The 144,179-nt window shown below is 36.1% G+C and overlaps 1 protein-coding gene and 1 pseudogene across 1 annotated transcript; one reads left to right on the top strand and one right to left on the bottom strand.

Moving 5' to 3' along the window:
- Positions 1–53,043: 53,043 nt before the first annotated feature.
- Positions 53,044–116,715, bottom strand: SYT10 (synaptotagmin 10). Its single transcript, XM_064369810.1, has 8 exons — positions 116,544–116,715; positions 103,336–103,693; positions 86,689–87,256; positions 67,279–67,399; positions 64,544–64,715; positions 61,427–61,556; positions 58,932–59,013; positions 53,044–56,806 (listed from the first exon to the last, which is right to left on the bottom strand). Exons 1-7 carry the CDS (start codon positions 116,692–116,694, stop codon positions 58,942–58,944), a joined length of 1,572 nt encoding a protein of 523 aa, XP_064225880.1. The 5' UTR covers positions 116,695–116,715; the 3' UTR covers positions 53,044–56,806; positions 58,932–58,941.
- Positions 116,716–130,867: 14,152 nt separating this feature from the next.
- LOC105705472 (hsc70-interacting protein-like) lies at positions 130,868–131,960 on the top strand (annotated as a pseudogene).
- The last annotated feature ends 12,219 nt before the right edge of the window (positions 131,961–144,179 follow it).

Raw genomic sequence — 144,179 nt, 5'->3', positions numbered from 1 at the left:
GGGCTGTAGGACCTGCACTGATTTGCAATAAGCGCTGGGAACATTATCCTGGTGGAGACGCACTTGCTTCTGCTCCCCACCCTCATCCCCAAAAAGACAGTCAGTAGGAACCCAGTGGTGTTTGCTTCTTAGGGAATATGTGCCTTTAGACTGATCCATTTGATTAACTGCTAAAAAATAGGGGTCCACAGTAATGACATATGCAGCACTTTGTGGTGTGAAAGAGGTGTCTCAGTCATCCTTCAAGAGACAGCTAAAAATCAGTCATATTTTTATAAATAGCACATGTGAGTTACAGAGCTAATGTTTCATTTAATCTATAACCTAAAAATTGGTTGGTGCCTTATAGGCTCCTGACCTGTATTAGCTGTATCCCTATCTGAGGCTTTATACTCTGAAGTGTTGTCCCTGTTTCAGCAGTCATTGCAAAGCAAAGGACGCATGTTGCTCTCAGGAAGTACTTCCATGATGACAGCAGGTGATGAATGCCTTTTCTATACGGATGACTAATATGGCTTTAGTTGGGGACCCTTGGTTATGAGGCACAAATAATGCAAAACATCCTAGGACACCTGATAGCCTGAACTCCCATGTAACTGAAATGACAAAATAAGTCCTATGATCTGGGAATTTGCCCAGGATTTAAAAAATGAATCAGAGAATTAGACTTTCTAATTCATCTTTTTAAATGTGCCTGTCTGGAGTCACATTATATGAGACCTTAGCCTATGCAGATTTTATGTCTCAACTTACCATATTATTATAAAAACAAGACTTCTATTTGCTGCAGAAAGTTTCTCAGCTTCTAATGAAAATAAGAGAAGGGAAGAGAGAATAGAAGTATGGTGTAGGCCTCACATAAATAGAAGTAACATGGAAAACCCATCAGCTAGAACTGCGGAGGCACTCTAGATAGGGTAAGCCCAGAATTCTTTATAGCCAACTACTTCTCTCACTTTCCCCAGAAACTGAAGAATAATATGGATCTATGGATTCCATAACACTTTTAAAAACATAACTCAGATTTTTTTTTTTCTTTTCTTTTTATTTATTTGGTTTTTGAGATGGAGTTTCACTTTTGTTGCTCCAGGCTGGAGTGCAATGGTGCCATCTAGGCTCAGTGCAACCTTTTTCCCAGGTTCAAGTGATTCTCCTGCCTCAGCCTCCCAGCTAGCTGGAATTACAGGTGTCCACCAGCACACCTAGCTAATTTTTGTGTTTGTAGTAGAGATGAGGTTTCACCATGTTAGCCAGGCTGGTCTTGAACTCCTCACCTCAGGTGATCCACACCTTGGCCTCCCAAAGTGCTGGGATTACAGGCATGAGTCATCTGCATCCAGCCATAATCTGAAGAATTTTTCTTTTAAATCATTTCTAATCTATAAGCATTTAGATAACCTAACACCATACTAAGTTATGTTATTTCTTTTGTTTTAGTGACAAAGAAGGAAGGCTGCCCAGATATGCAATAGATGTGACTCCACTATTTATCTAGTGAAATATGCAGTTCGATATTTTGGATATATAAAGAAACAACGAAGTTTTCTGTGTAAAAGAGTTTCTGTGATAGAGTTTATCATAAGAGACAGCTGTATCTGTTTCTGTTTCAAGATTATTCTAAAAAGGGAAAAAGAAAGAAAGGAGTTGGTAATCTCTACCTATATATACGGCTGAAGTTCTTGTCTAATTGTCAGAGAAAGGCAAGGCTTTAAAAAGGGACTGATGGGAGCAGAAACATGCTGCCTCCTTCTCTGGGCATGGTGTGCTCTTTCTTCATGGCAGGGAGGGGCTCCACATCTCGACAGTGGCCGGGGGTTTCTTCTTGCTGATCTTTAGCTAGAGAGCACTGAAATGATCTAACATCTATGAGGTGCTGTGAAAAGTGCTAACATTCTATTATGCCCAGCACACAATACAGGGCTTGGAACATCATTGATAATTAGTACATATTTGTTAAATTAATCCTTCAGAAAATGCTGGGTTTGTGTAGCACAGATGTTCAAAATATCTGAGTCCTGGGTTGCAGATGTATAATCACAGAAATGAGCTAAGAAATGGAATTGGTCAGATTTGTAACTGTTCACATATTGAGCTTGTAAAGAAAAAGAGAAAGGGGTAAATTAAGAGTTTAGAGTCTTTCTGGGCTGGGAATTTTAGCTCTATCTTGGAATAAGATAACAGAGATGCATGTATCTGTGAAAGGAAAATAAATCTCACAACCCCTGAATCACTAAGCCAAAGAGAAAAGTCAAACTGGGAACTGTGTTGGGCAAACCTGCCTCCCATTCTATTCCTAAATAAGACAGCTACAAAACAAACAAACAACAAACAAACAAAGCTTTGTGGACAAAGGTCAGACAGAACTCAAAGTCACAGACAGAACTCAAATTCATCCCTCTGCTTTCGTGAGACAAGTGCATATCTCATTGTTTCCTTTGCCCTATTGTTTTGCTAAGCCAGACCAAGGCATTCATAACTATTCCTGTAAACCGTGTATTCAGTGAAAGGCTAATCAGAAACTCAAACGAATGCAACCGTTTGTCTCTTATCTACCTGTGACTTGGAATCTCGCTCCCTGCTTTAAGTTGTCCTGTCTTTCTGGATCAAACCATTGCACATTTTAAATATATTGATTGATGTCTCATGTCTCCCTAAAATGTATAAAACCAAGCAGTGCCTCATTCCTCTTGGGTACATGTCCTCAGGACCTCCTGAGGCTGTGTCACAGGCATGTCTTTAATCTTGGCAAAATAAACTTTCTAATTGCCTGAGGCCTGTCTCAGATATTTTGGGTTCACATAACTAAGAAAATCTCTGAAACAGTAGTTAGAATATGTTGTAAAGGATAGAACTCTAACTATGTTTGACTAGACAAGTTAATAGTCTAGTTGAGAGACGTAAAAAGGAAGTAGAACAGTATCAAGATATGTACTGGGGCTCATAAGGTGGTACTCTAAAGACTGGTGCTTTCACATGCTGAGAGGTCTTAGAAGCTGCCTCAGGACAAAGGTACTTTAACCTTGTCTTGTTATCCCACTTCCCCCAAACTCTTCAAGTGCAGGGAGGGACACTCTCTGTAGTTTCCTTATCTGACCAAGAGAGCTTCTTTCCAAAAGAAATGTAAGTGGAGATTGGGAGTCATCTCTACCCAGACAGACTTTTTATTTATTTTTCTGAGGGCAGCTATAACAGATTACTTGGAAAACTTTATCTGCATAATAAGGCAACCTTTGATCCTGTGCGGATGCACCCCTCACTGTCCCATTGGTACAAGAGTCAGAAAGAAATTATTTAGGCAGATAGTGAAGGAAAGAAGTCCTTAGCAAGATTTTTTTTTAAAACTAAAAGCAGCCCCTAAATCATTGCTTTTCTAATGAACAGCAGCCTGAAAAATTGAGCTGCAGACATAGATAAGCAAGCTGGAAGCTTGCACAGGCAAATGTCAGCAGCTGTGCAAATAGAGGAGGGCTACTTGACAGCCAGGCATGTTCAACACAGAGGCTCCATCTCCCCTTTCTCACTGTGTGTATGGTAAAGGAACAGGAAACATGGCATTGACCAAGTAGATAACTCATCTGCATAATAAAAGATTAGGATGGGGTGGCTAGCTTCTTAGCATGCTATGCAAACAACACACGGAGTCATTTGTGTTCTGAGTTCTTGTCTCATGTCGAAGAAGAATGAGGTTACAACCAATCTTTCATGGCCTATGTAAATCAGACACCACCTCCTAAAGCTCATTTCATATAAAACCTGCATTTCATTGCAGAAGTGGCAACCCATTTTCTCTGGGACCCCTCTCTGTGCAGAGATCTTCTCTTTCTTTTACCTATTAAACTCCTGCTCTTAAACTCACTCTGGTGTGTCCATGTCCTATTTTTCTGTGGCTGCGAGACAACGAATCTCAGCTATCTACCCCAGACAACAACGCCACTTCACCATAATATTTGCTTCCTGCCTCCTGAGTCCATTTATTCTGCCTCATGATTTACTGCCTCTCAAATAATTGTCTACATTCTTCATATGCCTGTTTCCATTTTTTTTTTTTTTTGAGACGGAGTTTCGCTCTTGTTACCCAGGCTGGAGTGCAATGGCGCAATGTCGGCTCACCGCAACCTCCACCTCCTGGGTTCAGGCAATTCTCCTGCCTCAGCCTCCTGAGTAGCTGGGATTACAGGCACGTGCCACCATGCCCAGCTAATTTCTTGCATTAGTAGAGACGGGGTTTCACCATGTTGACCAGGATGGTCTTGATCTCTTGACCTCGTGATCCACCCGCCTCGGCCTCCCAAAGTGCTGGGATTACAGGCGTGAGCCACCGCGCCCGGCCGCCTGTTTCCATTTTTAAAAGGGCACATAAGCTTCTGTACCACACCGGGTTATTGAATTACCATTTTTCTGAAACTTGCCTGTGCTATGCATGTTAACATAAAATGTGTATGCCTTTTCTCCTATTGATCTGCCTTTTGTCAGTTGATTTCCAGTGAAACTTCAGGGGGAAAAGAGGACATTTTCCTTCGGTCCTTACATATACACATATAGTAATGTATGCTGTGATATGCTCTGTATTTTCAGATGTTCTGAAAACGGTAAAATTTATTTATTATACAGAGTTTATGAAAGATTAGCAAATTCTTGTGGAAAAAATGAAACATAGGTCAATATAATTGAAAGAAGGAAGTCCTACTTCATTTGAAGAAGTCAGGAAGTGATGAGACTTTAAAAATGCCAAATGAAGAGATTTCTTAAGAAAAAGGGTAAAATAAGGTTTAAAGAGCAAAACTTGATATTCAGCACTACAATCTCAATCTCAATTAAGTTATAGACTGAAAAACTATAGGCGAAGAGGTTGAGGTAAAAACAGCAAAACCAAAGAACAAAAGAGTAATTTTATAAATTGGTTTAAGGTTATGAAGATAACATGCCAAGAAAAACCCAGAATTCTTTTCACATAGACACAATGTTTGATAATTGTCTAGGAAAATTTTGGAAGGAATTAAAGTGTGGTAAAAACATTGATGTGTGAAAATAAAAATTGAACAAGAAAAATTTTAAATTAATGATGATATCTTTAAAAGGGGAAGTGAAATATAGGGAAAGAAGTGATAGCGGTAGGAGGTGGATAAATCCTAGGCAGACAGGGCCAGGTCCCTGGCAAAACCCGACCTTGAAGCCCAAAACAGTTTAAAGCCTAGCTGCAAGTCCCAGGTAAATCTAGACTGGATTGAGAACCTGTCTTCCCATTTGGCACTCTTTCCTCTGATTGATTCTCCACCCTTCACCTGCTCTACAAATACCCATGCTTTCCTAATTATTTTTACATTGTCATGCCCACCTTTGAGTGGTACCTTTGTTTTAGCCTTTTTTGCATACTCACAAGCCAATCAGCATGCACTCCCCATTCTAAGCCCATAAAAGCCTTGGACCCCACCACATAGAGAGAAAAAGAGAGAACACCCAACTTTAGGTGGGGCACCACCCTCATGTCCCCTCTAGACCGAGAGCTGTTTTATCACTCATAAAATTATCTTTCACTCTTCTTACCCTTTCATCGTCAGTGTAACCTCATTCTTCTTCGACATGAGACAAGAACTCAGAACACACCAAACATGGGTACAAAGAAGGCTCTAACACTGTGGCTTCCTGCCTTCTACCAGCAGGAGGCAGCCACCCCACATAATGGGAAGCAGTGGTGGGGCTAAGCCAGTCTCAGAGCTGCAGGCTGGAACAAGGCAACAGGGCTGAGAGAGCTAATAATGCGTCAGTGTCTGTTGGGCTGTGGACAGGACTAAAAGAGCTAATTAGTGTGCTGTAATAGCCTCACTGGTATTTCAGGGTTACAGGCACCCCTGCTTGGGAGCCACTGTGTTTCCCTCATATGGACACCAGAGTCCACTACAAGAGTTGCTTATGACTTGCCTTGTCTAACCACAAGCCCTGCATGGAGCCCACTCCTGTGCTGGCACTTGGAGTGGCCAGACCCCACACTAACCTGCTCACATACCCCCTCCCACGAAGGGCTGAGTGTGCAGTCATAGCAGCTATGGGATCTGCGCCAAAGGGCAAGCCAGGTGCAGCTCATTGGGCCAAATAAATGAGGCATCTCTTGTGGCAAACTTGGGCCTGAGTAAGGCTGGGCAGGGGCATTACCAGCTAGAGGTCTCCAGCTGGCAAAGTGACGGAGAAAAATCCTATGTCAGAAGGAAAAATGATTTTCCCTCTCTTCACACTTGTTATTTGGGGCAACACCTGCAACAAAACAAAGATTAATAAGAGAAAAACAAACAGAAGTTTAATAACATGTATTCCTCATGTACACATGTAGCTACCCAGAGAAATGAGTAAATCTTGAAGATTTAAATTCAGACAAATATCATTCGACTGATAAAAGGGTGTGTGGAAGCCCAGTAATGAGGAGATCACTAGGAAAAGCACAGTAAACAGGGTAAGGTTTGTCATGCAGATTTAAGTTGATACCTTCTTCATTGTTAAGAGTCTGTAGACATAAATTTTCTTTACAAAAGGGTAACTTCTCTGTTTTCAGAACTTCTCCTGTGTCTCCAGTTTCTCAAAATAATCAGCTCAAAATAATTCTTATGCCAAAGAAGTATTTTTTGGGATGGACTCTTCTGGTCCCTTTTAAGAGAATATTAAAAAATTAGCATGATTACAAGATTTTATTAAAAAAAGCTTTTGTAAAGGTAAGAAAAAGCAGCCCAAATATGAACATCTAAGGTACAGCAGTAGACTAAATGAATTATTTCCATGGGAACTTAAGCAAGATGGTTAAAAAAGGCGGGGTTGGAGGGTGAGGGAAATACATATGTTTAGGTCATTGAAATGCTTCTGCTTTGAGAAATACAAATCAAAATTGTAATGAGATATTATCTCACCCCAGTTACTTTGACTTTTATTTAAAAAATGACAGGCAATAACAAATGCTGAGGAGGATGTGGAGAAAGGGGAACACTCATACACCGTTGGTGAGAATATAAACTGGTACAGTTATTATGGAAAACAGTACAGTGGTTTCTCAGAAAGCTAAAAGTGAAACTATCATATGATCTAGGAATCACATTACTGGGTATATAGTCAAAAGAAAGGAGGAAATATATCAAAGAGATAGCTGCACTTCCATGTTTATTGTAACAGTATTCACCATGCCAATAGCCAAGATGTGGAATCAACCTCAGTGTCCATCCATTAAAGAATGGATAAAGACAATGTGGTTCATATACACAATAAAACATTATTCAGCCATAAAAAGGAATGAAATCCTGTCATTTGCAACAAGACTGATGGAATTGGAGAACTTTATGTTAAGTAAAATAAGCCAGGAACAGAAAGACAAATAATACTTCATGTTCTCACTGATATGGGGTAACTAAACATATTTATATAATGAAGATAGAATGATAGATTCCAGAAGTTGGGAAGAGTATTAGAAAGAGAAAGGGGTAAAGATGGATTGATTAATAGGCACAATAATACAGATAGATAGAAAAATTAATATGTAACCTTTGGTAGTAGAATAGGGTGACTATAGTTAACAATGGTATGTTTTATATTTCAAAAGAACCAGAAGAGCAGAATTGGAATGTACCTAACACAAAGAAATGGTAAGTGCTTGATAATATGGATATACCTTGATTTGATCATTACACATTTTATGATTGTATCAAAATTTCTCATGTACCTTATATATATGTATAATTATTACATATCCATAAAAATAAAAAATAAAATGCTCCTGCTTTAATGTTTTTTCTTTTTAAGATTATAGTAAGTCAGTTGTTTTAACAAAATATGGGAATATTTTATTTAATAAATTAATCAGCAACTACATAATGACACCTGTTACTTTCATAGGCAAGGTAGCATAATGGAATAAGCATAGTTTTTGTTTTGACACACCTGTGTTCAACTCCTCCTTCTCCAATTTTTTTAGGGTGAGTGACTATGTAACTTTGGGATAGTTAAATTTTTTAAAGCATATACTTTTTTATCTGGATAAAGAGAAAAATAAAAATAATTCTTTTTTTTATTTTCTAAGATTTTATTATGAACAATAGAAATTTACAGGAAATAAGAAGGTATAAAATAATAACTCCAGTATACTATTTGCCAGTATACTATTCACTGAAGATTCAGCAATTGGTAACATTTGCGAATTGCCATATCTTCAGTGAATAGTATACTGGGGCATTTACCATTGCTTTACCCCTTCCAGCCCTCTGTTCTCTCTTCTCTCCTACCCCTCCCTTTCCCACTTCCTCTCTCCACGTTCTTTGATTTTGCTGACCCATTGGAATCCCTTTAGTATCTAACTCAAAAAAAAAAAAAACTATTTGCCACTTGACTACAATAGCATGATCACATACAGGGAAGATAACTACTATTGATATAATATTATCTAATATAGAGCATATTTTTCTAAATGTCCCAGTTGTCTTCAAAATTTTTGTTACAGCTGCTTTTAAACCAACCCAGATGCTGTCGCAGATTCCAATTTGTTGTCCTTGAACTCAGTCTTCCTAAATCTGGAAGAGCTTCTACATTTTTTTGGTCATTTTTGACACTGATATTACTGAGGAGTTCAGGCCAGTGGCTTGCGGAATTTCCAACAACCCAGCTTTACTTCACTGCTGTGGTTAAATAAAGTTAGTTAAATGTTTCTGGTAAAAATATTTCAAAAGAGTATTGCATTTGGTCTGGTGTGCTCCTTATATTTTCCCAGAAACACAGAAGGTCAATTTTTTTCCATATTGTTGATGCTTATTTTTATCAGGTACTCAAGGAGGCACTTTCTGTAGCCTCTCTACTCTAAAAGAAACATTTATTTCCTTTTGTGAATGATACATACACTATGGAATGGTATGAAAAAGTGGCAGTAAACAGATTTAGCTCAAATTTAAATCCAAAGTAGGCTTTCAGCTGAAATATCTGAGATGCATCTTGAATTTCAATATTTCATATTACATTTCTAGTATTTTGTATACCATTTAAACTTAGTATCATTACACTTACTCTTTCTAATCGACCAGCATTATATCACTGAAGCTAGTTCATTTGCCCCATCTTAAGATAAATGCTTTCTTAGATTCATGGTGCTGAGATGTCTCAGAAGTTATTCACATACATCTTATCGATATAAAAACAGTAAGGAACGTACTTATTAAATAAAATACAATACTTTTTTAATGACTGTGAGCCACCTTTTCTATGTATTCCAAACTTCTGGTGGTAAAAATCCTCATATTTTGTGGAGAAAAACTCACAATAAACTAAATAAGTGTTGCCAAGTATCTCTATTCATATAGATGCAGATATATCACAAAATATGTAATGATTTGATGAAATAAATTCTGACCTTGATGAGGCAAATGTCTGACACTATCCAAAATCCAGATTTTTACCTATATAAAAAATATTGAATGAGCTCATTCATATATAATGAACCAAATGCAGTATTTAACTAAAATAAGAACATGGTGGTCATTCTCCTCTACAAACTGTAACACTATCAATGACTCTATGGATGAAAATAACCCTCAGAGACTTTTGCCTCTAGTTCTTTATAACGAAAAATTGTATTCAATAATTAAATATAAAAAGATAATTGTACAGATAAAGTTGAATGTGATGCTTATGAGAAACAGATTAAAATGTAAAATAAGTAGCACAGGATCTATGCAAAGTATCAAATAATTCATTATTCTTTCTTCTCTTCCAAATTGCATCTTTTTTTATACATATTTTCTGAAGTTTGATTATATCTTACAAATGTAAAAAAAAAAAAAAAAACTCGGTGGCCACCATGGCCAAGAGTTATGTTTTTATTGCCTTTGCTTGTGAAAGCTCAGCTATATACAGAGATTCATGTTTTTAACTGTCACCTCAATAAAGATACCTACACTGATAACTTGACAGGCAATAGAATTTCAAATTAATTTTGTATTCTTAATTTTTCCTTAAAATGTCTTTGAAAAGATTGGATTGTTATGCAGAGTTTAAATGTGAAGTTACATTGTGTATAGAAGACTGCCTAAGTCAAGTAACTTAAAGATGGAAGAGATGGACAAATCTCTCAGAATAGAACATAGAATTTTTCAAAATTAGGACAGGTTGGAGTGACTGATTAGTATCTTATAAAGAACAGTATTACTCAGGTGCCCATCAGTGATGTGTCAAAAACGTCCAGGTGATTAAAAAGTAAAGTGTTTAACTTCCATTAAGATATACTTCAATTGGAGATGTAGAGGTGGAAAGGTGTAATACCTTTCCTCATCCACCATAAGAATCAGGGCTGACATTCCTATAGCAAAAGATAGGTTAACAAGAAGAAAGCATAACAAATTTATTTAATCAAAATTTTATATGACAAATGAGCCTGCACAAATAATCACCCAAAAAGGCCCAGGGAAAACCATTCATTTCTGTGCTTAAATTTGATGAAGAGTGGATAGCAGTGTAGGACAAAGATATAATAGGACAAAGATAGTACAATCTAATGATAACAGACTGAGTTGGGGTGGGGAGGGAGCCCAGCATTGCCTGTTTGTTCAGATTTTCCTTTGCCTCTCTGTGTAGCATTCCTTCCTCTGGGCATAGGGCAGGACTCCTGGAATGAGGGTCTAATGGTCTACAATCTGTCATGATAGGTCAGAGATTTCTTTATGGCCAGCTCCTACATAGAAAGGTGGGGGACAGTTAGAGTAACACTTTTAGATTTTATGACCCATTTTGGAGGAGGGAAATTCTGGTTTCTATGACTCTCTTTGGGGAAGAAAGAGGATTGGAAAACATGAGGGAATGAGAAGGTAAGAGACTTTGCTTTTGAAGCAACTTCTGAGGCCTCCAATCTCATTTAGTTTAAAGTACTGAGCATATGAAGCACCATGAGATTTGGAAGGGCAGAATGACATGGTTTGGCTCTGTGTCCCTGCCCAAATCTCATGTCAATTATAATTGCCAATGTTGGGGGAGGGACCTGGTGAGAGGTGATTGGATCATGGGAGTGGATTTCCCCTTGCTGTTCTCATGATAGTGAGTTCCCATGAGATATGGTTGTTTAATAGTGCATAGCACTTCCCCCTTTGCTCACTTGCTCTCCTGCTACCATGTGAAGACATATTCACTTCCCTTTTTCCCTCTGCCATAATGGCAAGTTTCCTGAGGCCTCCCCAGCCATGCCTCCTGCACAGCCTATGGAACTGTGAGTCAATTAAATCTGTTTTATTTATAAATTACTCAGTCTCAGGTAGCTCTTTAGAGCAGTGTGAGAACAGACTAATATAATGGTCTACAGTGAATAGAATAAAAAGGAATTGGTGCCTATAACTGAAAGGACAAGAAAGTAATTGAATAATGAGTTGTATTGCATATTCAAGTTCCTCATAAGTTGCTTTGCAACTCAGAGGCATGTGCCTAATGATTAAGGGAAGCTTAATCATGCATGCTCTGAAGCCAGGATACCTAAGTCAAAATCCCAGCCTCATTGTTAGACAATTAACCTCATCTTTCTGTGGCTCTGAATAAAATGTATCAAACTTCTGAGCTTTTAGTAAGAATTAAACCCATTAATACATAAGGAATACTTATGACAGAAACTGTTAAAGTAGACTTAGACTAAGATTTCTGTACATAAAAATACTCAGAGACAGGTTTTCTTTCTGCAATTCCTACTAAATGATTTCAATTTTTTTATCTTGTTGGGGCTGAGAAAATGGCACCCCAAAGTGAAATCACCTTTGCAGAATTATAAATAATGAGAGAAATCTAACATGACTGACTCCATCTTGCTTCTAACCTTATAGGCTAAATTGTTTCTTGTATTCTAGTGTGGAGGCCAAGATGACTATAAGTGAGGCAAGGAAAACTGACTTGTGTTGGCAAAAACAAAGGGAATACAGGCCCCACGCAGGTCTAAAACCCAGCAGGGTAGTCATTAAATCTTAAAGCTTCCAAATAATCTGTTTTGACTCCATGTCCCACATCCAGGCCACATTGATACATAAATTGGCTCCTAAGGCTTTGGGCACCTTCACCTGTGTGGTTCTACAGGGTACAATCTCCTTGGCTGCTTTCATGGATTGGCATTGAGTGCTTATAGCTTTTCTAGGTATATGATGCAAGCTATTGATGGATCTACCATTCTGGGGGCTGGAGGATGGTGACAAAGTCTTCTCACAGCTCCACTAGGCAATGCCCCAGTGGGGACTCTGTGTGGGGGCTTAATCTCACATTTTCCTCCTGTACTAATGTAGTTGAGGTTCTCCAGAAGGGTTATGCCCCTCTGGCAGACTTCTGCCTGGACATCTGGGGGTTTCCATATATCCTCTGACATCTAGACAGAGACTTCCAAACCTCAACTCTTGCCTTCTGCACACTTAAAGGCCCAACATCATGTGAAAGCTGTCAAGGCTTGGGGAATGCATCCTGTGAAGCAATGGTTTGAGCTGTACCTTGGCCTCTTTTAGCCATAGCTAGAGCTGGTGCAGCTGGGAACACAGGGTTCCATGTCCCAAGGATGCACAGAGCAGTAGGGCCCTGGGCCTGGCCCATGAAATCATTTTTCCCTCCTAGGCCTCAGGGCCTGTGATGAACGGGGCTGCTGTAAAGGTCTCTGAAATGCCCTGGAGACATTTAACCTATTGCCTTGGCTATTAATATCTGGTTCTTCTATACTTATGTAGATTTCTGCAGCCTTGAATTCCTTTCCAGAAAATGGGTTTTCCTTTTCTACTACATGGTCAGGCTGCAAATTTTCCAAACTTTTATGCTCTGTTTCCCTTTTAAATATAAGCTCTAGTTTCAGGTTATTTCTTTGTTCATGCAAATGAGCATAGGCTTTTAGAAGCAGACAGGCCACGTCTTGAACACTTTGCTGCTTAGAAACTTTTTCTTTCATATACCTTAAAACCTCTCTCTCAAGTTCAAAGTTCCACAGGTCTCTAGAAAGGGGCATAATGCTGTCAGTCTCTTTGCTAAACATAGCAAGAGTGACCTTTGCTGCAGTTCCCCAAAAGTTCCTTATCTCCATCTGAGACCACCTCAGCCTGGACTTCACTGTCTATATCACTATTAGCATTTTGGTCAGAATCATTCAACAAGTCTCTAGGAAGTTCCAAACTTTCTCTCATCTTTTTGTCTTCTTCTGATCCTTCTAAACCATTCTAACCTCTGCCCATTACCCAGTTCCATAGTCACTTCCACAATTTCAGGTATCTTTATAGTAAGAATCCACTTCTTTGGTATCAATTTCCTGTATCAGTCCATTCACACACTGCTATAAAGAACTACCTGATACTGGGTAATTTATAGAGATTAGAGGTTTAATTGACACAGTTCTGCAGGCTATACAGGAGGCATGGTGGGGGAAGCCTCAGGAAACTTACCATCATGGTGAAAGGGCAAAGGGGAAGCAAGCACATCTTCACATGGTGGCAGGAGAGAGAGTGAGCAAAGGGGGAAGTGCTATACCCCTTTAAAAAACCAGATCTTGGGAGAACTCACTCAATATCATGAGAACAGCAAGGGAGAAATCCACCCCCATGATCCAATTACCTCCCAGCAGGTCCCTCCCCAGCACTGGGAGTTACAATTTGACACGAGATTTGGGTGGGGACACAGAGCCAAACCATATCAATTATGCATAAGAAAAAGATATTATTCAAAGATGGGGGTGGGGAGGAGAAGTGCATATGAGAATTTTGGCAAAGTTCTCGAAGGTAAGTCTGACACACTGCTTTTTGGAGAACCTCAGATATAATCTGTTCCTTCTTCATCTGCATTGCTGGCTTTGATGATTATTTGATCAGAATATACTAGACTTTTTCAATAACAAATGCTCCTCAACTAATGATGGGGTTACATCCCTAAAAACCCATTGTAGGTTGAAAATATCATGCATTGAAAATTCATTTAATACACCTAACCTACTAGTCATTATAGCTTAGCCTAGCCTACCTTCAATGTGCTCAGAATACATATGATAGCCTACATTTGGGCAAAATAATCTAACACAAAGCCTATTTTATAATAAATAATAAATATCTCATGTAAATTATGGACTATTGTACTGAAAGTGAAAAACAGGATGGTTGTATGGGTAGTTGAAGTATGGTTTCCACTGAAAGTATATTGCTTTCACTCCATTATAAAGTTAAAAAAATGTAAGTTGAACCATTGTTAAATTGGGGTCAGTCTGCAACATGATTACCTCCACATTTTAGAGGCTCAATACAACAAAGCCTTATTTCTTATTTATATCACAATTTGGTGAAGGCTAGGCTTTATCATTAGAGCAATTTCCATCGGTGTTTTGAGTTTGATTTTTGCCAGGAAGCCATTTGTTAATTTTATCATCATGTACCACCTGGAGAGGCTAGACAATTTTATGGCCAGCAACTCGTTGCTTCTTTGTATTTAATAGTTCTTCTTTTATCTTATCTCTTTCCTCCCACATTTTACTATAAGCAGCAAGAAGAAACCAAGTGACACCTTCGATATTCTATCTGGAAATCTACTAAAATACAATTAGATTATCCAATTTATTTGGGCATATTTTCTACCTTCACATTACAGAAGGTAATGATGTTCCTAAACTTTCTGTGATATCAAAAATCTCCTTTCCTCTACTTCCAAATAACATTTTCCTCACATTCCTTTGAGCCCTTGCCTGTAGCCTCTTTAACAGTTTATTCAAAGGTCTTCAGTCTTTTACTTGCTCTTTCTTTAAAGTTCTTCCATTTCCCACTTTCTGCCTGGTTCAAAAGTCACTCCCACATTTAACGATTTTCTTAAAGCAGCACCTTACTTCTAGTTATCAAAATCTGTATCTATTTATTTTTTGAGACAGAGTCTCACACTGTTACCCAGGCTAGAGTGCAATGGCAGGATCTCAGCTCACTGTGACCTCCACCTACCAGGTGCAAGTGATTCTCCTGCCTCAGCTTCCTGAGTAGCTAGGATTACAGGTGCCTGTCACCATGCCTGGCTACTTTTTTTCCATATCTAGTAGAGATGGGGTTTCACCATGTTGGTCAGGCTGGTCTCAAACTCCTACCTCATGATCTGCCCACCCAGGCTGCTCTCAAACTCCTGACCTCATCATTCACTCACCTCAGCCTCCCAAAGTGCTGGGACTACAGGTGTGAGCCACTGTGCCTGATTTTGTATCGATATTTTATTGTTGCATAATTACCTGAAAACTTAAACCAAATTTCTAGTATCTTGCTTCAAGTTGATAGATAAAAAGTATTATCAAACCTGTGATATGACACCCTCCTTCTCTGCTTTTATGTCTTCTTTGTGTTATACCTTCACTTTTCTATTACAAAAGCTTCCAATATTTGCATTTTGTTTTGCAACCCAAAGTGAGGCTTCAGTGCATTGTCCATGGGTTTACTTCAGAAGCTGAAAACTCAGAATTTGCTTTATTAATATGGTTTGCTGCTAGACCAAGTATACACTGATGACTCGATATTTATTAAGAGCCTACTGTGTGTCTGGGACTATTTTAGACACTGGAGATATAGAAGTAAACAGAAAAGACAAAAATCCATTCCCTTAGAATGCTTGTATTTTATACTCTATGGAGCCAATATCACTACCACTTGCCTACTTGAAGGAGCGTGTTTCTAACATGATGGTCTAAGAAATTTTAGTTATAGCCCATTAATTGCTTAAATTGCCATATTTTATTTACTATTTATTACAGAAATGGTGGGTAACTAATTTGACAATAATGTGGCAAGTGTTTTGCTAAATGTTTCATGTATATTATCTCAGTTTTCTGACAATATTCCTATGAGATGGCATTGGCACTATCATTACTCTGTAGATAAGGAAAAGGAAATAAGAAAGGTTAAATGGTCCAGAAGAAACTGTGAATAGTCACTAAATATTCACAGTCAAATATGTGAAAAAACTATAAAGATATAGGGAAATATTTTCAGAAATGCAATTATATAAAATATTTTTTTCAGGCTTTAAAAATAAATGTCAAAAATAGTTACAGAAAATATAGGAGCTAAACAATAAGAATTATTTGAAATATGTAAAGGAGCTTATAATGCATGTATACCAAGAATACATTTTCTAAGTAGCAGTGGAATAATTATTCATATTTTATATAGTTTAAATAATGACTTAAAATGGTATACCACTACAGTTTTATACATAAAAGTGTACAAATTCCAAACATTCAGTTGCTAAGACGATATTTTTTCTCTTCTTGCCTTCTTTCCTGTCTAGAATATTTAAGTGATGACCAGTTGCTCCAATAACCATATTGGAACGTGAAGCAATCTTGAAGGTGAAAGCTATGCACTTAGAACAATGAGTAGAAACTTAAACACTAAGGACCAAAAAACAGCAACACTAATCCTGAACTCTATTTCAGAACTTCTTTTAAATGAAAGAAAAATAATCTTCCATACATTTAGCCAGTATTATTTCGGATTCAGTTATTTTTGTTACACATAGCTATTGATATGGGAGTTAACAAGAAATTATTTAGGCAGATAGTGAGGGTAAGGAGGTCATCAGTAAGGTTTTCCTTTCAATAAAAAGCAGTTCTAAATCATATTATTTTCCAACAAAGAGCAGTCTGTACAATCAAGCTGCTGACACAGGCAAGCAAGCTCGGAGCCTGCATGAGTGAATGCCAGCCCCTGTGCCATTAGGAAAATGCTACCCGGGACTAGGCATGTTCAAAATGGCTGCTCCATGTTCCCTTCTCTTGGCCAGCCACGTGTACAGTAAGGAGCAGACAACATAAACCTGGCCAAGTGGAAAGCCTTTGCATAATAAGATTAGGGTGGGGTAGCCAGCCTTCCCTACAGGCTATGTATATGTCACACCTAGCTGAACCAATCTGTGGGCCGTATGTAAATTAGACACTGCCTCCTCAAGCCTGACTATAAAATCTGGTGCTTTCTGCTGTGGGCCAGAATTTCCATTTGGGTGCCCCCTCTCTCTCTCAAGAGAGAGTTATTCTCCTTTCTTTCTTTTGCCTATTAAGCCTCTGCTCCTAAACTCATTCCTTGTGTGTGTTGGTGTACTTAATTTTCTTGGCATGAGACAACGAACCTTAGGTATTTACCCCAGACAATGACACTGCTTCACTATCATTCTCACTGATAGATAGTATTGCTGCCACTTTGACCCTATTTCAAAGCTAACTAAAATGGTCTGAGGTGACATGTTTTATCAATGATATTGCCTGCTAAATAAGATCTCAATATAGGAAACGAGGCAGTATTGCATATCCTTAACCACTCACTGCCTTGGGTAGATTTAGGAGGTAGACCACCTAAAACTTAGATATATTATCCTTCATTTTTGCTATTATCCTTTTTCCAGATGTAAATACTGTTCCCACTTGACTTGGGCATTGCCACTTCTTTCTGGTGACCTGTTTGAAGTGCGGAGACAATTAAATAATTATAAGTGAAAAGAACTCTAAGGAATCTCTGTGTGACTGGAAGTTTTCTGATGTTTAATGTGCTTTATAACTACAGAATACAATATATAACTAGAATTTAAATAAACTGTTTAGATTTCTGTCAGAAGTCACATTTAATAGAAAAATATTTTTGAGAGGTAAATGAAAAAGAAATATAAATATTTATTCAGAACCCATGGGAGAGGGTTTGCATTACCATTGAGTACCAATAGGTATTTTGTTAATCATTAAAATAGTCTCAGTATTTATGAGAATTTAAATACTCTATCCACAAGCGCTCTTTTCACTTTAATAAAAACAAATGTTACACAGATTGTTCATTTATACTATAAAAATATACATTTTACAGAATCTTTCTTCTATTTAACAAATTCAAACACACTACTGTGAGACGGATTTGAATGAGAATGATGAGAAATGAATAGATTTTTTGCTGTGATCTTTTTGACAGTGTTGCAATTAAGCTGCCAAAAGCAAAAGAGAGAGAGAGAACACATGCACATACTGTATTTGACTAAAAAAAGTTGACTAAAAAGAGTACATTTTGTACAAAAAACTCAAGGAAGCAATTAGCATATCTGACATACAATAGTTAGGCAATGAGCAGTAAGCTCCTATTCACTGGAAATAGCTGCACTAGAGCTTACTCAATTTGGATAGTTTGAAGTCTTAGCCTTTTGTGTCTGAAATGAATAAAAATATAAACACATCTCAATAAATTAATGATGTAATGAACGCTGCTTTAGAGAAAGTGAAGATTTGCACGTTTGCGTAACCTCCCTCTTAATTCTCATGCGCCTCAATTTTGCATAGATAGGAATCTGAAGACTAAATTTCAGTTGACAGCTTTGGGTTCTCGAAGCAGCCACCTTTACTGGCAGGTTAACTGGTTCTCTTGCTTTCATATTACTTTCTTTGTGGACTCAGAGCTCAACAAATGTTGCAAAAATGAAAATTTCAGTACAGATGAGTCTCAGTCCATTTTCTGTTGCTTATAAAAGAATACTTGAAACTGGGTAATTTATAAACAAAAGGAATTTATTTTTTACAGTTACGGAAGCTGAGAAGTCCAAGGTCGAGGAGCCACATTTGGTGAGAGCCTTTTGGGGGTGGGGACTCTGCAGAGTCAGGAGGCAGAGCAGGGCATCATACAGTGAGAGAACTGAGTGTGCTAACTCAGGTATCTCTTCCTCTTCTTACAAAGCCACCAGTCCCACTCCTACAATAACCTATAAACCCAATAACCCATTAATCTATTAATCCATTAATCAATGAAGAGTCTTCATGACCCATTCACCTCTTAAAGGCTTCACCTTTCAATACTGTCACATGAGGGATTAAGTTTCAACTTGAGTTTTGAAGGGAACAAATATTCAAGCCATAGCTTTTGTTATGTGAAAAGGATGCTTGGTCTATATAGCTAATCTCCTGCAAATGTCCTTTACTATAAGCTATTTATATATAATATATATATTTAATATATAAAATATAATATGTATATGTAACAAATATATAATATAGATATTTAAATATTATGCATAATACACATATTTTATATAAAATATAAATATATATTTAATATATAAAAATAAGTAAATGATATAAATGTAAATATAATTAATATAAATTATATAAATATAAATAAATATATAAGTATTTTATATAATATAGATATTTAAATGTAAATATTAAATTTTATGGTCACTTTTATCTACTTTTTAATGTAGTGGGAGAGCTAAAATCATAAAGGAAAATTCTATGATCTAAGGAATGACAATATAGACAAAAGCATTTATTTTCATATGGTCCTACCTTTTTAGAAAAGATATGGATAATCTCAACAACAGGTTGTAGCATCAATAAATTCTTACCTTAGAGAGGCAGAAGAGTTGTAGGGGCTTGAGTTTCCTTAATATGACTCATTCAGCTCAATTTAACTGAGGTAGATATATTACCATGTACCACTCAGGAATAAATCCTAAAGTCTCTCCCCCAAATCAGTGTTAATAGACCTTATCAATTAAGATTTATGCCAGCATCTTTCAGAACACAGCAGAATGCTTTAGCCTGGTTTTATCTTTCTTATCACTCAAGTCTTAGCTCTATCATAACTCTAATGATATAGAAATTATCTATAAATTTGAGGGTTACTATCTTTAGCTCTCTTCACGGATTTAAATTTTTTAGTAGGTAATAAATAAGAACATGAAAAGATGTTCAATATTATCAGCCATCAGAGAAATGCAAATTAAGACCACAATGAGCTGCCACTGCACTCCTACCAAAATGGCTAAAAGTTAAAAAATAATAAAACTGATAATAGTGAGCACTTCTTATATTGCTGGTGAAAATGCAAAATAGTACATCCAATTTTAAAACGGTTTGGTGACTTCTTTTCAAAAAACATTACTTCCCTTAGAGCTCTGCAATCCCACTCCTGGTATTCATTGTTTCCCCTGAAATAAAACTTTATATTCATGCAAAAACCTGTTTGCAAGAATTTATGTCAACACTATTCATAATTGTCAAAAACTAGAAACAAATAAAATGTCCCTCAATGGGTGAATGGTTAAAAAACTGTGGTAAATTCATATAATAACATACTCCTTAGCAATAAAAAGAATGTACCACTGATACACACAACATGGAGATTTTGATACGGAGGGAGAGAAGGCGAGAGAGGGAGATACTGTAACTAGGACCTAAGCTATAAGTACAGAGATATTTACAAATAATGTCAAAGTAGGGCTATTGAAATTTTATTTGCAAATGGAACCTAGGACATTGGTAATGTAAGAGATGTGACTAAAGCAGAACCTACAACTAGAAGTCAAGACATCAGTTGAATTATTTATAAGTCAGGGTTAATGAGAAAAACAGCCTCTCAAAACATCGGAGAAAAAACAATCATAGGTCTTCACAAACTCATATGAAACATACCATCCCTTGAACCAGAAAGGTAGAATCTGGGGCTACATTTCCCTGCTTTCTTTTCTGGCAACAGCTAAGTCATGGAAAACTATTTATTTCTTTATCATTTATTCATTTGTTTATTCACTTGCTCATTGATTTATTCTCTCATATATTTATTCATTTATTCCCTGTTTTGCAGCAGAAAGAATTTGAAGTAGTTATTAAGAATAGAAAAAATAGAAGTACATAAAACTAAAACAAAATTAAAATTGAATAATAAAGATAAGAGAGCAGGGGTAAGGGGAAATAAGAATGATTATTATAAGGTGGGAAGCAGTGGCTTATGCCTGTAATCCCGACACTTTGGGAGGCTGAGGCAGGTGGATTATCTGAGGTCAGGAGTTCAATATCAGCCCGGCCACCGTGGTGAAACCCCGTTTTTACTAAAATTACAAAAATCAGCCTAGTTGTGGTGGTGTGCACCTGTAATCTCAGCTACTCGGGAGGCTGAAGGAGGAGAATCGCTTGAACCTGGGAGGCAGAGGTTGCAGTGAGCTGAGATTCCACCACTGCACTCCAGCCTGGGTGACAGAGTGAGACTCCATACAGAAAAGAAAAAATGAAATAATTCTTACAATAGAATTATGTCTTTCACCTTTCCAGTTGCCAAAGCAAAAAACAAAAACAAAAGCAGCACAGTTAGTTATATGATTTGCATTGTCTGTGCAAAAGGAAAATACTAGTATTTCAGGAGAAGCAAAATGTTTTCTCGCCTTAAGAAATGAAAGTAAACTCTTTTCGGGAATATTCACTTCAGAGGCCCACTTAAGGACAACACAACAGTAAACAGAATCGTCTTTTCGGCACAGCAAGCTCTAAAAACATCCCTCAACTAGAGCTAAGGATGTTACAACAACGTATAAGAATGAGAAAGGAAGTCTATGGATGAACAAGAATATGTGATTTCAGGTCACAGTTTTCTGATATTCTAGGTGTATCACTTAAAAAACGTTGTGTAAATTGTTAGAAACCAGGTCAATATAGAGTGACCAACTAAAGAACATACAGCAAACTGTAAGTAGGAAATGCATTATGATTCTAGACTTTACCATATTCCCTGGACAAGCCAGACATTTTCAATACTCTGAGCCTGATTATGCTATTTCATCTGTCTGGAAAGATTCAATTTTCCCAATTAACTTATTAAACTCCCAATTGTCCTCTTGTAAAGCGTGGTGGTTTAGAGTGCTAAATTTCCACACAAATAAACCTTGTTGGAGCTCTGGCCCTGTAACTTACTAGCTTGTGACTCTGAACTTGCCAACCTCTATCATTGCAGAAGTCAGTTTTGAAAAATAAATATCTGTCCATAAACAAACTTATCTATGGGACACCTTATCTTTGTGACAGGTCTTAGCATTCTATGGGAATATGTTTTCATATGTATATATATTTTTTAACATCTTATTTGTTCTATTTCTCTGGAGAACTCTGACTAATACAGATATACTAACAGCACCTTCCACAATGTCCCAAGAAATACTTTACATAGTGCTTGGCATACAGAAAGGTTCAATAAATTCTAGCTTTTAATAGCATTTGAGAAAGTTTTTGGCTAATTTATATAAAATATTTGGAAGATAAAATAGTTCTTGTAGAAAAGTGGGAATAAAATCAGTCTTACCTAAAAAGACTGCCTTTGATAAAACTTTGTTTTCTTTTGAAGTTTTTGTAGTTTTCTGAATGACATGCCACCCTCGTTTTGGCAGCATGTGACTGACTCCATTTGAATACATATGAACAATGCCTTATTTTAGCGATGGGGCAGCAAAATAATTAAAAGATGTAAGCTTTCTTACTTCGTAAGAGCTGATCTTAAATTCTAAAGGTCTTGAGATTAAAGTAGCTAAACACTTAGGCTGACTTTTCTTTTTTCCTCTTTTTGGAAAAGTAAGTATTTCATACTTTTTCATGTTTAGTTTCAGAGTCATCATTGATGATTGATGATATGGATGTGTGTGAACTGCACCAGTGACCATGTATTCTGACTATATTCTGACTACACTTAATGAATTTGACCAAAGGGGAACAATGGTAACTTCTTTAGGCACAATCTTTCCCCCAATATTTTCAGCTTCTCTTCTGAATTTAGCTTTCTAAAACTCCTTATACCACTCCAACTTCCTGAATCTGATCCTGTATGCCCTCGAAACCAAAGCAAGGGGTTGGTCTCTGTCCTATTGAAAAGGAAACTGGACACCTGAATGCTCCATGACACTGTGGGAATAAAGCCACCTTTTTGTCTGTTTCACTTGTTACCTGGACCAATGTCATATTCTCAGGCTTGTGGTTAATCTAGAAGTGTGTTTGGAGGTTGGGTGGTGAAAAGGAGACTTTCCCTGCAACACCAACCCATTTTTTAGACCACCCTTATTCCTCTGTCTAGGAATTGAACCACTTTTCTACTTTTTTCCATGCTTTTTAGCTCTTGTAATTTGGACTTGATTAATCCTTGGTCTTTTTTTTTTTTTTTCTACCTCACTGTCCCAGAAATTTTATTCCAGAAATCCTAAAGACATTTATTTCAAAGAAATCTCTACTATTAAAATAAAACACCTTGGCACATCAAGATATTATTACTCCCAGATAACACATTCTAGCTCACATTGATCTCTCCTTTGTCCAGCCTCAGGATTGACTAATTTTCTTGAAGGTCAGGTTTTGTCCATGGGGAAAATGATTTCTAGGTTTCTAAATATCCTTAAGCCTTCTTTGCATGTCAAAGCAAATTTAGAGATCTGGAAACAGCTTTTTTTTTTTAAGTCAAATGAAATGACTGTGTAATTTAACATCTGAACTGGAACACTTTTGAGAGCAAAATGGCACCCTAAATGTAATTGACAAATGTTAATAATTCTGTATCCGATGAAACCAGGAATTATGGTGAATTAGATACATTGTAAGAAGCATTCTTGTCAAACATTGCAGAAATTGTAAAGCCAGACTGATTCAACCCAAAGAAATGTAGGAAGAAGAGGAAGAGGCAGAAGTCAGAGAGATGTTGGACTCCAATGTCCTCCCAACCCTCACACACTAGTGACTCTTCCCCTTCCACCCAATATACACACTTGGTGGCTCTTTGTGGAGTGGTGCTATACAAACATCCACATGAATTTAAGAGACTCAATAGATTTGGTGCCAGTAGCTTTCTTCCTGATGCAGAATCTGGAGAGGTTATAGGCTTCTAAGAAAATCCCAGCATTTCCATCACTGGTGATTAGAGGTGGCTGGCTAAAGATGTCATAATACTGGTGCCTGGAGGTTACTGGGAGGGGGGTCCACAAGTTCCTTCAGGCTCTGATCAGTGGCCAGTGAAATGCCAAGATCAATGTACCCATGAGGAATCAGGGTAGGGAAAAAACCAGCATGTTTTACAGGAGCTTCGTGATTAGAGATAAAGGGCCAGGGCTGCAGACTGTAGTGTTAGGTACATGGAAATAATCTGAAAGCCTGGATGAGCAGTCCCATGTAAGTAAACATCAGTCATGAACCAAACCTATTCCAGAACCTGGAAAATATCAGAAAGAAAGCATTTCTCTGACATCCCTTCTTCCATCAACAGCAGATTTCTTAAGCTCTTACATGCATCCAGACGCCATTTTGGGGATCAGGAGAAGAAGAAAGAAAAAATCTGAAAACTAGCATTTACCCAAATGAGATTCAGTTCCCTATAAAACTTTTAAAACTGAATCTATGCCCTATCACCTTCCACTTTCCCACCTGCCTTCCAAAGTGTTAGTGCTCATGAGAAAGATAAAGTCAGTTATGGAAAGTAAAATCAAACAAACAAACAAACAAGCAAACAAACAAAATGAAGACAATTCTTCTCCCAGAGATCTGGGTGAATACATCTGTGAGTGTGCAACATGAGTAACACCAGCTATAGGCAAGTTGCTTGGACTCTCCAAACCTTAGTTTTTTTTCTAAAAAAATCTGGGGTCATATTAAATAAAGATATTTTCAAAAAATAAATGCCATAATTTTTCTTAGGACATTGCACAATTTCTAAAATCAACTTAGAAGTCAAAGATTCTTCCCTTGTTTTTTCATATGATACAAGGGGAGCACAGAGATACACATACCCTCACTGACATTGAAACATAAAACATCTTCGTTTACTCAGTTATTTATCAACTATTTAAGTAGCACCTAGCTGCCAGATCCTGTCCTGGTAGAAAGGGATGTAACAGTATACAAAACAAAAAACAAATGCATATAAAAAAAGCATAGGAAGTGAATTAAGCAAGGAAGAGGAAAATAAATCGATGGTGACTTATGTGTGTGAACGAATAACTGTGTGCAGATGTGTGCCTGTATGCCCATGAGTGCAAGAGAATGTGTAAATCCTGAAATGGTAATATTCAAACTATTTATCAACGAAAGCAGCACAGATGGTGAATAATCAGAATGAATACCTGACCTGTAAGAAGAGGCTCCGAAGGGGAGGCTACATTTGTCTCTGATGGCAGCATACTGGTGGGTGTGATATAATTCACATAAAGAAGATGATCTGGAAAGGGTCTGAAAGGGAAATCATAAGACTTTCCTCAGTGGAAGAATTGGATGAAACATTTAGGTTAGTGCCACATTTTAAACAACTATCTGTACCTTTGATTAAAAGGCATAAAGAGCTTTTGATTTGCTTTAAAATTAAAAGGTTAATTTTGAAGTGATACTTTCACATTGAGGTTCATGGTCTCTGTGACTCAAAATATCATTTTAAACTAGCATGAAACTAACTCAGATTTTTAACTACATTAAGAAAAAAAAAAAAGCATCATTGTTTCCTCCAGCCCTGCAAGCATTTTTCTTGAAGACTTTGTGTGGCAGGGACAATGCTGTGTGTTTATCAAATTCCATTTCACTTTCTTCCTTCTGGGCACATGAGAGTTTTCCAAGCTCCCTTAAAGTTACATTATGGCCATGTGACTATGTCCTGGCCACTTGCCAAGTTAAATCACACCTAGGCCTGTCCCTTAAAAACAACTCATGCAACAATTCTTTTCCTCTCTCTTCTTCTGAGGTGGGGACTTTGGTAACTGTATGTTATCGAGGTAGCTATGAGATGAGAGAGGGGCGCCAAATTTGTGCTGGACTTGATGTGAGCAAGAAATAAATCCTTACTGGATTAAATCACTAAAATTTCAGATTTATTGTATTTTTCTTTTTACCAAAGGATAGCTTAGCATACCATGACTAATTCAACTTTCAACAAACACTGTATGGTAATTCTGCATAGAAGTCTATACAAAAAGGATGTATTAAGAATTTAAAAATTTTTGTACAAATGCATTTCACAACATGTCAATATTTTCTATAATACTCTTATGCCATCCCAAAATTTGATATTTTGTCAGATAAATGATAATGAATTAATGCCAGGAAGAACACAAATTGCTTCTGAAACACCAAAATGCAGATTGGAGAAGTTTAAATAAATTGAATACAGCAACATTAGCTGTGATTATATTTAATTATATGGTAACAATTTGGGGTTAACCAATTTGAGAACATAAATCTTTGGCAGTTGGAGCAGTTTTTTAAAAAAAATATTTAACTAGCAGATGAAACAAATAATACTGCTAGATCTCAAAGTACTAATAGACTGAGAGGAATCTCAGGAATACTTCTAAACCTAATACAACTAAATTAATAAATCTTTGATAGAAGTCATGATAACTAATTGATGGCATTTGTAATTTTTTTCTTTGTAGAAGTCATCTGCAGAGCTGGAACAAAAAAATAAAAATAAAAAAACCCTGAAGTATAAGCAATCAGGCAGCCATTAACTTCAGTACACAGGTCACTCTGACATTACATGAAAAACAAGAAGCTACAAATCTTCTTGTAGCTACCAGAAGCTACTGCAATTAAAGATCATTGCCGTCATCACAGTCAACTTTAGGTACATTTAATATACATTAAGATCTTTGGGTAATTTGCAAGGTTGAAAAGACTACAGATAAATTTTTCTAAAGAAAATTGAATGCTAGTCTGTCAAATTCATTCCTGTCAATTTGTAGGAATTGTGCACTACATATGGTGCATGACATCAATTTTCAATGGACCAGATCAACTTTGAGTTGCATCATGATTATGCTATTGCCATTTACACGCAACCAGCTTTGATTTCTGGCAACTGTTAGAACAATGTGTACCGTACCATAATGAACTAAGGATTGCTCAATTATAGGGCCTATTTTCCCACCACAGCAACATTTATGGTTTTTTGAAGTAAAAATAAATTAAAGACTGACACAATTATAGACAAAATATTCAAGGACCAATATAATGCATTCAAATTTGAGTACTGTATTCCCTTCACAACTAAATTTTGCTGATGGAACACTAATACTACAACATTATGAGTCAGGAATTTCTAAAATATGTCCCCTTTAGGCTCTTTGCCCTTCTTATATTAGGTACTAAGGTATATATTTTTCATTGTTTTATATTGTCTAAAGAACTAAAGAAAAAACAAGTGTGACACATTACAGCCAAATGTTAAGACATTTGCCATGAAACTTCCCTTATGCAAAACAAAACATAGAATCGTTAAATTTTTAGAACTGGAAAATATCTTTGAGATCATTAAATTTTTGCTGGGCTATCCCTATAAGTAATATTTTAAAGATGTGCCTCATATTTTCCAGGTTGACAGGTTGAGATAGTCAATAGTATGCTTGATGATGGCTGTTGCCCACATAACTTGTACAATTGTATTCAGAAAAAATGCACAGATGCTGGAGAACAGACGGAGGTCTCTGACAAACCAGCCAGGGGAGACCAAGTTATAAGCTCTTGGTTTTGTTCAATTTGCACCACTTTCTAGATATCCATCAGAACTTCCTCAAGTTCCTCTCAGAATTAATATCACCTTTCTTTAAATGAGCCAATGAATATGCCAGCGCTATGCGTAAATGCTGGCAAATAGTAGACACCCTACAAATGTTTATATCTGACAGGATTGCATGGTGTACACTTTTAATAAACCTCTTAGGACATTCTGCTTGGTGTTAGCATTGGTAGAAGATTTGTCTCTGCTAGGAAACTGTCCACTTGTTCGGGCTGGGACTCGATTTTGTTTTCACACAGCTCCTCCATTCTACACTGTTATGTCTCATACTCAGGCTGTCTTGCATGGATGCTTTTTTCTCCTCCACTAGATTGTGAGTTCCAGGAGAACTAAACTGTGTCATATTTATGTTCCTCACAGTACCTAACACTGCCTGGTACATAATGAGTCCTTAAAAACTATGTGTTGAATTTGAATGTTATCTACTCTGGGTAATCTTATTTTCAAAACATTCACTTCTGAATAGGACTTGTTTTATCACAGCAATTTATTTTGCAGATGAAGGAAACTGTGAATGAAACTAGAAGACATAAGAAACTTTAAAATGCTCCTTCAAACTTCATTAGAGATTTAACAGGATCAGTACAGTATAGTAGAATGTACACATGTCATTTGATACTTAGTCGTTTTCAGATTATATTTGTTCTGAGAAGGTCACACATCTACCTCATTGGGCTTTTAAAAAAATCGTATGTTATTGTGATAAGAACACTTAACATGAGAGCTTCCATATTAACACATTTTAAAGTATAATACATAGTTTGAACTATCACTACAATGTCAGCAGATTGCTAGAGCTTATTCATCTTGCTTATCTGAAGCTTTATGCCTATTGATTAGTAATTCACCATTTCCTCCTTCCTTGGGGGCTTTTTAAAATACGAGACAAAGAAGTCTTAAATACTATATATAGTAAAAAAAACCCACAGGTTCTTTGTAGTGATCAACTTAAATTTACTTACAAGAGAAAGGAACAGCTAGGAAGCTAAGCCAGACATTTCAGTCAGTCAAATAACTGGGCACCCCCTGCTGTGTTCTCATGGGCCTGGGAATTCTGTTCTCTCTTATACATGAGTCACTAGGATATCGCATGAGCGTTGCTCTCCCTGCGTTTCTCATGTATTAACTTCAGTCACGCTTTTTCAGTTTCCATTTTCCTACTTTCCACCAATGTATTGCTTATTCCTTCACTTTCTTTGTTATCTCAGGTCTGATTTTGACTCTTGTTCATTCTCTTTTAGTTTTTCTTGCTTATGCTTACTGCAGCTCTCAAGAAAACTGTTTAGCAATAAGTTCCTGAGGACACCAATGTATTGTTTACTGGCTCTTCTGAGAAGTTTTCCTAAATCTTAGTAGACTCCATTGGTGATTCAGGAAAACAGGACGAGGCCTGGAAGGTTTTAAATTTGTGTGAGCTTCCAAAGATATCTTAAGGGAGAATTTGCAAACTCATTACTGCAGGTCAATCCAAGCTGCCAGACTGACATTTCTTTCTTCTTCTTCTTCTTTTTTTTAATTGGCCCACACAGTAATTTAAACAATTTCAATTAGTTGCCAGCATTTTCCAAAGAGATTTTGGCTTCTCTTTAAAATATGTATCTGTAATCCTGCAGGGTAACAATAAGCTTCAGCTGAGTAGCTCCTACCCTCTTTAGATGGGGTATGTAATTCGGAGTTTGACACAGTCCTCATCAGACCCATTTTAATCATTTCTGTTCCCTTCCTGACCCCTGTAGTCAGCTGAGTTTTTCACATTTGTATTAAAGTCTTAGTAGCAGCCTGTTTTGAGAGGTGGAGAACAGCGCCCTATCAAGGCCATAATTGCCCTCCAAGGACACAAAGAACCCAGAGTATTTCCACTCTGCTCCTTTGCCTTGTTCCCTACTGTTTGGTGATATTTTGTTGAGAATGACTGACAGACTGAAATATCAGGAATCATGGTGATACCACAATTTTATAAATCTCTGAAAAGTCAGCAGGCTAAATGTGGAATTTCCAATCCTTTCAGCCCTCAGCATGAAGAGTTATGAGGAGCGGAGCGGTGCTCTGGCTTAGGCACAGTATTCTCGTATGAGGCCAGGACCACACTCAAACATTTTACTTCGTCTTGTTCTTTCACTTGACAACGTTTCTATGTTCCTACTGCTATTGGATTGGCTATTTCTTAAAAGAAAGGTCATTAGGGGTTAGGAAGAAACACAGGAGTTACTGTAATTGGTCAAAAAGAAATAAATAGCTTCATGTTACAATCTGGAATGAAACCCTTGTTTGGACTCTGCTTGCATTTGAGGAATGTCACAAATCCTTGTAGGTGCTCCCTGCTTCCCCCATTGTAGCTCCAGGATAATCTCATACTACCCTCTCCCCGCACTCCACTTCACGCAGACTTCCAGGCATCCTTCAGATTTTTGGTACCTCTGTAAAATGCTTGGAAGCAGCCTGTTTGGGGAGGTGGAGAACAGGGATATGTCAAGGTAATAATTTATCCTAATAGGAGATAGACCCCAGAGCGGGTTCCTCTAGCACATCAGTCTTTTCCCTGCCTCAGGGACTGGTATTTGCTGTCTGTCTGCTTTCATTTTCAGCTTATCTCTTGAATTGTTCTTCTCATCTTTTAGGTCTCAGCTTAAATGTGTGGTCCTCAAAAAAATCTGCGCTGCTTATTTTATTCAAAGTGAGCCCACACATTTGCTCTTCATCAAATTACCTTATTTTCATCATAGCATTTATCAGGATCTTTCATTATATTATTTATTTGTTTGTTTTTCTTCCTCAGACAGGAAAATAACCTGACCACAGTGACCTTGTGTGCCCACCTACTCATCTATTTCTACCACCTAAGCAGTGTCTGGCTCATAGCAGTCATTTGACAAGGATAATAGAATAACTAAATAAATGCGTACTGGCTGGGCATGGTGGCTCTCACCTGCAATCCCAATATTTTGAGAGGTTAAGGTGGGAGTATTGCTTAAGGTCAGGAGTTTGAGACCAGCCTGGTAAACATAGTGAGATGCCCCTCTCTACAAAAATTAAAATAATTAACTGGGCATGGTGGCATGTGCCTATAGTCCAGCTACTCAGGAGAATTGCTTGAATCCAGGAGTTCAAGGGTGCAGTGAGGTGTGGTCATTCCACTGCACTCCAGCCTAGGTGACAGAGTAAGACCCTAACTCTCAACAACAACAAAAAAAGTGGACCACATGTTGAATGCCTTTTGTGCCTTTGATATTTCTGCTTCCAGTAATATAGTTTCTAGAGACAAATAATACTATTAGAGTATATTAATTATTTTTACCACACATATAAATTAACTTAAGAGTGCCAAAGTATCAAAGAAGACTATAATTTACTCTAATCAAATAGTGTTATGCTTTTCTTAAAATATGAATCAACAGTGCCATCTACTCCAATTTCTAGTAACCTTCTCCCTTGACTCCTTTGGGAGGTGTTAATAAGTTTAAAAATGGGAGTACATCCCTTCATGCTAAAAAGAACTCAATAAATTAGGTATTGATGGAACATATCACAAAATAATAAGAGTTATTTATGATAAACCCACAGTCAATATCATACTGAATGGGCAAAAGGTAGAAGCATTTTCTTTGAAAACTGGCACAAGACAAGGATGCCCTCTGTCATGACTCCGATTCAACATAGCCTTGGAATTTCTGGCCAGGGCAATTAGGCAAGAGAAAGAAATAAAGCATATCCAAATAAGAAGAGAGGAAGTCAAATTATCTCTGTTTGCAGATGACATGATTGTATGTTTAGAAAACCCCATGATCTCAGCCCATAAACTCTTTAAGCTGATAAGCAACTTCTGCAAATTGTGAATGCCCATTCACAGTTGCTACAAAGATAATAAAATACTTAAGAATACAACATACACAGGATATGAAGGATCTCTTCAAGGAGAACTACAAACCACTGCTCAATGAAATAAGAGAGGACACAAACAGATGGAAAAACATTCCATGGTCATGGATAGGAAGAACCAATATTATGAAAATGGCCATACTGCCCAAAGTGATTTATAGATTCAGTGCTACCAACAACCCTGTCAAAAAGTGGGCAAAGTATATGAACAGACATTTCTCAAAAGAAGACATTTATGTGGTCAAAAGACATATGAAAAAAGCTCATCATCATTGATCTCAAGTGATCTCAAATACAAATCAAAACCACAATGAGATACCATCTCATGCCAGTTGGAATGGTGATCATTTAAAAGGAAACAACAGATGCTGTAGAGGATGGGGAGAAATGGGAATGCTTTTACACTTTTGGTGGGAGTGTAAATTAGTTCAACCATGGTGGAAGACAGTGTGGCGATTCCTCAAGGATCGAGAACTAGAAATACCATTTGACCCAGCAATCCCATTACTGAGTATATACCCAAAGGATTATAAACCATTCTGCTACAAAGACACATGCACACGTATGTTTATTGAAGCACTATTCACAATAGCAAAGACTTAAACCCAAATGCTCATCAATGATAGACTGGATAAAGAAAATGTGGCACATATTCACCATGGGATACTATGCAGCCTTAAAAAAGAATGAGTTCATGTCCATTGCAGAGACATGGATGAAGGTGGAAGGCATCATTCTCTGCAAGCTAGCACAGGAACAGAAAACCAAGCACTGCATTTTCTCACTCATAAGTGGGAGTTGAACAATGAGAACATATGGGTACAGGGAGGAAAACATCACACACCAGGACCTGTCGGGGCATGGGGGGCTAGGGGAGGGATAGCATTAGGAGAAATGCCTAACCTAATGTAGATGATGGGTTGATGGGTGCAGCAAACCACCATGGCTCATATATACCTATGTAACAAACCTGCACGTTCTGCACATGTATCCCAGAACGTAAAGCATATATATACACACATATGTGTACATATATACATGTGTGTATATATGTACTCATATATATATACGTGTGTATATACACACACATATATATGTGTACATATATACACATGTATATATAGGTTTTAAGTTCTGGGATACATGTGCTGACTGTATATACATATGTGTGTGTATATATATATATATATGTATATATATACACACGTATATATGTTTACTGCAGCACTGTTCACAATAGCAAAGACTTGGAACCAACCCAAATGCTCATCAATGATAGACTGGATAAAGAAAATGTGGCACATATTCACCATGGGATACTATGCAGCCTTAAAAAAGAATGAGTTCGTGTCCGTTGCAGGGACATGGATGAAGCTGGAAGGCATCATTCTCTGCAAGGTAGCACAGGAACAGAAAACCAAACACACACACACACACACACACACACACACACACACACACACACATATATATAAAGAAGCTGACTAAAACCCACTGAAACCAAGATGGCAATGAGAGTGACCTTTGGTCGTCCTCACTGCTACAGTCCTACCAGCGCCATGACAGTTTACAAATGCCATGGCAATGTCAGGAAGTTACCCTACATGGTCTAAAAGGGGAGGCACAAATTATCCACCCCTTGTTAGTATAGAATCAAGAAATAACCATAAAAGCGGGCAACCAAAAGCCCTCAGGGCTGCTCTGCCTGTGGAGTAGCCATTCTTTATTCCTTTACTTTCTTAATAAACTTGGTTTCACTTAAAAAAATAAATAAATATTGCCACCTTCCAAAGTTTTTGTCCCACTGAAAACACTTAGAGAAAGAAGTATAAGATTGGGATATTTTAATTTCAAAATTTATTATTGGCTTTAAATTTCTTTAAAGAATGTTTTCCCTTATTGTTTCTGCCTGAAATTTAATATGCCAGAATTCCTAGAGAATTATATAGTTAGAAAAATTCATTAGTGTTCTAAACTTAGAAACAAAAGATGAAAAATAAGATATGCTGGCCATATATCCATATATAGGTATATATTTTACCTTATCTGTGATTTTTATTATTTCTTTGCCTTAATAAAATCATTGGTATAAGAAACAAACAGAAGAGTAAACTTTTTGGATAAGGTTATATCAAGGCAATTTAATTTAAGGCATATTTATTTGAGACATACGATAACTGTGTTAATCACATGAACTGTATGATTATCAAATAGTTTTTAATATCAAACTGAAATTATTTTTAACTGAATGTACTCTTTGTGATAATAGCCAGTGCCTTATTTCCTTGTTTTTACAGGCATTTTTCACTCTATAATTCTCACTTATTTATTTATTTTTAAAAAACTAGCCAATTTGACTTTCAGAGAATGTAGTGGCTCTTGGAATTTACATATTTATATTTCTTTAAGCATAAAATCTGAAGTCATTCAATGCCTGCTGAAGGTGTAGGCATAGTCCAAATTTAAGTATAAATCCTAGCATAAGGCAAAAGAAATGTGGGAATCCAAGTATATTAGGCCATTTTTGCATGGCTATAAAGTAATACTTGAGACTGGGTAATTTTTAAGAAGAGATTTAATTGGCTCAACATTCTGGAGGCTGGATAAGAAGCATAGTGCTGGCATCTGCTTCTGGGGAGGCCTCTGGAAGCTTACAATCGTGATGGAAGGGGAAAGAGGGGCAGGCATCTCACAGGGCAGGAGCAGGAGCAAGCAGTGGGGAGGATGCCACACATTTTTAAACAACCAGATCTTCTGTGAACTCAAAGCAAGAACTCACTCATCACCAATGGGATAGTGACAAGCCATTCATGAGGGATCTGCCCCTATGATCCAAACACCTCCCACCAGGCCCCACCTTCAATACTAGAGACCATATTTCAACATGAGATTTGGAGAAGACACATATTCAAACCATATCATCATACAGTTGTATAGCCTCAGTAAGCCCAGAGACTCCCAACCATAGTGATGAGCTTTGCTGCCCATGAGGCCATAGAGCACATCTGTAGTCAGTCAGGCTCTTACGGGCTGTTAGACTTTTTGGACCCTCCATTTATTGCTTTCCCCACCATCATTCTAGAGCTTGTCCTTTACTCTCGTTTATATTAATGGACAACTTATTCTATCCCCCTCTGGACATGCACCATGTATATGAGAAAGATTGGTTCTAAACACATTGGTCCTTCATTGGTTTCATGTGATTTTAGTCACTGCATCATGCTTTGCATTACTCTTACAAATAAACTCAAATGAAAAATATTGATATCATTGCATTTATATGATTCACTTTGATTTTTGAGTCTCATTTAGAAATAGAGCATGGAAATTTTTAGGCATTCTTATTTTGATTATAGTTGTCTTGGTGAGTTACTACACGGTTACCTCACCTCTTATTGAGTTATCCTTCTCGTTTCTAATTTTCTTAGGCCCACAAAAATGTCATTAGTATCTTTATTTATACTACCAGCATTGTCCAGTACCAGTTCCACAGGGAATCTGATCTAAAATCCAGCCAAATGCTGGTGATATCCTATCTCAAACTGTCCATTTTCCCTTACTTTATTGTGATTACCTTTGATTTCCAGTTTTAGCAAATCTCTGTTCTCTGTGACAGTGCTGACTACCAAGCTGAGAGGGTTATTTCTGTGATTAAAATTCCATGGTTTCTTGCAACTAAATTCTTTGCTAGAGAGAACATTGAATATTCCCTGGAGGAAAAAAAACAGCATAACAATTCTTTTGTTGCGGAAATTTACCATTACAAATTCTAGGGAGTGCCTTTTCATTAGTTTTCTCCAGGAGAAATCAAATAATGCTAATAAGCTGCACAGCAGGAATCAGGTTTTGACAATTTATGTTTATAATAATAAAATAATACATTTTACATATACAGAATAATTTTTATCCATATTTTTATTTCCAAAACCAAACAGAAAAAAAAGATTTGAAACAATTAAAACAAGAATATACTATGAAAAATTGAGTCCTACATTGTGCTATTTCTGGTCCCTCTATGGTTTATTGACCCTGCTAATATAATCATGTTTTTTTAGCATTAAAAAATAAGCCATACTTTTTTGTGCAATTAAGAATTCAGAGGGATATTATTAACTGTACTAACAATTCTCAATATCAAATCAAGCAAAAAGAATTTCTTATAATCCTGATGTGTGGCTAGTTCTATATTACATACTATAAAGGAATACATGGCCTTTGTTGCTGCAAGTTTTATAATTTTGCAAGAAAGCAAGTAGAAGGAGAAGTCGTACACACACACATATAATAAAATTCTTGTTTTATAGTATAAAAATGGCAAACTTAAAAATATTTTGCACATTGGAATCTTCTTATAGAGGCATCAATGGAGGGGTGTGATATTCTGATTGCCCTTAGAGCACAGGAGGTGAATTAATGGGTAGATGAAGAAGGAAGAGCAGAGCACCCAGTAGAGGAGAGGGTAATATCCATCAAAAGGTGTGCCAGCTCCTTTCCCACAGGACCATAGGTTTTGGTTTAACCCTCCAATTTTGTTGGACAAACCCTCTGTAATAAGTATAGTGTTCTCTTGAGAGCTGTAGGATTTTAAGTTTCTTGTTTTTCTTAGAAATGGACGGGGTTGCTGAGGTGATTTGTATCAAGTGAAATACACCAAGTTCAGTGATGTTCAATTTTGCCATATGTGCAGACGCAGCCATAGCTATGGAAGCTATTTAGATTTTGTGTCAATAACAGGAGGTCAACAGGTAAGGTCACTTTGTGATTCAGAAAAGAAAGACAAAATGTTCTGAACTAGATAATAAAATACAGCTGGGCATGTGACAAGATTGTTCTCGGGTACTGGTATCTAAAACACTATTTGTAATATTAGAGAAAAGCAACAACATAATATGGAGAACTATGCCACAGGTAAGAATTAACATCTGATGTTGCCATCATCTGTTTATAGCATGCATCTGACTTCAAGTAGCTGCAAAGAAGATGAGATTTTTGGAATTAAACAGAAATATTACAGATCCAGTGTCTTCTGGGTAGTCAGAAAACCAATTACTTCAGGCTCTTGAATTTTGGTTTTTTTAAACCAAAATTTCAGAAGCTATAGATCCTTCCTAGTGTTGTAGTGCAGATAAGAAAGAAAATAAAAAATAGGAAGAGATACAAAGAGGATGGAGCTAGAGACAGACAGAGATGTAAAGATAGAGAAACAGGAAGAACGAGACCAAGGGAGAGACTGGATGATATGTATGGCTGGGCTGTCTGCTCCCTTCCTGAACCTAAACCCAATAGTTCTATGAACTGAATTGAGTTCCCTCTCCCCTAAATTCACATGTTGAGGCCTTAACCCCCATTGTGATTATAGTTGGAGATATGGCCTTGAAGGAGGTAACTGAAGTTAACGGAGGTCTCAAGTTGGAGCACGAATCCATTAGAACTGGTGTCCTTTGTCTATAAGAAGAGGAGGAGACACCAGGAGTCTATTTCTCTGCACAGCCACAGAGGAAAGGCTATGTGAGGACACAGGGAGGAGGCAGTAGTCTGCAAGCCAAGAGGAAAGTGCCACCCCAAAGCCAACCCTGCTGCTACCTTGCTCCTTGGACTTGTAGCCTCTAGAACTGTGAGAAAATAAAAGTCTGTTGTTTCAGCCACCCAGTTTGTGGTAAAGTATTTTGTCATGGCAGCCTGACTAGACTGATATACTCACTATGCCAGTAAAGGAACAGTGGAACCACCTCATCCTTGAATAGCCAAGTCATTTTCTCTGCCAAAAGGAGAATGTGGGTGCATCTCGGTTTGTGTCTAAGTGAATTTGAGGTGACATCACACTGGAGTTGGCTCCAACTTTGCCAGCATAAAATAAATGTATTAGATGATCCAGCAGCTCAGGAAGATCTTCCAGTGCATCCCCATCCGAAATCAGTTACAAGGACCGTCCCTAACTTTAATTCTATCATGTGTCTAATCTCAAGGAATGCAAGTCAATTGGTGGTGGCTGGAATACATCAGTAGAGGTCCAAGAAGCAGTGCAGCATAGGCAGACAGCATTGCCTGTTGGATGATGCGTAATTCAGTTTAGAGTTGGCTGTGATCTTTAAGGAAGATCTCTAACTACACTGAAGCTTAACTGCTGGGAAAGGGTGATGGGCAGGGTGCCTGAAGAGTGGGAACGGCAGTCTTCCCCTACTGCCAGGTCCTTGGATCAGCAGGATCCTTTGCTTTAGAATCCCTCATTCCTGACCATATGCTTTATTTGTGGCCAGGCTTCTAATCCTGCACTCAACTCCCTGTCACTCATCCTACAAAAACTTGTAGTCTCATAGGAATTGAAGTGGAGCGAAGTTCTTCCTCAATTTGAATATGTCCTCTCCATGCCTCAATGAGCACAGACTTCTGAAACAAAAAGGCCAAGAAAAAACTGTTGTTTTCCTCTCTCATGTTCCTCCCCTGAGAAAGTAATCATGGAAAATCGAGGGGTTTTGACTGTGGAGAGTGGAAGAAGAAAGGATGGAGTCAACTCCAAGGAGAAAGGAAGAAAAAGGGATCATATTGGTAAATATCTAAAAATATTATTCTGTCATGCTTGTTATGCCACCTGCTGTACATACACATATAAATTGTTATATGCTCCACTTTGTAGCTCCTTAAAGAAGAATTTAGAGAACCAGTGGCCAATAGGAGTGACTACAGAAATGTCACCGAGACTTAAACCACGGAGAAAGAAGTAATGTCATTAGATCAGTGGTTACGTAGTTTCAGGTGTTACAGTCCTGTTTCATTTAATGAGAAAGGATGAGGGATGCTAGGTGCTCTGCAATATTTAGGGCAGTCTGCACAAGAAAGAATTGTTCAGTATCCTGCATGACTTTCATATCTTAATAATTTAAAATTTAGAAAATTGTTCAAATAGACAAAAATTCTATTTATTTGTGATATACAACATAGTGTTTAGATATACGCACACATTGTGAAATGGCTAAATCAAGCTAACTAACATATGCATTATCTCACATACTTTTTTGTGGTTAGATCACAAAATTGGCTCTCATAACTTTCAAGTATAAAATATATTGTCATTAACGATTCACTCCACTTCAATTCCTACGAGACTACAGGTTTCTCTGGGCTGGATGGTGGGGAGTTGAGTGCAGGATTAGAAGGCTGGCCACAGTTAAATCATATGGTCAGAAATGAGGAATTCTAAAGCAAAGGATCCTGCTGATGGAGCCTTTTATCCAAGGACCTGGCAGTAGGGGAAGACTGCCCTTCCCACTCTTCCAAGCGCCCTGCCCATCACTCATTCCCAACAGTTAAGCTTCAGGCTGGTTAGAGGGCTCCCCTTAGATCACGGCCAACTCTAAATTGAGTTCCTCATCAACCAACAGGCAATGCTGTCTGCCTATGCTGTACTGCTTCTTGGACCTCTACTGATGTCATTAACCGTAGTCACCATGATGTACAGTAGATCTCTTCAATTTATTCCTCCTGTTTAAGTGAAACTTTGTATCCTTTCACTAACTTCTCCACCATTCCTGAAACCCTAGCCTGTGGTAATCATCATTCTACTCTCTACTTCTCTAAGTTTGGCTATTTTGTATTCCACATACATGTGAGATCATGTGATCTTTTTCTTTCTGTGCCTGGCTTGTTTCACTCAACATAATGTGCTCTAGACTTATCCATGTTGTCACAAATGACAAGATTTACCTTTTTTAAGGATAGATAGTATTCCATTGTGAATACATAGCTTAAAAAATCTGTCCAACCATTGAAGGATACTTTGGTGGCTTCCATGTCTTGGCTATTGTGAATAATGCTACAATGAACATGGGAGTGCAGATACCTCTTCAACATACCAATTCCAATTCTTTCATATATATATATATACCAGAAGTGGGATTGCTGCATCACATGGTAATTCTAGTTTTAGTTTTTTGGGGAACCTCCATACTGTTTTCCACAATGGAGGCACTAATTTACACTCTCACCAACAGGATATAAGAGTTCCTTTTTCTCCACATCTTTGTCAAACCTTCTCTTTTGTCTTTTTGATAAGAGTCGTTCTAACAAGTGTGAAGTGATATATCTCACTGTGGTTTTAACTTGCATATTCTGATTAGTGATGTTGAGCATTTTTTTCATATACTTGTTGTCCATCTGCAAATCTTCTCTTGAGAAATGTCTATTTAGGATCTTTGCCCATTTTTAAATTGGGTTTTTTGTTTTCTTGCTATCGAGTTATTGAATTCCTTACATATTAACCCTTTATCATATGTACGGTTTGCAAACATTTTCTTTCATTCAGTAGTTTGTGACTTTATGCTGTGGGTTATTTCCTTGGTTGAGCAGAAGCTTTTTAGTTCGATGTAGTCCAACTTGACTATTTTTGCTTTTGTTGTCTGTGTTTTTGGGACCATGTCCAAAATTATTGCCGTGACTAATGTCATAGAGCTTTTCCCCTATATTTTCTTCTAATAGTTTTACAGTTTGAGGATTTAAGACTTTAATTCATTTTGAGTTAATGTTTATATATGCTGTGTGATAAGGCTCTACGTTGTCCCAATCTATTGGCTGGGGTACAAATGAGGCGGAGGTTTCGGGCAGAAGTTCAGTTCAGTAATAAACATGCGGCTGAAGTTTTTGTATAGCCTTTGTATGGAGCCCTCCACACACAAGTTAGCAGTGATCTGACAGCCTAACTCATATAACTTTTCTTATCCAGAGTGAAAAAAATCACGTTATATAAAGTGATTTTGAAGTGTTTAGTCATTGCTTTTATGATACAGGTACAACTTATGAGAGTATGCACATGATTAATTTAGCCAAAATGGATTGTTCAAATTGACTTTTATCAATAACAACTTACAATAAGAGAAGTGGCTAATGGAAGACTGTATGATACCTCAGCTGAAAAGTCTCCATTTATGGTGGAGGTAGATACCACTTTATCCAATGTTAAGTGAAATCAAGTAGCAGAAAATGAAAATTCATACTTCACATTAGAGATTTTGATTTTTAGATCTGCCCACAGGACACAGGGATGGTCCTTGGGGAATGAAGTGACTCATGCTTCCAATCATAACTAAAAGCTATTAATTTTTCTTCTTTTCCAGAAAACTGTTAACTTTTTGAGAGAATTAAAGTGCAATTCAACTTGTTGGATTGGATACAAGAAAAGCTTCCCAGGAGCTTCCCACAGCTGTCACCCCAAGAGATCAAGAAAGCATGCTCCCTGCCTTGTCACAAAGAAACAGCCTTCCTTTCCAGACTTTAGCAGCCCTGGGGAACTGAGAGCCCACCACCCTCCAGAATCTACTGCGGTAAAATCTTGGCATTCCTTCTACTCTCAGACCTATAGTCATCCAACCACTCCCAAGTGTTTCTCATAATGTCCTGGGGCTCCTCTCCACTCATCTGTTTTCTTACTCCTCTTACACTCCCCTGAACCCTTTCACTGTGCTATTTGGTATTCCTGATCTATGATCAGCAAATTCTTACAAAGTCTCAGCTTTCTCCACATATTTGCCTTAACCAGACCTCCTCCGGCAGCGTTCTCAAGCAGAAGTTGCTCACCTACTCACCTCCGGGCCAGGTCATGTGAACTATGTAGGGTATTAATGCCTTGACCACTTGCCTTAAATGGTGTTGTCCCATCCACCTGACATTCTCACTTCCATGGGTGTGTCTTGTACCTTTTCTCACCCCAAACTGTTCCATCTTAAAATCCCCAATGCATTTCATTGAAAGACCATAACTGCCTATATTTCTTGTTGGCTTAAATAGCCTATTGGCATAATTATTTTATTTTTATGCTATACCTTCTCAGTACCAATCTTAACTCATGTAGCTTTCTCATAACTACTTCCGAAGTTTACTCTCTGTCCTTAAAGACCTAATCCCTTCCCGTCTTTCCTTCTTATTCTTAGCAAATGATTTGGATTTTGGTATTTATCTACTTGACATAGACATTTAGATAACTCAGTCACTTCAAACTCAGTATATAGAAAAACAAGTTTTGAACTCTCTTCCTCCATCAAAAATGCCCCTCCTATCCCTTGAGCCCAGGAGTTAGAGGCTGGCTGCAGTGAGCTATGATCATGCTACTGCCCTCCAGCCAGGTTGACAGAGTGAGACCTTGTCTCTATAGATAAACAAATACCTTTCAGTGTTCTTTGTCTCTCTTTCACTTTTGCACACCTCCAATCTAGTCACTCAAAACTTAAAAATTGTAAACTTGAAATTTCCTGTCTGCAAGCATCCCACTGCCCCTATTGGAAAGGCCATCTTCTTAGTAGTCATATCGCTACGTGGGCTAGCTCCTACCTAGCTCTCTCCAACCTCGTCTTGTGCTAGCTTCTCCTCACTCTGCAAATCTTTTTGTTCCACTCATAATCACCATCTTTCATTTCTACTAATGCACTCAGCATCTTTGCACAGGCAGATGCAAAGATTTCTCTCTTTCATTCTTCATGTCCTTGCTAAAATACGCTTTCCTTTGATAAAACCTCCACTGATCAAGCTTTCTACAAGACTAGGTGAAGTCTTCCTGTAATATAATATAATAAGCTGCATGTCTCAATTAGAATGATTGATTATTAATATTTATTTCCTACCCTCATAGTAAGCTTCATAATAGCAGGGTCTGGGGCCACTGTGTTCACCTATATAGATTTTCAATAACATCCATGGAAAAAATGAACAGATGACTATGAATCAGTCTGTTCGCTGTATTTCACAAAGTGTAAGCATGATGTCTTTATAGCAACCCACAGTGGTATAGTTTCTCTCCTAAATGCAACCTCTCTGTCATCTCAGTTTAAAGCACTTTGCTCTTGGATCACTATCTCCTGTGTTTCCAGCTCAGTTCCTCTTTCTCTTCTATTCCAAAACTTTGTGCCAGTACCCCTGGAGCTGAGCATGACAGAAGAAAACAATACAACTATACTGACCGTTCCCACTTTAAATTCATTCCATAAGCCTAAAAAGAGACGCTTAGTTCTGCCTAGCAGGAGAGTGCCTTCCCCTTGGATGTTCAACCTGTCATTCTCCAGGAAGATTTTCCTACCCCTTCCTTTTTCATCCTTGAATCCCTCCCTTGTGACCTTCCTTCTCAACCAGCATCCTTCCTTCTCCACTGAGAACACTGAAGCACTCAGAAAGAGAGAAATCAGCATGGGAAAAGTAGCATCATGCTGTTGGAAATAAGAGTGAAATAAGGACAGCATAATGATATGAGAAAGAGGGGACAGAATTTCTGGAGTAATGTCTTTACATAGGTGAGCATACAAGCATGATGTTGTTTTTCCCATCCTAATATCTCTTAAAAATCTATAAAATAATATCCTGATACAATTATTTTCTGAAATGTGATTTTTTAAGATGCAGTATTTAATAATTTTTTTAGCAAAATTATACTGTTAAAAATTTATACTGTATATTTAATAGCATTTGCTATAAATATGGGAGGTTTTTTACTTCTTTTGATTATCTTAACTAATATTTAATTCTATATTACCTTTTTATGTAATGTACTGTTTTTAATGGTTTCTTGTTGTTTTGCTTCTTTTTTGTGTGTTTTTATTTTTGCGATCTAGACTACTTTGTTTTTAACCTCTATTAACTTAGTATATTCATTATTTTCATTGTAGATACATGCTTTTAGGTAAATATAGTATAACTATTTTTTTTTTAAATATTAGTGTCTATTAGCCACCCATGTATTATAATAAATTCAACCCCCTGTCTTCCATCTCTTCACTCATTTCATATCTACTTTTTAGGTGAGGAAATCTAAAATTTTAGCTCATGTTATCATTTTATACTTTTCATATCACATTTTCTTTTTAAAGATTCTTCTACTATATTTTTTAGCAAATTAATATTCAAATAATTTTCTATTTCAGTAGTTTTATTTCATAGAGACAATTTCTTTATACTATGACATTTCTATTATTAAAATCTTTGAGTTTTTTATTCTTTTCTCATTTTGTTGAATTACTTTTTCAAATATCTTGTATTTAGTATATGGGTATGCTATATTCTGAACACTTGCACATTTAAAAATATGTTTTTTTATTCTTATAGTTGAATGCAAATTTAGCCATGTATAGAGTTCATTCATTATGTTTTTCACAACACACAAAAAAATTGAAAATTTTAAGAATAGATGACATGGAATATATTAGAAATTAGTATAATTAAGGACTAATTGCCAATTTCATGATAAAACTGTTACTAATAATTACAATTATATAATTATAATTAAAATTAAATTAATCACTTACAACAGGTTAAGCAAATAGAACACACCTAAAATTAATAGCAAAATATATTTATTCAGTCAAGCATGTTTATATTTAAGAAGGATAGGTCAGATGTGGTGGTTGAAGGCTGTGATCCCAGCACTTTGGGAAGCCAAGGCTTGGGGATTGCTTGAGCCTAGGAGTTTGAGACTAGCCCTGGGCAATATGGAAAGACCACATCGCTACAATTTTTCTTTTTTAATTAGTAAGGCAGGGGGGCACCTGCCTGAAGTCACAGCTACTTGGGAGGCTGAGGCAGAAGTGAGTTGTGGTTGTGTCACTGCACTGCAGCCTGAGAAACACAGTAAGACCCTGTCTCAAAAGAAAAAGATAGTGTATTTTATCGTGAATACCATCCATAAAACGATAGTTTTTTCAATATATTAGTTTGTAAGATGTTCCTACAAAATTGTGCAAATTCAAAATAGGATTATAAGAATTAGAATGCCATATGACATTGGTAACTATATCCCTGTTGGCTTATTTAGTAGTTTCTGATGGAAATATTGATGCACAAATAAATGACAGCTGTCACTTCATGTAAGACAGCTGAATATCAAAATTTATTTTAAAAACGATTCGTAAATTTTATTGTTGTTGAAAAGACAGCTGAAAATAGTACCGACAGTTTCTTAGAATGAATCTTTAACAAATCAACTTTCATTTGAAGTAAAATCTGTGCTTATATTTAAGGCATTTACACAGGTTTGCATTTTAGTAGGGGTGTAGAAAATATATGTTTTGGATTGAACTATGGTGAGGCTTTGTAAGGAGTAAAATAATTCCAAATGTTCCAGACTTTAAATATTTTTATATAACACTATGCATCTGAGATATGGCAGGCATTTTGTTTCCCAAAATATCTGTGAAAAAGGCAAATGTGTACCATGTAGAAAATGACATTGTTTGTTGAAAACACATATTGAATTGTATATGGTGGATTACATAAAACAATGATGCAAAAATGAAGCTTAACTAACCTTTGGAGTGGTTTGCTGAAATTGGCTTTCGGATTTGAATTTCATGTTTTCCTTGAAACTTCTAGATCGCATATGAGGGGTTTGTAATTTTGCCAAAGTGCCAAAGTGAAAGAATTGTCATTCCTTTCTTTCCTTCCAACTGTAGAAGCATTAAAGAGAAGCAAACACACTTAGGACAGTAAGGAGAAGTTTCACAAAGTCAAAAACCAAACCCCAAACAACCCAAAAGGTAAACTGAAAACTCTGATATTTCAAAGTTACAAGAATTATCAATAACAAAATAAAAATTTTGAAATTAAATATTTTGTGAGATTACTTATAAACAATGTTATGTCATCTAATAACACTCTTCCCAATCTCTACTCCACCACCAGTCTTTATGTGTCAGCTTTTTGCCAACATTGTTTCTGTCACTGCTCTTTTTTTCCCTTTCCCCATAGTCCATATCATGATTGAGACTATAGTGGTAAATGAAAATGAACCAGGTAGATTTAAAATAAAATATAAATACAGGGTAGATAGGAACAGTCAGGGAATTAACACAGATGCAGTTTGGTTTTACCTTGGTTGAGTGAGATTTTAGAGATCAATGCCTGTTCATTTTTGCATTTATCATTTTAAGTAGTAAAATTACGTTTTTTTCCTCTCTTTTTTTTTTTTTTTTTTTTTTTTTTTGAGACAGAGTCTCGCTCTGTCGCCAGGCTGAAGTGCAGTGGTGGGATCTCGGCTCATTGTAACCCCCACTTCCCAGGGTCAAGTGATTCTCCTGCCTCTGCCTCCTGAATAGCTGGGACTACAGGTGTGCACCACCACGCCCAGCTAATTTTTGTGTTTTTAGTAGACACGGGGCTTCACCATGTTGGCCAGGATGGTCTTGATCTCTTGACCTCATGATCTGCCTGCCTTGGCCTCCCAAAGTGTTGGATTAGAGGCGTGTTTCACTGCGCCTGGCCCATTTTTTTCTCTTTAACAGAATTAATTAACTACATTTCATTCAGTGATCTGGTTTTGTAAACTGAGATATGATTCATAAAATATAACAAGATAGATGTTAATTATATTAAAAATGAACCTCAGTTTTATAGAATTGTGTTCATCATAATGTTGGGTTTGTAGAAAAATTATTTTCATTGGTTCATGTAAAGAAAGTCCTCTTTTATTTTATGTTAACAGATAAGGGTGTATGTATGTGTTTGTTAATATAAAGAGCAACCATTATAGTTATTAATAAATAACTATATTGTGGCAGATGCCTGTAATCCCAGCCACTTGGGAGGCTGAGGCACGACAATAATTTGACCTTGGGAAGTGGAGGTTGCAGTGAGCCAAGTTCATGCCACTGCACTCCAGCTTGGTGACAAAGTGAGACTCTGTCTCAAAATAATAATAATAATAATAATAAACTAGACCATTCTAGTTATTTATATGAGTTTACTTATTCATCTTCTTTCTATCATTCTAGCTATCACCTCCAAATAAACTCTCCCTTAATTTTGTCTACTATTTTCTTGGTCTATTTTTTGATAACCCCATTATTCAAATATAATTTGTATAGCAAACAATTTACCCACATATATAAAATTTAATGTTTTTAGTGTTGAATTCACATGGTTATACAACCATCACCACAATCAATTTTAGAACATTTTTATCACCTCAAAAGGTAACTCTATATTCTTTGCAGACATCCTCAATCTTCTCATCTACGACAGCCCAGGCAACCACAAACCTACATTCCATCTCAATGGATTTGCCTATTCTGTACATGATATTTCACATAAATATAATCCTAAAATATGTTGTTTTTGTAACCAGTTTCTTTCACTTAGCATAATGTTTTCAAGCTTTGCATGTTGTGGCATGTCCATATTTTAGTCTAAATAATATATTCCATTGCATGAATATACCATGTTTCAGTTATCCATTCATCAGTTGTTGGGCATTTAGATTGTTTCAACTATTATCAATAATGAATGTATGAACATTCATGTACACCAGGGGTCCCCAACCCCCAGGGCACAAACTATTAGGTACCAGTTCATGGCCGTTAGGAACCAGGCTGCACAGCAGGAGGTGAGTAGCAGGCAAATGAGCATTGCTGCCTGAGCTCCACCTCCTGTCAGATCAGTGGCAGCATTCGATTCTCATAGGAGCTCAAACTTTATTGTGAACTGCACATGTGAGAGATCTAGGTTGCATCCTCCTTATGAGAGTCTAACGCCTGATGATCTAAGGTGGAACTGTTTCATCCTGAAACCATTCCTATCCCAGTCTGTGGAAAAACTGTTTTCCACAAAACCAGTCCCTGGTGCCAAAAAAGGGTGGGGACTACTGATGTACACTTTCTTTGATGGACATATGTTTTATTTCTCTAGGGTATATATTAAAGAGTTGGATTGCTGGTCATATTTAACTTCATGTGTAACATTCCTACCAACAATTTATGAGGTTTCAAATTTCCCCATACAGATGTCAATGCTTGTTATTATCTGTCTTTTTAATTATAGACATTTTAGGGTTATGAAGTAGCAACTCATTGCGGTTTTGGTTTTCCTGGTAACTAATGATGCTTGTTAGTCTTTTGTATCTCTTTTTGGAGACATGTCTTTTCAGATCTCTTACCCATTTTAAAATTGGATTCTTTGTCTTTTTGTTATTGAATTACAGAGGTTCTTTGTATATTGAGACACAAGTCTCTAATAAGATATATGACTTATATATAATTTCTCCCATTTGGTGGGATGTCTTTTCACTTTCTTGATAGTGTCCTTTGAAGCACAAAGATTTTAATTTTAATGAAGTCCAATTTATCTATTATTTCTTTGAAATTATTGCCAAATCCAAGGCTATGAAGATTTACTTATGTATTCCTCTAAGAGTTTTATCATTTTAGTTTTTACATGTAGGTCTTTGATTCACTTTGAGTGAATTTTTGTTTATGGTGTGAGATAGGGGTTCAGTTTCATTCATTTGGATGTGAATATCTAATTATCCTAGCATCATTTGCTGAAAAGACTATTGTCTCCCCATTTAATTGTTTGACACCCTTGTTAAAAAACAATTGACCATAACTGTGAAAGTTTTTTTCTGAATTCTCAATTTTCTTCCATTGATTTATATGCCTATTCTTGTTCTATTATCATTCTTTATTCTCTTGCTCTTTCAAATTAGTTTATATGTAGTTTTTGTTTGCAGTGACACAATATTCTTTAGAGATTTAAAAAAATTTTATAAAGTTACAATTATACATGTTCTTTAGGAAGAGCGTCTTCAGTCAACATTTTCTAAGATTTATTAAGAGTTTAAATTAAGACTGGGCATGGTGGCTCATGCCTGTAATCCCAGTTCTTTGGAAGGTCAAGGCAGGCAGATCACTTGAGGTTAGGAGTTTGAGATCAGCATGGCCAACAGGGTGAAACCCTGTCTCTACTAAAAATACAAAAAATTAGCTTAGTGTAGTAGTGGGCACCTGCAATCCCAGCTGCTCAGGAGGCTGAAGCAGGAGAATTGCTTGAAACCAGAAGGTGGAAGTTGCGGTGCAGTGAGCCAGAATCGCACCCACTGCACTCCAGCCTGGGCGACAGAGTGAGACTTCGTCTCAAAAAGAAGTTTAAGATTTATCCAGGTTGTAGGTAGAAATAATTAAGTTATTCCACTACTGTTTAATATTTTGTTGTTGAATATACCACATTTTCTTTATCCACCTCCCTTTTTATTGGCATGTGAGTCACTCCTTCTCTCCCCTCCTCCATTTTGTACTGTTTTCCTATTAAAATTTGGTATGTATTTCCTATCCACATGGTTGAAGGTTTCTCTGGGTATAGACTTAGGCGTAGAATTGCTCTATCCCATACATGTGAATGTTTAATAGATACTTCCAAATTGTTTTCTTAATATCACTCTCCTATTAGAAATGTATTAGAAATTCTATTGGTTTACCACCTCTTTGGAGTTAGTGTTGTAAGACTGTGACATTGTCAATTGTTATATATTTTTGTCATTATAACCCTTATTTGCATTTCCTTAATTATTAATGAGGTGGAGTACTTCTTTATGTGTCTACTGCCCATAAGCTTTTCCTCCTCCATTAAAACCTTTCATGTTTTTTGCTCACTTTATACTGGGTTACTTAAGTTCTTCTTATTGACTTGTAAGATTTGTTTACATAACATGCTATGGACTCTTTATTATATATGTTGTTAATATCTTATCCTCAATTTGTAGCTTGTTTTCACTCTTGTTTTTTAATTTTTTAAGAGATGGGGATCTTGATCTATTGCCCAGGCTGGAGTGCAGTGGCATGATCACAGCTCTCTGCATCCTTCAACTCCTGGGCTCAAGCAATCCTCTCACCTCAGCCTCCTGAGTAGCTGGGACTACAGGCCTAAGCCACCACATCTGGCTGCATTTTTACTCTTTAAATATGTTTTGATAATTACAAGTTGTTTATTTAATGTAATAGTATTCATCATCTTTTTCAATGTAGAGCATATTTTGTGTCTTAAGAAAACCATTTCCTCTTTATAAATTACATAAACTTTAAAATAGAATTTTGAAAATTTTCGTTTGACATTTGAATGCCACTTCAAGTTGAATTTAGTATGTAAATTGAAGAGGATCCATGTTTATATTTTTCCATTTTTAAAACCTGCAGTTATTAGTTTCATTGTTTTCTCACAGCTTAATATGTCCTTTCTGTTATATATCTAATTTCCATATCTATGTGGCATAGTTTTACTCTCTTTATTTTGTCAATTTTCCTAACGTCATGCTGTACCATGTTGTTTTGACGACTATACCTTCAGGATGAGGATGATTTTGTTTTTTTAAGTGAAATCTCAACTCTTTTCAGCAGAATGTCTGTTCACAGATCTTTGCTTATCCATATGCATTTAAGAATCAGCTTGTCAGGTTCCATTAAAACAAAAACAAACAGAAAACTTGCTGCAGTTTTGATTAGAGTTGCTTCAAAACTCTGAGTTGCTTTGCTGGTCCATTTGGAGGAAATTTAAACCTTTACTTCAGTGTGTTTCTATAATTGTCTTTGGTCAGTTCTAAGAAACTAGAAAGCTTTGGCCAGGTGTGCCTACTCCAGGGTCACGAAGATATCCTGCTTGCTCTTCCGGAAGAGTTATAGGTTTAAGGTATCCATTTAGTTGTGACGTAGATGAAATTAATTTTTACGTATGATATGAGGTTTTTCTTTTGGATTTCCAGTTGTTCCACTACCACTCTTTTTTTCTTCTTAAGATCCATGTAGGGGTTTTAAGTAAAGGTATGGGATGCTCAGAGATGCATTTTCTGGAGATGGAGCTGTATAGTGGAGAGTGAGTTTCCTCTACAAGAATCTAGAGATTTTAAACCAAGTAGCAAGATTATAAAATGCAGAAAAGAGGTTTCATAGCTTGAGCTATGATAGTGGCAATGGGAGAGACTGTTTTTAATTGAATATGATTAACAGGAGTCTAAGAACTTGAGCCTATTGACTAGGCTCCTTTTCTACTCTTCATGGCTTTTTTATCCATTTCAGGTCAGCGTCAATTTGGCATTTAGTCCCTTCTTAGCCACTCCCATCTGCACAAACACTTACCTTAGGCTTTTAAAAATATCCCATCCATGGGTTCTTCCTATTAATGATGGGAATGATGTTGGTGCAAAAACTAGTACCTACTATTTGCAGAATATTTTACATATTACGAGATGGCACATACATTAACTAAGTGGTAGATCAGGCAGAAAAAACTAATCTCAATTTATAGATGAGTAAAGTAAGTGGTAATGAGGTTAATACGACTTTCATCTAAGTGATTTACCTAAAGAGGCAAAATACCTTTAAGTCTTATTTTATTTCACGGTATGAAGGCAACTAGAAAAGCAACAGGTCATAAAATGTGCATGTAGTTGGAGGGCTGAAGACCTAGATTTGAGGCCCAGCTCTATAGTCTAGTACAAGACCTTGGGCTTTCAATTGATCTCTGTTGACCACGATTAGCTTCTCTGTTAAATGGGGGTGATGAAATCCACATGCCTTGTGGTAAGAATTAAGAAATAGTATATGTGAAACTGTTTTAAAATTGTATCAGTATTAGTTGTTATATCTCATGCCTTGTAGAGAATAAAAGCTCTGATTTAGGAATGATTTAGCCATGTTTGCAAGGTTGTGCTCTGCCATTAACTATGGGTGTATCCACTTACTCAGTCTGAGCCTCAATTCCACCATCTTTAAAATGGTCACAATAATAAATCACAGAGATTTTGTACACAGAGATTAGGAATATGGGAGGTAATGAACACAGTGCTTGGTGCATAGCACATATTCTGTATGTTTTAGGTAACATGTCCATTAGAAAAAAAATCTCCCCTTCAATTCTCAACTTTAGCTTCTGGTTGAGTTAACTCTGTACCTATTAGCACTACTTATGCCTTGTTATTTACTAATTTGAGGTGGTCAGAGTTGTGCGTTCCTGGAAGCACCATTTACACAGATCACAGGCTGTTCTAGTCCTCCCAGACTGTGCAATTTGTGGCCTGTCTGTACCTTGTGTTCTCAGTATGATTTTTATCTATTAGCTCCTTCGCTTTCTGGCTTGAGTTTCTGTTACTGACTCAGGTCTTGCTTCCCATTTAAGGTAAGGTTTTTACTCATGTACGTTCTAAAATTAATAAAAAATTACTTGCTCATGAAAATGCACACAACCTAATCAGATTCACTAAATAGATTCATAATGGGTATTCATTTCCTTTCAAATATTTTATATTCATAGTTGAAACCTGGATGAATTTTTTTCACCTGGAGAAACATTTCTTTAAAAATAATTCTAACTGCAGCATGAAAATGGAAACTACTTGTCAAGGTCCTATTTGTGGCTTCTGTTTAATTTTTCGTCTTATTCTCTGTGGACATTAATGGATACAACTTTACTCCATTCTGCGTCACTGCACAAGTAGATAGAATAAAAACTATTCAAATTTGGCACAAAAGGCGATTTTTTTATGAGGGATTTAAAACAATAGCATAAATAATGGGTTATCCATGAAAAGAATTTTTTCTACTTCTTTCAGACACACTGGTGGGTGACAGCCTGACATCATCCTGGAAATTTTCAAGGATAAGAACTCATGCTTCTCAGGAGAGGCTAACTTTTGTTTAAACTTTGCTTTACATTTCCTCACACTTATATTTCAATATTTTTTTTATTTATATATGTTGTATAAACATCCTTTATAGATTATAGCCTAATATTATGACATCTCCTTTGAAGAATGATTAGTTTGAGATATGGTGATATGAAAAAATTTATCTGCATTCAAAACTGAAATAAAAACCTCTAAAAATAAACAAGGAAGAAAATCCCAGTGGAAGAATGGGAAAAGACTTAATAAAATCCAAATTGCCAATCATTATGTAAAATATGACAAATCCTGCTAGTAAAAAGGAAATAGAAATTAAAACATTTTTCTCAAGTTCAAATTGGCAGATTCAAATAATAATTCCAATTACGAATAAGTGTACTTGGAAGCTCTCATATACTGTTAGTGGGAATATAGATTTTAAACTAGTGTGAATATGAACACTTCCTGGAGAGAAATTTGGGAACACTCCCAAGAAAATCTTTAAAAGTGACAATCTGGCTCCTTTTTTAAAGCACCAACTTACATTTCATTCAGGTTCTTCATACTGTTTGGATATAGGGATTTAAACAAGGCCTGTCTGGCCCATATATATGTAATAAACATACACACACTTTTTTTTTTCTTTTTTTTTTTGACACGAAGTTTCATTCTTTGCTCTTGTTGCCCAGGCTGGAGTGCAGTGGTACCATCTCAGCTCATTGCATCCTCTGCCTCCCAGGTTCAAGTGATTCTCCTGCCTCAGCCTCCCAAGTAGCTGAGAATACAGGCATCTGCCACCATACCTGGCTAAATTTTTGTATTTTTAGTAGAGATGGGGTTTCACCATGTTGGTCAGGCTGGTCTTGAACTCCTGATCTCAGGTGATCCACTTGTCTTGGTCTCCAAAATTGCTGGGATTACAGGTGTGAACTACCACACCTGGCCATATATATATTATATATAAAATTACTCTAGGTATAGAACATCCAATTTATCAACAGTTACAATTTTATTTGAGTCAGTGCCCTGTTTACTGTCTAAAACTAGTTGCTATACCTATATACATGAAAATATTTTGAAAATTGGAGGCAATGCACAAGCAAACAAATAACCCAGCAAATATCTGGTACACCCCAACTGCTGAATCATCTGTTAAGGTATTTCTAAGGGCTTGGAATTTTTTTTGGAAGGTAAAACAAATTTAGTTAATGTGTATAAATGGCACTTACCTCTTTTAACACTTCACACATGATTGTTTCATTGCTTCTTATTGGAAATAATAATCCAGGAATTTAAATTAATACTTTTGTGATAAAAATAGACTATATTACAGAAGACCTTTAACATATATTCAGTTCCTGAATTATTATTGGATTATTGATAAATAAATCATTCTGCACTACTAATGAGTGCCACAAATAGTGTTTATTAAAGAAAACCTTAAAGGTCACAAAATTGAATCTGGAAAAGATATTTTCTATAAACACAGACAAAAATAATTTATAATCACTTTATTTCTTTTTCAAAATACATATGAAACAGAGTAAAATTATATTTCAAATGCTTTCCATTTTCTTTTACAAAAGTAATCATAAACTGTATACTTCGTAACAGCTTTGAGGTTTGTTACGTAATTCATCTGAACCTGACAAATATATTCACACATTCTAAAGAAGACATTGTAAAAATACTGCATTGTGCAACATCTTTTAAAGGTGGTTGCAAAAACATTTGTTCTAAGTAATACAATTATATGCTGTCAAGTTTCACAAATGACTGTTTACCATACAAAAGCCAGAAACATGAATTTCAAAAGATTTTAAAATTTCCATTCTATAATGTGGAAGCCAAAGATATTGATTTGAACAATGGCCAAGTATTAAATCACAAACTTCAGCTGAAAAGTCACCTTATGAACAAGGACTGAAGGTTCAAAAAATCAGATAGAATGGATCCAAATAATTTGATGTTATATGTGAAATGATGAATTTTAGTGGTTCCTGCCAGTTTAGAAGAATTGGCAACATCTTAGACTATTCATTAGTGGACTCATCACATTTACAATGTGAGGCAGTTCTTTTCAACTTTGGCTTCTTTATCCTGAAATAAAGGTTTTGCTTCATTGTTCATAATGTCTCCATATTTGCAGGTGAAACTGATCACTTCTTTGAGTTGGAAAGGTCAATAGTAAGTTAATGTGAATGACACCAACTTGGGCTGGACTTTTTGTCTATAAGACAAACTATAAATGCAAATATTTTGTGTATTAGAGTTGGTCTACCTGCTTCTTATTTAATACAGTGAAAAAATTTATGAAGCTATTCACACTGGAGATTACTATGTTCTTTAAAAGGAAAGCTTCAGGGTATTTTTAAAGACAAAATTATAATAAAACTCACAAAATCATCTATATAGATATAAACAGAACAAATCATGCATTTTTTTTTTTTTGGTACAGAATAATTCAATGACTAGTTTGTACACAGCATTAGGGATTACAGGTTGTTTTGGGTCCACAAATTTTATTCTATGGAAAAATCATAGCTGAATATAATTCATATATTGATGCTCAGAATAGGGAAATTAAAAAGAAAACTATTTTGAAAGGGATGACGAAATAAACATCTAATGCATTAACTTTCCAATATCAAGATTTATTTATCTTTACACTTTTGACTTATATCTATAATATTCATTAATATCTAATATATTATTTTTGAGAGAACAAAAACATGAAATTGATTAACTAAAATCCACCCACCCTATGCAGTAAATAATTGGATCTGTATACATACAACAGATAACACAGCAAAATTTCAGGAGAAAATGGCTTATTTTTACCCTCTGGTGACAAGATCAGGCACAAATTTGCTCTTTGGAGAGGCTTCTCATGATCCAGGTGAGTTTAGAAGAAATTATTGTCAGTTTGAGATAAAAATATTTCTATAGAAATGTATCTATCAATAGCATGTCATTTCTAGTGTCTCAGTATAGAATAATTCTAATCGATTCCTCCTGGCAGGAGTATGTTTAAATCATTTCAGACATGAAAAAGGCTATCCTTTCTCTTAAACATCTTCTACTTATTTTTCAGTCACCACGTCTAGCATTAGAAATGTTTGCATTCAATAAACCATTAAGTCCCACTTCCACTTCAGCTTTTAATTTAGTGCTTTCTTTTCTGAAGTCTCTGTAGCATGATATTGTCATGCCACCAAATCACATCCTGGTTTCTTATGTTCATGAGAACAGGGTGAAAGTGAAAATAAGTTTTTACTTTGATGAGAAGACACTTGAACTGAATATTAATGAACTGCCACTGTTCAAATACATATCTTTTTGGTTAACTGTTAATGGTAGATGACAACTGATTACTAATACATCTATTATTAAATTACCATTCACTTTAATTAACAAAATATTGAGTAAATATAGAAGTCTTTTTAATAAAACACAAAATTCTTACCTAAAAGGGTATCGCTGAATAATGTATTGGAGACAACATTTAGTTTAATTAGCTGTTTCTCATACAAAATATAAACTCATTCTTTTCTTCGAAATAATGGGTCTTTACAGCAGGTTCAGATGAATCATATCCTGAGCCATGTCACTGAGTTAACGATTAAATGCTCTGTCATAGGGTTTTTGGGAACAATGTTAAAGCATATACATTTCTCTAAAAGTTAAAACATACAAGTCTGTTGATTTTGCATCTCAATATCAAATTTCCATATGCTTTAACTTCTTTGCTCAACTATCATTTAATTACTTTATCTTACTTTCATTATTTGAATCATTTCTCATTGACAGTAATACATTTTTAGCCTAAAGCTTATAAAAGTTTGGATCAAGTAGAGTACCTCAAAACAACTGGAGTTGCTTCAAGAACAAGTGAAGAAAAATCTGCATTTTCTTTTATTTAGTAGAGGTGAAATGACATTCTCAAATCCTTATCCACTTCAGATGTTTTTTATTATCAGGCAATTAAATTACCTGGTTATTATTACAACTAAGGTGGCAAAAAAATCAGACTAAATTCTATAAAAATAGATGTTCTTAAATAATATCAAGTACTCTTTTCGAGGAGTTAAAGAAATTACCACATGTTCAATGTTAAGATTTCATGTCCCTTTATTTGTAATAGTCTTTGGCTCTTTTGGTAACTGATCCTCAAATAAGTTATATTTTGTTTTATGGAAAGTAAAAGTTGACCACAGGGGTGGAAGTTTAGCTTTTTAAATTTTGCAGTATTAATCATTAAATGAAGGCTTTAGGAGATGGATAGCTCTTTATTGAGTCGCAAAAATTTTAAAATAATAAACATTAGAGGAGAATAAACACAGTTGAGAATGTCAATTAAATATTACCACCAAATAGGTTCAAATATATTTGCTTTTATTTATCGAAAACCTGAGTCAGTATTGATCAGTTGTGATCTCCCTGCAATAACTACAACATGCACACACTTCCCAAAACTCCCTAAGAAAGTGAGTGCTTGGCTCTGCTTTCCTGTCTGTGTTCCCTAGGCACTAGTCCTAATGTTATATGTTGCTGAACCACGAATATATTCAATATAGAAATTCTTACATGTTAATGAAGTCTCAGAAACACAGGGTTGGCCTGACAAAAACAATCGTTAGGAAAAATATTATTAGGAAACCAGTGTGAAAAAAACAATGTTCTGAGTTTTATGAAAAGATATACTCCACAAACATGAATGTTCTTTTCATATTCAATTCCCTTATTCCCCTGATTTCTTGGTGAAACAGGTGAAGAAAACAACAAATCCCTCCCCCAAAACTAAGAAGAACATCAGTATTGTCTGCTAATAAATCAAGTTACTCTTTTCCTAGACTTATATTTGGTAAGTCCCTGAAATTAGACATTCATTACATATCTGAACTACAACTTCATATTGTGTGGGTACTGTCATTAAAATGTGATGTCCCACACAAGGAGATTTCTAACATCAAACCTTATTTTAAATACTGAAACTAAAAACACTTCATCTTCAATTACAAGCAAAAAGATAAGTTATGTGGGCTGTGTAGAGTGAGGGTGTGTTGTATTAAAGTGTTAGGATTACATTTTTATAATATGAATTGTCATTTTTAACAATCATACCTTATCAATCTGTGCATAAACCTTCCTTCTGAATTACATGAAAGATGAACTGTGGTGAATTTCCTCTGCTTGATCTCTTTCTCAGGATTAACACATATCCTTGCATGGCGAGTTTATTCTAACTCCAAGAAAACATTTAAAAAATTATTTTAAAAACTTATTTTAATCTACAATTCCCATATTAGAGTCTTCTGATTGGCCAATGGTTCACATTTTTACATCACAAGCATTGGCTTTTTCTCCTTAGAAAGTAAAGAAAAGCATGAATTTCTAAGAATCAATAAAAAGTCCTTAAAATATGTTTTTGGGTGAAAATAATTATACTCACTTAGGAAATGTAATTGCTAATTTACTTTAAGCTGTAGTTATATCTACTAATAAAAGAATTGTCTCCAAAAATATCATTCTATTAATAGTATAACCTTTCGTCTTCCCATTTGAGAAGATTTATTTCCCAATAAAACAAAGAGTTTCAGAATATAAGTATCATCTTTCATTTTGCCTATAGCAAATAATTCTTTCAGGCTTGACAAGGTAGCCAAGTGTTTTCAAACAGCTTTCTTCTATTATCTTCAATGAGAATATGTTAGCTATGAGTAACTGTTTTCCTTAGGGTAGTATAAGCATTTTTGAAAAATCTAAGGTAGAACTGTTTTTGCCTTTAAAATGTTAATGTGCAAAATATTTACCTCTTAATAGTAATGCCATCATTATAAGAGATGGCAACAAAATTTCAAGGCTTTAATTTTTTTTAATATTTAGAGATAATGGGATTTTACAAAAATAAAAATTTCATAACCGCTGAAAAATTTTTCTCATCCAAGTAACTATGTTTTCTTGCCTTTTTTTTTTTTTAAAAAAAAATACACCAATTTTGAAATAATCTTGAAATAGGCACTATCTATACCACACATCTCAAAAGTAAGGTTGGGGTAATTCAGTATAGATACCTTCCAATAGGGCCTGAAAATGAGACCAAATATGTTGACCTGATTTAAAAGAAAGTTCTGTCTTGTAAAAACATTTGCATAGTTTTTACATCTAGTGGCCTGAGCCTTGATCCTTATGAAGGCAAATGCCTTTCATGCAAGGACTGGAGTTCCAGCCTTTAGAATTAATTTGTTTATTATTATTATTAAGCATTGACATTGTATTATTAATATTTATGGCATATTTCTATATTTTGCTGAAAATCATCCTTTCTTTCAGAAAATACCCAATTTCAATGATTAGCTTCTGACTGGGTGTAAGAGTCACCACTACTGTGTACAATCCAAATGATGATGAACACAGAGAATGTTGTTGTTCCTTTGGTGTCTGTTAGTATGGTCTATCATAAACACAGGATCTATATGATAGCTTCAAGTCACAAAAAATACATGTCACAGTACTTGAGAACCTTACAATCACTTAAAAAATTAACTTCTGATTCTTTACACTTAGAAATACTAGTGCTACATTTGGGATGAAGATTATTAGAATTTAAAAAATATCAGTTAAACACTGCAACAGATATTTGAGCTAACGTAACAGTAAAACAGTATAAAATGGTAGCCATAATGGCCCAACCTCCATTTGTCGGCCAATAAGCATTACTTCTTAAATTTATATTCAAAACGATTCTTTAAATTTATAGTTTTGTCTGTGTGTTTTAAAGAACAAGCTTGAGAGACAAAGTTTTGAGTTTAGCAGAGCCAAACCTCACCAAGAAAGCAATTTTATGAGAATGAAAGAAAAGTATTATCAGATAAGTAACATTAATTTGATTGTGCAAGGATTTAATGCTGTGTAAGTTAACTGCAAAATCTCCTTTTAAGTTTATATAGAACCACGTGCACAATTGGAAATGAACACAGTATAACAAAACCAAACCCATACATATGTGACATGTGCTACTTTATACAATAGCAGCATAAACTATATTTAATTTTAGATAAGTATGAACTGTTTAAATAAACATTTCTTTGCTTATGCAAAGAATTACAACATATTCAACACTGTGCTAACAGGCATTTGACATGAAGGATAAAATGCCTTAAGCAACTAAGGACTATATGTATTCAAGTAAAATGTATTAAGATGTCGAAAGTTAAGAAATTGGCAATAAAAGTAAATCAAAAATTACACATCAAGTTTGTTCATTACTATGAATATATTTTAAATGAAGAAATAAAACCTTCCATTTTTTCTTTTCTGATTCAATGAGCACATGGTCCTAGGTTCTTAATATCATGGTTTCTTACTTTGGAGGCATTATGGTGTGGAAGGTGGTTTGGGAGAAGGGCAGGATCCTTGACTATCAAAACTGGTCGCCCGGCCAGGTAACTGAAAGACAATAATTTCATAATATATGATTTAGTACAGAAATATAATATAGTGATTAATTGTCGCTCCCTTTAAATAGTGATTATTCAACCACAATATGCGAATCTCTGAAGAAAAGAAATACATGACTCCCTTTGCCCTTCAGAACTTACCTTCTCTGCTACCATGAAGAGACACAGATATCTCCTAGAACGTAGGCAGAGCACGGTACACAGATGAACATGAAGCAGCACTATGTGGATAACTATCTATGACTGCAGAATAATTTCAAATTTTACAACAGGTTTTTGGCTCTTTTCTATAAAAAATAAATGATTTACTTTAGTGAGGGGCAAGTGCTAGGAAAGAGCAGTCAGAGGTTCTGAACACAAGAGACTGCACTCCACTTGCTCTGAGGCAGGAGGTGATCACGGAGGCAGTCGATGAGATGAGAACTGCATTTGGCAGATGGGAGCCCCAAGTGACAGAGATATGTTCTCACAATCCTTAAATGCCTATGTGTATTTAAAAAGTTTAATTACAACAAAACAAACAATTATCTAGATAAAAAGAATCAGATTTTCTGCATGATACTTTAGTCTCTGTTGTACCAACAGACCCAACTCTCCAGTAACTGTTCCCTTCTCATATTTATGCCTTCTGTGACAAGAACATATATAATTATATACTTATTTTTCCCATAATGCACAATCCAGACAGTTCTTAGGTCCCTAGTCCATATATTCTGTTTGACCAATGAATGCAGGAGCAGGGATTAAAAGGAGCTCTTGCTGGAGAAAGTACATTTACACGACCTTGTTCTCGATAACTGTCTGGGATCTTTTTCTCATGCCTATATTGTGGCTTATCTTTCTGTATATTCTATTATGACTAAAAGGTGTCTACATGGTCCTAAACACAAGCGTGTGCCTACTACACAACTCCCCTTCATCAGCAAAATGTATACCTGCTTATTAAGCACTAAAGAATAATTAATATGCCTTGTGTCATAAAGCACCTTTTCTCTTATTACTTAACAATTCTTGCTGCAACTCTTTCATTTCTCCCTGCATCTTCCCTGTGACGCCTGTAGAGGCAGGCAGTTCTGTTTCTGTTCAGATGTAGAGAGGTGTAGCTGGAGACAGAGTGAACAGCCTGCTCAGAAGTAGACAGCTAGAGGAACAAAGATTAGAATCTACCACTCCATTCAGAGTGAGCTCCTGCCCAACATGGCTCTATTCTTCCTTTTAGATTTTTAGAATTAATGTTCGCTTTCCACACTTAGGAAAAGATGAGAACTAGGAAAAGAATAATAATCATACAATAAGCAGTAAAGTGTACTTTAGACAACATCCACTGTTGAAACAAATACTAACTCTCCAAGACGTGAGCTACTCAGAGAATACACACGCCTATACTTATGAAGTCCTAAGGGAAAACACCAAGTGACTGGGTGCATGTGTGTACGTGTGTGTGTTTATAGATGCATTTGTGTGTGTGTATGTCTTTTATGATTTATACTAAATTATGAAGTCAGATAAAGACTTGGCACATTCACATATAAACAGATACTGATGACAACAGTTCACCTGTGTGAGCATGCAATGCTCATTTGGTGTTCATCCAATTTCCCCTACCACGTCCTGAGTAACACAGCCAAGGTTGCATTTTTTTGTGACTAAACTGAGAGTAGAACTTGGCCCCACTGATATTTAGTCAATGATACTGCACAGCCTCTTCCATTCAATCCAGTCCCTAGTGACATAACAAGAAGCACTAAGTACTTAATAGCATTTCTTTAGTTTTACTCTGAGTTTACCACTATTTCAGAGTCATAGCAGTAACTTGCCTGAGGTTTCACAATAAGCAGTCATACAGCAGAGCCAGGCCTGGAACTCAACTAAACTGACACCTCAGTATTTTAAAAACCTTGGGCAGTTTTACTTCCTGACCAGAGTTGAGGGAGACACATCTTTCCCCTTATGCTGAAAAGTTATATTAGGTGACAGTACCTCTAGTTAGGGATTGTGGAAAACTATAGGTAAGGTGGCTGTTTTTTTTGCAGAAGAGAAGGACAAAAATGCAGTTTCCAGTTAGTAATAAACTTACTAGATTGCTCCAGCACTCACTCATGTAAGTTTTCAGGCTATGCAAAAAACCAAACAAAAAAAAAGACTTGCAGTTTTTAATGGGCTTACTGTTCAAAAGAATATGAAGCCCAGAAAATGTAGTGGTTTTTTAAAATCCAAGAAGGCACATAGAACTTTGAACATTAAATATTAGAGACTGTGGGGCAAAAGCAAGAGCCATCTTTTTTATTTGTATTTTTTTAACAAGGGTGAATATATAAAATGTCAGATAAAGGTTACCAGATAAATAGCATTACCCAAAAGAGACAACACAAAGGGCAGATGTAAGGAATTCACAAGCTTACCTCCAGCAAGGGGTGCCAGTGTGTTATTGGTTTACGATGATAGGCCAGCATTTCATTCCAGTGGTCTCGCCCGAGTCCCTCAGCGTCCAGTCCTGTTCTGCATATTCCTATGACCTCATTGTGTCCTACCCTACGATTCGTAGAATATTATACTTTCATTTCCAACATTCAAAGATCAAAGGAGTTTCACAAATCTTAGTAGAATTTTAAACATACGATTAAAATATTAGATGCTGTAATTCTGCAGATTATACTACTTCAGACTGAATGAAATATCTTAAGTAAATAAAAATTTACTAAATAGTATCGACATTCAAAAAATGAATGTGTGTAAGAGGTAGACACAAACCATTTCAGTGCTTTGTAGTTTAAGCACATTTCATCATAATAAAAATAGCATGAATGAGAAATACCAGTAGGTCTTTACCTATATGATGAGTGTTTTTCTTGGAAGCAATCTCATTTAACATAAGTGATGTAAAGCAAATCTTGTTCTTTCCATGAGGCTTAATGTTTTATAACAATGTTTAGACTTCTCACCAACAAATACAGTACCAATTTTCTTTAATTGGCTCTAAATGATATGTCAGTGTGTTACCACTTGCATTACAATTAAATAGGGCAGGATTATGTTCAGTTGCATGGCATTTGATTTATTTTTGGATAACAGAAAACATACCGAACAACGTTTGCATTATCTATTCATGTCCTTCTTTCACAGCAATGAATCAAGATGATAATAATAAGTTAATATTTTTGAGAGCTTATTATATGCCAGTGTTCTAGGTAATTTAAATGTACTGACCCACTTAATTCTACCACCATGACCATGAATATCATTATTATCATTCTCCCATTGTACAAATAAACTAAATGCTCAGAAGGTTAGGAGCTGGCCTGACTTTACACACTTAGTGAGAGGCAGAGGCAGGAGTTGAATCAAATGAGTTGTTGACCAAGAGCACGTGTGGTTAAGCCGCTTCTCAAGAATGGAATGTAATTGAAAGGAGCTTTCAATTTTGACAGCCATCTCCAAAGATACTTCTGAGATGATTTTAGGACATTTCATTCCTTTTTTCCCCATCATTGATGTAGATATGTATATGTAGTATTATTTTCCTTAATATGAAATTTCACAAACAAGCATGTTTTTAGGTACAAAATTTTTGTCTTTCTGTGTATATCTTGTTAGCATTCATTTCCCTAAAATTGACCGAGTGACAAATGCTCAATTGTATCTACCTGCACTGCTGTGAGAAATCAATAGGGGTAATTGGCAAGGCGGAATGGGGCTCCTGACGAAAACATCTACAACATTTTTAGAGTTTGAAACGTCAACTAATTCAAGATTTCTCTCTCCCTTTTTAAACAGTAGTCACAAGTTAATTTTTTTAAGTTATAAATTGATTTCTAATAGATGGTGCTTGAAAATTTTATTTTTCAGGTTTTTTTTTTTTTCCCTACCTCTAAGCCAGGGGAGAGCTCATTAATTTCTCTCAGTTATAGGGTCTTGGTTATGATACTATAAAATGGACATTTTGTGTGTATTTGAGATGAAAATAAATGTACTAAGGCACTGTTTATGCGCTGATAATTCTGTAGGTTAAAAACACAGGTATGCATTTCCAAAAAATTTATCAATATAAAAGTCAAAATAATAAGAGAAAGTATGTAGTAAGGCCCAAATAAGAGACAGAAACTTTTGGTGGCACAAGTGTTCAGAGGAAGAGGAGGACTGGTCAGCAAAGCAGGACTCACAGAGGTGCTGCCAGAAGCCAGGCTGTGGGGTGTTGCTGGGGGACAGTCCAGGCAGGACTGGTCAGCAGAGCAAGACTCACAGAGGTGCTGCCAGAAGCAAGGCCGTGGGGTGTCGCTGGGGGACAGTCCAGTCAGGACTGGTCAGCAGAGCAAGACTCATAGAGGTGCTGCCAGAAGCCAGGCCGTGGGGTGTCGCTGGGGGACAATCCAGGCAGAACTGGTCAGCAGAGAAAGACTCACAGAGGTGCTGTCAGAAGCCAGGCCATGGAGTGTCGCTGGGGGACAATCCAGGGAGGACTGGTCAGCAGAGCAAGACTCACAGAGGTGCTGCCAGAAGCCAGGCTGTGGGGTGTCGCTGGGGGACAGTCCAGGCAGGACTGGTCAGCAGAGCAAGACTCACAGAGATGCTGCCAGAAGCCAGGCTGTGGGGTGTCGCTGGGGGACAGCCCAGGCAGGACTGGTCAGCAGAGCAAGACTCACAGAGGTGCTGACAGGAACCAGGCTGTGGGGTGTCGCTGGGGGACAGTCCAGGCAGGACTGGTCAGCAGAGTAAGACTCACAGAGGTGCTGACAGGAACAAGGCTGTGGGGTGTTGCTGGGGGACAGTCCAGGCAGGACTGGTCAGCAGAGCAAGAATCACGGAGGTGCTGCCAGAAGCAAGGCTGTGGGGTGTCGCTGGGGGACAGTCCAGGCAATGGGGAGCGGGGAGGGCAAGGGTGAGAGCTGCAGTGGGAAGGATCTTCAGAGCCGCATAGGGGAGGCTGCAACGTTTTCATGAGAGCAGGAGTGACTCAAAGTGTGTGACCTGGAAGAAGTGTCCAGAAATCAATGCTTTAAGATTAACGTGAAGGTATCAAAGCTGTATCCTTATGGCTACTACTCACTTTCCACTCTTATTCCTCGTTGTTCACAGTTCTATATGATGCTAAAGTTTTACAAATGGGAAAAGTGATTGCCAAAGTGTTATGCAACTTGTTCTCTCATGTAGCTAGTTAATGATAGAGCTTGGGTCAGCATCATGATATTCATATTCCAGCCTAGTTGATAAAACAAATTCCATTGATTATAATCTCTGTTGTTACTGTAAAAAGACTCCACAATAGTGCTTTCTTGAATATATTCTATACTACTTCTGGACCCATTCTTTCACTAGTCCCAGGTGAATTTTAATTTAAAGATGACTTCTTTTGGAAATGAAAATCCAGAACTATAAAATAGAAAACAATGAATTTTGAATTAATCATTATTTCCTCCTCCAATTTAAATTTAAACTGTCGTAGCAGTAAATGACCTGAAAAGCTGAGTTCCTGTGCATGACTAGGGATGGCTGCTCTTCAGTGAGTAGACAGATACACATACCTGTCATAATCCATGACCGCAATGGAGAGGCTGACCTGGTCCACGTTCTCTGGAGGGATGTCAAAAATAATGGCCTCATTGTACACAGGGTTTAGAGTGTTTTTCTTTGTAGTTGTTTTCCTCTTTTTTAATCTTCGACCTTCACACATCAGAGACACTTTGACATAAGGATCTAGGAATAAGAGGGTAACTTTATTAAAATAAAAGTAGTAGTACAAAGTATAAATAAAACTGCAGTTTATTATTCCTAAATAAGACCTATAGTTTTAAGGCCTATATTAAGACCTTTAGAATTACCATTTTTAAATTCGTCTCAAAAAAAAGAATAATTGTTGTCTAAGGTTAGTTTCTTTCAAAATGGTTTAGAGTAAGAACATCAAAGCTTGTGAAAGACTTAGCAACACTCTACCTAGACAGATAGAGATGATCACAATAAGTAGAAATTAGAAAGCAAAAAATATATGTGGTATCTTCTTCAATTACTTTTGAAAAAGGACCTAAAATTAGAAATATCATTTGCTTGATAAGGAACTTGGATCGAAAAAGTGATTCTTACAAGTGATTTATTGTATGCACAACGGTAAGGGATAAAAAGGGGGATATTTGGTTTAAAGATGGCCACACAAAAGAAGTCTCCTGATATGACATTATCTACGTGGGCTACATTTTTATAGGCCAAAGGGATCAGATAATTGTTAACAAGTTCTGCTACAGCAGACTTGATATCTATCATATTACCCTTACCACCTTAAATAGAAAAACTGTTATAGTATTATAGAAAATTATATGATGGTTATGCAAAATTTCCAACAAGTCTTACTTTTGCACCTTTTATTCAAAGCAGGCATGGTTTTGGGAGGGGATGTCAACATTGGGTTGAGCACACCAGATAAACAATCAGTGTCTGCTGTCTGAATTTTTTTTTTCCATTCTGGCCATCCTTTAACTGTAGCACCAATATTTCTTTTTTTCTGTTCCCATAGTAATACACTTTATTTCCACAGAATAAGCCAAAATGATGGCAATATTAATTTATTTGAGCATGTGAATGCTTCTTAAACTCTTGAAATATGTAACTCTATATTTCCAAGGCATTCCCATCAAGGAGCAAGGTATTCATGACTGGCAATACGGTGTGTAGAGGAAAAGAAGATAATGTTAATATCTGTTTCCCATTTAGTTTTTAATTTTTAAATAGTAGGAAGGCTGTCCTAAGGAGAAGCTCATTTCTGTGATACAGCTTTGTGTTTGAGCCCACAGACCTAGGCCTTGGGAATGAGAGGCATGAATTACCCTTTGCAACTTCTGTCATCTCTCCAACTACATTTCTCTGCTTGTGACAAGGATAATTTACTGGCTCTTTAGTTGAATTACAAGCCTGCTGTGAGGATTAATGAGGAGGTGCACTCCTCTGATGAAAAGCTTCATATAAATAAAATGTAATCTTGCACTTAATTATAACTTTGATGTTGCTTCCTTGTCTCAAAATTTGATCTCTTTTCATACATGGTTAAAGAAAAAGAGTAGAATAAACAATTTGCAGAGTATACTGTTTATCTTCAGTTCCTCAACATTTACTGACCCAAGACTTTTTCACCAAAATTAATGTAGAATTTACTTGTTGTTTTACTTTCACACTATGTATTACAAATCTAAAAAAATGAACATCATAACATAGTTGGAAAATCCGTGATTGAGAGATATTCAATAAGTAGTCTCCCTCCCATTTGTCTTCATCCCTTAGTTTTTGTATATCACTTGGGTATTTTTAATACAAATATTAGCAATATGAATATGTATTCCGAATTTCCCCATTCTTACACAGAAGGGTGCATAATATTCATGTTAATTTTTTACCTCTTTTTTAAAAATCACTTTTTCCACACCAGAATTTACAGCTCCCTTATGTTTTTTGTGATGCAAATTTGAGTTTTGTTGTTCTGCAAAACCACAAATTATACATCTTCCCAAAATGTCATCCCTTATTTCCACCATTTCTTATTTCTGTTTGCTACAACAAACACCTACCAGTCTCTCTACTCTTCCCTTATCATTTTTCTTTCACAGAGCTGAGCCAGTGTTTATGTATTAAATTGTAACTAGTTACTCAGAACTGCAGTGAATTAAATAAAGGGATGAAAAAGCATGAAGTGTCTTTATCTTTTTATTGAAGTTAGCACAAGAGAAATTTCCTTCAAGAAATTCTTTCAGAATCTTCAACAAACATTCATTTATTTTATTATTCATTTCAGACACCACAGATGCACAAATTTTTAGTTAGGTGGCAAAAAATGCAAATGCAAATGGTAGTCATGGAACATGGCTATTTCTCTGCAGATCAGGTGAGGGGGAATAAATTCAGAGTAAATATTTCTTCACATAGCCTCATTCACAACTTAAAGGCTAGGAATATTCCCTTATAAACAACTGACTAGCTGAAAGTGGGGGAGTAGATAGTAAATTATGTATTTTTGAGACAGTGCTAAATTGGTAAATTGGTAGAGAAAGAAATAGAAACAACTCAAATTCATATCTATTTGATAATACCTTTTAAAAATTTCATAATAATAATGTAAATAAAAGAGATGACTTGGAACATTTTAATTTGTATTTTTTTTTCTTCTTTTGTAGTACTCCATTATAGACAATTAATTCAGTAGCCATGTATCATTTTAGATACATGAAATATTTTATTTGGGAATGTGCCCTTGGTCCTATGGCCATTGTGTACATACCTGATGAGCCAGTAATATCCATTGCCTTCAGATTTCTGCACTTAATCACTGTCAATGTCATGCGCCCAGCCGTTGGCAAGTAACAAAGGGAAAACATGATTTCACCCAGGTCTATACTTTCCTACAAAGGCAATTGGAATGTTAGCAATTTCAAACACTGAAGAGTGAAAACGAAAAATAATAAAAGATGTCGAATAGAAAATCACTTTAGAAGAATATTGGAATGTCACTTTAAATTGTTTTATTGGGGATAATACAGATAACATTGCAAGAAAGCTATTCTGAATGCAGTACGCAAAAAGAGTCTATCCCGGCTGCTTATTTGCTATCTCTGCTTGTCTTTACAACAAGAAACTTAACATAGTCAAAACCAGACTACTGATCTCAGCCATGCCCCATCACCTTCCAAAACTGATTCTTCTGTCAGTGTTTCCACAATCAACAAAAGGCAACACAACTCACCCAGACTGAATCCAAAAACCCAGTAGTGACTTTTATCTTCAGCTCTATGAGCAACCCATGGGCAAGTCCTGTCTACACTATCTACAAAGTATATCCCAAATCAGTGACTTTCTTTTCAGCTCTATTATTCAAGCCTCCATCTTCTCTTGCCAGCATTACTTCACTAGCCTTGAAAACAAACCTCTCATTCCAGAAGTTAATCTTCACAAAGCAAAAGATCATTTATGAAATGCAAATCTCTTGCTTAAAACTGTTTAAGGCATCACAACTGTAGTGGAATAAAGTCCAAACTCCCTACCTGGCATATAAGTGGAATAACTTCAAGTCCTGATATGCCTGGGACATTCCTGGTTTATACCTATTGTTATGTTGTAATTACTAAGAACATCCCTGTCCACATTTTTTTTTTTTTGAGAGTCTCACTCTGTTGCCCAGGCTGGAGTGCACTGGTGTAACCACAGCTCACTGCAGCCTCCACCTCTTGCATTCAAGCGATTCTCCTGTCTCAGCAACCTGAGTAGCTGGGATTACAGGCATGCGACACCACACCTGGTTAATTTTTGTATTTTTAGTTTTGACTGTTGGTCAGTCTAGTCTCAAACTCTTGACCTCAAGTGATCTGCCTACCACAGCCTCCCAATCTGTCCACATTTAAATATGTCTTTGTTTGACTAATACATTCAAAGGTCACAGAAGGTTTATGCCATCTGTGCCCTACCTTTCTCTCTAACAATTTTCTCATTCCTCTCCCCTCTAAGGTCAGATGCAGACACAAATGTCTTTGTGTGTGTGCGTGTGTGTATATATATGTGCGTGTGCTATTCAAACAAATGAAGTTTGTTCCTGCTTTGGGGCCTCTGTGTTTTTTTTTTTCCTCATTGACTAGTGCTTCTTTCTCTTAAATCTTTATATGGCTGACTTTTTACCATGCAGAACTCAACTCAAACAGCATCTCCGCAGTGGGGCCTCCACCCATCATTCATTCTGAGACTGCACACCCTTCATATCCTACACTCACCGCAGTCCCAAACCCTTCACATATTTTTTTGTAGTACTTATTGTCTGGTATCAGCTTTTAAGTTCTTTTTTGTTGTTTCCCAGACTCCCTCATATAGCACCCAGGAGAGCAGGGTTGTTGGCGGTCTTATTTTCTAAAACGTACTGAAGTGCATGATGCATAGCTGATACATATCAGTGCGTATTTTTTGAAGAATTGAGTACCTTACTTAATTAATCGGAATAAAACCTGATCTTTTTTTTTTCATTTTTATAAAGCAGGACTGTCCGCAGTACCCTGATATAGATTTCTATGTGGTCTTTGACTGCATAGATAGTGGACAAATGAAAATGAATGTGGACAATGGATAATTTAGGATGCCCCTCAGAGTTGTTCACAAGATTGAATAAAATCACACGTGGTAAGAAATTTGCGGCAGGTTTACGTTTGGGGGAAATAACTTGCTGATTATGCACCCAGGTCCACAGAGCTGGGTTCTTAAACATTTTTCATGATACACTATTAACATCTGTTGGGCTTACTCATATAGCTCGGGTTCTGATTTACATGATTCTCCTTTCTTTATTCATGGTCTAGAAGTTACAGACCAGTAACTCAGGGCAAAAACTTTAATTAAATTTGTGTTTGATCCCCAGGTCTCTACTATCGAGTGGTGAGATCCTGGGAAATTCTTTGCATTTTCAAATTGAGAATAATGCCCACCTCACAGGGTTTGTAAGCATTAAAGGAGATAATGTAAATAAAGCATAAGGTACTTTATACAGTGTTTGGCATGTGATAAAGAATGTTTTGTTTACTACTGTATTGCTAGCACATAGAGCACTGCCTTACATATATCAGGCACTCAGTAAGTACTGGATAAATGAGAAGCTTAATAAATGGAAGTGATTATTATTTTGCAAGAATATTCGTAATCAAAAAATATTTTGAAAGAAAGGTATATCCAACTGGATATCCTTTATGCTAGTGGATTGCTGTAGACTAAAAATAGTGAGGAAATCCCATAGAAGAGGGTTGAGGAAAAACAGAAAGAGCACAACCTCCTGCTGAAGAAGGAACCTCCTCCTCCTTCTAACTTTTTTTTTTTTGAGACAGGGTCTCTCATCCTGTTACCCAGGCTGGCGGGCAGTAGTGCACCCATGGCTCACGGCAGCCTCACGCGATCCTCCCACCACAGCCTAGCTGGGATCATAGGCATGTGCCACCAAGCCTGGCTAATTTTTGTATTTTTTGTAGAGACAGGGTTTTACCATGTTGGCCAGGCTGGTCTTGAACTATTGGGCTCCAGAGATCCACCTGCCTCAGCCTCCCAAAATGCTGGGGTTACAGGTGTGAGCTATGGCAGCTGGCCAATATCTAATGATTTTTGAGCATTATTTGCCAGGAACAGTGGTTGGTGCTGCAGACACCAAGATGGACATGGTTCAGCCCCTGGAGGTCTCAGTTGAGAAGAAAGTGAGTAGGCTTTAAAAGGTTAAGAAAATAAGTCTGAATGCCATTTTTATCTGTTGATTTTCTCCTTGTTTCTTTGTCTAAGCATTTCTTCAGGCTCACTCTATGGGCTTAAATTTTCTGCCTGACAGCCATTCCCCTTTCCCTCATTGGGTATTTCTCCTTTCACTTACTATCAATAAGTGTGGGCATACTTTGTTGTCAGCTGGTCAAATTAAAGAGATCTCTCTATGAATGTAGATCATGACACCAGAGTCCATTACGAAATATAGTGGGGGTGGGTCGGGCACTGTGGTTCACGCCTGTAATCCCAGCATTTGGGAGGCCGAGGTGGGTGGATCACCTGAGGTCAGGAGTTGGAGACCAAATTGACCAGCATGGAGAAACCCTGTCTCTACTAAAAATACAAAATTAGCTGGGTGTGGTGGTGCCTGCCTATAATCCCAGCTACTTGGGAGGCTGAGGCAGGAGAATCACTTGAACCCGGGAGGTGGAGGTTGCAGTGAGCTGAGATCAGGCCACTGCACTCCAGCCTGGGCAACAGAGTGAGACTCCATCTTGAAAGAAAAAAACAAAAAACAGAGACCAGCCTGGCCAACATGGTGAAACCCTGTCTCTACTAAAAATACAAAAATTAGCTGGGTGTGGTGACGCATGACAGTGATCCCAGCTACTTGAGAGGCTGAGGCAGCAGAATCATTTGAACCTGGGAGGCAGAGGTTGCTGTGAGTTGAGATCGTGCCACTGCACTGCAGCCTGGGGAATACAGCAAGACTCCATCTCAAAAAAAAAAAAAAAAAAGAAAAAGGAAAGAAAAGAAAATTCAAACTCTATGTAGTCAGGAGTTTTAAGAAAACCGGAATGAACTGGGTGGTAAAAATTAATGTAAGGGATGCATGCATAATAACTGCACAAAAGTTTAAGTCTTCATTAAACTAAATTTTTCTTTCAAGACTGTGAAAGAACAAAGTGCCAACATACTGCAAAGGGCAGAATACTCTTTAAGGTAAATACCAATATTCTTATTTAAAATCTGGAAGTGATCTAAGAGATTATCATGAGAAAGTGAAATTAATGAAGGTAGGTGGCTGCATGACCTTTAAAGGGACCTATAACATATGTAATGCAGAACTCTAGAATTTGGCAACAGTGCTCTGAGATACCATGTGAGCTAATTTTTGCTATCCTCCACTGAGTCTGTGCCCTTATTGATAGTTCAACTCCAATGAGCAGGTAGAGTTTTGAGGCTGCCTCTTCTGTCTGCCCCATGCCACTGTGGTTTATAAGGCCATCTTCATTTTCAACAATCCAAGCTCTCTGGTGGCCAGTCAAGAACCAGGAAACAAACTGAAAGGTCTCTAAACATATAGCATTAATATAAGGAAATTATACAATAAAGTTATTTATATAAGAAGTCTATATCATTTTTTTCAACACCTATTTGCTATTATTTTGATCAAATGTTTAGCAAGATTATTTACTTGCTATATCAATCTACAGCAGGTCAAATCTCACATATGCAGTGTGGAGATGGGGAAATTAATAGCAGTAAGTCTAGTGAAGACAGCAAGAAAAAACAGCGACAAAGACACAAAACTGCTAAAAAAAAAAAAAGAAGCAAATATTCTAAAAAGAACAGCAAATTGGAATCACTTTGTATTGGGGTGATTACCAATAATAATGCCTCAGTAACTTAACATTTTATTACAGACTTGAACAGTAATTAATATTTAAAGTAATGACCTTGAGTCAAGGTAAGGAAATATATCCTATATGTTCTGTTCAAGAAAATGGAGACATGTACACTATTTTTCAGGATTATTTTTATCCAAAATGCAAAACATTTAAAGTGGTATTATAATTTCAGCTCAAAATGAGTAACGCTTTGAGTTTCTGCAAATTGTGTATAGTTTCATTTTCTATAATTTTTTATAAACATGAGTTTCCCATATCAACCTCTAAAAAATTCTTGTATTTTTGGGCAAATAACCATTTGAAAGCCTGCTATTAAGTCTAAGATGCAGTGTTCCATAAAATTTGTTATGGGTAAGAAGGTATTTACCTGATTCTCATACACACTAACTTATTTGGCTGAATAATCTCAATGATAATCTTCAGAGTTCCTACTTGGAATAGGGGCATATGAAAAAAGAGTAACACTGAAGCTGGCTCAGAGGTTATCAATTCGATTTCTTCATGCTGGCTTCACCAAAATGGAGCTGGGTAGATAAAGACCAGTTTTGATGATTGGCTATAGTCAACTTCGCAGAGTCACAGTTATAAAGTTTTTTCCAAGTACTCTTTTTCCAAAATAAAAATAAAAGTCACTGGAAGGATAAATTGATATGCAAATATTTGCAATGCATATCCTATTGCAGGACTAGTAGTAAAATCAAGCTGTAGCAACGGAATATAAGAGATGGAGAGAAGACAGATTAAAGGCTCCATAACTAGAAGGTCTATGAACCAAGGGAAGCATTCTCGGAGCAAAACAATCGTTAGGTTGGGCTTAAAGAATTAACTAGATGGGATTTCACAGGGTGATGAGGAATAATGTTGCTTGTGAGTACTATGATAAATATTCAGAAATAAAAACGGTCAGTATGCACTGAGAAATACGGAGTCTGGAACCATGTTAGAGGAGGTTTAGGGTTGATGTAGTTGTTTGATGTCTTCTATGGGCAACAGGGATCCCAGGTGTGGGTGACATGAAAGGTGGGAGCTTGGCAGAGTGGAAAGGGCATAGGTTCCTGGATCAAAGAAAGTAGAGTAAACAATACCAAATCTTCTATGTTCTAGTTTCCAAGCACATGGTAAAAATACTTGACCCTGAGCTTGAGTTTAATTGCAAATAAAATGGAGTCAATAATAAGTAACTTGTAAGGTAGATAGCATATATGTAAAGTGCCTGGTGTAAACAAAAACGATAATGATGTTAATGAAAATAATATTTTTAAAAAACACTTATCTTGAGTAGGCTAGATTAGGATGAAACAAGACAAAAGAGAGAGAGGCCATTGAAGTAAAGTTGGTGTGGGAAGATGTTGGCTGAGGAAAAGTTTGAATTCAGGGATATACTGGGAAGTAAGAATCATTAACACGTATTGAAAAAAAACTTAAACAAACAATTGGTTGCTATGGTGATAGTAGTCATCACATCCACTTAGCACCCTAAATGCAGCCTGCCGTCCACATTTTCTTGGTGGTAAGAAAACAGATGGTTTTCTTCACACTGTTAAAAGTGAGACTAGATCAAATGAGCTTCTTCATCAAGTTACTAGTCCTTCATCCACCTGCCCACAAAATAAGCTAAAACAAAATACAGACCCAGAGTGGGTCTACTGGATTCAAACTACTGCAAAATGTATGTATTTCTCCCCGACCGACACCTCTCATTCACCTGAGAAAATCGTGGGATTTAACCTTGAACAATCTACTTAACCTCAATTGACCTCAGTTTCCTTGGCATAACATGAGAATGCTCAAAGAGATGAGGGAATTTATTTTCCAGCTCTAAAATTGTGTAATTTTAAGCACTGGTCAAAAATGAGAGCTAAATAACACATGAAGATCCATTCCAAATGGGAAGTAACTACCTGCAATTACTTTTGCACCAACCCAGTAGTTATTTGCCATTTAACAAAAAATGGCCAAAAAAACCCACACCATTAGTTATTTCCCATTTAAAAAAAAAAAAAAAAAGGCAAAAACCGCAATTACTTTTGCACCAACCTCTTATATGCCAGAATAGTTTAACTCTTGTTCTATCCAACACAACCATGGACTTTAGCTATCAGGAGCCACAAAGTGACAGAGCTAAGGCCTTAAAACAATCTTTCCTTGATTTAATCAAGTCTCAAAATTGGCTGTGTAATGAAGACTATGAAGTAATGACGGAATAGCCCAACAGATACTGAGACAGGAGCAACTTGAGACACAAAAAGAGGATACAAATTTCATAACAACTCTTCCCTTCATCACACTGGTTAAGAGATGATCATAAGCTTCTCGGTGAAATAAATCAGAGACTTATTCTCAAACTTTCACCATCATTTATAGATAGGGGCATGAAAACTTGTGCAATAAACTCCAAACAACTCTCCTTAGAGTGTTGGATGCTTTTAAATATCTTTACAAAATTCTTAATTAAAGGAGTCCCTCTAAGTATTGCTGTATGTAGATACCTAGAAAGGATGAACTTGGCTTCACTATTTGAGTCTATCTTAAATTGATTGACACGGTTCCACTTCTGGTTCTCAAAGTTAATCCTCCATATAATAGCCAGAGATCTTATTGATTCTGAGGGATTCCATGGCTCACTTCTGAACAAAAGCCATCAGTGGCCTCAAATGTCACTCAGAATAAAACCCAAAGCTCTTTCCATGGCCTGAAGACTCTAGATGACCTGCCTCTCGGCTATTTCTCTGATTTCATCTTCCATCGCTCTCATTGGCCACCCTACTACCACCGCCTTCCTCCTACCTTGTCTCATGTTTCATATAGTACATGTCTTTATTCATGCACATACTGTATATTTCCTTCATTATTATCTGTCTTCTTTTCTAGAAAGTAGGTCTTATAGAAAAGGGATATTTTATGTCCTAAGACACCAGGAAGAGTGTCTGGTAAACAGGAGAACTGAACAAAAGTTTGCTGGGTTGAAGGGTGTAAGATTCTTGCTCTTCTCTATATAAGTAGATTATATATTAGAGCATTAGCAGTCTACTTGTTATGGTAACATCGTGTTTGGGCACAATTTTCTGTGTCCCATTATCTATGCTCTTCCGTAGACTGGTATTTGATAGGTGGCAGCTTCCCTTTTGTTACCATAGGGTGTGACATTATAGATATTTAAAAACTTAAAAGCACTATAAAAGCATGAACAAAATGGGTATCCAGTCTGTAAGGTCTCTGGTTTACAGAATTAAATGCGCAGGACTTAATCCAATATATGTCATGGCATAGTCTTGTATAATATTGCCATATTTTATTCTATTTTTAAGATTTAGGAAAAGAGGTAAGGCATAAGTATCTCTCATTCACTTTTTCAAAATATGAGGGTGATACATTTAAGAAATCTAAATATTAGGGCAAGAACTTTAGGACATAGAAGTAGCTGGGATATTAGCAGTCGAGTGGTTAAGAAGAAGGTGTTTTCTTTGTGTGCAGCATGATAGCATGTAGGGGATAACTGACAACTAGAAACTTTAAATTTTACAAACATCTTACATTTATTATCCAATTTTACTTTCAAAATATTCCTGTTGGGTTGATATTATTATAAATCTTTTTGTGGATGAAGAAACAATTTCAGAAATGTTAAGGAACTTATTCGAAGTGATACAGCTAAAGGTTGCCATCCCAGGATTCTAATGAAAGTATACTCATTAGTATTTTAATTCCTGTACTTTCCTGCTTCTCTCTGTGCCTACAATTTTAATTGCCAGAAAAGCAAAATTGTCTTCATGGTCTTAGATTTCAAAACCAGCAAATGAAGTATTATATTTCTTTGAAGACATGTTTTAGAAATTAGAAAATCAGATACTTCATTTATAGCTAACTGCTTAATGCAGCCTGTTATAGAGGAGAAGAATTGTTCTCAATATTTACATTTAAAAAGCATCTGCATATTCTTTTCACTATATAAGAGTGTGTTAACTAATAATCATACTGGTTAAATGCAAGGGAGAAATAGAACAACTTTAAACAGTATCTTTGGAACCACACTAAATTCCTAGAACTCACAATAGGCCCATGTGTGTTGCTAGAGAATTAGGGAGTTAAATAGCTTCTCTTTATTTCCTACAACCTTCAAGCATTAAAATATACCAGGACACAGCTGACAGAATAATAATACAAATATGGATATTTTGTTAATTCCATCTAAGAGAGAAAAATTGCTTGGACATTTTCTGAAATAATAGACTCCAACAGTTTTTAAAAATAAGGCAAAGAAAAGCTTGGCTTAGTTCTCTATGCACATCAATTACAAGATAGATTTGATAAGATTGTAAGTTTTAAAGGTCTTCTGTATATGTTTTTGCCACAAGTATTTTATCACAAATTTTTAAAATTCAAACTGTATTAGTATTTAGTGATTTCAATTCTGGACTTCCATGTTTCATAAGAAAATTCAATTCTTTTCTCTTTTGTATATTTCAAGTATGAAAAAACTCTAATAACACTCAGGGCAAAGAGTTGAACTAGGAATGAAAGATATAAAACCTAGTTCCAGCTCTTCTACTAATCAGCTTTGTAAATTTAAATTATTTTTTAACATCCTTGGGCTTCAGTTTTCTAAACTATAAGAAGAAAGGATTAAACTTGGTCTCTCTACCGATTTTAAAATAATGGTTATATGATCTAGACATGGGACTCTCAAAATCCTTCCCAGAATATGCCCATGAACTTTTAAGGTGGTATGAAAAGACTTCTGACCTATTACAAATCTTATGTACTTTACTCTGAGAACAAGATCTCAGGTCATGATTTAAGATAATGATTTGATTTATATACAATTATATAATTTGAATATTTGACTATTCAACCTGAAAGCAACAACTGGAGCAGTAAGGAACGCAGGAAGCATGCAAACTTAGAACAGAGATGAAATAGTGAAATACAAGAGGTCATTGGACAGAAATGAAAATCTCCTTTTTAAGTGTATAAAGTTGATGGTCACAAAGATCACTACTGTTAGGAAAAGGACAATTTACATTCAGAATATTCTACTTAAAAAGCAGATATATCTGTAACATTTTATAAGTATATTTTAAATTCCTAAGGTAAGAAACTGGGAACATAAAAATATGTTTTGGAACCTATGAAATTAACGTAAACAGAGAGTTATTTTTCCAGGCTATTCTTAATAAATTATAGATAATCAGTGTCTGAAATCTGAATTTTAAGAGGCAGAAATTCTTTCTTTTTCAATTGCAATGAAATGTGGAATTCCACATTTACGGCGATCCTTTGGAGTTCTTTATGTAGTAAAGAGTAGAGTGTTTTAGCAATGGTCATGGCTATTTCTTACTTTGTGGTTGAAGCCTTGTCTTATCATCAGCCTTTAAAGGACTAATTTGATTTCTGCGAAGGTAATGAGCACATAGATACACAGTCAGATACACAGCATGGTCCAGAAAGGTTATAGGAAATTAACCTGTTTGTAATTAGGAAACATTTTCTTTCTTTAGAGTATCGTCAGGGATCCAGCAGGAAACAGATGGCACACACAAATTAGAGTAATTCCAGAGGGCTTCATGAAGAGGCTATTCACAGATATGTGAACTAGGAGGAGGAAATCACAAGCGATAGTCACCCTGGAGTGGTAACAGCACAGGCTGTCATGACCACTAGGACTCAAAGAGCAAGTGGGGACAGTTACCTTGATCCAGAAAGAAAGTGGTCAGAAGAAAAGCTCGCTTTGAAAAAAACTCTACCCTCAGATGAGGGGCATGTACAGCCTGAGGTTTTCTTGCAGGGGAAGAGAGCAATGGACAGATACATGTTTCCCAAGGTAATTCTGCCCTAATATTTCTTGCCAGAAGGCAGAGGCTCTTGCCTCAGGACAGAAAGTCTGAACCAAACCAACTAGTCTTTTGAGGCACCAAACAGGGTGGAGAACAGCAAAGACTGAACCTAAAGACACACATAGGAGATATCGAGCATCTTCAGCTCCTGAGGTTTTATAAGATGCAGACTGGTGAAGGAACGAAGTGCCTAATGCAAAGGGAAGAGAGCCTTTCCCTTTGGAGAAGACTGACTCTCCCAAGGAAGAGAATATGTGTCTGAGTTGAAAATAAAAAGATGAGTGAGTGAGGCTTCCCAGGCAGAAACAGGGAAAATGGACATTTCAGGCAGAGGTATCAGTCAATAAGAAAGCTTGCAGGCATGGAAACCTATTGCTTTGAGCGAGGTGAAATTGATGCAGAGAAGTCATATAGGAGGGTGGTGGAAACAAGCAGGGAAAGTTAGAACTAACTGCCAGATCACAAAGAACAGGTAGAGTCAGAAACTGGAAGGGATAAGAAGGATAGGCCGTGGAATAGGGTGCTCAGGGGGGTGATACCCCGAGTGGAAGTGGAGAGAAATGAAGACACCAAAATCCTCAATGAATGTGTGAAGAATAATTGGTATACCCTCTCCAGGTAGGAGATGAGGGCCAGGCCAGATGGCATTATGAATATATACATCATACATCATAAAAAGAAGCAATAGTATCTGCTCACTGAATCATAGCACACAGTAATCAAAAAGATTTAAAGGATCTCTAACTCAAAACTTTCCAACTTGAATAGAAAAATGTAACACCTAAAATTATCCCTTATGATACTATTACTACTACTACTATATAATTTTTAGCATCAAGGTGTCTGTTCCTTCTAATATGATAGCTACCTCAACAATAACCAAAAACCCGCCATAAAATATATCCTATTGTATATATGGAACATTTACAAATATCTGACTGTGCTAATCGCTTATGTTATTTAGTCCTAACAACAAGCTATGGTTAGCTTTCTCATAATTCCCATTTTACAGATACTATAATTAACACTTAGAGAGATTTAATAACATGGTCAAGCCATACACAGTTAAGTGACACAGCAGGAATATAAAGCAATGTGGGTTTGTTACAGAGACTTCAGTGCTTCATTAATTAAGTATTTAGAGGCTACATTGCCTCTAACTACAGACACAGAAAGAGATAGTCCCAAGGATATAGTGAGAAAGCTAGATGGGAGTTACAATCTTTACCAGGACAACCATGTAGGAATTTAAATGGGAAATTATGTAGATGCTATGACTTTAGGCTAAAATCTTCCTTTTGCTTTACAAATAACCCCAAATATTATGACTAAAATATGATTGGGAGCTATTCCTCAAGTGGCTGCTTGGAAACTCATTTTCGAATGACACCCTTCCAATGAGCCTAAATATCGTATTGTGTTTACCCAGCAATTAACTCTAGGTTTATCTAAAAAGTATGGCATCAATGCTGAATTACATTTAAAACTGGTGGCACAAATTTATGTTTCAGATTTGTATTATCTTTGACTTTTTTTGTTTTGTAAAACAGAAGCCTGTAATCAACGTTACAGGAAGCTGCTATTTAAACTGCTAATAAAAGGCTAATATAATCATACTTGTGGGCCATTTTACAGCCACTTACCTGCAGTCCTTCCCATGAAAGCAAAAGCAGTCAAAACACACTGATCAGACAACAAAACCTTGTTCTCTAAATGTGCATAGATGTGATCTAATATGAAAATAATACAATAAACTATGATGACTTATTTAACATTATTCACAAGACAAAGCTCCCTTTAGTAGGCTGCCTGAGTTAGGCAGATGTTAAAGCCAAGAAAAATCGTACTTTGGGAACTGAACTCTCATGAACTTATGATAGCACATGAAAGACTCTATTATTTTTAAAGTGAAGTTAAATTTAATTTTAAATTGCAACATAGATGCTTCCCATCAATTCTAGCAAAATAACTAAAAGACCTGACATACAGGTTTATGGAATTTACTTGCATTATTTGAGAAATCTATCATCAGTTACTGGTGGCCCGATAGCAGATGTGTAAACTGTGACACTCTAAGGCCAGGTTTACTGCAGAGATGAAATAGAACACTAGGAATGTTCAGAGAGGAGCAGATGTGGATTAATTGTCCCAACCTGCACGTCTATAGCTACGATACTATCTGTTACACTCCAGGAGACCTGGTAAGACAGACAGCCCCTGATCAGAAAGGTTTGCTCCCTACTGCCCCACTTTCCATCGCACTCTTTTCCTTAAAATAAAACTGGGATTTTGCCATCTTTAAAATGTGATTAACTGATACATATTTCATAGTTAATGAACTTTATAAGATAATTCATTGATAGCTAAATGCAAAAAATATATAGTATTATTCTGATGGATGATTGCGGGTAGAATTAAAAACACATCTCTAGATTAAAAAGAATTTTAAATATTAAAAAAATTTTAGTAATGTGTAATGAAATATGTTACTTCAAACTGAAGCTCAGCAGATACATTCAATACTTTGAATGGCTGATATAATGAATATAACAGTTCCTTTGTACTTATCCTATCAAGGTCTACTCTTTCAAACAATACCTGACAGATGCTTAGTTAGAATATAATAGATTCAAACATTTTATACCTGTAAGCAGGTCAGTGTGATACACACAAGCAACTTCCTTACTCATAGCAATTTTAAAGTGTGTAGGACACAGTTGGTGCTAAAAAAAAAAGTTCACTGAATAGGTAAGTACATAAATAAATATGCAAAATGAAGGTAGTTCTGTTCAAAAAACAGAAATCTTTTTCTTGTCTACCTATACTTTCAATGGCTTCTTGCATTTACATGGAAAAAACTACATTTAAATATTCAAAATACATTAGTCTTGGTTGGGTGTGGTAGCTCATGCCTGTAATCCCAGCACTTTGGGAGGCCGAAGCAGGTGGATCACTTGATGTCAGGGGTTCTCGATCAGCCTGGCCAACATGGTGAAACCTTGTCTCTACTAAAATTACAAAAATTAGCTGGGTGCGGTGGTACGCACCCGTAATCCCAACTACTTGGGAGGCTGAGGCAGGAGAATCACTGGAACTCATGGAGGCAGAGGCTGCAGTGAGCTAAGATTGCACCACTGCACTCCAGCCTAGGGGATAGAGTGAGACTCTGTCTCAAAAAAAAAAAAAAACAAAGACAGTCTTCATAGATATTGATATTCTGAAAAAAACTAAACATTTCAATAACATTATACATAATAGCTTAAACATAAAATGTATATAAAGCCCATGCTGCAAATCATTCTTTTTCTATAGTCATTCATCCAATTTCTACCATATATTCATTCTATCCAGTTGCCAATAGGTAACTTCTACTATTAAATTCTTGTGTGTCTTTACATAGACTTTTTTGTATGTATAACTAAATCTAAATATGTATTTCTCCTTTACCTTTCAGAAATAGCAGCATAGGATACACACTGCTTTTTAATATGATTATTCCCTATGCTGGAGATGTTTCTATGCTAGTACTAGAGATGGCTGGCTTGCCAGATTTGTGATATATGTAGGATGATTGCTAAAGTGAAAACTAAATTTTTGCACAGAATAAAGATTCACCTTTATTGTTTCTTTTGTCAATATCAAATTTCAAAACAATTGCTACTTCCTGAAAAATATGAATTCTTCATATGTAATTATTAATGAAATCATAAATACAAAATACGTGCCTCTAGCTTCAACCTGATAACATTTTTGTTAATAAATTGAAAATGTTCCAGCTTTATTTCTTGCATATGGGTGCCATACCCTGAATATTAAAAAGAATTTGTCTACAAAAAGTAGGTAACATTAACAAAGCACACCTAAGCATAACAATAGCGTACAACATTGCATTATTTTTTCCTCTGGTAGTGGTAGATCTGTTTTTATATAAGTCCACACGTAACCTCATATGAAAATTTGCTAAGTTGTTTATTCATCAACCACTAAGCACTCATATTCTGTAACCACTAAGCACTCATATTCTGCAAGAGATATACAAGATGATTCCTGCTTTCCAGAAGCTCAAAGGGTGGTGGCAGACATAGGATAAATACTTGCAGAATGTTTAAATAAGTGCAGCAGACAATGCTTCCATTAGCATATATTAGGTTCTTTCCATTCCCGCTGCTACCAGCCTCAGTCAGGCTTTGTTCATCTCATCTAGTCTGTGGTGCTGGATTCCTGCCTGGCCACTACATCTCACAATCTCCCACTCCTATCCACTGTACACATGGGTTGCCACATGAGATAATGGCTTCAGTGGTTTCACTCTTCTAATAAAAAACAAAATAAGTATAAACTCCTATGACATTAAAGATCCTCTTATAGATTAAATATAACATTCTGGTTTGGGTTCCCTTTAGTCTCTTCATTTTATATTCACACTCTACTTTTTTGCCCCCTGAAAACATGCTATAGTCTCAATTTATTTCCTTTTCCTCATGCCGTTTTTTCTTCAAGGATCATCCAATTTCTTTCTTCAGAATTCTATCATCATTGAAAGGCCATCTGAAATATTATTTTCATATGGATATAATCTGTATCAAAAAGTGTGTGTGTGTGTGTGTGTGTGTGTGTGTAGACAGGACCACATTTGTGGAGGGTATTAGGAAACGATTAAATAATTTACACTCAAGCATACACTTCTTTCTTTGTTATTTGCCTCTTCTCTTAAAGCCCTTAAGTAAAACTTGTATTTTAGTCTTTCTTGCAATTTTAGAACTAAATATAAACTTTGTTAATAGAAAGTTTGCAGTAAATATTCATGGAATCAAATTCAAGTTATTTGAATCAAATGCTATAGAACAGAAAATTTCAGGGAATGAACTGTGCTTGGATGATATTTTTGGATAAGTGCATGCACAGCCCTTTAGATCTGTGGGGAAAAAATATGACAGAGACTCTGTCAAAATTTATAGGAATGAGATGCTTAACACCCTTAAAAACAACAATCACAAAAGCAGCTAGTCTGATTTTCAGAGTCTTTTTTCCAACAATTATGAGATATAATTATATAATTAGCATGAAGAAGGAAAAAGAGAGTCATGGCATTTACAACTATATGATAATAAAGCAAGACTTAATGATACTAAGAAGAGTCATTAAAAATTAAAGATGTATCAGTTATTGCTTTTCAAACTGATAGCAAAATGGTATTTTTTTTCCCCAGTAAATATTGGTCTAAATTAAATTGGAGATTTGCAATTATATAAAGGTACTCTTAAAAAAATCTCGTTAAGTGATTATTTCAAATAAAAACTCTTTTTTTTGAGACAAAGTCTTACTCTGTTGCCCAGGCTGGCATGCAGTGGCACAATCTTGGTTCACTGCAGCCTCTGCCTCCCAGGTTCAAAGGATTCTCCTACCTCAGCCTCCCAAGAAGCTGGGACTACAGGTGCATGCTGCCATGCCCAGATAATTTTTATATTTTTAGTAGAGATGAGGTTTCACCATGTTAGCCAGGCTGGTCTCGAACTCCTGACCTCAGGTGATCCATCCACCTTGGCCTCCCAGAGTGCTGGGATTATAGGCATGAGCCACTATGCCTGGACAATAGTCTTATAATCCAACATGTATTTTATTTGTTACATAAACTCTTTTATATCTGTGTCTGCATAGTTGGATTTGCCTTTTTAGGTTTCCACAGGACTTAAGTGAGAGCATATGCTACATTTATTTTTATTTATTTCTTCTTATTCTCCATTTTTTCTGGAAGACTCAATAATGTCTTCACGAAATTATTAAAAATTCATGATGTGTGAATAGAAAAAGAAAGTTTCTTAAAGAAATTTCCACCTACATCATTTTTTTCCATTTTTACTAATAAGATATAACATTGCTTAATGATTTTTTGAGGGCTGAACAGAAATTTTAATTAAACACTACCTTAACCATAATATTAATTTTGGCCACACAGTCTAGAAATTTAGGTTTCATTACTATGTTACCAACCAAAAAACCCAAAAGCAACATCCTGAACAATGTGTGGTTCAATGTCTAGTTAAAGGAGAATGTCCTTTTATTAGAATAATCTAATAATACATTTCATTTTCTGCCTACTTCTTTTTATATTCAGAATTCTGTAATAAGAATGTCTGCAGATGTGGCAGGTGGAATAAAGGTAGCCCCAAAGATGGCCATATCCTAATTCCTGGAATCTGTGAATAATGTTACTTAAATGGCAAAAGAGACTTTGTGGATGTGATTAAGATTATGGACTTTGAGATGGGGAGATTTTCCTAGCTTACACTTGGGCCCAGTATAAGGGAATTAATGCCTGTGGCCTCTGGAATCAGGAAAAGGCAAGAAAATAGGTCTCTTCAAGAGCCTCCAGAAAGGAATGAAGCCCTGCCAACCACCTTAATTTTATTTAAGTTAGTACGATCCATTTCAGATTTCTAATGAAACTGTAAAATGTTGGTGTTAAGAGGCTAAATTTGTGGTAATTTTTAAAGCAGAAATAAGAAACTAATATACAAGACATATGGGAGAGTTGGAAAGAAATTTAAGTAATTCATTAATATTTACCAAACAATGCATAAATATTATTAGCAGTGAGACACTAAAGTTTCCATAAGGAACTCCTACTTTTTCCTAAGTACCAGTTTGGAAAATGTATGAATGTAAAAAAACAAAACAAAACAAAAAAAAAACCCTGCACGATCTACACATGTACTCCAGAACTTAAAGTATAATAATAATAAAAAAGAATACAACAATGAATTAATCATTAAAAAAATCCACTGCCAATCTCCTAGTCAATTATACTAATTTTTAGACTTTACTTGCAGATTATTTACCTCTGAACCTGAATATATGTACAGAACATACTTCAGTTTTTTATAGAAATTTGTTTGTTGCAACTCTAGTACTTAGAGCATGCCAAAGATAAATAGGTATTCAGTAAATGTTTGTTGAATAAATAAAAAGTAATAATAAGATTGAGGAATCAAGAGAAATAATCTAACAATTTCCATTTGCATTTGTATTCTAGAAGGTGTTATTTTTAAGTACAATAAAAATCACTATTCATCATATTTTCCCTGTGGGAATATAGATAATAAAATGAACACAAATGTGAAATCAAAAGAGCCCCACTGTGCATTTGAAATATGATCCACTTCTAAAATTTCTTCTTTGTTCCCTAATAGATATCACAACACAAAAATCCAACAACTAAAAATGTTATAATGATAGAATACAATATTAAGCTGGCAGTATAAATTTTTTTTTTTTTTGGGACAGTTTCGCTCTTGCTACCCAGGCTGGAGTGCAATGGCGTGATCTCGGCTCACTGCAACCTCCACCTCCTGGGTTCAAGCAGTTCTCCTGCCTCAGCCTCTTGAGTAGCTGGGATTACAGGCATGCGCCACCATGCCCAGCTAATTTTTTGTATTTTTAGTAGAGATGGGGTTTCACCATGTTGACCAGGATGGTCTCGATCTCTTGACCTCGTGATCCACCCGCCTTGGCCTCCCAAAGTGCTGGGATTACAAGTGGCAGTATAAATTTTTAAATTAATTTATCCATATAATGACAATATAATTATCCCACATACTGATTATAATTAGTAAAACATTCATAACTGGAAAACACAAAAGGAGCTATTTTTGAATAAAAAAAAAGTTTGCTAATGTTTTAAATAATCCTTTGTCTCTCTCTTCAAAACTTCAACATTCTAAACTTATAAATTTTGATACAACTCAAACAAAAGATGATAAATACATAAAAACATGATGGTAAAAAATTAAATGTCCCCATTTAAAAACTAATCAACTAAAATGTGCAGTCTAACTTAAGAGATCAGTTATCTAATTCTACTTCTATAATTCTATGCTGGACAAATAATCTTGAAAAAAACCAGATTTATGAAAAAAGAAACACTATTTTTCATATAACAAAATTTATGCCTGTGTCTAACAGTAAGAAAATGGTTAAATAAATGGATCACGTATTTCAACATCATGCACTACAACAAATATAGAATGAAAGGAAATTGGTGTGAAAAAATATAAACTTAGTATGGTCTTATTATTTTAAAATATGAATGGCAAAGAATTGGAAAGCAATATGCCAAAACATATATAATGTGTAGCATTGTAGATTATTTTAATTTTATGCTATGTGTTTTTATGTTTTTAAAATTTTCAATACTAAAAGTTGGTATTATTTTATAATCAGAAAAAGTAGTTTGTAATAAAGTTTCAATGTAAACAATGATTACTTCTTGATCACTGATCATTTCATATATTGTAATTGTGTGTATTCTACGAAAGCTTCTGAAGTAATGAGTTGTTTCAGATCAAACCAAGGACTTTTCCAAAGTCCTTTTCCACGCCATCAAAGTACATTTTAGGTCTGATCTGATGGATTATCTTTTTTTTTTTTTCCGAGACAGAGTTTTGCTCATTACCCAGGCTGGAGTGCAATGGCACAATCTCGGCTCACCGCAACCTCCGCCTCCTGGGTTCAGGCAATTCTCCTGCCTCAGCCTCCTGAGTAGCTGGATGGATTATCTTAAATAATGAAGTCATTATTCTTAAACAGTGAAATAATTTCTAAAATAATGGAATTAACAAAATTATCTTAAATAATGAAAGTCAATACTAACTATGAGGAAACTGGGTGCTGGAGATAGGTTACAGACAAATATTTTAAAGGAGACATAGCCTACCAGTTCTACTAGTTTATAAGAGCTGGTTTTTTTTTTAATTTACACAATCACTAGGGTTACCAATATAGCATTAGGTACCTGAATTATAATTGGTAGTAATGAAATCCTACCTTTGCAGGATCTGAGGCATAAATTACATAACCCTGTAAGACTTATTCCGATAATCTGGGTAATAATTAGTCATATATCATTGTAGGTCAAATAAAAAACAATACATTGGTTGAATTACTACTTACTGTGGTAGCACAATGAATATCTTTCCATACTGTGGCTTCCCTGGAGAGATCAGAGACTTCAAACAAATTATCAAGAATCACTTCCCCAATCATGTCATGTCTAGAAAATCTGTCAAAATCATACACACTGAAATGTAGTTTTCGGTTGCTTAGTTGATCATATGCTACAGGAAACTGAAAAGTTTCATCAAATAGAGGATTTAAAGTCTTTCTGTGCACACGGGTCTGAAATTTCTTTTTCCTATCTGGAAGAAGATACATCTTCACATAAGGGTCAGAAGTTCCCGTGAAGTCTTTAGCAGGGAGATCTAAGGCTTTGATAATTTTAACAACTAGAAGTTCATTTTCATAATCATACTGGAGGGTAAAGTTAAGTTTCCCACAGGTTTTGACATCTTCTTTTTGGTTGCCCTCAGAGTCAACTGATTTCTGTTTGTAGAGTTCTGGCTTTATCCTCCCGATGCTGGTCGTTGTTTCTCCTCTTTGTAAAACAGGTTCCGTGCCCATGCTAAAATCAACACTGGAAACCTGCATTTGCCTCGGCAGGTGTCTTCGGAAGGAATTGTGGCTGAACACACACATACACACAAAATCATTGAGGGAGATCATTTCGATGACAATGTTATACAGTGGTATATAAACTCTCCCCCACCCCCAGAATAGTGAAAAGATATCTATATCTACTTAGATACACACACACGCATATAATCAAAGAGCTACTTTTGAAAAAAAATAAAGTAGTACGATATTCAAAGAAAAAGTCTCTTAAAATTCCAGAAACATTTAAATGTTCTTTTTTGTCTTTTTTTGAGACAGGGTCTTGTTCTGTCACCCCAGCTGGAGTACAGTGATGCTATTAGAGCTCACTGTAGCTTTAAACTCCTGAGCTCAAGCCATCCTCTGGCCTCAGCCTCCTGAGTAGCTCGGACTACAGGCCACCATATCTGCCCAGATAATTTTTAAATGTTTTGTAGAGACAGAGTCTTACTATGTTGTCCAGGCTGGTGTTGAACTTTTGGGCTCATGCAATCCTCCCACCTCAGTCTCCTAAAGTGCTGGGATAACACGTGTGAGCCATACCTGGCTGGCAAATGTTAATTTTTATATGCTTTTGGAATTTTGTACTCTCAATCATAAATGCATAATTAAAGACAATTCTAATGAAATACGATTAGCCACAAAGTTCAATATTCCATGTAAAATTATGAATGCTATCAATTATCTTGGTGTATCTAAATGTAAGCATTATATGGATAAAACCATTCAGATGGCTGGTTTCCTTTCATCTGGATATTTGGGTCTCATGAGTTTCACATTTTAGTGACTATAGTATTAAAATGAAAAACATATTATAAGTTCACATATTCTTATAATGGTTATTTCTAATTCTTAATCTAACTAAATGAATATTTACTTTTAAAAAGAATATATAGTTGTGACAGCCAAATGAGTACATTTTCTTTTTTTCAACATGATGTGGTCTTCAGAAACTCTAAGGATAAAAACAAATGTAGAATTTTAGAATTTGAGTCCAATATAACAAGTTTTTCTAAAACTCAGACTGAATTTCCTATAGTCACTATGACTACTCATCTAGTCAACATTTCCAGAATATTAAATATATTATATAAGCTTACTAATGTCTTCTAAATGTAACTTGCATGAAAGATCTGCTTCTTTTATACTTCCTCCATGCATTCTGGCATGAACTGTGCTAACCTACACGTCTCCTCAAAGCTTAGGCCCAGGGCTTTTGTTACATTTCTCCTCGGTCTGTCCATCAGACTAATCATCAGTTCTTGGACTATAATTATTGTCTTGAATCTGATGGTTCCTCAGATAAGTCCCAGCTACATAAAGTTCTAGTCCTATATCTCTACATTTCTATGGAAGATTTCTAAACAGATGTCTTAATTTCACCCCAAACACAAGCAAACTCATCGTTTTCTCCCTTTAGCTCGCAAATCCATGTTTTCTCTCACAATGTATGACAATAGCACTAACATTTTTATCAATCACTCATGCTTCCAAGCATGAAGTATGCTTTGAGTCATTCTCCCTTTACCCATAGGATTTACCCAATTTTCTAAATCCTGTTGCTTTTCCTTTGAAATATCTCATATAGTTATTCATTCCAGCCCTTTTCCATTGCTATGGAGTCCAGACCCTTATCACCATATACTTTGCTTTCTCTAGTTACCTTCAGCTGACTTTTTTCCTTCTAGCTCTGTCTTACACTTAATATCCAGTCAGTAAACCTTGAGAATGCTCATTTCAAAATACTTTATTCACCTCTGTTGTCTATTGCAGCAGGTCTACACCTGTTACAGCACTAAGTAATATGGATGACACTGCATGATTAATATTTAATTCACTGATACACACGTGAAGATTGATTATTTTTTTTCTTTTTGAGATAGGTTCTTACTCTGTCATCCAGGCTGGAGTGCAATGGTGCTATCTCGGTTCATTGCAACCTCGGCCTCCCACGTTCAAGTGATTTTCCTGCCTCTGCCTCCTGAGTAGCTGAGATTAGAGGCTCCTGCCACTGGGCCTGGCTAATTTTTGTATTTTTAGTAGAGACGCGGTTTCACCATGTTGGCCAGGTTGGTCTCAAACTCTTGACCTTAAGTGATCTGCCCACCTTCCCTCCCCAAGTTCCGGGATTACAGGCATGGGAAGACTTTTTCGTAAAGAAGAGTTTACAAATTAGTGACCACCCAGAAGTGAGATGCCTGGGCACAATACCATTTGAGAAGTAGTGACAGAAGCTGAGGATGTTGACCTAGAAAGCTGAAGCAGTTGAAGAATAGGGTAAAGATGGATTAAGGCTGGCTCTCTTCTAGTGGCAGAAGGACTGTCATGACAGCATTTAAGAATTGATGGAATATTATGCAGCCATCAAAAATGATGAGTTTGCATCCTTTGTAGGGACATGGATGAACCTAGAAACCATCATTCTCAGCAAACTGACACAAGAACACAAAATCAAACATCGCATGTTGTCGCTCATAGACAGGTGTTGAACAATGGGAACACATGGACACAGGAAGGGGAGCACTATACACTGGGGTCTGTTGGCGGGGAGTGGGGGGGACAGCAGGGGGTGTGGAGTCGGGGAGAGATAGCATGGGGAGAAATGCCAGATATAGGTGAAGGGGAGGAAGGCAGCAAATCACACTGCCATGTGTGCACCTATGCAACAATCTTGCCTGTTTTTCACGTGTACCCTAAAACCTAAAATGCAATTAAAAAAAAAAGAATTGATGGAAGGTACAGGAAGATAAATGTTAGCTTAATGTAAAGAAACATTTAAAATCATCTCGAGCTATCCAACACAGTGAAGTAGTGAACTTCCTCAACCTGGAAATGTAGAACAAAGGTTAGACGTTGAAGAAAAATATTTCTGCCTCAAGTGAGATTTCTGCCTCAAGTCTAGTATCTCACTTGAGGTAGAAAGCATTAAGTGTTTTCTAGCCTTAAGTTTATGCTGTGATTCTCTGTCATTCTATAGTTCTTCAATAATTTTATGAGCCTAAATATTTACAAGACAGCATCAATAGTATGTGTATTCATAAAACAGAATTTGTTAAAATCAGAATTATAATCTAAGGTGTTGCCAAGTTCATTCTCTTACATGTAATTTGCTTATTTTCTTTAGCTGGACTGAACTATTGAGCAGTAATTCAAACAACACCTGAAGAAGTGCTTAGGGCTGTACTGAAAGTAATTCAACCACTTTCTATGGTCCCGTTTCATACAGATGAGGAAGACAAACTGAAATGAGCTGTGAGAGTATCAGTAGCTCTGCTTGTTTCTACTGTGCTAGTCACAGACTTCTCAAACATTTGTTTAAAGGACCTATTGTTCAGTACATATATTGAAAATCAGACTAGTAAAGTGGTGGAAGGGTGTCACAGGTGAAAGTAAACTGCAGCGTTTTTGAAACATTCTGCTTAGCTTCACCCTCAGAATGAGAAGCTTTTAGCATGCTGTCACAGAGAATTACATGGAAAAAAGGAGAAGGCTTATGGAAAAATGATATTTCAATATCAGATTAGTGCTAAAGTATGCCAAGAATTAGAATATGAAAAAAATAATGTCTAATACAATTTGGAAGTAAATAAAAAATAATAATAAAAAGCAGGAAAAAATAAATATACACTATAATATTTTCACAATAAAAAGTTAGGATGCCCTTGCTCTTCAGATTTTGCCCGTAAAAGCTAACATAGGAGTACTTACGATGTTGCAGGTATGGGTGTAAATTCTTTATACACTCAACCAAGCCTCAGGTAATCCAATTAGGTACTGACTATTATGTTCACAAGTAAGGTCACTGAGGCACAGAGAAGTGAGTAATGTATTCAAAGTCATGATGCTAGGCAGATGCTAAAATTAAAATTTCACTGAGGCAGTCTGGGTCTTCTGGCCACACCTTTAACCACCATGCTATATATACTGCCATATTAATGGTTATCCCATTTGATTAAATTACTTCAAAAATAAATTATTCTACTAAATAACCGTATAAAATATTAAAGCATCATTTTATGTTTTCCACTTAAATATTATATATAACATAATTATGTAATCCACTAAGATCCAAAGTTCATTTGGTTAAAACAGCTTGAGATATGTTTTTAGAGGTGCTTTCAACTTCTTTGATTTGTTATCAAAACTTGGAAGGCAGCCACAAATGTTTAATTTGTAAATGAAATTGTGATCAGATATTGTGTACAAAAGTCTTATCATGTTTATAGTTATGATACATTTTATTAGAAATGACGTATATTTTGAAAATAGCAACAAAGTAAAATTTGTAAAGCAATTTGTGCTATATCATGTATTAAAAATGACTCTTTTAAAATTTGACTGTAACTAAAAAATGGTTACTATATAGAGAAACATACTAGAACTACTCTATCTCAGGTGAGAGAATTAGTCCCTAATTGAAACTATACTGACTTTATGACTCAATACTTTAGTTTCTGTATCTAAGTGAGTATACATGTAAAAGTCTTTGCTAGCTTAAATCTTGAAGTGATTTGTTTCTTCAGATATATGCCATTTTAATGCATTAGGCATGACATAAAATGTACTTTGACCTTGAATCTATCTCAGATATGAAGAATTGGGAGCTTAAATTAGGGTTAGGAGAGGTCAGAGAGAATTTATGAAAATAAAAAGAATATAAAAAGGAATATACATGGTATATATGGCTGTGAAATATTAAAAGGGTCTAGTATAATCTAGTTCGCATATTCAATATTCTTAAGATATTTAGAATATTTTATTGAATAGATAATCTAATATTCTTGCTAAAATCACTTTCAAGTATGTAAGAAGCTTTTGATTTTTGGGAGCAAAACCTCTAAGAAGTTAATTCCTTATTTTTAAATAGATTTATTCTATTATTTCACACTCCTTTATACTTTTCAATATTATAAAATTTTAATTTTCTCTCCTCTGTGCCAATTTCTTCTTTATGACTCTGATTATAATTTTGCAGCTGTAAAGTCCCTTATGAGAATAAAAAAGTAGTAACATTTTTGTTCTAGTAAGTCAGTGTCCTAATTATAGGGTAAATAGCACATATTTTAAGTCACAGTTTAGCTAGTCAGTTAAGACAGGCTTTAATTATTACAATGTTAAACCATTGCCATGACAACACAGATCTTCTTTTTCTTCTCGCTTTTTTTTTCCTCTTTTAGGGTGACAGTGATTAGTGGCTATATAGTCTCACACAAATATCCAACCAATCACAGTGCAAGTCACTTGACTGTTACTAACCCCATTCTTATCCTTCAAAACTAGTATTAGGTTGGTGCAAAAATAATTGCATTTTTTGCTGTTGAAAGGAATGGCAAAAACTGCAATTACTTTTGCACCAACCTAAATTCCATCTTATCCTTCAAACCTAGCACTGTCCAAGCACTCTCCCAGAGAAGGAAAAACTTTCCCCACCTTACCTGGAACAATGAGGGTAGCTAGATATACTCAATATTATTTGATGGCAGAGGAATATCATGTTTTAATATGGTCACTTTCAAATATTTACTAGTAAGAGATCCTTTCTTCCAATAAAATCTGAGGCCAGAAGTTGACTATGTAAAGACAGAGCTGCTCTCGTTGACATGTGGGTAGAGTCCTGGAAATTCACAGGAATATGAGCAAATTCTTCCCACCTATCAGAAGAAAGCGTCTAAAGATTTTTACAAAGAGATGAGGAAGAAAAAGTGTTGGACTGGACTCTACAGTTTGGTTCCAGCTTCCCTATGTTGTGAGGGCAAATTTAGGTGAATCACTTAATTTGTTTGAGCTTTATTTTTCTCATTTATAAAATGGTTCCTTTACAATTTTTGAGAAGATTAAATGATATATGACTTTCCCAACTATCCTTTTTCATATTGGCATCAGTTATTACTATTAGAATTCAGGACACAAGGAGGGGAAGTGCAAATGCCATAATAAACTCTCTAGTTTTGACAAGCTCAAATCTAGGTTTCCTTCCACAGAGATGGCACAAAGTCATTTCTATGTGAGCATGTCCTGGACCACCACCCTGGGCTAAAGAGACCCTCTGACTTCACATCTCAGCATCTAATGGGAAATCTATATCCTCCTGCTCTAATTTTCAATGTCTTTACCATCTATTAAATTAACCTTAGATATTGCTTGAGAAATCAAAGAAAAGTAAAAATATCTTTAGCAGCTTTCTGTTTATTTAATAAATAATTAAATGTTTAAAAGAATTTTATCTATTTTAATATTAAAATCTGCATCAGAAACTCTCATCATATGTTCAGTTAGATCCCCATTTGCTTCAATTTTCTTAGTAAAATGGGAAGTAAGGTCACTAATTAAAACTGAGAATGAGGAAGAAGGTGACAGAAGTTTGAAAAAAAAATGAGAAGGTATAAAGACTTGGTATGGGTTGAATGTTCCCTCCAAAACTCACATTGAAACTTAATCGCTGATGTGGCAGTATTAAGAGGCAGAGTCTGTACTGTAAGACGTGACCAGGGCACGAGGACTCTGCCCTCATGAATAGATTAAATCCAATGGATTAATGAGTTAATGGATTCATGGATAATCACAGGGGTGGAGCTGCTGGGTTTATAAGAAAAGGAAGAGAGAGCTAAATAAGCTAGCATGTTAGCACACTCTGCCCCTTTGCCATGAGAAGTTCTGCACCACCTTGGGACTCTGCAGAGAGTCCTCACCAGCAAGAAGACACTCGCCAAATGTGGCCCCTCAACCAGGGACTTCAAAGCTTTTCAAACTGTAAGAAATACATTCATTTTCTTTATAAATTATCCAGCTTCTGATATTCCGCTATGACCAACAGAAAATGTACTAACACAATAGTCTTGTGAATCTCAAAAGATTGAGAGGGGAAACAGATTGCTGTGCAGCATTAGCTAGCTAAATGAAGAATGTGGTCATGAATTTCAAGTGGATCCATGGGAGTTGTTTATATTTTTTCCATTCATGTTCACTTGCATATGTGCAAGTGTAGAGATGACATGAGCAATGAATTTGGCTAGGGCTGTGGTTTTGCCCTGCAAATACAGAAGTAGAAAGCAACAAGAGAATTGAGGATGTACCCAAGAGTGGCCCTGATTGACCATGGAATTGAAACTGAGTAAAGAAGAAAAAAAAAAATCAAGGATATAGGAATTATGACATCATGACGGAATCAATGGATTGGGGTTTTGATGAGTTGGAAGGGTTGTCTGAGTTGGGAAGTAAAGTTAGAAGAACTTTCTATTCACCCTGCTTCCTCTCACTGTGCTGCTCTGTTTCTCTAATATATTTGCAGCAAAACTTTTTGAAAGAGTTGAAGACGGTATATTCACTATCTAAATTCTATTTAAAATTACTCTAACCATCCTTTCATATATTGTACCACAATCGCTCTTGAAAACGTGAACTATGTCCCCGTCCACATTGCTAAATTCATGGTTCCATTCACAATCTTCATCCCACCTGGCCTTAGCACAGTCACCTGACAGCTACTCCCTCCTGGGAGATTACTTACTCTCCTCACTTGGCTTCCAGGTTCCACCCTCTGGGCTTCCCTCCTACTTTACTGGCCTCTGCTTCTCAGTCTACTTGGCTGTTTCTGACCCCTCATCACTCAGAATTTTACTGTTGTTCTTCTCTTTCCCATATAAACTATTTGATGATATCATCTTCTGGCTTAGGATATGATCTACATGCTGAGGACCCCAAATGTATATGCATTATCACAGATCCACTTCAGGGTTCTAGAATCATTACCTAGAACATGTCTACTGCCTACTGAACATGTCCACTTAGATTTCTAATAGAACCCTTAAATGCTACAGGTCCAGATATCCTCTTCTTGCCTCTGAAACTCACTCCATTTATGGTTTCATTTGTCTCAGCTTGATTTTCCCAGATGCTCAGACCAAAATCTTCAAGTTATTTTTGACTATTCCTATTTCACTCACATGCCCAAGCTCATCTATTAGGATGTCTGTTTCTTAAACTCTCAAAATATATCAGTCAGTTTGAGGGAATGTAATTAACTTCTCTTCCCGGGTCCACAAAGGGCATGGTTTCAAAGGCAAGAACTTCCTAGTGACATGTCCAACCTGCCTTCTTTCACATCTCCATCCAGGAGCTTAGACATCTTTGTTTAACTTTTGCACTAACTCAGGAAGCTAGACTGCCCAAGTAAGCTTCCTTTGTTTAGAAAAGCCCGTGAAAAGCTATGGGATGACTGTGGGCTAAAAACAAATCAGATGTCAGAAATCAAAGATCAATCACTCCAGCAGAAGCTTAGAGGAACTCCTTTCATAGGATAAAATAACTCAAATGGGGTGGGAATAACTCCCAGGTTAAAAGTCCCCTTCTCTCTCATCTGTGCGGACTCCATCTCTGGATCCCCTCCCATGACAGTGTGGGAGTTTGCTCACTCTATTTCTTTTTCTCTCTCTGCATAAATAAAACACTTCCTGCAAAACTCTTTCAGGTCTGATATTTACTTGAATAAGCTCACTGTGTCCAGCAGAGTCCTCTCCCCGATTATTGGGTGAGTGAGGGACCAAGTGCCTGGAAGAACACATCCTATCGGGGAGCAACCTGAGCCCATCGTCCATAATTTGGTCACAAGTTCTCACGAACATCATTAACTAACACTGCCCTGGTCTGAAACACTATCACCTCTGGCCTGGATTAGAGTCTCCTTAGTGGTCTTTCTGCTTCTATCCTTGTGCCTTCCTCAATGTCTGTTTTCAATACAGCAGGTAGAATAATCTTTTAAAACAGGTCATGCCACGCCTTTGACTTAAAACCCTCCAGTGACTTCCCATATTACTCAGAGTAAAAGCCAAAAATAATGTAGCCCCGCTACCTCTGCTTTTGCTCCTAAATTTCTCTGGGTGGGAATATGTAGCACAGGTTCTAGCTTCAGGGCTTTTGTAGCACCTGCCTCCTCTAAATGAAAAGCCCTCCCAGACTCCTCAAGGTCCACTTATCTACCACTTTGAGTCTTTGCTCAATTTACCTTCTCACCAAGAACTATTCTGACCTCAATGTTTAAAATTGCAACAATGCCTCCCATTCAGACCTTCCAATCCCTTTATTTTGTGCTATTATTTTCCATAGGATTTACTACCTTGTAATACATCATATAATTTGTAAGAATGTGTGTGTAGGGGGGGACTTTTGACAGTTTTGTGCCCAATGTGTATCAAATTTCAAGAAAAATATCTATGACAGAATGAGTGTTCAATAAACATTGTTGAATAAAGAATATATTTTTCTCTGAAAAATGTAGCCATGTGACTAAATAACAATTGAATAATAATAATAATAATAACTAAAGAAACAACTGGTTTCCTTCTCAATTATTTAAAGGGATGGCTAAAATCCGTTTCAGTAATTTATCTTTTTTCTGTTCAAATAATTTACAAGCAATTGAGTTATTCTCCAAATACCTTGACCTCTCTCCACGTTTAAAAAAAAGTTATCAATATCATAAAAAAGAGATAAGCAATTGCTTTTGATATAGCATATATTTAAATGAATGCATATGTAGTAATTAGATTGGTAAATATTTCTTCATAGCTTTTGTGTTACAGATGTTCTGAGAACATAACACATTATATTACAAGAAAAGAAGTAAATATAGACCGAAGCTTTAAACATTAAAATTTCTCAATAACAGCTGATCAAAATAATAAATCTAAGCACTTACTTGTATTACTTGATTCCTGGGAGGTCATTTGACCACGATTCTAGGTCTGAATTTCTAAGCTCAGTGTGCAATTTTAAGCCTTCCCTTACTTTGTAATATGCTTCTGACTATCAAGAGCTTACCTCCTGGTGAGCTCAGCTAGGTTTTGGAGAACAATAGTCATAGTCCTACAACTGGGTTCATGTACCACTCTTGATGACGCTTCTTTTGTGCCTCCATATCTCCTTGAAGTTACTGCAATAATGTACTGAAATTACCTGTTTTCAGACTTGTCTTCCACTCTCAAAGATTTTCTTCTAAATTGTGGTCTTTATAATGACAAAGACTAAGTATTACTCAACTTTTAATGTATTTCATCATAAACATTTGCTAGGAACTAAGAAAACATCTGTTGGAGTTTGTATGAAAATAATTTACCCTAAGATTTCTGCGACTAATAAAATAAAACTTTCCAAGCATTATTCATATTATATAGAAGACTAGGAGGCTGAAGTGAGAGGATTGCTTGAGGTCAGAAATTCAAGACCAGGTAGGCAACATTTTGAGACCTCATCTCTACAAAAAATTTTTAAAAAGTTAGCTGGGCTTGGTGGTGCCTGCCCGTAGTTCTGGCAACTTGGGAGGCTGAGGCAGGAGGATCACTTGAACCTGGAAGCTTAGGCTGCAGAGAGCTATGATCATGCCACTGCACTCCTGCCTAGGCAACAGAGTGAGACCCTGTATCAAAACAACAACAACAACAACAACAAAGAGCCAAATTAGTGTTTGTGTATAAGACAATATTTATAAGTGCCAGAAAACAAACTTCAAATTTCAGTAATTTTGTAAGATTGTGACTCTGGCTTTGGTTCAAAGAGTCATCTCTTTTCAGAAAAGAAGCAAGTGTATATACATAATACATGTCTTTCATGAAGAGGGTTATTTAACCACCTCAAGTTCCTGCAAAGCATGTTTATGAATTTCTATTTCAGGGAGACAGATCTCAAGTCTTTCCATTGTTCTGAGCAAGGGTTGCTGTTTGATACCCTAGCTAGGCATACATCTTTTAAACTTCCCCTTTTTGTAATATCTCATTTTTCATTCCTTACAGTGTTTTAGCACTGTAAAGGAATTAATCAAAAGCATTCAATTGACTCTTATGTGCCTACACAGTGCTGGAAATTTTCAATTTTTGCTATCTTTTCAGAGAAATTTAACTTCTTAAAAACATTTTTACAGTAAAGATAACTATGCAATCTCATTTATGTATTTTTTACATAATTCTTTATTTTTCTTATAATAATGTACATTAAACATTCTTTTGGATACTGTGCTTGATGATTTTAAGCATTATTCTTCTAATCACCATAGCTAATTGTAAACATTGTAAATTCATCAGAACATATAAGTCAGTGATTTCTTCCTATGTACATTTGCCTGCTTTTGTTTCATGTTTAATTGGCTCTGCTATTATGGTTCCTAATTATTTTCAATAGGTACTTAAGAGTCCTAAACGTGGTAAATCTATATAATTCCTCATCCTCCACGAATTATTATTTTGCCAGTTACTATTCACCTCATTTTTATACCATTAATAAATGCACAGAAAATTGGTTCTCATACTCATCCCTGTGAGAATAGTATCATTAACCTCTTTCTAATATGAACACGGTGTTATCTCACCACTCATCATTTGGTGTGCTTTTCAAAGATGACGTGTTTAAAAAGGCAAAATGAAGTGGAGGATGATCAATTAATCAAAAGCATTCAATTGACACTTATGTGCCTACACAGTGCTGGAAATTAGGAGGGCATAAAAGTAGGTTATACACCCTTATTCTCTGAAAATTTAGCATCTAGTTTAGAAACAGCTGGAGCTCAATATTAAGACACGAAATGATTCCTAGATTGTAATTACAGCTTTAAATAATAAAGGATAATAGTTATAATTGGGCAGAGAAAGTGGACTCTGCGATGCATTTTCCTTAAGGATCTTACACTACATAAAAATGAGGTTGTTATTCCACACAAGGAAAGCAGTATGAACAAAAGCAGAGGCAAAGAGGGTCAGGTCTTTAGCAAGATGATAAAAAGACCAAGCACTCTTCTAGTGAGCAACCATGCAAGATGAGTGGGATAAACAAGATGAGGTCATTGAATTCATTTATTGATTCTTTTAATTCAGTAAATTCACCTTGAGTTCCTACAGTGCTTTGTTAAAGCATCAAAAAGCAGTACAGAAGTGAATACGGCAGATTTTCTGCCTAAGAAAGCAGCATAGAACTCCATATGTGGGTGTACATGGAACCAAAATGCTAATGGTATCTTGGTATAATCATACTGTAACTAACAGCCTTGAATGACTTTTAAAAGAATTGGACTAGACATGGAATTATTGAAGTGCCACTTAATGTTTTTTTTTTTACAAGGGATCTTAGATTTTCTTTTACACATGTTCTTATGTTTCTTCTTGTTGTTGTTTTTTATTTCCTGATTTTTATTATGCTTCAATATAATAAAAAGTAATTACAAAGTAGATGCCTTCTCCTACAGTATGTCTTATAAAGTGTTGCCAAGTGAATTATCCTAAAACATAACATTTATCCACAGAACTCTTCTGCTACAAATATTTTTTGACAAGACAGACTCTGAACATGTTGGCCATGCTTTCAAGGTCTCACTATACTTCAATTTCAGCTGATTTTGTCTTCCATTATTCCTTCACTTGACTCTGTTTTTTGATCAAAGTACCTTACCTGTTGTCTTCTTAGCAAAACTTCCTACTCTATGATTTTTCACATAAAATGTTTCCATCTAGGATGCACATCCTCTCCCAAATGCCACTTCTATGAATTTCCAGTTTCCTTTGACTCCGCTTAATGGCTCTTCTCCATGCCTTAGCTGGAAATAATGTCTCAGTGTTCTAATTCCACATTCTCCATCACATAGCTGGCACTTGCAATTCCTCATATTTATCTTATGAATTTACATAAATTGTCACAGATCCTTACAGTTTTCAGAGCGTGTAGGATATACTGACTATACCCCGGATTAAATATATGTTGAATAAGGTTATTGGATGAATAAACAATCAATGGAGATGACACTAGAAGAATATTAGTAATGAAGAAATACACAAATGCCAGTTGGTTTGTTTGGTTGCCTGGCAGGCTGACAGGGCAAAATGTCCAGGCATTTGAAAAGGGAGATGAGAACCTGAGAAATGTGGGAGTTTGCAGCAATGCTGCTAACTTCTAGGCCCATTAGGATGCTATTTAAATAGATAAACAAGTAAAACTTGAAAGGGTATGATGTCTGAGTCAAATTAAAAGGCATCCCAACAGACTGGAGCTAAGGCATGCCAACAAGGTAAGGAAACAAAGTATTAAAGTTAAATTCTGTGTGTGTGTGTGTGTGTGTGTGTGTGTGCGCGCGCGCCTGTGGATGCAGGTTTGATTTGGCTACATCTTGGTGAAAAGTTGGCATTCGAGCTGAATAATCTGATTTATAATAATGTACCCTCGATCTCTGTGTTTAAGTGAACTACATAATGAACTCAGCAATTTCCTCTTCCTCTCTCTATAAAGGTAATTTCTAGTATCATGAAGAAATTAATGGAGATGAGGGTTTTTGAGAACTATAAATAATCAAGTTTTCTGCAAGGAATTCATCCCAAGGCTAAACAGATTCAAATCATGACTCTAGTAATTCATGATAATCATATACAATTCCAAATTTTTAATTGAGTAGAATGAACAGAAACATGCTCTTACTCTTCAACCTTCAAACTACCTATCCTAAGCATGCTTCATAACCAACATATTTAATTGTAGGAAAACTACATCCCCTTGGCATTTATGCTTAATATGCGTTCATCTATCTGGATAAATTTGAATTCTTACTCTTCCTAGCTGCATGACTTCAGGCAAATTTTAAACTCTCTTTGGGTTTCAGTTAACTCACATGTAATGGGGATAATTAATAATACTTCATGCAGATTGGTGAAGGATTATCAGGAAGGGTGCCTTGGCATAGTGGCAAAATTGCAAATGCTCAAAATTATTTTCTTGTTCTTCCTTCCCTAACCACCCATATAAACAAGGAAAGTCAGAGGCAGGTGAAATGGTATCAAAGTTCTAGCAAAACCCTGAATGTGTGTTGCAGTTTTTCCTCTTAGAAAATATTGGATATGTACAATCTAATTTTTATGTTTTTTAAGGTTGAAATTTTTATGTTTTCTGATTTGTTCAATTTCACATAATTACTGAGAAATCCATAGCTAGAAAACTAAGTCTTCACTCACATGTATTCATTCTCCCCTAGCTAGGGATAATCAGATAAGATAAGTGTAACCTTATAAAGTTTGTACATATCAACTATAAGAGTTGAATAATTCTGAATGCTAAGCCAATATATATTCACAGTGGTTACTATTTTAAAAATGTTTTGCAGATTAATTGAAGATTTTTACCCTGAAATTTCTTAGGGTCTTAAGGTTTTGTGGCTATAAAATATAATATTTGGCCAAAGTTTTCAGGGATGGTAGTGATAATCAAGTAACTACATGATGTAATTTTAGAGCAGTTTTCCCCTACAGATATAGTGAGCCCAATGTCTTGGAAAAAAAGAAGTTCCTCCCAAAGACATTATTTCCTCTATTTCTAAAACATACTAAAAAAAGTGGTATATTGGACAACTATTTATAGTTTAATATAAATACACATATAATTCAATAAATATATATATCTCAATAAATATATAGTAAAAATTAACATGGATATTTATTGGGTTACATTACATAAAAATCATAAATAAGAAAATTTAAAATGAGCCTAAATGTCACTGTCAGGAAAACTTGTCAAAATAAAAACAAAATATGAGGTATTTCTTAGTTATAAATTTTTTTTCTTTGAGACAGAGTTTTGCTCTTGTTGCCCAGGCCTGGAGCGCAATGGCACGATCTCGGCTCACTGCAATTTCCACCTCCCAGGTTCAAGCAATTCTCCTGCCTCAGTCCCCCTTGTAGCTGAGATTACAGGCATGTGTCACCATGCCGGGCTAATTTTCTGTATTTTTAATAGAGACGGGGTTTCTCCATGTTGATCAGGCTGGTCTTAAACTCCTGACCTCAAACGATCCGCCCACCTTGGCCTCCCAGAGTGCTGGGATTAGAGGAGTGAGCCACCGCAGCCTGCCCTTAGTTATAAGATTTAAGTAGCACAGAAAAGTGTAACAAGAAAAAGACACCTCTATCCATCCTCCTTATCCCAAAGTTTCTTACCTCAGAGGTAACAATTATTCTTACTTATCCCTCTGGAATATATTTGAGAAAGGAGTGGATTTATTTATAGATACAATTATTTTTATATACACAAAAGATATATTGAACAGCCCTTCAATTCTAGTAGCCAACATGACATAGTTTTTCAATTTGATAGATTTCTAAACCCAGAGAAGTATTACCATGTTGAAAAACATGGATGCACCTTCAGTTTAGAGAGATAAGAAGGTAAGATTAGGAAGTCAATTAGTTTGCAGGAAATAGCAGTTACCTCTCAATAGGGGACCACTGATTTTACTCTGCCCTAGAATAAAACTAGTTGTTACCTTTGGGAACCTGACAAAAACTGCTATCATGCCATCTGTTTTAAAAATGGATGCTTATACTTAGCAGAATAAAAATGCCTCTTTACAAAAATCTTTTTTTCCTTTATAGTTAACACAATTAGAATATGCTGTGGTGAATTATTTTCAACAAAGTTTTGCTGATTTTCCCAGGCTGAGTTAAAATGTATTTCCTTAGGGAGTCCTCTTCTTCCTTCCTTTTGTGTACACTCCTTCACATGTCCATGATATTTAGCCTCTTGTGGAACTTATACTTTGCCCCAGTGTAAGAATTTGGTCTACATGAGCTCAAACACGCAATGAAGTTTCACATTTATGGTATATGTGTTAAATAGCTGCAGAGTAAACATGAATCTGTTAGTTGTGATTGTGAAATTCTAGATAATTTCTGATTGTGTAGAGCCTCCATGATATACATTTCAAATGGCTTTCTCAATATTTATTGGTTGAATTAAATTAAGTTGAAAGACTACAAGCAGCAGCTATCAACTAATGATATTTCAAGGAAAGGAGTTTAATAATAATCTGTAGTTACATGATTTTACTGAGACCTCACATTCTGCTAAGCTCCTTTCATGGTCCTGCTCCCTGTTTGGCTTCTTTGTCCTTAGTTCTCTCTCTGCCCCTATGTACTCTGTCCTACCCTTTCTCTCTTTATTTGTCTATTTCCTATGTCTTTCCCATGTATCCTGTTTCTCTTTTCTTTCCTCCCAACTAAATTTTTCTCTCTTACAAAATCTCACACACACACACACACACACACACACACACACACACACACACAGAGTTTTATATATTTAATTTTTCCTTACCGGGATGATGATGTAGGTTCAGTAATTTGTCTTTGCACACGTGCATGTTTAATTAAATGTTCTTTTAAAGCGGTTTGGACTTCTGCTGGTATGTCAGGGGAAGTGTGGCTGATTTTTATTGCAGGCTCAATCGCTTTTACGGCTGGCTTTTCATTTTCCTTAATTTCTTTTTTCTCTTCAGTCTCAAGAACTTCAGCAGGAGCACTTGAAATGCTCTGTGGAAGGGTACCGATGTTGGAAGTCACAGGCTTGCTTTTCCAGCACGGCCAGCACAGCTTCCAGAAGACAAAAAGTGAGACAACCAACAAGGCCAGTCCACAAAAGCTGACAACGACTGCTAACAGGCTGACCGAAATATCTGGAAAAATTACAGTGTAAAAATGATTAATTAATATTGTACACAAAAAAGCAGAAATGGAGAGAAAATTTTACATCATAATTGTTATTATTTCCTGATTTAGAGTTTCAAAACTCAATTTTAAGTTATCTTTGTAGGAAGAAAAGGTTAATAATAATTCCTGGAAATTCTCAAAGGAGGTACTTGAAAAGTTCCATCCCGGTAAAAATTCTAATTATATACAGGACAAGTATGATGTATGCATATTATTTCCGAGTCCACTATGATGGGTTTAAGATGTTACAAATAGGGGCTGAAAATCTCCAACCTGCCATGAAGCCATGCGAGAAAATCTAAAACTGCACACAACAGGAAACTCTTCTGTTTCCTTCATCTTTGATCTAAAGATGCAAGCTTCTCATTCTGTAGCTGAGAATCATATTAAATATTTGTGTAACATATTTAGTATGATTAAATATATACTGTAGTATATATTTCTACAGTATAAATGAGAATAACATTTTCTCTACAATATAAATGACAATAACACATTACTAATACGGAATGAGATACTATTAGTTACATTTTCAAACTCCATAGGTTTTTTTCTGATAATTTTATATTATTTTTGTTCCTAATTTCTCTTAATTTCATGAGTTCTAAATTAATTAATGAATTGTGCTATGGTCTGAATTTTTGTGTCCCCCCCAAAATTTTGTATGCTGACATCCTAATCCCCAAGGCCATGGTATTAAGAGATGGAAACTCTGGGGAGGGCATTAGGTCCTGAGGGAAGTTTTCATGAATGGGATTAGTGCCCTTATAAGGTAGGCCAAAGGAACTCTTTTGCCCTTCCACCATGTGGAGACACAGCAAGAAGGTGTCATGTATGAACCAGGAAACGGGCCCACTGGACTAGCACAGGCATTCTCCATGGGTACTTGACCCTATACATTTTATAATATAGGGAAGCAGAGAATTTCTGTTTCCTGAAGATGTCAAGCTTTTTCCTCAAAGAAGGAGGAAATTGATATATCATTTCTTAAGGATGGGGATGGGTCAAGATTCCATCATAATTCCAATCTTGTAGCTCCTTGGATTCAGAGACATAAGGCATGGGGAAAGGGAATTCTGCTTAATAGAAAACAGTGCAAGAACTTAGATTAAGTAAAATTTTATCCTGAAAAATAAAACTAAAATTATGTAAACAAGCTTACTGTATTTTATTTATTTTTTGCATTGCTTGCCATTGCAATTATGACTAATCATTAATAGTATTAAAAGTGAAATCAAGTACTTAACGCTTAGGTCTTCATGATATATTTTTTCCCCCAATAACAAACTTTGTTTAACAAAATAAAAAGAATCTATCAAAAGATTGAGGGAGGATCTGGGAGAATTTATAAAGTCATCAAAAAGTTTTAAATGACATTTTCGTGTTTGTGATTCATGTAACTATGACATGAAGTATGCTACGAGTTTGAATTTAATTCAAAGAAAAATAAATAGTCCCAGAAACATTTTATATCAAGGTGTTGAAATGAAAATATGCACTTCCGAAATACGCATTTCAGAGATGACGTTTTGGCTAAGGAGAAGACAGAAGTGAAGGCAAGACTGGAAGAGTAAATACTAGTTAATAGATTACAACAGCTATCCATGTGAGAGACTGTAGTGGTTCTGAACCAGGGTTGCTGTAATGGGAAAGAAAAGATTCCACAGAAAATCAAAGCTCTAGCAAAGGAGTGTGAAGATTAAAAAGGACAAAAATTTGACTCATTGAGATGATGAAGTAAGAAAGACTATGACTTTAGTTTTGGTCGTACTGAGTTTGAAGTACTTATGGTCATGTGAGTAGAAATTTTAGTAGGCTATCAGTCATACATAAATGCAACTTGGATAAATTGCAACTAATTTCCTTAAATAGTGAGATCTAAATCTATAGACGATAAATGTTCCTCAGCAGAATCCTGAGTACACCAATATTTCAAGAAAGAGAGTTTTAAGCAATAAGAAACCTGTATAGAAGAATGGGGAAAAGGAGAAAGAAAGATATGGAAAAAAATCAGGTCAGTGGGTTTTCACAGAACCTAGGAGAATATTTTAAGAAATTATACTGTAAATAATTAAAATAAGTTCAATTAAAACAAAAGTTGAGAAATGACCATTACTTTAACAAGTATGTCTTTAGTGAATTTTATGGGACCAGTGAAGCAGATGCAGTGTTAACCAGATTAATGTGGATTAAGAAATGACTATCAGTGCAGAAGTGGATTCTGTGAGAGTAATTTCTTCAAGAAATTATACATAGGAAAGGGGAGAAGAAGCAATAACTACAGTAGCACATGGAGTTGATGAAGGTGGTTTTATTAGGATGTGCAATACTTCAGCATGCTTAAGAAAGATGAGAAGGAATCAGTGGCCAAAAAAATAGGCAGTTAAGCAGAATAATTAACAGTGAAGTTCCATAAAAGGTGACAATGGATGAGGTCTGAAGCAAAGGTGAAAGAACTGGATTGCTTCTTTCTTTGTAAGATAAAGAGAATAGTTCTGGATGCCGGTAAGGTCATAGGTCTTGAGGCAGGAAGTCAAGTGAATTCTTGTTTATAACTAGTGTTTTTCTCTGCAAAGGAGGAGTTAGGGTTAACTGTTAATTATGCTGGAATATTTGAAAATAGTTTGGGATATTTGGAGAGAGTGATAAAAGTGTGAAATAGGGGGCTGGGCGTGGTGGCTCATGCCTGTAATCCCAGCACTTTGGGAGGCCGAGGCGGGTGGATCACGAGGTCAAGAGATCGAGACCATCCTGGTCAACATGGTGAAACCCCGTCTCTACTAAAAATACAAAAAATTAGCTGGGCATGGTGGCACGTGCCTGTAATCCCAGCTACTCAGGAGGCTGAGGCAGGAGAATTGCCTGAACCCAGGAGGCGGAGGTTGTGGTGAGCCGAGATTGTGCAATTGCACTCCAGCCTGGGTAACAAGAGCGAAACTCCGTCTCAAAAAAAAAAAAAAAAAAAAAAGTGTGAAATAGGAACTATAGAGAATAGAAGAAAATTGAATAAGAAAACATTAGATGCCTAGTCAGAATATACATTTCTTTTGAAACTGGAGACTAAAAAAGTGATACTAGTCTGCCTGGTTTTAAAATCTTCTAAATATTCTGCAGCTTTGGTGTAGGGGAAGAGAGACAAATAAATTCATCCATGGATAATGTTTTGGTTTGTTTGTTTTTCCAGGACAATGTGATAGATCCCAAAGGAGACAGTGTATTGCACAGATAAAATGATGCATCATAAATATGATGCCATTCTTATTGACAGAAGATTCAGAGATAAATAGAAAAGTTAATAGACTGGAGTTTCTAAATAAGCAAGATGAACTCATAGGAGATTTTGGTTAGGGATTGAAATATCTGGATTCACAATGCTAAGTTAGTATTGTTTACCATAATGACAAGGGTTTGAGTATGATCATAAAAGAAAAGAGGTAAGGTGGACTAGAGAAGATCACTGGAGGACGGTGGCCAACCATTGGGTGGCCGAGGTGATGAATATGAATGTCCTGGCTTTTCTACATGGACTTTCAAGTTACCCATTCCAATGGGCAAACTTGATGACTAGGCTCTTTAGCTGTAATTTTCACTGTCTCCAGAAAATTAAAAAAAAATCAATTACCTAACATTCATCCTGTTATATCTGGAAAGATTAGAAGTTAATGAAATACACAGAAATTAGATTAGGCTTTGAGATAATTAGGTTTAAAATTGCTCAAACTCTGGTTTAATTACATACGCATAAACATTCTTTCTGCCACCGTTTATATGTCTGTCTGTCTGACTATATATCTCTAACTCATTTTAGTTACAAAGATTTTACTCTTTTATCATGTCTTAATATCCCAAAATAAAGTGACACCATTCTGAAAAACTGAGAAAAAGATCACTGTCATCAGAAAATACAGGGAACTTCTAAAATGCAAATTCCCTCAGAAACTTTCAGTATAGCAGAACTTTGCTAAAGTCTGCATAACCAGGCCATAACATTTGCATGACCTTGTCCACGGAGGCTTATAAATACTGCTAGGTCCACTTACCTCCTGCCCATGCAGCTCACTATGATCATGCAGAAAAGTACAGGCCAAGTGTCGTGTTCTCAATTCCAATTACCACTGCTTTACTTGATACTCTTCTCTGTGTCTATCTGTATCTTTTTAAAAATTTTAAAATTCTAGTTTGTTTTTAATTTTTCAAAATGTACAAAAATGTGATTTCCAAAAATTAATCAGAAATTAATATAATTTAGTTCATGGATATTCCAAGTCTTCTGTTTCTTTCACTGCTACCTGCTGTTGCCTGACCACAGTCTGTATTTGTTTATGGTACCATTTCAGAGAGAAAGAGGGAAGAAAACTCAATTCTGCAACTGTTAGTCAAAGCTGAGGCAACTGCCTCAAAGATGAAATTTTTGGATTATCTTTGAAGTTAATTTATTTATACTATTCATCTGATACTACCATTATTATAATTAGGGCACGCTTCTGATTTCTATAATAAGGGACCAAATTAATAGAGACTGAAACAAGACAGTTTATTTCTCTCTCATGCGAAGCGAGACTGTCCCAGCATAAACAGGCCATGGCAGATTTATCAACTCTAAGGTGCCTGGAATTCTGGTTTGTTTTACATTTTTGCTCTGCTATTCAAAGGTCTTTGCTTCTCTTTAACATCGAAGATGGTAAGCTATTATGTCCACATTTCAGGCAGGTGGATGGAAGAATAAGATGGGAAAAGGGAAGGGGAGGGTATGTCATTTCATTTTAAAAGTACAAATTTGAGGTTCTGCATATCCCTACTAATAACTTCCCAAGGATCAGAACTTAGTCATGTGGCCACGCCGAACTTCAAGGAGACTGAAAAATGCTATTTTAAAATTTTTTATGCTGCCATATTCTTAAGTAAACATAAGAGATCCTATTGCTGTCAAGTAGAAGTGGGAGATGAATACTGGGAAGCAATGAGCAATCTCTTTTTCATCTATAAATCCAATACATAACATAATCAATCAACAACAATCCATGCACTCTTATAACTTCCATTTTAAATGTATTGCTCTTTGCCTTTCTCTTGAATTTCAATAAATGATAAAAACTGTATTAATACTATATGTAACCTATTATAATATATATACTTTAAAACATTTTGCATTTTTGAAGTTAGATTGTTATTTCAGTATTGATGTCTTGTTACAACAGCTAATAGCCAGGTAGCAATTGTGTGATAATTTTCATTATTTGTGTATGTGTTAAAGTAAAACCATCAGCATCAAAATTCATAGAATAAGTCTAAGTGGCTTGAAAGAGAATGTTGGAGAAAATAGTGAAGCACGTCCTTCACCCTTGTAAGTCAAATTTTTGGAAATGGCTGGTAAAGGTGGTGAGTCAGATGTATTTGACAACATCCCATATATTTGCACAATTAGCTTTAGAGCTTGTACCAATGGCCTGTATATCTTTTATGAATTGTTTTAAGAAAAGATGCATCATTAACACTTTTTATGGCATACAATATGATAATGTGTGGAAAACCAAGGGCATCATTAATTCTGAATCAAGAAGAATCAGATTCAGAATTTTAGTTTTAAAATTACTTTAACCTATTTATTTCTTTAATGTTTTCCTTCTTATATTTGTACAAGAGTGATATAAGATTTCTTTAAAAGTCTAGTTAAGTTTTAAAAGAGGTACTTCTGTACATAAAATAAAAATTCCACCTGTTTAAAAAGCATTGTGCCATAGTTTGTCAACGTTCTCTTTCCTTTTCTTGGTACCACATAAAATAATGGTGCATCTTATAATCAATGGCATCTTAGATTTGATAAAATATGGTACCAAATATGGTATTTGAACATCCAAATATATTAAAAAGCTTTACATATGCTCATAATTGAGTAAATTATTTATAATTTGTGATTATATATTAATCATATATTTACATTAACTTGAACATCACACATAGCATCACATACATTTAATTAATGGCACTAGTACATTTAATGCTTGGCACAGTGGCTTTCGCATAGTAAGTGCTCAATAAATATTGCTTGAATAAAAGCATAATGCTAAAACCACTTCTCAGGTAACAGATTAGAAACTATAGGCTTCTGAATATTGTTTTGTCTGTAGGTCTTATAAATCCACGACTACTAAAACATCACTAAGGAAATAATATTAATAAATACTGAAGAGATAACAATAGTCTTTGTTTAAGACAATTTTGCAGGATGGACAAATTGACATTTACATGGTTTTAAAAACTGACTATCATGTTATCTAGTCAACAATGGAATAATAAATTAGCAGATCATAATGTACATCAAGGTTCATCTAAAGGAAAAAGAAGTCATTAATACTGGTTCCTTTCTATCCCCCTTAGGATGACTCCACTCTTCTGGTTCCAAGGCCATTACGGCACAATTCCATGAAGAAATAAAGGTGTAAGGACTTTATTAATTTCTGGTAATAAAACCATCACAGCTTCTACTTTTTTTCCTTGATAGTCTACGTTAGCCATGTTAATGCCAGCTCTTACAGCTTTAGTGACTACTTACGATGTATCCAACATTATGAAGAAAAAGAAAACTACCCTATAAAATAATAAAAGAAGCCGTTTCTTTAGTCAGGAATTCTGTTTCCAAACTTGGTCAGTGCCAGGTATTCCACCAACAGAGGAAATTGGCTTGTGCAAGTTAGAAGAAAGACCTATAATAATAACACTCCCTATCTGAAGGTTCAGTTTCTTTGATACATTCATACTAATTATGCTCTGAGATTTTTGAGTGGGTGACTCTTAGCTCTTTTTCACTGTCATATTTTGTCTCCCATGCCTCATAGTACTAAATTTTAATAGTATACACTGTTAATCACTTAAGTTGACCAAAATGTGGTAGGAAAATACAGTATACAAGATTTTAGTGGATTGTTTTTTCTAATTACTAATTAACAAAAACAATGTAATTGGTAATTTAATATCTGTTTTCACTAAAGACTTATTTATAAACATATAAAAAGACTATATTTGGGATTATATGAGTTCAAAGTTGTGTATTTCAAATACACTAAAAATCTTTTATGTGATTTTACAGTTGACACAAATCAATTATACTTGGCCAAGGATATGTAAACAGCTATTCATGTACACTGAAGTACACATGTATGCATATAGTCAAGTAAGAAAAATGAAAAACACTGCTTGTTATACTTGGATGACAGAAAATCTAGTAAAAAGAAAGGTTTGGGATTTGAGTCATAATTGCACACTAAGAAATTTTATTGGCCAGTAATTATAGCCAATAATATAATAATATTAACAGCTTATCTTCACAGACATTTTTTTCAATGCCATTCAGTGCCGAGAACGCCCCCAGAATCTCCTCTTTTTATTCCTACTCTTTGTTAAACCTAGGCTAAAATTTAAGAAGTCCTGGTTTCTTAGCCTATCTCCATCACTAACTTGTTGTGATTTGAAGGGAAGTTAACTTTTCTTTACCTTAGTTTTCGCATCTGCAAAGTGATGATTCCTACTTTCAACTGGAATGATTAACAGCAATTTGAATAATGAGATAGTTGCTTTTCCCCTGCCACTTTCTACTTAGCACATTAACATGCCTACCTTTTACTGCCGTACATGAATATATTGAACAGATATTCTAGAACTTGTAGACTCAGTGCTTTATGCAACACTTACAAATTTAGCCATGGAATTATAGCTCCACCTGAACACAATCTGAAGAAAGTCAGTGGATACCTATATCACGTTCAGTTGCTTTTTCATGAGGACGTTGCTCTCTGAATTCTAGCATTTAAGTGTTTCAAGTGTTTCAATTTCTGCTACTATCATAAACTAAATATTTTGTACGGCTACCAATATACGGTTTGTATTAGACACTGGTGACACAAAAATTCAGGTGTATACAATTTAGTTGCATAAGGGATTTGGAGATTATTAAGTAGGACTTATTATTTTACAAATAATAAAGTTGAAACTTCTTGATAATAAATTCCTTGATTCATTCATTTATTTAAAAAATGTTAGTTGGGCCGGGTGTGGTGGCTCACGCCTGTAATCCCAGCAGTTTGGGAGGCCAAGGAAGGCGGATCATCTGAGGTTAGGAGTTCGAGATCAGCCTGACCAACATGGAGAAAATCCCATCTCTACTAAAAATACAAAATTAGTCAGGTGCGGTGGCTCACACCTGTAATCCCAGCTATTCGGGAGGCTGAGGCAGGAGACTCTCTTGCATTTGGGAGGCAGAGGTTGCAACGAGCTGAGGTCACCCCACTGCACTCCAGCCTGGGCAACAAGAGTGAAACTCCATCTCCAAAAAACCAAAATTAAGACCCTAGTATGAACCACAGATTTTTTCCAGCCACTGATGATAAAACAATAAACAAGCCCCTCCCTCAAAGAGCTGACGCTGACTTACTGTGCACATCATTAGTGGAATAAAACGTAGATCAGGAAGAATATAATCACGTGTTCAAAATATAAATGATTTTAATTGGCTTTGGAAATTACATTAAATATTTATGGTAATGTTTGTCTTCTGCCAGAATTTTGTATAAACAAAGCTTGTAAATGCACAGGCATCTCAAACAATTACCAATTTTTTTTTAAAAAAAGCAAAACTATAGTAATGATTAAGTTTTTTAAAAAAACTGTGATTTGAATTTGCTATACAAAATCATTCTTAAGAATTAGGTGTCAGAGACTTACAGTCCATAGAAAAAGGAAATACAGCTTTTAATTTGTCACAAAGGAAAAAGAAAACGTTAAAGCAAGAAGAGACGCCTGCTAATACTGCTAACATACAGGGAATTAAGAAAAATAAATGTTTGCTGAGACCTTCTTGGCTTTGAAGATAGGTCTCCATTTCTGTTTGAAGTAAATCAGACCAAGTACAAGGTGTATTGATCATGTGACAGTAAGACTAGACATAATAGAAACTGGCCACTCTTCAGTGGAGTGACAATATGGAGGAAGGAAAAATATCTCATATATCCTTCTTCAAATGGGCCTATCATTCTGGATTCACTGTGGCTGCATTACTCTTCTATAGACCTACAAGTCTCAAGGACAAAGTTCTGCTGATAATATGTTTGTAAACTGGTATTCTTTATACAATCACTAGGATGTGTAAAACTCCATTATGGTGATTAAAAATGACAACTCAATTAATTGGGTAGTCATTTGTTTTCTCCCTCTACTATAAAGTCCCTCTGCTAATTTTAAACCTTTATCATAGACCCACTATGCTTTGATCTCAGAGGAAAATTATGTAATTTTTAAAATTTTACCTAACTACGCCTTTTCTTATTGGTTAAGTACTTTAATAACATTCTTTGCCATATACCTACTCATTATCCCTACCTCTAAGAAACTGAAGAATACATGTATGAATTTAGAAAAATTTGTCTAAATTTTTATTTTAGAATTTTTAGTCCCAAATTAAAGTTGTGTAAACATCCAAATTAATACATTGATGAATTAAATGCTTATGAAAACCTTTAAGGTTAGATATAAACAATTGTGATGTGAGCGCAAGTGACTGTTAGCTTAAGTGGGTTTGATCAGCTGTGAGGTATGAGGTCTGCCTTTTAAGCAATATAGGCTCCTTGAAAATGATAAGCATTTGAGCAGCAATTAAGGAGTAACCAGAAATTAAGCTAAATCCAGTTCAAAATTATTATGTATATTCAGACACAGTATGCCTGAAAAATAACTTTTGAGCCCAATATATCGCTTTGTATTTTCTCTAAGCATTCTAGTATTAAATCATATTGTGCATTCAGATGAATTTAGTGGGTGACATATCTGTTTGGGGGGAGGGAAAGAATCATGGTAAAAAGACTAAAAAAATCTGATATTCTAAAAATTGCACAGGGTGAACTTTCTAGAATATTAGTAACGTTGGCACATATAATGACTCTAATAAACTACTCCAAAAGAGTAAATGAACTAGTGTTGGCCACTTTAGTGTAAGTCTTCACCAATTTTACTCAAGTATGAGATTGGTCACATTGTGAGCATATTGCCATTGTGAGATCCTCAATGGCAACAATACTGCTGCTGCTTCTGCTACTGCTGATATGGTAAAGGGAATGGTGATGCTTGCACTTCACTGGCGTTTACAAAACCAGTCAGATAATATCTTACTTATATATGTGATTTGTAGCTCCCTTCATGTAGAATGACTTTAACTGGAATTACCTGAATTTCTCTCCCTCTATCTCTACGTGAAGGAATTAAAAATATACACAGTTCTGGAGCTTGTAATTATCACTGTAATGTTAGAACAACTAATACCATCTGGGCAGTGCTGATTAACTTTCAAAGTAAATAAGCACTGTGCCATTCAACATTGTTCATGTCTTCCTACCAAAAATGCCCTTCTCCTTAAACAATGAGTAGAAGGTGACTGGAAGTGCTTTATTTGGGAACCTATAATAACAAGCATGAGAGCACAAGTGATAAGAAAATCTACTTTAAAGAACAGTGTGACACTGAGTGGCTAATAAATATAATTAAATATTTGGCAAACAATCTTTAAATCTACTTCATAGACATCTATTAACTTTGAGAGTCTATTGGCAGATTAAAGTATTTTACTTCTAACTGTTGCTTAGATTCGCAAATGAAAAATGTAAAGCAATCTTGATTGTCTTTATACATCATACACAACCTTGTAGAATATCTTTCTTAGTAATAGTCATTAAATGTTCTTATATTCAATGGAATACCCCACTTGTATATATTATGGAGTATATATTTCCTCTTAAGGGGAGGAAAATATTCTTGCAATTGTTTTAGGCAATTTTTTTTTTATTTTTTATTAACAAGGGAAAAAGTTCAAAAGGACTTCAGACTACAACTACTTCTTGTAGTTCAGGAAAAACTGAGAGCCCCTTCTACGATTCATATACTATACTTTATCAGAAGGTGATATAGCTGTGCATTTTGGACAGATTCAGAATCTGGGATTTGGTTTCTAACCTTCACATATTTTCCTCATTACCAGCCAATCTGAGACCCGGGAAACCACTATTTTGGTGTGTGATCACTTCTGGGCAGGAAAGAGGAAAATCAGTAGTTTTATTTACAGCATCAACTGTTCAATTACCAAAGCGCAAGTCTTCAAACTTAAATACTCTCATTTCATCCAGTGTAGCCCCTTCTCTGAGTCTTCCCTTTAGCAGGTATGTCACTAAGACGTTTCCGAAAAGCTTATCTAATATCACCACAGAGGACTCTAAGGTCATACTATTCTGGTCTTTACCTCATGCTTAGCAATGATACACACGACACAGAATACACCATGCTCCCCCAGTCCCTTCCACTGATAACTGAGTTTCACACACTCCTAGGAATGTAACACGTACTGAACGAATGGAAATGATTCTCGGTTGTGTTTATACATTCACAAAATGCTAAAGTTTTCCGCTCCAGGGTCCAAACATCGGCATCTCCTCAAGCTCTGCCAAGTGCAGACAGAGCCCCCTCGGCTCGCATTGCCATAGATCAGAGAATTCCAAACCCTGCAGCTACCCATGTGAACAATGGGATTGTAAAAGCCAAACTAAATCCATTTCCAGTCGCCGCTTGGCTTTGCCGCAGAGGTGGCGGAGAGGATTCACTAAGCGTGCCCGCTTTGCTCCCTCCCAGCACGCAGGGCTCCATGGTGTCCTGCTCCGCCCCGGGCTTGGCTGCCCAGCTCTTGGTGCCCTGACTACCTTCCACGCTTAAAATCCCACCAAAATGACAGGAAAAGCGAAGGGAAAGAACCTACAGAAGGAATGGCAACCTTCCAGCCGAAAAACCCGAAAGCAGTGTTTTTTCTGACTCCCAACGCAACAAGTGACCCCCCTCTCGTGGCTCCTGAAACCAAGCCGCCCGCAACTCGGGGGTCCATCTCTCTTGTGCGCGAGCAGCACCGCAGGCTGGACACACCAGCCTTTTCCCAACCGTGACCCGAACGCTGGCTCGGATCCGCTCCTTCCTACCCTCCAGCCTTGAGGAAAATCCACTTGAGACTTTTCCCCATTTCCAGATTTCCGACGGTCGATATCCGCCTCCAACCAGCCCGTTTCCAAGTTTCCTGAAGGGCAGGGAGGACGTCTGCAAGTTGGGTGTGTGACAGCGTGCGTGTGCCAGGGGTTTTAAACGTTCCCCTCTCTTCCACTTCCCGATATGTGCCCTGAGCTTTAGGTGTCGCCTCGCAAATGGGATCAATAATCCTTGCTGTTTTACCAACTTTGTCGTGAAACCCTAGAACATCGTATCTATTAATGGGCTTTGGAAATTGTCAAGCGCCCGACAGGCTGAAGCCGCGAGTTACCTCAGAGGCCGAGGCAGCCACATCTGCAAGGGAGTTAGTTCTGTGCGTCCCCCTAGGCCCCAGCCGCAAGACCCGGACCCGCGGCCACTGGGACAGACGAGGGCGGCCCGAGTCCCACAGGTGAGCCGCCCCCGCGAGCAGCCGCGCTGCGAGAGGCCGGGCGCCGCCACCGCCCGCATTCGCCTCTGCCTCTCCGCTCCGGGAGGGAGACGGGGGGCGTGGGAGAGCGCGGAGAGGCGCGGCGAGCCTGGGAGCGGGAGACGGCGCCGCGAGGCCGGAGCGGACCGGAGGGCGGGAGAACCCGGCAGGTGGACGAGAGGAAACAAAACCCAAACGCCCCGCCCTCGAAGTCGCCAGGACCCAAGCGAAGTAAGGCGCGAGGTAGGAAAGCGCGGCGCCCCAAATAAGCCCGGGAGCGGCGCGGGAGGGGCAGGATCCCGGAGCTTTCAGCCGAGGGCGCGGGGTCCCCTCCCGGTTACCTGTGCTGCCTCCGCCCTGGCTGCCCCGGTCCCGGGGGAAGATGCCCGAGCACTTCTCCCACTCCACCTGGCCCGCGAAGCACAGCTCGGTGACGATGTGCAGCGCCTTCTGGCACAGACTGCTGACTCCGTCCTCCTTGTGGAAACTCATCGTTTGGCTTTTCTTTCGTTTCTTTTTCCCCGGTTAGCCGTCTTTTCCCCTTCCCGTACGTCTAGACTGACCCCTCTGGCGCCCTAAGCCATTGTCCGCCCGCGGTGACTTTGGCTGCAGCGCGCGCCGCTGAGAGACCGCAACTCTTAGGAGCCCCGCGTCGGCCCCATGGCGGGGGCGGAGGGCGCTGGGGCAGGAGCGGCTCGCGAGGAGGCCGCGGCTGAGGCGAGGTTTGCGCCAACTCTCCCGCCGCGCGAGCGAGCGCAGGCGAGCGGGAACTGGAGACCCGGCAGGGAGTGCGGAGGGGAGCGGGGAGCGGTAAAAAGCCAAAGCCCTAGACTCGCGAGCACGCCCCCCCTCCTCTCCGCGGCGCTCTGGTGTTTCTGGCGGGTGCCAGGCGGCGGCGCGTCCAATCGCAGCCCGGCGCGGGCGCGGGGTGACTGGCGGCGGAGCGCGCAGACCCAGCTCCCCGCGTCCTCTGGAGAAGGGACTCGCGAGGGAGGGCGGGCGGCCCGGCGCGCCTGCTGAGGTCGGGGGTGCTCCTTGTTGCCCAGAGCGGGGCCGAGGCGCCCTCTCCGTTTTCCCAGTCCTTTTCCCTGCATCGGCGCAGCCACCCCATCCGCGCTTGTCTCTCCCAACTTTTCCACGGATGTCTTCTACTTTCTGTGCTGTCTGCTTCTGCTCCTCTGGAAAACTCATCCTAATCGAAGAAAAACTGAAAAAGTTAATTTAAAAAAATATGAATGCATGAATAACCAACCCTCTTAGGTAGATCACAAAATAAAATGTTATTTGTACTAATAATCAGTTAAGATTCTGTCGATTAATCCGTAATTGGCGATTGAGAATGTACAACTTGACTCCCTCTATCGCCTTGGTTAGCGACTTAAAACAAGACATGAGTATTAAAGCGAACAGGATTAAGTTCAAATGTGTCACACATCTCAGCCTAACCTTGATCTCACTATGGTGCCCTGGCTGGTATCGAACTCCTGGGCTCAATCAATCCTACCGCCTTAGCTTCTCAAAATGCTGGTATTACTGGCAGGAGCCACCACGCACGGCCTGCTTTCTGGTCTTTGCCTGAGTCTGCAAAATGGCGGATTTGGACTCAGATGTCTTAAGGTCACCTATTCTTATAATCTTTTAATGCAAATGGGTGCAAATCACTAGAACTAAAGTGACAAAATAAAATTAATAAACAAGGGCCTCAGGATATAATAATGTGTTTACATGGTTTTTAAACTGTTTTGGGGCAGAGTTTGATCCCATATCATAACCTGAGGATTGATTTAACTCTTGTGGTGAGGGATTCTTTATCTTTGAAGTGGAATATACTGAAATTGTTAGCATGTTTATAGTAGTAGAATCGTAGTCTTTTTTAAAAAACTGCTAACCAGTTCATGGTAAATTATTTCCTTTGCACAGGCACTATGATAAACCTACTATAAATACTAGGCATAAGCACTCCAGTAGGGAAGCATTCATTAGTTGAATCATTTTGACCTGATTCATACGGCTATTGGTTTAACTAGGACTATTTTTACCATGAATTAAGACAAACTAAAATCTGCAGGCTTCATTTGATTTTTGTTTTTATGAACACTGACTTGGGTGGTTTTTAAGTCAAATTGTCTAAAGAAATAATTTCACTGTCAATCAAAAAAATATTGAACATCTACTGTAATGACAAAGCTAAGTAACACACTTTAATAAGACCCTTTCCAGTTGCCTTTTGCCCCCCATTCTGCTACAGTCTACACAGACAGACTGCTATAAAACCACCTGCAATGCCATGCTGTACTTTCAAATTTACCTTATGAACTAATTGCTATGTAGGAGGACCAAATGAGTAATTATCTTTATACTACTTACAGATTCTAATTGCTTAAGTGGAGTAATGCAAACGGTCTCCCTAATGATTCCCTTGTGTTTGCTTTCAGTGTTAAACATTAAGTAAACAAATTCTGAAAATACCTTTCCTGGTATTTGTTTATTCTGTTCCTGGCCTGTTGCTACTCTTACTGTTGTGTTTACTTGGATATTCATTTTTCTGAATTCATTTCTCTGAAATTTTTTTTCTTTCATCTAAAATGAATATCACAGGTTTTGATTTTTTTTTCTTTGTTCTTTACACCATCTCACAGCTCATTAGCAGGTGAATTAATATGGTTTTGTTTGTCACTAAAAGCTCAGTAAGAATTTTGGGCAAAGTAAAAACTGCACTGAAGGTCATCTTTTTCAATGTTGAAAGATAAGATGACAAGAATTTCAATGTTCAGTCTTTAATTTTTTTTTCCCAACTATTTCAGCTACCAAGAGCCTAAGAAGTAAACGAAGCAATGCTGATTTGCATTTACTTACCCACTTACACTCTGAAGGAATTGGTGAAATAGTAAAAGGAGAGGAGAGCAGGTTAGACTGATACTTACTGAGTACTGTTTGCTGTGCTAAGTACTATAGTAGCCATTGTTAGTAAAAAAAAAAACTACTGGCTGTAATGATCTCTGTCACAGCTTCCTTCTGGATGACCTCTACATATGTAGAGGAGGGATTGGTTTGGAAATAAGAAACCCAAGAGAAATAGTGTGAACCAAGCATACCTGTTAAGTGACAATTTTAAACATTCAAAACTCTGTGATTTCCCTACTTGCTCAATCCTCTTCCAATTCCTTCTTCCCCTGTCTGGTTCACATAATGGAGGAGGGAGAGTTAGTTTGTTAGGTAGAGATCTAGCTAAGGTAAGGGGAACTTAGGAATCACTCTAAGACTATAATTCAAAATATTATTTGACCTCCAACACAGGAATTGAGAGAGTAGGTAGATGAGGAAATCTCAGAGCAGCTAAGTTCAGTCTGAATAAAGATCACAGACAATTACTAATTTTAACTTAAAGTGTTACTTCTTTCCTTCTCTATTTGATAGGCAGCTCAGATTCATAATAGCCCAGTTGTAATTTTCTGTATACACTTGGGCCTACTCTTGTATTCTTCAATTCAGAAAATGGAATTGCCGCTCACTCCCAACTGGTGATGATGATGACCAGACTTCTGATTTGCATAGAAGGAGGTCCCTACTGAGAAGTCCAGTTCTGACTCCAGATCCTTTTAATACAACCCGATTTATCACTCTGGAAGATTTGGTGTCTTCTCTTTTTCCACTATGTTCAATTTGTTCGTTTTTCCTGATGAATACCCAGTGAGCATTTCAATCTCAGTCTAAGTTTTGAGTTCTTCAATTCTGAGAAATTCTACTAATTTGTTCCCTCAGTAATGTTCTACCTTCCATTTTGCTGTGTAGTCCCTTACTAGAATTCCTTTTTTTGTTGGATTTTTGACTACTAGGACTGAATCTCCAATTTTCACTTCTCTTCTATTTTCCATTTTTATCACCTTACTTCTTGTGCTCCAATTTTTGGGAGAATTCCTTTAATTTGTCCTCTGAGCTTTCTACTAAACTACTACAATTTCATCTTTTATAAAGATCTGCATATTTTTTGGCTTACTGATTTTTTTATTTCATGAATTTTTTTCTTATTACTCTGATCATATTAATTATGTATATTTAACACCTTTTCACCTTTGTTTCCGTCTTATCTTTTTTTTTTCTCTGAATAACTCTTTTTTTGTTGCTGTTGCTCTGTTCTTTATGTTGGAGGATTTAGGTATCTGCTGATCCCTGATCTCCATTTAAGAGCAGTGTAATATGTATTTGCAGGACCAAGTGCATCAGTAAGACATAGAACCCATGAGCATCACTGAAGGTCAATTCAGAACTGAGCTGTATTTTTAATTGGGACACCCCAAATATCAGCATCAACAGCTTTATTCTCTGGAGTGATTCAGTTCTTTTCAGAGGAGGACTATCCAGTCTCTCGCCAGGGATGCAAGGTAATAATTAAAATCTCCCTGCTTTTACTTAATCTTTCTTCAGTCTGTCACCTGACTGTCCTCTTTTGGGTCTGATGTCCAGGATCTAGAGCCTTTCAAGGTTAATATTTCTGGGCAAAACAAAAAACAACAACAAAAAACCTCTTATTTCCAATTTGGGGAGGAGTAATCATTGAGGATGTGTGGGTGATAAGAATTACATTGACCCCCAACCCTTGCCTTTTTGGCCTCTTGACCTACCCCTACCTTCTGCAGAATCCATGTGAGTTGTTTCCATCTCTGTTTCTTTCTGAGCCTCTTCGGGGTGAATGACTAACTTCTCATTGCTGTCTGCCTCTAGAGGTTTAAGCTCTCTCTGCTTAGCAAGTCAGTGACTGCTTCTTCACCAGCTTCCATCTTCTAAACCTAGTAACGTCTTTTGTCTTTTTGTCTTTTTATTCTTTTGGGTTTATAGCTCTTTATTGCTTTACTGTCCTTGCAGTGTCCTTTCAGAAGCAGGAACACAAGCACGGAAGTTCTTAATTTATCATGTTTAGCTGTTTAAAAAGGCAATTCTCATTGTGCCACTATTTAAAACTTTCCAAAGCCTTCCCATTGTGCTTTAGATTTATTGAATACCTTCAGTGTGGTCTGTAAAGCCCTACCTGATATGACCTCTGTCTATCTTCTTTATTGTTTTCTGAGTTGACTGTGGACTTTCTTTTCATTCTCAATTTCTCCTTAGTAGCACAAATCATAATTAAAGTCAAATAATTTGTTGTAAGCTCTAGAAGGAAGGGACCATTTCTTGCTTTGTCACTGTTCTGTTTCTAGTGCTTCACACTGTTCCAGCAGTAATAGTTATTCAATAAATATTTGTTGATGAGTAGATTAATATATGCTACTTCTTAACCCTATCTCTTTCTCTGTAGTAATCATCAGTAATAAGAGCCAATAGTTACTTATTTAGAAATATATAGTATATTAGCCAGGAAGGTGAATCGATAAAAGTGTGAAATGATAAAAGTATGGCCTTTATGTACCCCATTCACATTAGCAACCAATCCATGGTCCCAGTAGTTATACTATCTAAGAATCTAGCATGAACCTTGTCATATTCTTTTCCTCTCCCACATAGGTAAATAAGTATATGGATAGACACATGTATAGATGTTACTCTGTTATTATTTTCCAAAATGGTACAGTTCTTACCCAATTGTAACTAATGAAAATCTTTTCAGTTTAATTGATGCAGTTTTGATGAATTATTTTTTCTTGCTTTTTTGAGGTATAATTGACAAATTTAAAAGTACATATTCAAGGTGTATAATGTGATGATTTGATATAACCATATAATACAAAATGATTACCACAATCACTTTAAATAACATATCCATCATTACTCATAGTTACTATTTTGTGTGTGTAGGGTAAGTTAGTGAGGACGTTACAGATCTCCAAGAATACCTACCTGGGAGATATTGTGGGTTTGGTTCCAGACCACTTTAATAAAGTGAATATCGTTTTAAAGCCACAAAATATCATCAAAAAGTCACAGCATATTTTCGGTTTTCCAGTGCTTATCCAATTTATCTTTACACATCCTGTAGTCTATTAAGTGTACAATAGCACTATGTTTAACAGACAATGTACATGCCTTAATTAAAAAATACTTTATTGCCAAAAAATGCTAATGATCATCTGAGCCTTCAGCAAATTGTAGTCTTTTTCACTGGTGGAAGGTCTTGCGTCAATGTTGATGGTTGTTGACTGATCAAGGGTGGCTGTTGAAGGTTGGGCTGGCTGTGTCGATTTCTTACAACAGATAACAGTGAAGTTTGCTGCACCAGTCAACTCTTCCTTTCACAAAAGATTTTTTCTGTGCTTTTTGATAACATTTTATACACAGAAGAATTTTGTTCAAAATTGGAACCAATCCTTTTAAATCCTGTTGCTGCCTTATCAACTAAATTTATGGAATATTCCAAATCATTTGTTGTCATTTTAAGTGTTCCCTGCATGTCCATCAGGAATAGATTCCATCTCAAGAAATATGAAGTTTTCTTTGCTCATTTATAAGAAGCAGTTCTTCCTGTGTTCAGGTTTTATCATGAGATCGCAGTAATTCACATCTTCAGGCTCCACCTCTAATTTTAGTTCTCTTGTTATTTGTACCACATGGGCAGTTACTTCCTCCACAGAAGTCTTGAACCCCTTAAACTCATCCATGAGGGTTGGAATGAATTTCTTCCAAACTCCTGTTAATCTTTATATTTTGGGCACCTCCATGAATCATGAATCTTTTTAATGACATCTGGAATGGTGAATCTTTTCCAGAAGGCTTTATATTTACTTTGCACAGACCCATCAGAGGAATCACAATCTATGGCAGCTATGCCCTTATCAAAAGTATTTCTTAAATATTCATGTTCTTTGCAGCAACATGGATGCAGCTGGAGGCCATTATCCTAAGTGAGTTCATGCAGGGACAGAAGACCAAGTACTGCTTGTTCTCACTTTTAAGTGGGAGCTAAATATTGAGTACTCATGGATGTAAAGATGGCAACAATAGACAATGGACACTATTGTGGGTGGGGAAGGATGACGGAAAGGGTTGACAAATGAACGACTGGGTACTATGCTGAGTACCTGGGTGACGGGATCATTTGGACCCCAGACCTTGACATCACGCAATATACCCAGGTTACAAACCTGCATATGTACCCCCTGCATTTAAAATAAAAGTTGGAAAAAAGGACCTTGAGAGCCATGTACAGGAAATGCATCAAAATGGAATAAGAACAGAAGCCATGTATAAAAAACCCTAAACAACAACAACAAAAAGTATTTCTGAAATAAAAAAACTTTAAAATCAAAATTACTCCTTGAAACATGAGCAGCAGTCATGTAAACAACATTAATCTCTTTGTTCATCTCCATCAGAGCCCTTGGGTTTCTAGGTGCATTGTCAATGAACAGTAATATTTTGAAAGGAATCTTTTTTCTGAGCATTCAGTCTCAACAGTGGGTTTAAAATATTTAGGAAACCATGCTATGAACAGATGGACTGCCATTCAGGCTTTCTTGTTCCATTCAGAGAGCACAGGCAGAGCAGATCTGGTATCATTCTTAAGGGTCCCAAGAGTTTTGAAATGGTAAATGAGCACTGGCTTTCACTTAAAGTCACCAGCTGCACTAGCCCCTAAGAGGAGAGTCAGCCTATCCTTTGAAGCCAGGCACTGACTTCTCCTGTCTAGCTATGAAAGTCCTAGATGGCATATTCTTCTAATAGAAGACTGTTTCATCTACATTGAAAATCTGTTGTTTAGTGTAGCCGCCTTCATCTGTGATCTTAGCTAGATCTTTTGGCTAACTTGCTGTAGCTTCTACATCAGCACTTGTTGCTTCTCCTTGCACTTATATGTTATGGAGATGGTTTCTTTCCTTAAACCTCATGAACCAGTCTCTGCTAGCTTACAAGGTTTCTGCTGCCTCTCCCTCACCTCTCAGCTTTCATGGACCTGGAGCGAGTTAGGGTTTTGCTCTGGATTAGAGTTTTGTGTAAGGAAATGTTGTGGATGGTTTGATCTTCTATCCAGACCAGTAAAAGTTCATTGCAGCACAGTTTACAATAGCAAAGACCTGGAACCAACCCAAATGCCCATTGATGATAGACTGGACAGAGAAAATGTGGCACATATAAACCATGGAATATTATGCAGCCATCAAAAACAATGAGTTCGTGTCCTTTGTAGGTACATGGATGAACCTGGAAACCATCATTCTCGGCAAACTGACACAAGAGCACAAAATCAAACACCGCATGTTCTCACTCATAGGTGGGTGTTGATCAATGAGAACACATGGACACAGGGAGGGGAGCACTACACACTGGGGTCTGTTGGGGGGAAATAGGGGAGGGACAGTTGGGGGTGGGGAGCTGGGGAGAGATAGCATGGGGAGAAATGCCAGATATAGGTGAAGGGGAGGAAGGCAGCAAATCACACTGCCACGTATGCACCTATGCAACAATCTTGCACGTCCTTCACATGTACCCCAAAATCTAAAATGCAATAAAAAAAAATTGAAATAAAAAAAAAATTTACACACATGGTTAAAAAAAAAGTTTCTTCATATCAGCAATATGCTGTTTTCACTTTCTTATCATTTATATGTTCATTGGAGTAGCGCTTTTAATTTCCTTCAATGACTTTTTCTTTGTATTCATAACTTGGCTAACTGATTCAAGAGGCCTGGCTTTCAGACTATCTTGGCTTTAGACATGCCTTCCTCACTAAGCATAATCATTTCTAGCACTTTATTTAAAGTAGGAGATGTGGTCAGGTGCAGTGGCTCATACCTGTAATCCCAGCACTATGGGAGGCTGAGGCAGGTGGATCCCTTGAGCTCAGGAGTTCGATAGCAGTCTGGACAGCATGGTGAAACCCCGTCTCTACCAAAAATACAAACATTAGCTGGATGTGGTGATGCACTCCTGTAATCCCAGCTACTTAGGTGGCTGAGGCAGGAGAATCGCTTGAACCCAGGGGGCAGAGACTGCAGTGAACTGAGATCATGTCACTGCACTACAGCCTGGGTGACAGAGTGAGACCCTGTCTCAAATAAATAAATAAGTGAAAATATTAATAATAATAATAAAAACTAAAATTAAGTCAGAGATGTGTAGCTCTTCCTTTCACTTAAACACTTAAAGGCCGTTGTAGAGTTAGTAGTAGGCCTCATTTTAGCATCCTATCTCAGGGACTAAAGAGGCCGGATGAGAGGGAGAGAGATGGCAGAATGGCCAGTTGGTGGAGCAGTCAGAACACACACAGTATTTATCAATTATGTTGCTGTCTTTTATGGGTATGGTTTATTGTACTTCAAAACAATACAGTAATATCAAAGATCACTGTGTTAGGCCATTGTTGCATTGCTATAAAGAAATACCTAAGACTAGATAATTTATGAGAATAGAGATTTAATTGGCTCACGGTTCTGCAGGCTGTAGTGGAAGCATAATGCCAGCATCTGCTTCTGGGGATAGCTTAGGGAACTTTTACTTATGGCAGAAGCTGAAGCAGGAGCTTGCACATCACATGGTGAAAACGGGAGTAAGAGAGAGGAGATTGGGAATAGAGTTGCCACACACTTAAATATCCAGATCTCATATGAACTCAGAGAGAGCTCACTCATCACTGAGAGGATGGCCCACACCATTTACGGGGGATCTGTCCCCATGATCTAAATCCCTCCCATCAGGCCCCACCTCCAACACTGGGGATTGCATTTCAACATGAGATTGGGTCAGTATAAATATTTAAACTATCAACCACTGATCACAGATCATCATTAAAAAATAATAATAATAATGAAAATGTTTGAAATATTGCAAAACATTTTGAAAATGTGACAGACATGAAGTGAGCACATGCTGTTGGAAAAATGGTGCCAATAGACTTGTTTAAGGCAGGGTTGCCACAAATCTTCAACTTGTAAGCAGCACAATATGTGTGAAGTGTAATAAAATGAAGCACAATAAATGAGGTATGCCTGTCTTCTCTGCAAATTTCAAGTAAACAACATGGTATTATCAATGATAGTCACTATGCTATACATTAAATTTCCAGCATGTACAGCATGATAAATAATTATTTTTAATGACTAGAAACATTTCAAGATGATGATATACCATAATTTATTCAACTATGTCCCTACTGATGCAGAGTTTTTTTTTACTTTAGCTGTTTACCACAATGGATGTTGCAGTGAATTTCTTTGTAATATTTACTTAAATACTGATAATTTTATTTGCATTATCTGTATTTCCAAGGAAGGGAATTCTGCTATATGAAATTATATTTAAACTCACATTTCTACCAGAAACATATAACAGTATTCTTTTTTTGCACCCCCTGCTTACAAAAATGATGTTAGACTTTTAAATTCCTGCCATTATTTTGAGTGCATTATTTTCAAAGACTGCCCTAGAAGTAATATTATATGTGAACACTTATGGAAATTTTATTTATATAATGTATTTATCTATCAATGAAGTTAAAATTAAAATGTAAAATACATTTATTTTTAATTAAAAAACAAGGAATACAAGACTAACCATTGCTTCTTTTTTAAACTTGTGATCTCAAACCTTAGCGTGTGTTAAGAATCATTTAGAATGGTTGTTAAAACATAACTTGCTAGGCCCCACTCCTGGAGTTTCTAAATCAGTTGATTTGAGGTGGGGACTGAGAATTTGCATTTCTAAAAATTTCCCATGTGATACAGATACTGTTGGTACAGGGAATACACTTTGAGAACCACTCTTTTATATGGGCTCTTTAGACCAAAAAGTATCCATAAGAATTTAAATAGTATACTTACTTACTTCTGGTAATATCTGTAATATCTGGTCAACTCAAAATAAGCAATCTAAAATAACAAAAGATTGAGAGCATTAATTGAAATTAGGTAAAAAACAAACCCATAGTTCTGTTTTAAGTTCCATCGTTTGCCAGCTGTGTAATGCATTACTCAAACTCTTTGAACTTAGCTTTTCTTTTTTACTTTTAGAATAATAATCATGTTTTACTTTTGTCAAAGGATTGCCCTGATGCTCAAAAGAGGCAGTGAATGGGAAAGTACTAAAAAACACTATGCAAATACAAATTATAATCATCACTCTGTAGATTAGGCTTATATGATATATAAATCAGTAATAACTCAGCCTTTTTACTCCGTGTCAAAGTTTTCTCAAATTGATATGTAATTCATAAGTAGAACAGTTGGGGCCCCTAAAAGTCTTAAGAAGTAGCAAAATACCTTTCTCAAGAGGCCCCAAGTGATGAATTACCTCATGTAGCATATCATTAGCCTCCGTAAAATTCCTATTTACACCACATTCTTCCCCAATTTTCATTCATAGAGGACGTTCCAATCATCGTAAATCGTATTAGAATATTCTATTATCTCTATAGCAGTGGCCTCTCTCTCAAATTATCTTGCTGGTTTGTTTACCATCTTTCTTTCCCATACTAGATTACAAATTCCCTGACAGCCAGATCTGACTTTTTTTTACCACTGCATCCCAGAACTGAGAATAATTATGGGCACAGAGCAGGAATGAAATGACAATTTAGCATTTTAGTAACCATATGAAGCCCTATAATAGCTTATGAGTAGAATTTATCTGGGACTGACAAGTTTGAATTAAGGGCTTAGAATGTACTATGTCAATTTCTAAACACTAAAATCACATAAACATTACTGGTTATTTTGAGAAGTTCAGTAAAGAGGATATATACATTAAAATGATTTGGAAATCAGTAGAATTACAGTTCATTCATTAAACAGAGTTACATAATTAATACATGATAATATAAATAGTATGTAAGTTCTCAGGAAATTTTTATTCTCAGCTTCTCTCTTGGCAGAAAGCTGGCCCAGAGAATTTCAATTTAATTTGTTGAGTAAGTTTTGTGCAGTAGCATTTGTAATATTTTTAATTGTAAATATTAAAGAGTAAGTGCTAGAATATGGAGTGTGAAAGTAAAATATATTGTTTTTCTGCATAGTTGATTTTATGGACTCACCAACAATTTAAAAATGCTGCCTTTACACAAATTTTTTTTGGAGTGCTTCTTTTGGGATCAACTTCAAAGCCAATTCACATGCTACAAAAACACACAAACACATGAAAAACAAAAAAATCCAGAGAGCTTAAAAATGATACCAGTTTTTAAACCTAAATTGTAATTGTATACATCGATTAAATATTTTATTTGCTAGTCTTGAATTCTGGCTGTTAAATCTTTATTTTAAAAACAAAGGGATTCATGATAAAAGTACTAAACAAACCAGGAATAAAAAGGAACTTTCTCAACTTCATGAAGGGCATTCACACAAAATAAAAAACAAATACTCACCACCCCTCCCACACAAAAAAACAAAAATTCCAGCTAACCTCATATTTAATGGTGAAAGATGGGAAGGTTTGCCCCAAAGATCAGGAAAAGACAAGAATGTATACTCATGCCTCTTCAATTTTACTGGAGGTTAAAAATGTCAATTTTACTGGAGGTTCTAGGCAGGGCAATTAGGCAAAAATAATGAAACAAAAAGCAACTAGTTTGGAAGGGAAGAAGTAAAACTATCTCTATTTTCAGAGGACATTATCTTATATATAAAAAAAATCTAAAGGAATCCATATTAAAACTATGAAACTAATAAATGAGTTTAACAGAGTTGCAGGATTCAAGATCAATATAGAAATATTGTTGCTGTACAATAATAATAAGCAATCCAAAATGAAATTAAGAAAGCAATTTCATTTATAAAAGCATTCAAATATTAAAATACTTAAGGATAAAGTTAACAAAAGAAATGCAAGATTTGAGCCCTGAAGACTACAACCATCGCTGAAAGAAATTTTAAAAGATCTTAATACACGAGAGAGATGTTCATGAATCAAAGACTTATTATTGTTAAGAAGGAAAAGTCCCAAGTTGAGATACAGATTTAATGCCATCTATATGAAAATCCTAGCTGCTGTTTTGTGAAAATTAATTGAATGATCCTAAAATTTAGATGGAACTGTAAAGCACCAGAATAACTAAAACAATGTATAAAGAGAGAAGAAATTTGAAGAACTCTTACTTCCAATCAAATTTACTATAAAGCTCTAAAGTAATGCAGACAGTGAGGTACTAGGATATGCATAGATATACAGATCAATGAAATGATAGTCCAGAAAAAAAACTCTTTTATTTATGGGCAGTTGACTTTTCAATAAGGTTACAAACACAATTCAGTAGGGGAAAAATCATTTTTTCAACAAATGGTGCTGAGAAAACTGGTATGCACATGCAAAAGGATGAAAGTGTACCTCTTCCTCACACCATACATAAAAATTAATTCAAAAGAGATTATAGAGCTAAATGTAAAACTGAAATTATAAACCTTTTTCAGAAAAACAGGAAAAAATTTTCATGACCTTCAGTTAGACAGTAATTTCTTAGGTATGACACCAAAAGCTCAATAGACAAAATTTTTAAAAATAAATAATTTGAACTTAATAAAAATTAAATTTTCTTTTTTTTTTACTTCAAAAATCCATCAGGAACACAATAAGCTAAACGATAGGTTTGGAGAAAATATTGCAAAACACTTATATAATGAGGGACTTTTATCTAGAAAATGTAAAGAATGCTTACAACTCAACAACAAAAAGATAGGTAACTCAATTTAAAAAAAGGGTAAAGGATTTGAATAGATATTTCCGCAAAGAAGATATACAAATGGTCACAAAGTGCATTAAGAGATTCAACATCATTACCCATTAGAGAAATGCAAATTAAAACCATAGTAACATATTACTTCATATCAACTAAGATAGCTATTATTAAAAGACAGATATAATACATGTCAGAGAAAGAGTGGAGAAATTAGAACTCATGCATTTCTGTTAGAAATATAAATGGTACAATGACGTTGGAAAACTAGTTAGAACTTCCTATCAGTTATCTACTAATTCACTTCTTAGTATTTATCCAGGAGAATTGGAAACATATTTTCACCCACAAAAAATTGTACATTAATATTCATAGCAGTATTATTCCTAGTTTGCAATAAGTGGTAATATCCATCAGCCAATTAATGGATAAACAAAATGTGATATATTCTGTACTATATAATTATTATTTGGCAATAAAAAAAGAATACTGATACAAGCTACAACATAGATGAATTCCGAAAATATTGTGTTAAGTGAAAGAAGCCAGTCACAAGAGAGCACATACTTCGAGTCACTATTTAAACAAAGTCTCCAGGGTACTGAAATTCTTAGAGATGGAAAGTAGATTAGTAGCTTTCAGGATCTGGGAGAGGAGCAGGAAGAACTGGGGAATAGGGAGTGGCTACTGATAGAAAGATTTTTTTTTTTGGTGATGAAATGTTTCAAAGTTAGTAGTGATGTTTATGCAATTCCGTGAATACACTAAAAGCCACTGAATTATACACTTTCAAAAATTGCATATTAAATATGAATAATATCTCAATAAAGCTGTTATCTTAAAAAAACAACAAATGCTTATTTATCACCACACAGCATTTAATTTTGAATGCCTTATATATTTAAAATTAATTCTAAAATAAAAATTTTTAGACCATTTTTAATGTAAAAACTGAAACCATAACACAGGATAAAAATGTACTGAAAAACATCAGTGAACTGAGGTCATACTGAGCCAGTGCCTGGGCCGGGAACCCAGTGGCAGCCCCTCAGCTTCACCCACTGCCATCCCACCATGGGCCCCCACAAAGTGAACGAGCTTCTGGCCTTCGTGAAAATGTGTGATCAGGATCCAAGTATTCTGCACATGAGAAAATGAGCTTCCTGAGGGAGTGGATGTAGAGCATGTGGGGTAAAGTGTCATCTGCTACTCAGAAAGCTCAGTAAGAAGAAAATATCAAGGAAGAAAAAAACAGATAATAAGAAGGCATAGGAAGACCTGAAGACAGATAAACCATCAAGTGAGGAAAGTGCTCTAGGAACTGATAATGAAGGTGTTATTGAACTAGACATTGATGCCCCTCAAGAAATGGGAAATGAAAATGCAAAGATAGCAGAGGAGATGATGGATCAGGCAAATGATAAGAAAGTAGCAGCACTGAAGCATTAAATGAAGATGAATTGCAGAAAGCCATTGACTTCTTCACAGATGCCATCAAGCTGAATCCTCCCTTGGCCATTCTGTATACCAAGAGGGCCAGCGTCTTTGTTAAATTACAGAAGCCAAATGCTGCCATTTGAGACTGTGACAGAGACATTGAAATAAATCCTGATTCAGCTCAGCCTTACAAGTCATGAGAGAAACCACACAGACTTTTTAGGCCATTGGAACAAAGCAACCCATGATCTTGCTTGCCCCTTGCCTGTAAACTGGATTATGATGAAGACGCTAGAGCAATGCTAGAAGAAGTTCAACCTAGGGCATGGAAAATTGCAGAACATCAGAAACAGTATGAGAAAATGTGAAGAGCGGGAGATCAAAGAAAGAATAGAAAGAGTTAAGAAGGCTCAAGAAGAGCAAGAGAAAGCCCAAATAGAGGAATAAGCCAGATGGTAGTCAGGAGCTCAGTATGGCCCTTATCCTGGAATGCCTGATAATTTTCACGGAAGAATGCCAAGCATGGGAGGGGGGCATGCCTCAAATGGCAGGAATGCCTGTACTTAATGAAATTCTTAGTGATCCAGAGGTTCTGGCAGCCAAGCAGGATCCAAAAATTATGGTGGCCTTCTAGCATGTAGCCCAGAACCCAGAAAATATGTTAAAATATCAGAGCAACCTAAAGGTTGTGAATTTTGTCAGTAAATTATCAGCCAAATTTGGAGGTTGAGCATAATGCCCTCCTGATAAATAAAGCCCTTGCTGAAGGAAAAGCAACCTAGATCACCTAGGATGCTTTGGATGGATGTCACAATAATACAAACCAGTATACTTTGACCTCATCAAGAGAGTTGTGTTACTTTGATAATCACTACCCCTCTAACCAAAATGCAGCTGAAGCATTTTACAGTGGTTTGCCATTAGGGTATTCATTCAGATAATGTTTTCCTCCTAGGAATTACAAACTTTAAACACTTTTTAAACTGTAAAAATATTTAAAACAAAATAAATGAACTGAGAAAAATTTGTGTGGAATATATACCAAAAAGGAGGTGAGTAACAATAATATCTCAATAATAAAAGATTTCAAAAAATTAAAACAAAAGTCAAATTTTACTAATGAAATAGGCAACATGAATTTAAAAAAAATGTACCCATGACAAATTAACACATAAAATAACCTCACTAATAGTCAAGTAGCTGCAAAATTTAACAATGTAATCAGCTTTTTTGAAAAAATTTTAAGAGCTAATGTAGGCAAGAATTTGGGGGAAAACTGGGTAGTTGTGTACACTGTTGGCAAAAAAATAAGTGGATGTTGTATTTCTCTAAATTACTCAATAGTATTAAATTTTTGCATGCCTTACTTGGAAGTATACTTCTAACAATGTATCCTAAAGAAAATATCATGAGTGGATTAACTGATTTAGTGAGAAAAATATTTATTCGAACACTGTTTATAATACTAAAAATGTTAGAACAATTTACATTTCCAAAATGAGGGATTTATTAGATCACTTGTGGCATAATGGCAAAATTGAACACCATTCAGCTATTCAATAAAGAGCTACTGGTGAAAGGAATCTGAGATAATGGAAACAGGAAACACCAGGAATCTGTCTCCCTACCTCGACAACAAGTGCATTAGCAGAATGGATCTGATGTAAATATTTTGGAATTCTGGAGTCTACTGAAGGCTTGTAACTTGCAGGAGTGGTTTGGACAGTAAATTGCAGTTAATTTAGGTCAGGTTTAGCTCTTACCACAATAGAATCTGTCTCCCACCCCAACCCCATGGCAGGCAGCTTGCATGTGTGCCTGGAACAACCTGCCCACAGTTTGCAGTAGCCAAATTGGGCAAAAAAGTATCCTGTCTTCCAAATATCAGAATCTGTGTTCTCATTACCAGTTGCTATTTCTGATTACAGAGGTGCAAACAGAGGCAGGGTAGGGGATGAGGAGGCATTGTTGCATCTCTTCCAATTGTTGCTAGCCCTCCCTCTGTGATTGAGATGACTTCCAGGTGATTTAAAGGGCCAGTGATTCCTGCCAAATCTATTCTTCTCCTTTTCCCCTCTTGGAAAACAGACATTAACAACTAGGACCTTAAAAAGCAATTGCATATATGGGGAAAATTAGCAAGTGACCATGCACGTCTAAGGAAAGGTGTGGGTCAGAAAATACATGAGAAAACCTAAAGTTTACACCACAGGCTGATCTTTGGCACAGAGACAGGTTACAACAACAACAAGAACAACAAAAGCTATAATAAAAAAAACCTGAAAGCCCTGGGAAGGGAAGATTTGATTTCCAGAGATAGCCATATTATTAGATTAAAATGTCTAGTTTTCAACAAAAAAATCAGAAGACATATAAAGAAATTGGCAAGTATGATCCAGTCAAAAGAAAAAAATAAATCAACAGAAATTGTCACTGAAAAAAACCTGATAGTAGATCTACTAAACAAAGATCCTAAAACAGCTGCTTTAAAGATGCTGAAGAAACTAAAGGAAGATGTGGAGAAAGTCAAGAAAATAATGTGTGGAAAAAAAATGGAAATACCAATAAGATGGAAAATGTAAAAGAAAACCAAAGAGAATTTCTGGAGCTGAAATCATAATAATTGAAATGAAAAAAAATCACAACAGGGATTCAGAGAGATTTGAACAGAAAGAAGAAACAATCAATAAAGCTGAAGATAGGACAATGGCAACTATTGAGTCTGAGGAGCAGAAAGAAGAAAGACTGAATGAAAGTGAAAAGAGCCTGTAGGACATGTGGGACAGTATCAACCAACACATACATTGAAAGTGTCCCAGAAGAAGAAGAGACAGAAAGAGAAAAAGATAATTTTTGAAGGAATAATAACTGAAATATTCCCAAATTTGATGAAAGACATTAAAATAGTTATTTAAGAAGCTCAGTGAATTTCAAGTAAAATGAACTAAAAAAAGACTCACACTGAGGCACATTATAATAAAATTTTTCAAAGACAAAAACTAAGAGAATCTTGAAAGCAGCAAGAGGGAAAGAACTTGTCACATAGAAGAAATCCTCAATAAGACTATTAGCTGATTTATCAGAAAATTTGGAGCCCAAAGGTCAATATATTTAAGTTGCTGAAAGAAAATAAAAGCCTGTCAACCAGGAATTCTATATCTGGCAAAACTTTCTTTCAAAAGTGAGGGAGAAATTAAAATAGTCTCAGAAAACAAAAGCCAAGGGAATTCCTTACCAGTAGGCTTTCCCTGAAAAAAATACTCAAGGAAGTCCTGCAAGATAAAATGAAAGGACACTAGTCAGTAACTCAAGGCTGTATAAAGAAATAAAAATCTCAATAAAGGTAAGAATGTGGGCAATTATAAAAACTAGTAGTATTAAAACAATGTTTTGTAACTGTACTTTTAGTTTTCTACAGAATTTAAGAGACCTTTAAAAAGTAGTCTAAAGGTTACCATTATTGAAACTTTGCTTTGTAAATCCAAATTTTGTTTTCTACATGATTTAAGAGACTAATAAATATTAGTTTATGTTTTGGAACATTATAAGGAGAACTGTAAAAAGAGTAGAGTTTTTATATGTTACTTAAGTTAACCTGTTATAAATGCCAATTAGAGTATTATAACTTTAGGATGTTAACATAAATGACAATCACAAAGAAAATAGCTATAGAATGTATACAAAAGGAAATGAGAAATTTTTTTTCTCCTTGTAGAAAAAAATTTCTACAATGAGAAATTCCACTACAAAAATTAAACATAGACGACAGTAATACAGGAAATGAAAGACAAAATCTTATAAGCCATATAGAAAACAAATAGTAAAATGACAAGTAAGTCTACCCTTATAAGTAATTATCTTAAATGTAAATGGAATGAACTTGCCAATCAAATGACAGCCATTGGATGAACAGATTGAAAAAACATGGCCGAAGTATATGCTGTCCACAAGAGACTCACTTTAGATCAAAGATACAAATAGACTGAAAGTGGATTGAAGGAAAAAGATATTTCATGCAAATAGTAATCAAAAGAAAGCAGGGGGATTATATCAGACAAAATAGACTTTAAATCAAAATGAACTTTAATCTTCTTAAAGACAAGAAGGACACTTTATATTCATAAAAGGTTTAATACAAGTAGGAAGATACAGCAGTTAAAACATTTAGGCATTTAATGGGACTAAGAAATGAAGTCTCAAATTACTAAAATCATAATGGAAAGTGGGCATTTAACTACTGATTCTACAGAAGGAAAAAGGATTATGAGAGTGCTATGACAAATTATATGCCAACAATTGGATAATTTCAATGAAGTGGACAAATTCTTAGAAACATCAAACATACCAACACTAAATAATGAAGAAATAGGAAACATGAATAGATCTATAACAAAAATAAGATTGAATCAGTAATTGAAAAATCTTCCAACAAAGAAAAACTTTAGACCTGATGGTTTCACTGGTGAATTCTGCCAAACATTAAAAAAAAAAAATGAGCATTAATCTGTTCAAACTTTTCTTAAAAAAAATTGAAGAAGAGGAATTGAAGAGGAGGGAACATTTCCTATCTCATTCTATACGGTCAGCATGACCCTGACACCAAAGCCAGACAAAGTCACTACAGGAAAAGAAAATTACAGGACAATATCCCTATAAACAGTAATGCAGAAATCTTCAGCAAAATACTAGTAAATGGAACTCAGCAGTACATCAAAAGGATTATGCACTATGACCAAATGCAACTTACTTCTGAATGCAATGATAGTTTAATATATGAAAACTGATCAATGTAATCTATCACATTAACAGAATGAAAGAAAAACTTACATAATTATCTCAATTGATACAGAAAAATTATCCCACAAAATTCAACATTCTTTTATAATCAAAACATTCAACAAACTATGAATAGAAGGAAAGTACCTCAATATAACAGAAGCCATATGTGAAAACCTGCAGTGAACGTTATACTAGACTGTGAAACATTGAAAGTTTTTCCTCTAAGATCAGAAACAAGGTAAGGAAGACTGCTTTCACCACTTCTTTTTAAGATAAAACTGTAAGTCCTATTGACAGCAATTAGGCAAGAAAAAGAAATAAAAGCCATCCAAGTTAGAAAGAAAGAAGTAAAATTATCCCTGTTCACGGATGATATACTTTTATGTGTAGAAAATCCTAGATTTTAAAAAACCTAGATTTTAAAAAAACATTTAAAAACCCTGTTAGAACCAATAAATGAATTCAGGAAAATAGCACTATGCAAAGTCAACACATAAAAATCAGTTGAATATTTAGACACTAACAATAAACAATCAGAAAAGAAAATTACAAAAATAATTCCATTACAATGACATCAAAGAGAAGAAAATTCTTAGGTATTAACTGGGCAGTTGAAAAATTTGTACAATGTTTTGTATAAAACATTGCACAATTTGTACAGTGTAGAAAACATTGCTGAAATTAAAGAAGACGTGAATAAGTGGAAAAATGTCCCACATTCCTAGCTGAAAGACTTAATACTGTTAAGACATTAACACTACCCAAAGCAATCTACATATTCAATACAATTCCTATCAAAATCCTCATCATTTCTTTTTGCAGAAATAGGAAGCCTGTTTAAAAATTTACACGGAATCTCCGGAGACCCCGAATAGCCCAAAATATATTTAATAAAAGGGAACAAAGCTGAAGGACTTACACTTCTCATAGGGACAGATATGTAGGCCAATGAAATAGAATAGGGAACCCAGAAAAATCTTCCCATATATGGTCACATGATTTTGCTGGGGTGAACACCATTCAATGGGGAAAAGATAGTTTTAGAAAAAAATTAAAAAATCGTTTTTTTTTTACTAGAAAAATCAGATATCCACGTGCAAAGAAATGAAGTTGGACTCTTACCTAACACCATAATTAAAAAATTAACTCAAAATGAACCAAAGACCTCAATAAATATAAGACCTGAAACTATAAAACCCTTAGAAGAAAATATGGTGAAAAAGCTTCATGACATTAAATTTGGCAAAAATTTCTTGGATATGACACCAATGTCACAGACAATAAAAGAAAAACAGAGAAGTTGAACATTATTAAAATTTAAAAAATTTTATGTATTAAAAGAACAGAGTAAAAAGGTAACGCAGAATGGGAGAAAATATTTGCAATTTGTTCTGTGCAATTGAACACTGAAATGATTATGCTACTGTTTCTCATTTAGCTTATATACATATATCATTTAAATTTTATATGACAACGATGTGTTAGTATTACAATACGAAAGAACTAGTTAGATAATAATAGTTTCAAATAAATCTGAAGTTTAGAAAGGGATTTTTTAAAAACTGCAGTAATTTTTGGAACACATTATCTTTGTCTGTTTGGGCTGTTTATACCATAAAATGGATTAACTTATAAACAACAGAAATAATTTCTCACAATGCTGGAGGCTGAGAAGCTCAAGATCAAAGTACCAGGAGATTCAGTGGTGAGTGCCGACTTCCTAGTTCACAGAGGGCAGTTTTCATCTTGTGTCTTCACACAGGAGAAGGGCCAGTTATATTTCCTTAGCCTTCTTTTATAAGAGCAAATTACCTTCAACATCCTGATAACATGACTTTGGAGGTTAGGATTTCAAAATACTAATTTTGGAGGAACACAAACATTCAGACAATAGCAAAGGTATTATAGTTTAATAGTTATGAGCTTGGGTCTGGAGTTAGCATAGGTTCAAACCCCAACCCTATCATGTCTTCCAACATCTTAAGTAATAACTATTTTAAAAGTTCAGAATCATCTTCTATTAATTTAGAATTATAGCATTTTATTTATGGTATATAGATTAATTATGCAATATATGTAAAGCTCATATTTCAATGCTTAATATTTTACAGAAATTCAATAAATGGTGGTAACCTTCCTTTAAACTTTCATAGAGCTTATATTTTTCTATTTTGATCCTAAGAACATTTGTAAATATCTTTTTAAAATGCTTTGCTTTGAACTTTATTTCATTATACTACATCAAAATAAATACAGAAAAATGGTGTAATCTCAATTAAATTAGATGCAAGGAACATTATAAAAATATTAAATAAAAATTGTTTCTCCATGTAATCTTGTATTTCATTATCATTGAAATTACTTAAGAAAACATTTTTTAGGTTCAAATGATTTTAGATGTTTTTCAGCTGGCTGATTGTTTCAAATTAAAACAGTTGCCTGGTGTTCAAAATACAGTAACATATCAATGTCTGATAATTAAATTAAAGAATCTGTGCTTCCTTAGATTCACATGCATAAATAGCACTTAGTAAACTTAACAGTAAATGAAGGAGTACAATAATTTTCCTATGAAATGAAAACAAGAACATGCTTCTGAATTGTTTTCAAGTATCCAGAGCACATTCAGCTGATTTAGTTGCAGTCACTTTATTCTTTTGCAATGTTAAGTTGCCTAGAAAGAGGAATGCAATACTAACCACTGCTTAGACGGAAAGAAAATCACCACCTTTTGTAAAAGCTAAAACTTATCGCCTTGGTTTTATTGACATAAATACCAAATAGGCTGATCTGTTTTAAATGTGAATAAACCATGATATATCTGTTCATTACTTTGTGTAATCCCTGTATATTTGAAAAAATTATGTTCATAATAATTATTCTTTGAGATGAGTACTTTAGCACTGTAGGTAACCACCTGAGATTTCTTTTTGCTTTAGATAATGAGACTGAGATCAGGGATGCCTCCTTACAACTCCTTATTTTAAATAAGGTGTTGGCATTCATTTGTTTTATAGTGAGAATTTGTTAATACATACAAGAATCATGGTTGCTATTCATTAATTCATTCAATATATATTTATTGACACCAAGCAGACAGTGTTCTAAATGCTGGAGATATAACAGTGAACAAAATAGACAAAGAATATAAATGGTGCAGTTACTTTGGAAGGCAGTTTGGAAGTTCCTCAAATGTGTACCACAGTGTTACCATATTACCAGAAATTCCACTCCTGGGTATCTACTCAAAAGAATGGAAAACATGCTAACACAAAAGTCTGTACACAATAATAATCATAGCATCATTATTCCTAGTGGCCAAAAAGTAATAACATCTGTCAGCTGATGAATGGATAAACAAATGTGGTATATCCTTATACTGGAATATTATTCAGCAATAAAAATGAGTACATATTGATATATTTTACAATATGAAAAAACTTTGTAAATGTTGTGTTAAGTGAAAGGTGCCAGTGACCAAAGACCACATATTGTGTGATTTTATTTATGTGAAATATTCAGAATATATAAATCTGTAGAGACAGAAAGTAGCTTAGTGGCTTTCAGAATTTTGTGGGAGAGCAAACCAAGGAGATGGGGAGCCACCACTAATGGATTTGGGGGTTCCTTTACAGGGTGATGAAAGTGTTTTAAAATTATGTAATGGTGATGTTTGCACACTTTGTGATCATACTAAAAAACCACCAACTTTAAAAGGATGAATATTATGATATGTGTATTACATCTGAATAAAGCTGATATATGAAAAAATGAAAAAAATTAATTGAATATCCTCTTTATGCTAAGTAATGTCTCAGGAACTGGGGATATTGTAGCTGTCAAAAAGTAGCAATCTTTGCTTTCACAGAGCTAACCATTTTTTCAGTAAGTGTTTATTGAAACTGAAAGACTCTGCTCTATGTTTGAGCAAAGGTTTATCCTAAATGAAATTATTATTGATTATTATAATTGGAGGATCATTGTATAGAAGTGGGAGGATCTTGCTTGTGTAATGTTATATAAAAAGTTTAAAATAAACAGGATAGGTTAGAGCATGACAAAAGAACACTCCTTTTATGTTAGATGAAGCCTAAAATAATCTGGGAGCTTTTTGAAGTATGCCTTTCTATATTTTTACATCAGAATTTCATGGAAGATGGCTGTGACCTATGGAAAGTTTTGAGAATTAATTTAGCAGTTAATGTCACTTTGTGCCTGTTCTCATATTGGAATGTCAATGTACCTGCTAATGACATTTTCCAAAGTTTTTGTTTTGGGATAAAATGACCTACAGTGATTTTCATATAACTTGTTTGTGGAAACAGATGTAAACATTAATCATAAATTAGATGGAATGGAACATCTAAATGATTTAAACAGAAGTCATATGCAATACATTAAATATTACATAATGAAGAAGATATAGACCTTATGAAGATGTTGAGGTTGCTTTATGGTTGACCTGTAAGTTGTTATTTTTGTTTCGGCATTGGTTAGCTTTATGTGTCAACTTGGCCAGCATGTAGTACCCAGTTATTAAATTACACACAAATCTAGTATTGCTCTGAAGGTATTCTTGTATATGTGGTTAATCTCTAAAGTCAGTTGACTTTAAGCAAAGGAAGTTATCTTCAGTAATTTGGAGTTAACTCATCCAATCATCCAATCAGTCGAAAGGCCTTAAGAGCAAAACTGAACTTTCTCTGAGGAATAGTAAATTCTACGTATGTGATGCAACTTCAGCTTCTGTGCCAGAATTTCCAGCTTGCCAGCCTGCCCTATAGATTTCAAACTAGCTAATCCCTACAATTTCATAAGCCAATTGCTTTGAATAAATATATTTATCACATCTATCTTTCTGTCTATATCTATCTATTCTAATTCTAGGAGACTCAAAATGTTATTGTGTTCTACCAGTCACAGTAGTGGCTTATGGAGGTCAAGTTAGGGGCTTTTGGAGTCAGAGTAGAAGATTATGGGTGTCAGGTTATCCATAGGATTTTAGCTGAAGCCTGTGTCAGAGTTGAGCAGGTCCACATACCAATCCTATGGTTCTCTCTCCAGTTCCACAGTGTGTAATTGGAATAGATGTACTCAGCAACTGATATAATCCCCATGTTATTCCCCTGACCTCTGGAATGAGGGTTATTATGGCAGGAAAGGCCGAATGGAAACCACTAGAACTAGTTCTACCTAAGAAAATAGTAAATGAAAGACAATATTGCAATCCTGGAGGAATTGCAGAAATTGTTATTACCATCAAGGGCTTGAAAAATTCAGAGGTGCTGATTCCTACCATAACCCCATTTACCTATTTGGCCTGTGCAGAAAAAAAAAATTGATCTTGCGTATGGAGGTGTAAAATATGCATATATGTGTATGTATGTTTACAATGTACATATGTTTATTATTAACTTACAGAATTAAAAATAGAGACACAGAGAGGTTATGCAACTTACCTGAGGTTACCCAACTGCGAAGTGTGGGGCTGGAATATAAAGTTAGTTTATTCAGACTCTAAAACCTGTGAGGTTTACACTTCATGAACAGTAGTTTTGTCCTTTAAGACTGATAGGTATCTGCAGCCTTTCCTTAGAAGTCTGCTCTTTTTCCTTTTTTTTTTTTTTTTTTTGAGACAGAGGCTCATTCTGTTGCCCAGGCTGTAGTACAATGGCACCGTCTCAGCTCACTGCAACCTCCACCTCCTGGGTTCAAGCAATTCTCCTGCCTCAGCCTCCCAAGTAACTGGGATTACAGGTGCCTGCCACCATGCCTGGCTAATTTTTTATATTTTTGGTAGAGATGGGATTTCGCCATGTTGGCCAGGCTGGTCTCAAACTCCTGACTTTAGGTGATCCACCCTCTTTGGCCTCCCAAAGCCCTGGGATTACAGGCATGAGCCACCATGCCCAGCCAAAAGTCTGCTCTCTTTTGGTGAGAAAGTCTAGGAGTCACTGTCACAGTCTATTCAGAGAGTGACTGTTGCTTCATCATTATGCTAATGCCCTTCTAAATGTTCTAGAATTAAGGTTACTCTTCTGTCCTGAGTGGCTACTCTTAAGCTGTTAATAGATTCAAAACTAGATTTTAATTTCATATTTATACTCTTATTTGTTATCAAGAGGAAGAAAGGTCCTGGTGCTTCTAATAAAATTGTACTGAGAAGCCCAAGCAGGCTGTGACAAAAGACATAGTGCCTCCATGTCAGAAGTAATAAAAAATGAATCTGATGTACATAAAGTTTAGACTTTTTAGGCAAGGACTCTGAGGTTGGGGCAAACTTGGTGACTTATACTAAGTAGTTACTGAATTTTGGGGCTTGACAGGATGCATTTATACATCGCCTGGTTTTCTACTTTTTATTTAATGATTAAATAAAAATTTGGCCCACAAAATAAATTTATTAAATTCATGCATTTATTACTATTGTGGAGACCCCCAGAAGAACAGAGATTAGAATTTTGCCTAATGAAATGGATTCAGTTTTAGTTTTATATATAAAAATAAAGACAACTATCTATGTATCTATCTAATTTACATGGAACATCGAAACAGCTGAGTCAGCAGTATACACTCCTGGTCATGCATGAGAGTTGCCTGCAGGGCTTTCTAAAATAGCCATGTCTGAATCATACCAAAGACCATAATTAAGAATCTCCCAAGGGAGTGCATTTTCACAAAGTGGCACAGGTGGCATCAATTCATGGCTGGGACTAAAAACTACAAAAGTTGGAAAAAAGACTTTAAGATTGTGTCAGTTAGTTGAGTAAATTAATTTTCTAGCCTGCTAATTCTTTAGGAGCCTAAACCCTCATCCTACACATACATGTCTAATCATTTTTATTGGATTCACCTTTGTCTACACTTTGATTTTGGACTTCCTGTTTAATGTCATCTTCCTTTGCTGATGGGAACATTTTCTTTAATTCTGGCTTCTTGCTATTTGTAAGGATTTTGTAAAGCTCTGGCATATATTTGTTCTGGTTTGGTTAATTAATTTTTTTAAACAAATATTTTTTATTTCTATATATGAACATATAAATTAAACAGATCAGACCAGATTATTTTCTTGAGTCAATTCATTAGCTTCCTGGTTGGAAAGGAACAAACAACATTTTTTTAGAACAAATACAAATGGCTTATGTTCCATCAGCTGAATCCTGGAAGAACATAAAAAATCAGTTGTGCAGAGCCACTAAATTGAAGAAGTGCACCCATTCTGAATGTTTTTATTTTAAAAATGTATACAAATATTGTTGAATTGTACTTTTATTATGTGTAAATAATAAAATTTAGACATGAACAACATGTCTCCCATGCTTCTTTTTTGTAATGGGAATGTTGGTAAATAGGAATGTTGGTAAGACATCATCATGTTTATAGTTTTAGTCAGATTTGGCTAATACTAGAAAACAAAATGGAATATAATTTTAAAAATTATTGTAAATAAAGTTCTCATCTTGAGTTTATTTATCATTTGAATTGAAATAAGATGTAGAGGAAAAAGAATTTTACGATATACTAGTCTGTGCTTTGTGACACCACTATTCTTCAGGTGGGTTTCTCATATTCTTTGGAGAAGTGGCATGATTTTTTAAGAGAACCTTTAAATGTTTAGGTTATAATCACTTATAACCTAAAATTTTAAGATGGCCAATCTTGGTCTAACAAGACAAAAACTTGTATTCATGATTATATTAAAGAAAATGGTAAATGTCTTTAAATTTTTTTGCAATGAATATCTACATGATATTCTGCTCTTAATTTCAATAAAATGTACTAGAAAACATCAGATCCATTTAAAAAAAAACCTGCTTGAAGATATTCCTACTTTTAAATTATACTGGATACATTTTCAGAAAACAACATTAAAATGGTAAGCATGGCAAATAGCTTGATTACATTACTGAGATCCAAGAGTTTAGCAAAGCTTGTTGACCACCTAGATCCTAAAGGTAGTATGTTTCTAAATAAGTTATGAATGAAATTAAAAGGACTATTCTCATTTTTGTAGCACACGGAATCTGTCTTTATAGTTTTTTAAACTTATTTTTGTGTGAAACAGTTAAAAAACACAATTCAGGAGGTACAACTTAAAACATAGCAGAGTAAAGAGCTCTCTCTACTGAAACAAGCATTAAGATGAAAAATAACTGAAACAGCTTTTCGA

This window comes from Aotus nancymaae, unplaced genomic scaffold, assembly GCF_030222135.1.
Source record: "Aotus nancymaae isolate 86718 unplaced genomic scaffold, 86718_ANA_hifiasm-v0.15.2.pri h1tg000092l, whole genome shotgun sequence".
NCBI classification, from domain to species: domain Eukaryota; kingdom Metazoa; phylum Chordata; class Mammalia; order Primates; family Aotidae; genus Aotus; species Aotus nancymaae.
This window is presented reverse-complemented; position numbering and strand designations above follow the sequence as displayed.

What these genes read in the sequence shown, in the direction of transcription:
- SYT10 (XM_064369810.1), bottom strand. Translation starts at nt 116,694, where the DNA reads ATGAGTTTCCACAAGGAGGACGGAGTCAGCAGTCTGTGCCAGAAGGCG. An exon ending in CCAGGGCGGAGGCAGCACAG is followed by an intron (nt 103,694 to 116,543) that starts GTAACCGGGAGG and finishes TAATTTTTCCAG; the next exon opens with ATATTTCGGTCAGCCTGTTA. An exon ending in GCGGTCATGGATTATGACAG is followed by an intron (nt 61,557 to 64,543) that starts GTATGTGTATCT and finishes TACGAATCGTAG; the next exon opens with GGTAGGACACAATGAGGTCA.